Source organism: Barbatula barbatula (genome assembly GCF_947034865.1).
Source record: "Barbatula barbatula genome assembly, chromosome: 3".
Classification (NCBI taxonomy): Eukaryota; Metazoa; Chordata; class Actinopteri; order Cypriniformes; family Nemacheilidae; genus Barbatula; species Barbatula barbatula.
In genome coordinates this window covers 10832661-10976839 of record NC_136764.1, presented here as the reverse complement: position 1 = coordinate 10976839, position 144179 = coordinate 10832661, and the positions used below count along the sequence as shown (strand labels likewise).

Below are 144179 nucleotides of genomic sequence, written 5' to 3'. Positions count from 1 at the left end.
ATCAAACACAATAGAGAACAAGTCCTGCCAGCATCCTTTGTGGTCCTATAAATATTCATGCCCATCTCAGCTGGATCAAGCTCTCTTGTTGCTGTTAGCCTGCTCAGGGCCTTTGGTCACATGTTTTAAATAGAACTAACAAAAAAGCTTTTAGGGTTGCAGACTACTAATCCCATCTGTTGAAGACACCGGAATCATAGAACAAAGCTTGCAGGTGGTATCAAAGACCAATGGAATCCCTTAAGGACAAACCAGGGCTCTCGATGGTTAAAATGTGTGTGTGAGTAAAAGCCAACTATAATCATCACAGTCACAATGAAGCCAACATCAATCGCCATTTGCAAGTCAATTAACTTCTGTAATATAATGTTTTTTAGCATTTTTTAGATAATGTGTTAAATATTTGGAGTGGGACTTTCATTTAAACGTTCTTTGGGAACTGTTTGGATCTGTGTTATGAAGCAAAATGGAGCCAACCAGATGCATCTAGTCGGCAAAAATCACTTTTAGTGACATAATCCAATAAATAAGGAATAAATGATTTAATTAAAAAAGGAAAGTCATTCTTCTAAATTAGAAGGTTTTATTATTTGAATAGGATTACTTAAACACTTTTGGTGAATAATATGCACCAAATATTCATTTAAAATAAGTCTACAATTCATTGGAGCACTGTTGTACAATTTTTTTAAGCCAAAAATATTTAACTCATAAAGAGGAGCCGATTCTGATTCAAAGTTAGATACACACAATTATCTCTATCGCTTCCTTATAAGACACAGCATTCATCTTCCTATATGAAGTCAAGGACAGGGCATGATTAGAACCCATTGAGTTCACCCAGCCGGGCCCGGCAATGTGCCCTCTGATCTCTGCAGGGGAGCGGCGCAAGGTGAAGATAGAAATTCAACCCTCAGGTCCTCTCTCACCTGTTCCTGTCTTCTGCCATCCATTCCAATGCTTGCATTCGCAGCGAAGCTGAAGGCTGAAATAATCGGATGGATCCCCGCGGCTGCAGCCTCGTGTATTAGTATTCTACACCTGTGAAGAGTCGAACAATCTTTCACACAGCCACTTTAAAAGAGAACAAGCCAATAACAGAATTAGGACACTAACAGGATTACAGTATATTGTGACCTAAAGTTTTATAAATCAGTCTTTGAAATTTCATGTATTGAGGTCTCGAGAAAAAGACGATTACACACAAACAATAAAAGAGTGTTTTCTACATATTTGTGCTGCACAGTGACAATAGCTGGCAAAACAAGTGTCTGCAGGAAGATCTCAGAACAAACTCAGAAAAAGTTTGGAGTTGACAAAAGCAAACAAATCCAACCTAAGTTCTGCGGTCTCGTAAATCTGGCTATACTTACTCTGTCAACAAGATGCTGACAGTAGAGTAAGTCTAAACAGCAGATGTAACATTTGCAAGGAATACACGTACGTTTCAGGAAATGGAAAACCACTTATATTTATATATACATGCAGCTACAATATTAACTCTGACAAGTGGTATATATATATATTGTTAAGCACTTGCATGTGTTATTTCAATATAAATATTTTACCAAAATCTTACATGGAGTTGTAAGGTTTCTGACCAGCAAATGTCAGACATATTTGTGTTATGTCCGTCTGCTGCTAAGCAGTGAGATCATTGCATCAATTTACAGGTTACACGTTTTTATTGTCTCCAGAGGTGAACAGTACTACCCAACGGTTGGGTTTGTGGATTTTTTACCCAACCATGGGTTGAAAATAACCCAAAATTGTGTAACAACATTTGAGTGACTGTATAATTTGTCTTGGTTATGTACAAAACAGGTGAGGTTAAAAACTCAAGAGAAGAAATGAAACGGCTGTTTGAAGAATTATCAGCTTGCAGTTCTCGTTTTACAGGTCAGTGCTTAAAGCTGGTTTCAGTAGATTGCATTGATGCTTATTTTGTGATCTGGCCTTTGGCGGAGTGTTTTTCACAAACGGCACTGAATGGCTGCCCAGAACCTGTGTATAATCGCAAAGCAATTCATTTCCAAGCTTAACTCATCAAGAGATGAATGTTTCAAACACGTCTAAACCAACAGGGCTCTAAATGGCATCTGTGTTCAATTCAGTCAAGCCGACAAGCATCAAGGTCACATGATTTCAGAGGAATACATTTTAGGAATGCAATGCAGTTTTGTTTCAACAATCTGAAGAATGCTATTAATTCACTTCCAACCCAAGCGCAAGTTCTAATACATTAAAAAAGAAACATTTACGGTCAAACCACAGCTCCGTCGGGGCCAGCTGATCTTTAATTTGATACATCTGCACATATGATATCCCCTTCACAGCACAGCAGGACCTCTACTCAGTACTTTCATTATCCATCAGGGTTTCCTTTTTTGCACATCAGTCTGAACGGGCTAAATCAGTCACAGGGAGAGAGTTCAGTCACTATCAGACAAACCACCGTCCGCTGCTCTGTTCTACATCCCAGTCCAAAATGAACATTCACAAAGCTCCAAATGTGAGAAAAATTGGCATTGGTGAATTTAGCAAACTTACTCGCCAATTGGCCGGAAATGCAACATTACATCATTTGAGTAATGATGAGGTCTGACACTTGCAGATGTCAATGACGCGCACAATTTAAATCAGAACGATAATACGGTAATAATTCATATTTAACCATGTAGCAGGTCAGGAATGCACATACGGTAGGTGAAATTTCTCTATTCACTCGCCATTGACAGGTGTTAATTTTGTAATTTTATTTTGGCATGTGTGACAATCCCTCGCTTCCCACCTTTCTTATTACTCACCAGTCACTCTGATGGACTTAAAAGCAACCAGACCCATTCTTGAGCTAGTGACGCACACTGTAAAAAGCGATTAGTTGACATAGTTTAAAAAAAATTGGTAACCTGCTGCCTTCAAATCATGATGTAAAAAAACTTTACGCATAATGAAATAAATAAGTTAAGTGAACTTGACAATTCTAACTTACACTGACAAATAAAAGTTATTGAAACTAAATCTACTTAACTTAAAACTAGGGGTGTCATCCAATAAGAATTTACATAGTCGAATCAGAATTGTCACGTCTTGCTTTATAGTCGAATCGCAAGCGAGTGTGTGTGTATGTTGGTGTGCGTGCATGTGGGGACAACACCAGGTGGTTAACAGGGGTTGCACCAAAAAACAATCAAACATTAATTTACAGAATTTGTTTAGAACAGAATATACCTTTATAATAAAAAACAAAACTAAATAAACCGGATTCAAGTCACAATGTGCAAAATAAATGTGTTTAGGCAAAATATGGAGGGGAATTATATTCAAAACACAAGCCACAAATAGTTAAATGAATGGACATTTTCCTCAAACATCCAAATTTAACAAATTTATTTTCATTATTGTACTATTATGGTAAATGAATGGACATTTCCCTCAAACATCACGCAACAATGCTGTGCCACTTACTTGACTACTCAATAACCATGCGTTATTATTTTTAAAACGGGAATACCAATGAACTACCACTAAAGTTACTTTATTAACTGAATGTAAAGGAGGAATGCAATAAAGCATCTTACCATTTAAACAGTCAGAAAGTCCCTTTCACCATTTTTCCTGCACTCTTTCTCCGTCCTCCTGACATCCTTGCTTTCAGTGCAGCACTCTCATGTGCACACACACCTACAGTACAGGAACTAAAAACATCTGTTGAGATGAGCACAGATTAAAAGCGTCTCACACTGTGGGTCTGACTGATGGAAATGGACATCATCAAACACCATCACCTCATTTACACAGTAAAGAAGCCATTTATTTTATAAAGACACCGAATTGCAAATGTACAGTATACAGTCTAGTCGACCTCCCCAATAGGTCTTACTAGAGTCTATACTGTACACTGCTACAAATGTTCTTAATCAGAATTTTTTTCTTGTTTTTTGTCTAGAGAACAAATTTAATGAGGTTTACGATTAAACTAAAACTTGCCAGAGTAACCCAAGAAAGAAAGTCAAAGAAATCTTAAAGGTGGTTAGTAAATGATAAAAGATCATTTCATTTTTTGTGTTAACTTCTTGAGTACTGTAAATTAATAAATGCAATTGTATTTATTTAACACACATTTAGATATTTACCTAGACATCAAGACACAAACACAATATCCAAAACATCGAACCACCATTAAAAAGATTTCGAACACAAAGCAACAAGTGATGGTGACAACTGAAAGGTGAGCAAGTTTCTGACATTTAAACCGTTTCCCTTATATATTGTGATGAAAATGACATCTCCACCTTTATTTGAATGCATGTAGCATCTTATTGCTTCTCTGAAGCGTGTGTGGCTGCTGAGGGATTCGACATGATCAGATTACGTCGCAGAGATCCTGTCAGTGAAATCCAGAATTTACTGTGGTTTTGGCAAATCTCAGCATGTAATTTACTCAAGTAGAAGCTCTCTTCCCCTCATATCCTCCAGGGAGATTAATTTCATATCCACTGTCACATTACGTTTTGTTTTTCCAGTAAATATTAAAATCTTTAGAATCAGATAAGAACACCAAACACAGACAGTGCAGCATTTCAGATATATTCATCTAATGTCATCTTTGCCTGGCACAGGACGCAGTAATCGAGGCTCTCGAGCATCGCTCTCTCTCTCTGTATGTGCACATAACTGATATGCACGGATGTAATACAGTGACTTTAAATTACTTTAAACAGACATGTAAAATAAACACAATCCGCATGGGACCAAACTTTACTTAAATCAGCATGAGCTTCCATCCTGGTAAATGCTATAGTAATTGCGTCACATTTAGGTCACAACAAAGTCACTTGGCTCTGGTGGTGAATGTGAATGGTTTAGTCAAAACAAATTTTTTTAATGTATGCTGGTGAGAGTGAAACACAAATTTGTTCAAATTGGTGCAGAGGCAGCTTGGTCGGTGTATTGTTTTACAGCAGGGATGTTTCGGGCCTGTGATTTTGTTCATCACGAGTGTCATTAATCAGGATTCTCACTTAACCTCCAGTCCAAATTAAACAAATTTCTTTTCATTATGGTACTGCTGGGCCAAGAAATACTGCAGAATTGTGCACTCCATCAAAAGGATCCACCAGCTAGAAAAAAGTTTAGCGCTTATAATTTGCATCTTTCAATACTCCCTAAAAAACTGAATGGATACATAAAGAAAGTTGCTTATCTATAGAAAACTCGTTTTAGTAAATGGGCAATTCCAACTTTATGGACTTCACATAAAAATGGACAGAGAATGCATTCCTATTTTACTAAACCCTGGTTGATGGAGTCTTAACGTCAAGAAATGTCAGTTTAAAAAAGGGAAATTTTTTGGGAGAAGCCAAACTTTGTAGGATTTCTGTGAAATAAAATGCACAATCCTGAAGCAATAATACCCAATTAATGGAGAAGGGATGCCTCTTTAAAGAACAAAGAATAGTTACTTTATTTTCATGTGTCCATTTATGAGGAATACGTAGCGTTATGGATGTGACAATCCTGAAAATAGCACTTACCTGACTATGAAAAATCATGCACCAAAAATAAAACAAATGCTTCACAAATTTGAAGAGAGATCTCACACGGGTATTTGAACCACCAAATGTTAATATCTGCGATGTTACCATAGTAAGAAAAAAACGTTGGAAAAAACGTAGTTTTTCATGGTAAGGTTGACATTTTCACAGAATTGTCAGAATACAAATAAAAAATTTACATTCAAAATCAACATTGCATGAATAAAATAATAAACTGATTTTTTTGGCGTTGCACTTATCTCAAAACTTTTTCCCGTGCTGACATTGTTCTGTGACTGACCTTCCCCTGAATGAAACCAGTAATTTCCCCATGTCAAAGAAGGCTGAGCATCAGGGCACACCTGCCTATTACGCGTACTTTCCCGGAGAGTTCTGTTGGGTTTTCAGCGCTGAGCTAGTAAAACTAATGGTTATTTGGACCAGAATAAGTTTGAAGTTATTTCACAGACGGTTGTTTTTCGATTTTGAATGTAGTATGCCGGGCCCTTAACTATGAGTGTTTTGGAAAAGCGTCTTCTGTTAGACACTAATGTTTAATGTTTAAGAGGTCGTAATATGCCTTTTTTATTTTACTAGAATTTTGTTGCTGTTTGAGCATAAACGGGTCTGCAAGGTGTGTCATATGGTGCAACAGCAAAAATTGTGTGCTACTTTACATTACAAATATAAACATTAATAATATGAAACAATTTAATTGTAACAGATTGTTTTCTTATATTTAAATGTTACACCATAGGACACATTTACAGTATGTTTCTCAACAACCCGGACACACTTTGGAGTGGACTTTGATCTCTGTAACTTTGCAGAACTTTTTATTCTCAAACAGCAACAAAAATCTAGTTAAATATGTGACAAGGGCATAATATGTCCTCTTCCATGAACAATAATTTACTCTCTACATTAAAGCATGATGAGATCTGGACATGCCCTTCCAACAATGCTATGTTAACTTTGTGTCCATTTTCATTTCATGCTGTTTCGTGGCAGTGTGCAGTAACCAGGTTGATAAGCACTGCAGAGCGGATGGGGTGTGGTTATCTGTTTCCTCCGTAGGAAAGTCCAGAGTATGTGTAGAGAATATCCCTTCTAAGTGCCTTAGATAAGGCCCAAAGGGAAACAGAGGGGACTTCTGCCAGACTGGCACGGTCAGTCACATTTTTTTTTAATGCAGATAACTGTTTCAAATTTTATTAGCCCAAACAAAAACCATTCCAACATTTATTATTGTTGGAATTTAATTTAAACACGTCAGAAATGGGCGCAAACTTAATGAGGTTTTAGGGGTCGATGGGAATAGTATATAATAAAAAGAGAATTGGTTATTGTAGTGTATCGTGGAAAGTGAAAATCATATTTGCTGTGATGTTATTGCTGCATAAAGTTAAAAAAACAATGCTCAGAACTTTATTGATCTTTTGTGGTAAATGCGTTTTACAAAGTACAAAGGCTGCATTTTGAAGTCAAGAGAAGTCATAAAATATAAATGGATTTCACCGTTTATTACAGTTACTGACCTCACAAACCGTAAATCCTCAGAGGAAACACAGCAAACACAGAAAAATCGCCTAATAATGATGCGGTGTCAAGATAATTGTTGTCAAAGACACCTTAAAATATAAAAGTTGCATAACTTAGATTTTTGCTCGTTGATTTTATACTATTCTTGATTTGCAGTTTATTAGGGTGACTTAAAGTGACTTCTATTACGCAGCAAAGGTTTCACCAAAAATTTCTAATGGACGAAACAGACATTCTCTCAGAAAACTATTTCATGATGCATTTAAACAGAGCAGGTTCATTATATAGTGCAAAAGCCTTGATCTAAAATAAAAGATTTCTCATCCCAAAACCAAATTTAGATAACAGAGCACATTAACTTGAACCTGCACTACTAATTGCTTAAATTCCCGGAAGGTTTCTGTCCTCTCAGTGTTTCTACTCACACCCCATTTTGTTCCCATTACGCCTGCGATTTGTCATCGGAGCAGCTGTATTTCCTCCGGGTCAGGTTTATCCCTTTACTCTTCCCTATGGGATGCTGCAGAGATGAGGAATTATTTGGGATTTTCATGTATCACAGCACTTTCTTGTCAAAAGAGTGAACATCCTTACCCACACAAACTTCAGACACACATCGAAATAACACACAGACGCATATAATGTTCACATTTCCTCTCCACTTTTGTTCATTTGTCAGGTATCAGATTAGAGTCTTCTCTAACTGGCACCTGTATTGAGTTAGACAACAGTCTTTCGGCTAGGTATCATTACTTGATTTTCTATGAAAAATAAGGGAGAATGTTATTCTTCCTAGAAAATGCAGAGGCTTGCACTACAGTATGGCCAAACCAGGCATGATACAGTGAGATTCCAGTGACAAGCAATTAGTCTGTCATGAACCTGCAGTGCAAATATGGCACAATCACAACCAATTATATGTCCAGTTATAAGAAATGGACGTTTGCTGATAAATGATGCCACAGCAAAAATGGGTTCCAATGTGTATATGTTTGGAGGATGTATTGACAGAAATGCAATATTAGTATGTCTTCAGTGGTGTATAAAGACTTTATATAATGAAGCGTTGTTTTTATTACCTATAAGAGTGAGCAATTTGTATTTATGTATACAGCATGTTGTTTCTACAGTAGCCCTAAATGTACAAACTGCTCTATAATGTAAATACATTATCTATTATTCTGTTTCAGCCTCCGTAGTGCTTCAAAGTGAGCCATTGGTTGCAATTCGCGACCTCACTGCCAGATGCCGCTAGATTTTATGTACTAGACCTTGCAATAAGTAGCACTTTTTTGTTTTACATTTTGAGAATAGATACATTTAAAATAGTATTCAAAACTGTCTCCTTCCCCTATTGTGATTTGAAACTGTACGCTTTTAATAATATAACTTCGAATTTGAGCTGTCAGGTATGACTTCACGCTTTGTTGTGTCTAAGGAACTACATTGTACAAACCATAAGCTCTGCTGACAGTCTTGCTGCATCTCGAAGACTTGCTGCATCTCAACTAGAAGAACACTGAATGAATGTAGACTTTATTCATTTGTCTGATACTTTTATCCAAAGTGATGGGTTCAATGCGTTTTTCAAGGGAGAGGAATCATGACATAATGGATAGAGATGCAGTCATATGCCTGTTACTATCAGATATGAAACAACCATACATATACATTATTGATAAGTATCAGAAGGTACACATAACAGTGTAGGAGAATGCCCATCCTCGTGGCCTGTAGATAAATGGATGGTGTAATGGGGCCTGGCAGTGGAGATGAGACCATGAGGCTATGGGGGTGGGCATAACCTTTGGGCAGGAACTCACACGGAAAATCGCAATGGGAAGAAAATCAATTCCGCCAATTTGCAGCAATTCTAGGGAGAACTCTGCTGATGGTGACGCAACAAAAGACACCCCTGCAAGGCAATTCCACGTTATTCAATAGAGTTCACTTGAACTCTGGTCACTGTCTGCAGACGTGAAGTTTTCTGGGAGCCTTTCCAAGGCTGAGTTTGCCTTGTGACGGGATGGAGTATTCACAACCCACCTGAACATCATCAACCTTGAGTTGCAGGCTCGTGAAGAAAATGTCGCATTCATTTCAAAGCATGAGTTTGCACTATGGGTGGGCTTGCAGGGCTTCAATTTAGTACGTTTTAGTAAAAGCATAAAATGGTGTTTAACACTTCATTACTCTTACTAAATTAACATGCCTGGAAATTATAAAAAATAATTTTAAGAGATGGTTCACCCAAAAATGAAAATTCTGTCTTCATTTACTCACCCTCAGGTTGTTCCAAACATGTATACATTTATTTGTTCTGCAGACAAAGAAAGGAAGACATGTGGTCAGCAGAACAAAGAAATATATAGGTTTGGAACAACCAGAGGGTGAGTAAATTATGACAGAATTTTCATTTTTAGGTGAACTATCCCTTTAAAACACATAATATCCAGTGCACATTGTGTTTTATTCTACAACAAAATCACATTTACAATACAGGCAATGTTCTGTTCGAAAACTGATCTCAAAAAGTCACAAAAATCTCGGAAACATTAGATGACTCAATAACATAAAAACTCTAAATGTATTACATTTTACGAATGTTCTGCATCTCAGCTTTTAAAGCATTGTTTGCAGTACAAAAACCATGGGTTTGAGTCCCTAAGAACACATGTTGAAAGCATCTGCAAATACATAAAAATGAATAAGACAGAAAAAAGATAAAGAAACCAATCAGTAATCTTACCATTTATAATTAAGCATATGCATACAATATCTCATAAAAAATGGCCACATAATACAAAGCTGAAATACAGCGTTTCTTTAGGGTATTTCTTTCTTGAAGCACTTCAAGACATACGGTCCTAACGTCGGAGTATGTGAAATGTCAAACACGACCCAAGCAGCTAGAAGCAGCGGTCTGTACATTTTCAGCATCACAGTAGGTTTTAGTCTCCAGCAGGGACTGTGTGTCTGAGTTTGGTTGGATAAAGGTTCAATGTTGCCTCCAACAGGCTTGAAGCAGCAGAACACTTTAGTTTTTGCAAGCTAAGGACGTGTCAGGCATTTTGTAATTCTATGCAATTATCTATCACGTTTATAGAGTCAATGAGAACGGCTGAATGCTAAAAATGTTGCCTTTAGTCATTAAGGTTAGAAAAATGTGTTAAGTCCTAAGTTAGAACTGACAGACTTATGAACAAGTCAGAACCTTGCCTCTAGCACCATATGATCTTAGGTTGAATAAACAGAGATATGGACGTTGACCGCACCCACAAATGACCACGTAATGACTAATCAAATGCAGAAATTTAAATATGCGAGCACGGTTACACGTATTTACACAAACACATGCATGAAAAACAAATACTAATTTGCTTGCACATAAACATAAGGCTTTATGGGTTTTCTATATGAAGGACGAATCCATCACGGCAGTCCCAGAAGTGTTGTGAAATATGGCTCGCCTAGGGCGAGTTTGCTTTGCCTTTATACCAGGGAATGGAAGACTAAGGTCAGACCGTACAAGTGCCAAGAAAACACTTGACATAACTGATGATTATCACACGTGTGTGTGTGTGTGTGTGTGTGTGTGTGTGTGTGTGTGTGTGTGTGTGTGTGTGTGTGTGTGTGCGTGCGTGCGTGCGTGCGTGCGTGCGTGAAGGCGTGTTAAACAACAAACCGTGTAAGGTTATTGGTCTTAAAGTAACTCTTTCCTTAAGAAACCGTGCAAATGGGTCTGTATCTACAGTGAAGTAGCCTAAAGCCTGAGTGTGGGCTGAAATCTATCAGAGTTAAAAGGGAGACTTTACATTTATGGGCTTCTGAAACATTAATGTTGTTATTTCATAGATTTATAGAACAGAATTTTGTGGTCATTAGCACCATATGTCAAACTCAGGCAAGACAAAACGATTTCCCCTACAAAGCAAAAAAAAATGCTTCAAACTCATCATCCATGAATCCTGAGAACACGCACACCCGGCCGCACACACCCGCGCAATATTTCTCTAATAAGCGTGCTGGCAAGCGGCAAATGCGATATCTTACAGGCATGAGAGATTACATTAACATGCTTTAATGCAATTTCAGAATCCTGCTTTGTTTGGCCCTGTAAAAAAATCTATTGCTCTCACCAGAGAAAACGAGAAGCCTTGAGGAAGTGTAGGATCAGGAGCAGAGCTCTGAGGAAATAGAGGATAGGGCTGGTTATTATAGAGGTTTGCGTCCCGACATACGGGGACGGCAGCACGAACAGCTTGTTTGTCCTCTGATAAGGCCCGTGTTCCCAGCGCTTCTGAGCTCCAGGTCCAATATGATCTAGATGGCACAGAATGTCCAATTTCCTGCCACTGGAAAAGTAAACTGGGCAGCGGATATCACTGGATCTACCGCCCAGGCGCTTTAGCAGCTGAATCAGCTTAATGGCTTAAGAGTCTGTGGAGACACAGAGAGACGGACTGGATTATGGACCGTATTATGACCAGTTTATTGGAGGGGCAGTCAAATGTTCTTATGTACCCTATGAAGAAAACTTTTAATTATTTAAAGCTTTGGTAGGCAATGTATTTCATCAACATTTACATTACATTTATGTATTTGGCAGACGGTTTTATCCAAAGTGTACTACACAATTGTTTCTGAGTATGTGCAATCCCCTGGAATCGAACCCACGACCTTGGCATTTGTAAGTGCCATGCTATAACCACTGAGCTACAGGAACGAGGATTTCTTAGAAAACATTATATTCATTTCATTCTGTGGAAGTTTCTGAACCATAAAGGTTTGTCCGATCATTGCACACCCGGCTAGCACGCAAGCATGGAAAATTAAGTTAAACAATAACTGTAAAAAGAAAAATTTATGTTAATTCTTACAGTCATTTTATGTGACTTGTACCGCCATGACCGGTGAAGACAACAGAGCATTTATGGAACTGCCTACCTATTAAAGATAGTTTGTAAACGAACAACGGCGGTACCCATTGACTTGCATTGGTTTTGTGTCCATACAATAGAAGTCAACGGGAACCATTGTCGGTCACACTTTTGTGTTCTGCAAAAGAACTTCATTTGTTAATAAACAATGAGTAAATGATGAAATAATTTTCATTTTGGGTGAACTATCCCTTTAATTGTAAAATGAATACATAAACCGTAAGAACTGAAATTAGCAAGATGCCCTATTCAAAGCAAACAAATGTTCACATCCAAACAGTAGTCAAATGAACTCATAACTCAAACTCAACTGATACCGGAGGGATGTTGGCAAACCCGTCAAATAACGCCCTTCAAGCTATGTGGAACACGGCAACATTAATTTACTATATTTAACATTTATGAAATTAATTACTCTACTTTGTCAAAGCAGCACACGGCAGTCATTAGAATGAGGCAATGCTAATAAGTCATTACGTGTTCAAACCACATTTTTCTCTTTTTTCCTCCACACTCTCTGAAATGGGTTGAACGGCAAGTAATTAAGTGCATATGTCACTCGGCACAGCTAGATCTTGGAGTCCAGTATTCACTGCCAGCATCTTGCTGACCAATACATCGTGCTGAGCTGCCAATAGTAATGATGTCAGGCACGCTTTCCCACTGACGGCACAGCACTTGATCCTCTCTTACTGTATGCAGCCACTCTATCTTAGTGACAGACCTCAAAGGTCTTTTCTTTAGTGATCTGCAAAATGGCACAGACCATTAGCTCACGGTGAAAGTGAACCCTTGACCTCCTTACATAACGCAATGTGTGGACAGGGTGCAACTTCACTGTAGTCAATAAACACTATTAAATGACAGGGATGTGTGCAGCACCTGAACTTCTGTTACTTGTAACTCAAAGACCTTACATGACTTTTAAGGTTACAATTATTATTATTACTTTTTCACAAGTCTTGAACTGAAAAGGGCTATTATAATACCAAATTGTGGTAATTGCTGCATTTACCACCTGAATGAATGTTCCTTGCAGCCAGTTTAAATGCAGCCAGTTTTATAAATGACAAAACACGAGTTACATTTTGCACTTCAAAGGAAGCAAACGCTTTTTAAAATTGGGTTTTTGGGTATACAATGGAAGTCAAGGAGGGGAAATATTTGGTTGCCAACGTTCTTCAAAATATCTTTTATGTCTTCTGCAGCAGAATGAAAGACAAAAAGGATTCTTAAGGAAAACTTAAGATTTGGCTTTATGAAACTAGTCTGAAACAAAGCAAACTTGTGGGCCATATGAGCACCAAAACACCAGACCTCCATTAACAATGCTATAATGATGCCATATTTTGCGACACATCTGACTGGCGTCTAACAAATGTAAATCCTGCTATGTATTTGAACAAACCAATTCACAAAGGCAGATCGGTAGCACTTTGTTTTACGGTCCTGTTTCCCTTGTACATACTGTGTACTTATTACAATAAATTTAAATAGGTAATAATAACTAGGTACTAACCCTGAACCTACACCTTAACCTAAACTAATACCATAGTTGCCTTATACTACAGTACTTTCTTAGGCAAGTACACTTTATGTACACTATAGCTACATGTATTGTAAAATAAAGTGCAACCTGCAGATCTATAATTACGAGAACACGGTGTCAGAAATGTCAAGGAGATAACAGTCGTCAAAGAGTAATTTCTGAAAATGCCCTCAGATCACCTCAAGAAGAGAAAAAAACAGAGGAGAAAAATCAGAGAGAAAGAATGGCAAAAGATAAGCAAAGGTGTGGTGGAGGGGATATCTGGGTGTATATTTTTAGAGTGTAAGTACATGATGAGACCTGAAGCTTGCTGATCAGCAGGGGAGCTTCTGCTTTTGAGTAGGAGATAACTCAGGCCTGCTGCTCGATTCATCTTCCCTGCCAAGAACACATTCTCACCGACATTAAAAGTGTACCGCAATCTCTCTGTTTCTCTCCTCTCACCTTTTCCGTCGCTCTCACTCTCTCACACACATACACAGAACATTACATTTACAGTTCTTTCTTCATCTCCCATCCTAATTTCATCTGTCCATCCAACATGTTCCACTGACTTAATGAGAACTATATGAGCACATTTCCTCCGCAGTTTTCTTCTACCGTGAAGTCAACTTATTTCCAAACTAAATCATGCTTTAGGGCTGGGGTTTTCAAACTAGGGTTCGGGGTGATGATGGGCCTCCAGAATGGTTTAAAAAATTGAGAAACTAAAGACAGCAATATGATGTCTTTATAATATCACACTTACTATTTGTCTGACAGCTTAAGTGCTTCTTTATACAAAAAAATTATATGTATTTTAGAAAGGGGGTCCCTCGTGAAAGGTTAAACATATTTGGGGGTCCTTGGCATGAAAAGGCACGTCCGAAGTCCCACCTCTCTTAAATTCTTATTGGTCACGACTAAGAAGGTCAAAATGATGCAACCCTTGCAATGCACCATCCCGAAATTAATTCGATGCAATGGCAGTGTTCTCTGGCCACTTTGTAGGTGCTCTTACAGGCCTCTGTGTGTTTTACCAATGTGGACATTTAATCCATACTGTGGGCTTCAAATGCAAAGTGTGCAAAGCATTAACACTCAGTATCGATGTGGAAGTTGTTTGGATCATGCTACTCCCTGGATTTGTCTTTTTTAGCAATAAACTGAAAATTTACTAGAGATAAAGAGCACTTAAACAGACATCAACAACTAATGGGCATTAAAATACAGAATGGAAATATATGTAAACATAAAATTCCCCCCTAATGGGTGACAGTATATGACACATTTGCACTTGTGTACTGTCTGTATGCCACAATACGTCTCATTGTGAGCAAACACATTGTTTACTGTGCATACAATACAAAGGCCCTTATATTTTATATATTTACATAAAATAAAAATATTTTACCCTTATATAGTGCACTATTTGAGGGAGCAGCCTATTTTAGGGCTGTCTGCAACCATAGTGGACATTTTCAAGGGCACTCATTCAATCCCATGTTGCACCACAGAAAGTGTCCCACACGAGGGAAAACGTACTTGACATCTGATCAGTTTAGACTAATGTATACCAATTGCATTTTTAATGGCTTTCAAATTATATATGAAAGTGATTAAGATAAATTTTGTAAACACTGAACCGTATGCGTTGTCTTTACTATATCTACTGTAACTAAACTCGAGACGGATTTAAAAAATGATTTTGCTGCCTGACTGAACAAAGCCCACGTTTAACAGAGTAATAAATTGTAAATTGTCTATAAGAGTGAACCGATACATTTATACCTTGACTAACCACACAGTCAATTTTTTCCGTTTATATTCCGACTCCAGCTTCATCAACAATAACTGTCAGGAGAAACACGATCCAACCAGCCCTCGAGTCAATACACAGTATTGCTTTGCATGGTCAGTTCAAAGAAACTCGAAACCACGGATAACAGGAAAAAATTTTGTTGTTCGCAGAACATATTTGTTATATTGGCTGCTAAATTGAAGTGGATAAATAGTTTCTCTATTTCGTTAGTGTGGCATAAACAACATCTTCTCAGCTAAGACACCAGGAATCGCTCACTGCGGGAGAGCTAAATGAATTTCCCCAGTGGTTAGCGAGCTCCTGTGAGATAATTCACTACCGCCTTTATTACATTTACTTCTGTAGCAGCTATATTTGAAGGTTTATTAGTTTGTTTGAGTTAGCTTGCATCCCTCAATTTGATATTTTTCTAAAACATCCAGTGCAGATAATTATTGTTAGAATAACTGCAACCTCAACAAATCATATACATTTTCACATGTCCGGAGGGAAATGGACCTCTGATTGATCAGATGCTCGGGAAATTGTGTCTAAATAAATAATGAGGCATGGAATCATTTTGGAATGTAAGGTAAACACAATGTTCTCCCGAGAGTGCTTTAAATAAAGAAATCTTATAGGCCTCTCATGAATTCTATATATAAAGGTCAGTTCTCCAGCCACTGGTTAATACGGTGGGATTTGAATAATGTACAGTGACACAACAGTATTCCCAAACAACAAGATGAGATTCAATATAACAGTACATACTGTTACGGTAACAGAATTAAGCCTTAATATAAGAGTACACACCCACAATATAATAATATAAGCCCCAACACAACAGTACCTAGTAAGGGCCAGATTTACTCATCAGGGTAAAATAGCATACGAACGCCATAAAAAAAACACTTCTGCAGGTGATTTATTAAAAAGGCTCACATACAAAACCACAGGTGCAATATCTCATTCCCATAATGACAAACATAATCGACTGGCAGCGCAAATTAGTGCAGGGTTAAAGACGTGCTTTTTGGGGGAGCTAAATAAAGCCGTAAATACCAGTACAATGACGAGCTTCAAACCTTAGTAAATGTTGTTGCGTGATTCATTTGAATACCCTCCTCCCATTAAGTTTGTGTCTGAAGAGGAAACACGTACAATACAGTAGACAATAGTTTTTACGCCAAAAGAGGCAAAAATCTGGCCATTAATCTCCAACACAACAGTACACACCAACAACCATAAGAGAATTTAACTCCAACACACAGTACCTGTCACCACCTCAACTGAATTAAGGTCAAACAAAACAGTATTTCCCCATTCATTTTTTCATTGTATCCATGTTTTTGTCACTTATGCGTAATACATATGCGTAAATCATTTGATCATGTAGAACGAACGATCGCAAAATTCCTGCTAAAACAGGGAGCTGCTTTTTGAAACGCCGTAGCTGATTTCTAGCTGGCATGAACTAATCCAAGCTGGTCATTAGTTGTAGACCTCCCCCAGACCACCTCCATGAGATCTTTGACATTTTTCCAGGCCACAGGTGACTCTGATCTCTGCTGGTTGTAGTAGAGATGTTTTTATATAAAACACAATGGGACAATTTGAGATTATGTTCCGTTCATTCTTCTCAGCCATCAGCTTTACATTAGTACTTTGTCAGAAATTTGGAAACGCTAAGTGACCAAGTGACTAAAAGCCTTTGAATATCAGGCAGTGACGAGCTGATAATATCCAAATAAAGGGGCCTTTTCACAATAATGTCTACTAACATCAAAACCTAATGTGTCTCTTACTAATAAAAGGCTGCATATGATTTAAAATTATACTGCAAGTTTTCTATGTTAATGGAACCATTACACGCTGACCTCAAAAAGAGGGTAATTTTAGAGGAATGAATTAAAACAGCACTTTAATGAAAAATGAATGTGTAATGAAGCTCGGCGAGTCTATCAAGCCAACAGTCCTAAAGCTCACAGTGAGCGTCTATGACATCCATCATCCACTCTGTAATTTAACATGTAACCTTTTCAGTTCACGCCACATCAAAAATCTCGCTTTGACGCGATTACATTTGCAGACATGATTTTGTGTCAGTAAATGGAATTGAAGATGAGGGGCATGTTTAAAATGGCTCATGGGTGAAATTGTATCAGGTGAGTGATGCCTGATATTTCAGTTTCTCTCCGTAAGTCATCTTGTTCGCAATGCAAATGTTATGCAAATGTAACTTGAGTTCGGTCGCCTACATAATAAACTAAAGATGCACTAAACCAGCTTTAATTGTAGAGGAAAGAATCAAACCAAATCATGTTACATAACAGTTCTAAATTATTCTTCGTTTAAATGAATTGTTGACTCCGAAGTGCACATATAACATTTACTGAGAGAACCTTTTTAATGCACATTTACAGAAATTAAGCCGTCAGGTTTGGCCCTGATCGAGGCTAGACCAAGCCCAGGACCCTCACAGGACACAAGAAGCCAAGGAGAGGTCAGGAGAGGCCATCGTGAACAGAAGGAGCGGGGTCGTACAACCATGAATCAACGTTCCTGCCATGATGGAGGGATTAAGTAACTTTTGGTGTAATGGAATTATCCATTAGGAGAGACAGCAGGCAGGGGGGCCGAACCTTCAGAAGACAGCACACTAAATCAAACGAGTCCAGGGCTTATCTCCTCACCTGATGACCAGGGCCTCCCGAGCCCTCGCAAGGTCACCTGTAACAACGGTGCAGGAATACAAGGTTTGGTACAGATCTGGGCCGTGCTCGGGTTGTGAATCAAACTTGGCAAACTCCAGCCCTGGAGAAAGGTCTGTCAGCCTTCCTCCTTCAAATATCGCCTATCCTTTAAATAGCAGCCGTTAGGTCTCGCATCTACACGTTAAGCTCCCCCTCGCTCATCTAGTCGAGGATGTGCTTTACAACTGTAATCTTCTCAGACCTGTCTTTCAAAGCCACCAGAGGCTCTATGTCATCTCAGCCTTCTGGAGGATAGGAGCTTTTAAAGGGTAATGATGCCCATAGCGTGGGCAGAACATTGCTTTTCATTGGTGTGCCGGTGCCCAGGGGGTGGAGGTTTATGAAAATGTCTGTCGCTGATGCACCGAGCGTTCCATGATGATTGATTTCAATGACACAGCGAGTGACCCTAAATCTTGCACTTCTCCAAGCTCCGGGGCGTCTGCCGTTTCCTAATGGGCTCTGATAGAATTCTGTCAACACACCATCAACAACATTAAAAAAAGACCTTGCTCTCAGCAGTAATCATTGGAAGAGGCGGTGCCGTTTAAAGCTTTTTCTTGAGCTTGAGCTTAAAGGGACAGTGCGCTCGAAAATGATCATTCTAGCATATTTTCCTCACTATCCTGTTGTGCTACACAGAATCAGAGTCACCATCCTTTATTTAAATGGGTCTGGCACAACATGAATAAATAAAAAAAGAAGATCATTCATTTTGGAGTGAGCTATTAACAATAAATGCTCAAATGCACTCACAAACCTTTATTCATTAGACATAAATATTATGAACTTAAACTAAGATAATTCAGTTCATATGTCTGTTTGTGTGTGTGTGTGTGTGTGTGTGTGTGTGTGTGTGTGTGTGTGTGTGTGTGTGTGTGTGCGTGTGCGTGTGCGTGTGCGTGTGCGTGTGCGTGTGCGTGTGCGTGTGCGTGTACGTGTGCGTGTGTGTGCGAGCGTGCAAGAATATCTGTTTTTCCTTATCTTCATACCAAAGCTAGAATAATATTCACAAGGCAAGGGTATTTAATATGTGGTACTCCCAGAATTCTCTTCATTTCAAGAGCGGGACATGTCCTCCATGCTATCCATCAGTTTTATAAGCTCTCTCTCTCTCCTCAGGGCCTCAGTGTGAGCTGTACTGTGCTCCATCATGCAGAGTTGGGTAACACGACTAGTTTCTCATTGCTTGGCAAAAAAATCTGTGCATTATAACCCTGTACTCCCTACAATAAAATCTTATTAAATTACAGTATCTGTTTCCCTTCAAGTGCAAAAGTTTATGCTTAAGAAGTTGTTCTGACAGCTCAGGAGATTTAATTGTTACTTATGCTTCTTTTGAATAGCAACTGTTTTAGATTTTTCTTCTAAATTGTTTAGACTTACATAATTTGGTTCTGAAGAAAACGCAGATGCAGTATCTTAGCACACAGTTGAAGATTACTGGAGACTCTGTGGAAACATCGGAGAAGCAGACTGCTTCATCTGCTCGGTTTCATCTCAAAGAAAAAAATTGGGACAAAATAATGAAGATGTTGATCGGTTGAAAGATATGGGTATAGACCATTTTGCAAGACATAACTCATAACACTTACTATTTCCGTTTTCTTAACACTACACAAACTTTTTCAACAAAATATTTCAAACCTAATTTAAATGTTAAATAAACATTTTTAAGACTTATTTAAAGGGATAAAAATTTGAATTTTGTCTTTCATTCATGCAGCCTCCTGTCATCTCAATCACGAAAGAAGATATTCATACAGGCCTAGAATGACAAGAAATAAGCTAAATGATGACAGAATTTTCACTTTTAGGTGAACTATCCCTTTAAGTTTATCTGGACCAAAATTGATAAATGTTTTTTACATTTTTCTCATATTATGAATTGACTTTTACCTGCAATAATAGAGGGAAATCAAAGCACTTCTGCCCGTCTATCCATCATTGCTTCACATGTAGATGTTTTTGATAACACAAGATGTTTTTTTCTTTAAAATCAGCCACATGACTATGGCATCAAAAGTGTTGTGCTACATCAGGCAAGCTAAAAGACTGGTTACCTCAGAATTCACTCCGCTCTCCTCAACCCTGTTTACCCTTCAAACCAAACCTGAACCTGATCAAAATTTCTTCACCTTGACATTGCATTATCCTATACATTTTTTTGCGTATGTGCAATCGGATCAAACCCATGACTTTGGTGTTGCAAGTGCCATGCTCTAACCACTGAGCTATAGGAAAACCTTTACATTCTTCTCATTGCCAAACCACTTGTGCGCGTAAGGATGCAGACTGCTTCCAGGTTCGCAGTCTCAGCACCAGGTGCGATGTATAGATGATGATGTGTGAAATGTGGGTTGCTGTAGATTAAGCCATTAGAAGACAGACATGTAATGGTCTTGCTCAGAAAAGGATGCAGCTCCTGTAACTGATTGTTTTCATGGTATGGGAAATAGCTCTAATGAGACTCCGTGTGAATGATTGTCATTTTCAGTCTTCCTGGCCCACACAGGTTTGTTGTGAATGTGAAATGCAGTGTTGTCATTACAGAGGTGCATTAAGTCCTACCAGCAGTGACTGACAAAGTAATTATCTCTTTTACTGCTCCACGGTGTATTAATAAGAGAGTGCTTAGTAAACATTTCTGATTTAATTTTGGCGCAGTGCAAGCAAATGTTTATCAGTGGGGGAATAAGGACCCATGTAAATATTAGGATCTGGGTCTAAAATTTACTTATTAGTTAGAAAAACTTTGTTTTAATGCAACCCGCTGACCCATGACACTGTGGTATTTCTTTCGCACTTGTTGGGTATTCATTTCACACCCTAATTAAAAAAAGGAATATGATGCCATGAGCTATACACTGTATAGCAAATAAAGATCAGACTGAATATTAATAGCATGTGCTTTGAATATTTCCAAACTTATTAACACATTCATTACAAGCTCATATTAGAAGTGATAGCATTACAGTGAAGAGAACTGTGAAGTTATTTATGCAAATGAAACTGAATCGAATAACCCTTACATTATACATTTTCTTAAAAATCAAAACTTCTTGTTAAAACCAAAAAAAACATCATTCATGATACAGTACATATCTTGCAACAACCATTTAAAAGGATAGTTCATCCAACAAGGAAAATTCTGTTATCATTTACTCACCCTCTTGTCAACCCATATCAAGTTGAAGTCTCAATGCGACAAAGGTTGTTGAACCATTGTGCTTTACAAAAGTTTTTCCAATATAAAAAGTAAAAACTAAACAGAATGACATACAACAAGAAATAAAACGTATACAAATACAGCAAACGGATGACTCTGGCTATAGGCGTTTTCAAAAAGGTGAGTTTTTGGTTTTATTTTAAACAGAGATTCTGTAGTGATCAACGTAATGGATAAAGGGAAGTCATTCCAGAGTTTGGGGCCGACTATAGCAAAAGCCTTGTCACCCTTTCTTTTTAGTTTTGATCTGGGAACCTTTAACAGTCTCTGATTTGATGATCTTAAAAATATAGCCACTATGTTAACTGTCACAAGTTCAGATAGGTGCCGAACCATTTAAGGCCTTTGGTGCAAAAAAATTCTTAAGCTCTATTCTAAGATGAACTGAACCAGTTAAGTTCATCCGTAAGACGGTTGTAATATGCTAAAATGTATGTGTTCCAGTGAGGAATCTAGCAACAGTATTTTGGACTTATCGTAAACAATTTATATAGGAGTGACCAATCCCTACATAGATTGAATAACAATAGTACAGATGAGAAAATAAAAATGCATTAATTACTCTCTCAAGGTTACCTGTTTATCATGTAGCAGGTCCGAGTCAAAAATAAAACCCACATTTCTAATAGATGGTTTTACATAAATAGCTAAGCTGCCCAGCACTTGATTTAGGTTGCCAGATGAGGCTAACGGTCCAAACACTATTGCATCAGTCTTACTCTCGTTTAGATGCAGAAAACTTTTGGACATCCAGGCTGTAATATCTTACAAACAAGCAGTTAAAGCAGACAGCCCAGCATTGTCATTTTGCTTTATGGGCACATATATTCGTGTGTCGTCTGCATAGAAGTGAAAAAGTACAAGTACAAGGAAAATTAAATCGGAGCAAGAATAGATCCTTGGGGAACCCCATAAATCAGACGTGCTTTTGAACATAAACATCTATTTATATTGACAGAGAAGGTTTTGTTGTCCAAATAAGATTTGTCAATCATCACAAATGTGGGAGCGTGTACTATACATGGCTTAAGTAAGATTTCTTCTGCAGAAAATAAAAGGAGATATTTTAAAGGTGTCCTGATCTGGCCGTTTTTATTAATTTAAACTGTTGTCTGAGGTCTACTTATGACTTGGTTTTTACATAAAAAAACATAAAAATCAATAAGAAATAGGCAATTTTCGCCACATCAATGCTTTTTAATCTCAGTCTCTCTGCAAATCTGGCATCGACATGTACCTTGTTGACAAAGGAATCCACGGTGAAATGAAGCGAACGAACGCCCAATGTTTCACCCACGTGAGCAGGAACGTATTTAAAAATAAACGTCAACCACCCATTCCTAAAATCAGAATCCGAAGGAAGCGACTGTTTTCTTCCATAACCAAGCGCTGCACAATGTTGCATGTTTGTTGCTTGGTCTAAATAAAAATAACAGTGAAAGAAAGCCTTCTTGGCTGATCATAGCCATATCACCCTGTAGCCCAAGACTGGTTGCCCACTGGACCCACTAGGTTTCTGCAGGAAGAGATGTTAGTGAGACCAGCAGAGGGTGCTCGATCTGTGTGGGTCCTAATACCACAGTATATAGTGATGGGGACACTATACTGTCAAAAAGCACTGTACTTCGGATGAAACGTTAAACCAAGGTCCTGACTCTGTTGTCCTATTCGCCTCTACACATCATCCTCATATGGACCAATTTGCTCTGTCTCCTCTGCACCAATAAGCTGGTGAAGCTTTTTGATCTAAGACCAAACAACAAGCATAAAAGTACTTATTAATAACTAACTTGGCAACACAGTAAAAGAGCGCTGTGGGATGCAGCCTTCCAAGCATAAACAGAACACAGCGCATATCAGCGGTTAAGTTTAAAATGACAGACCAAACTAATCTTTAGCCGAAAAATATGTCGCTATGGTAACCAGTTTGTCAATCATCCAAATGTGGGAGCGTGTACTATACATGGCTTAAGTAATTTGCAAACCAGTGGGCAGGGCTAGAGAAGTAGTGGTTGATATTCTTCTGTGGAGGCGGTGTTCAACCTATCACATTCCAGGACCTGGCATTCGCTGGGCCTGGTGTAAATAAAAGTTGTCATTTCAGTAACAAGGACGACTTCAGTTCTGATACTTACAGGATGTTCGTTTGAATACAATGAGCTTTTATATAACAAAAGCTTAGGTTAAAATTGGTTTCTTAATTCATGACACCTTTAAAGAATTTAGCCATTTATTTATGTTGTTTGTACACAAAAATTATTCATCTTAAGTCAACAGATACCTCCATTGTTGGGTTAACAACATTCTTCCAAATCCGAGCTTCGACTCTTTAATAGAGAAGACGGCAGATTTCGTAATAAGAAAACACTGAGTTTGCTAGAAGTTTAAAGAGGCAAAATGAGACTTCTCATGAAACTCTGCATTCAGTATATTTCTATTAAGCTGTCAGTGTAGTTTTGTAATATCATGCTTTTAACATGCCATGAGTTCAAGAAGCTCCTGAGATTTGCCGTTCAGATTCACTTTTGCTGTTGGTGTCCCTTTAACTACATTCACATCCGTCTTTATTCTGAGATTTCCGTTTCCTTTTAGTCACGATCTGATAGGAAAAAGGGACAGGAATTTCGGGAATTGTGAAACGTGTGTACTTAATACTTTAGATGGTTTGCACAATGTAATTCTTATGACAGCAAGAGCATCGGAGATGATTATTGAACATTTGTATTAGGGTCAAATGCAGGTTCGAATCAATTCGAATCACCTTTCTTTCTGTGTCTCTTTGTTACCCCAGGTGGGACTCAGGACTACCACAATAGCTCAAATCAGTCCGGGCCTGGCACGGTGCGGCCTGGATCTGCTCTCGCTCTTTGAAGGCAGAACTGAGAGAGGCAGCTGTATCAAACATAATGAGGGTTGAGTTATGTAGGCCACTCACCGTTTTATGTCATTTTTAATTGCTGTTGCAGTCATTGGCATGGCCTCTCCTCAGATTCCCTGGGCGGGCGATCTCATATGGCAGAGGACAATTAGAGGCCGTTTTGTCAGAATTTACGTCTTCTACAGCCATTAGACAAGCCAAAGATGTGTCATGATTGAATTTCTCAAGTGAGGGATCTAATTGGTCTATTATGCCTTGACAGAGAACATTTGTAGTCTGATGTGCTTTTATTGCTCCAAGTATCATCAAATTTGAAAGAACTACCACATAAAAAGGTTTTGTCTGATATTGTGAGATTTTTTTTAAGTAGCCACATAAACTGTGTACTGTAAATGTTTATTTACATTTATGCATTTTGCATATACATCCACACACAAATAAATTATAGTAAGCGGAAGCGTTTAAGTAATTATCAGTTTTGCTTTATTCTCTGAACTGCGGTTAACATTTTTCCCACTCATTCCAAAAGAAATGAACCAAAAAAATTAATTTTACAAAATTAAATGGCAATACAGCAAAGAAAAATCACTGCTAAATCACTGACAAAATGCCCAGAAGTTAAAGAAAGGTGTAAATGACCCCAGTCTAAACAACTCCCATTTCCCTTAAAAAGTTCAGTGGCTTTACCAATGCAGTGTAGAATCTAAGACCACTGACTTTTCATATGATGTTCACTCACTGGTACAGAATGATGAACATATTCATAAACCGTGGTATGGAAAACCATGAAATTACCATGCACAGAAAAACACTGCACCAACATGACACCGTGTTGAACAAAAAAACATGGTTTCTTTGCGGACAATCAACTGCACCCCCTCTCCTTTGTTTTTATCAATCTATTCACTAATGAGCAGTAATATCCAATGCAAGTGCTGCCCGGTCGATGTCTCTCATCACAACAGTAATCTGTTTTTACAGTACCTATCGGCCGAGCGCTTTCATTCCGTGACTACCTGCAGTCTAATCAGATGTAATCAGCAATGGTGCTCTGATAATGACCACGCTGCGATCAATGTCCTTCTGTAGCTGGAACAAATCATTAGGGAAACATAATCGTTAACTTTGACAACATAAAAAATTTATAATTTAAATTTGGGAGAGCAATATCCATGCCTGGCGGTCCACTTGTCATCGTAATTTCATTTGAATAAACAACTCCAGGGAAAGTGAAGGCGCCGGAACACTTTTGGACGGATTGTGTTAGGAGACAAAAATCATCCCATGAAATTTGATTATGCCATAACCTCTAGCACGTCTAATGTTTATTTTTAAACCTAAAGTGCCGAGGATGGTTGGTGCATTTTACATGCTTTGAACACTCAGCGTGGCAGGGACTAAACGTTCTCACTCAGTGAAGGAGACGGGTAGAAAGGATGGAGGTTCATTCCCATGCTGTTGATGAATGGCTGGAAAATCAATTTGGATGTGCTCTGGTTGTAGAGATTGACAATGCCCCATTGCTTTACCAGCGGAGGAATCAACTGACTTTGAGCATTGCCAAAACTAGCCATCATAAAACAAGCACCACAATACATTGCAACATTATGTATGAATTATTAAAAACTTGCAGAATTGCATTGAATTTCTTTACATCCATTAGAATTCTGATTTACAAAAGTTGTGTAAATGAAAGTTTGCATAAAATGACATAATTTGTAGTTTAATTGTTAATCAGAAATATGTTGTTTTATTGTGGCTTTTAGCAAAGTCTACCCTGATTTAAGAAGAGCGGACTTGGTGTTGGCAGCCAAGTATGAAGACTTTCGCAAAAGGGACTTTGGTTTGATTCAGCTTCAGGAATTCAAGATTTTGATTTTATTGACTTCAACCCTCTTCTTCATACTCTGAACTATTTAGATTCAAGATTTTATTCTATAGCAAATACTTTTTTAATTAAATGGTAAGAAATATCATAAAAGACAATTTCTTGTGCATTCATACTCAAACTAATTCATGTTACGATGGTTAATTTACCCTTTAAATATTTTCTTTTCTTTAGAACAACACATGCTGATATCAACTTTCTTCTCTGTTCTCTGCTCTCCTCACGGTCAACCTGATTCTGCTGTCTTTGTCAGAATCAAACCCGACTGTCTGATAAGCGTTAAGCAGGACTGTCTGACTCCAGCATCACTACAAAGCAGAAAACAATTCACTTCAATTTCATTAACAAGCTCTTTTTCAATAAATGAGTGTCTGTCTGGATGAGATTACAAGTTTGCCATTATGAATAAAAGGCCCCCATAGACTACGTTCCATATGGCTGTTTATCAAGTGGTGAATGTCATTGCAGACATCCAAAGCTACTAAAAATGAAGACATTTGACAAAAAAAAACTTCAAATATTCTTCAATAAAAATGCTGGCTGTTTATACAGAAAATAACATGAAATTATCATTTCGCATAACATATGATGGAAAAGTCTGATATTACAACAAAAATACTTTTAATTTACTTGCCAATAATAAACGTTTAAAATGACAAAATGCATTACAAATATGAAAAATATGAATTTACTCTTTAAATTAATTTCAATGTGGAACACATTTGAGCCTCACTATACTTTATTGTTTATGATTCATGTGACCACTGTTAAGTGGAAATACAATAACATTTATCTATGTATCTATTATGGCATTACATCTACTGCTTGACCCTCCTAATCAACCCTAAAATCTATTAAGACAGAAAATCATAAATAATTTACCATCTGAGACCTTTCCAAAAACAGATACTGTAAGTCCCCCAATACGATATATATAAACCAGGAGTAGATTTTCTTAGGGGAGCAATTGAATGTAGAGCATCTGACAGGTGTGGGCGTGTGTGATATATTTGCCCATTTCTGTCAGGTATTATGGAGCATTAAATACATTAAGGTCTGGTAACCTTGAGGAGAACGTTGAGTTAAAGAACTGTGCCTAAAGCCATCCCTCTTCACCAGCACAAGTGATGGAGCAGAACCTGCTTCATTAGCCCCCGCTTCAGTACCCTGACAGCTCACACAAACGCACACACACATTGGGTATGTGAATGGATAAAGGTGCATCCAAACACACACAGTGTATATACAGTAGTGTGTATGGACCTCACCGCACTCTACACACACATGCAGTGATGTTCAACTTTGAATAAGACGTCAATTCTCTAAATCAAATTAAACTAAATATTTATGAAGTATCCAAGTTATACTTTGAGCAGGGGTGTAAAAAGTATTCATAAATTATACTTAAGTGAAAGATACAGATACTGAAATTAGATTTAACTAAATTTAAAGTCAAGATTTTTTGACTTTTTTAAGAAATCCTCAATGATGGAATATATAGGGGAATAAATAAAGTATTTTATTCGCATTAAAACACAAAATGCAAAACAAACAATTGAAAAAGTGCTTGCAGCGTGAACAGCCATAAACACTAGACGCGAGGCGCTGCAGACGCGAGAGATACGTGTGAAGGTTAAAAGTTACCCATACATCTAGCGCGTGTTTACATGAAGTGGGAAAGTAGTGCAGCGGGATAGAAAATCTTGTTGACTATATAAATGCCCGGGGCAGTCACTGTAGCTCACAGCACACGTATACTTTGTGCAGTTATTAGCATGTTCTGTACAGTAATGAAAAAAGATAGCGCCACAAAAAAATATGCAGTCACACAAATGCTCCCAAATTTATTTTCAGTTACATTTTCAGTTAGGGAGCATACGCGACTAAAATGGTTGCAATTTTTTAGCCAATTGCGTGAGGAAATTATTTGTACACTACAAAATTTGTTGTGCACATTCTTGGTTTCACATGTAACACCACAATGAAAAGGTGGCTTTGGATGTAGGCCAATAGCGTTTAAGCTGATGTGGAACAGGCAGCTTTACCGACCAATTGAAAAGACCTTTCTTCACGCCTTCACCTTTTGGCACGTTAATATGACGATATTTAAAATTGATAAAATCGTGAATCTATATCGCCCAGCCCTAACTTAAGTATTAAAAAAGTAAAAGTAACAGCAAGAATTAAACGATTCTTGTTCAAGCATTTATTCTTCCAATATTAAGTTAATAAACACTGAGTGGGAGACAGAGGACATTTCATCTTGTATGAATCCTTACTAACACAACTAAAGGAAATAACTTGCTAAGATATGATGGGGTGTGACTCAATCAGCTCCCTTGTTCAGTAGTCAGGGCACCGATCAGAGAGTGGGCCATTTGTAAGGAGGGGTATCTGCAGGTCGGATAAATGGGCGTGCCAAAAGGTGTAGGCGTGCCGAAAGGTCTTTTCAATTGGTCTGGAAAGCTACCTGTTCCACATCAGCTTAAAGCTATTGGCCTACATCCAAAGCCACCTTTTCGTTGTGGCGTTACATGTGAAACCAGGAATCTGCAGTTGATTTATAAAGATACTAGTGCCTATTTTAAAATTGGTGTCGACATGTTCTGAGGTGTGAGTTCCCCCATGATCACAGGGCTGTTCGCCGCCGAACACAGCTTGATGTCAGCAAATACACCTAGAATTGGCTGCTGCCTCTAATATCACTTTAGTGGTAAACATAGGATATTATTAGCATTGGGTACATTTCATAATGGGCAATCGTTGGTCTGATGAATATATTTGTTCCCGGACAAATCAAGGTCAGAGTTTCATACAAAGCCTACATATATGTACTGTATTCATTAGTTAAACGCAATCTTGGATCACTGACTGTGTACTTTTGTACACTACAGCCTTTTTCCACCTAAGAAATGTTGCCAAGTTACGAAATATTCTGTGTGTTGCTGACGCGGAGAAGCTTATTCATGCATTTATGACCTCAAGACTTGAATACTGTAATGCGCTCCTTAGTGGTTGTCCTGCATCATCAATAAACAAACTACAGTTAGTTCAGAACGCAGCTGCCAGAGTTCTAACCAGGTCCAGAAAATACGATCACATAACCCCAATCTTATCAACCCTTCACTGGCTACCCATTAAGTATCGTATTGACTTTAAAGTTCTTTTAATCACTTATAAAGCCTTAAAGGGTTTTGCCCCTACCTACCTAACAGAGCTTCTATCACACTACAACCCATCACGCTCTCTAAGATCTCAAAACTCAGGACTTTTGATAATACCTAGAATAACTAAATCCACCAAAGGGGGTCGAGCTTTCTCATACGTAGCACCTAAACTCTGGAATAGCCTTCCTGATATTATTCGAGGATAAGACACACTCGCCCAATTTAAATCTAGACTAAAGACGCACCTTTTCAGCCAAGCATTCACTTAATGCAAAATATGCTAAATAAACCACCGGGAGACTTCTGACATTAGATATTATTTACTAGAATAATTGGATTTATTATATAAAACACCATGTAGTGTGTTTTACCCTTTCTTGGGTTTTTCGTTTTTCCCCTGTAAAGCTGTTTTGGAACAAAGAAAATTGTGAAAAGCGCTATATAAATAAAATTGAATTGAATTGAACTGAATTGAAATTGTACAAACATAACTGAAATAAAATATTGGGTTTTGTATAATTTTTTGTGGAAATACATTAGTTTTAGCCGATAATTAACACTATAACAAACATAGCATACTCAAATGCTGTTGTCAATAAAAGCAATGATTATCTAAAAGAGGTATGTTGTTCCAACCTATTAACTATTACGCATATAATAGCTATAGCTATCCAATAAGAACACTTACAATCGGACTGAATTTGCAAACACCCAAATACAGAAATGTAAATTAAACAGTTACAGAGACACAATCTGGCTTTTTATGAGAAAAAAAATGCTAAAACAAAAGGCAATCCTGATTATCAATAAATCATGGCAATCCTGCCCATGCCTTTGTGAAACCGAAAATGGGTGTCTAGATTAACCGAATCCTGTTCTGTTTTCGGGGGGTTTATCATTATTGTCTCTGCCCGGCCTTGGTTGTTTTATTGTCTACCCTGCTCACTGGAGATAACAACTATAGCCCCATTCTGTTTGAAATACAAACAGACATATATTTATATGGTGCCATATGAATAGAATATGAACCTCCTGGTGCCAAGAACAGGCTGTTCAGTGAATTCATATTTCAGTCAGTCTGTGCTGACATCCTCTTGAGCCTTTGAGCTACGTTTTCACCTTACAAATCCTCACTAACGCCACGAAGCTGAAAGAACAAAACAGCAAGGCTAATTTTATAAAATACATTTTCAGATCCGGACTGGAACGTTTAGTGTCCATCTCAGATTTTTCAGCCTGTAGGTGAAACGACATCAAACAGCGACAACAGCAGCAGAAAACAGCAGTGTTGCCCTTCAGACGAGAGCCGCCCACTATTTATTAAAGAGCGAACACACACCGACAAACTGCTGCAGGGATGTTTACAATTCCTCTAACAAAACCGCAAGAAAAAGCGATTCAGTCTACCCCACTTTCTCCATTAATGATTGCTCAGGTAGAGGGAGGGGAGGAGTGATGGATGCTGACCGATGGCATCTCCTTCTGTGATGGAATGGGAAAAAGTCAGCATTTGCCTGTGGATTGAGCTGCGGGTGATTAAATAGTCCAGTTAGTCCACAAAGTCGTTAAAAACATTAAGTGCTGTGTAATTAATCAGACGAGCCGGGCAAATGAGTAATTGATTTGCCATTTAAAAAAAGTCATTCTTTCTTTTGGTCCACCAAGAGCGCTGTTTTTTTGGTTAGGCTAGCCTCCTTTGATACCACATTCTTATTTGACATCAATAAAGCCATTTCTCATTGTGCTGAAAAAAGAAAATATGAAGTTCTTTTTCGCTTGTGCATGTGCTTGATTCTGTTGTCTCTAAAATAAAACCGGAACACTTTCGCAAAGAAAAAGTTGGGCATAGTTTATAAAAATTGGAAACAATGACCAAAGAAACTCTGGGGAAAATGTCGTCCACATGAAATCAAAACTGACCCTATTTATTTGGTTAATGAAAAGTCTACTTTTGGTGAACAATTCATCTATATTATATTAAATCCCCCAAAAAACATTTTTTTTGTGTCTCACAATGCTGATGTGAAGTTGGTTGCAACTTCTGATTCACACAGATCCAAACTGAGCACATTACTCTTGAGAAAACAAAAGTAATAATAGCATTTAACTCGGTGACAGAATGGTGTGACTCTATTTTAAATAGACAGTGGTCGTGGTAAATACTGAGTGCTGTGTGTAAGAGAACTGATCAAATGTTACAGTATATAGGTTTCCGGGTCTCAGGGACCTCGGATATAAATGGATTTATTTATTACTCAGTGTGTTTTGGGCCACACTGACCCCAAAACTATGAAAACCAGACACAGTCACATGAATACCTCTCTAACTTCAGTGGCACCTGTTGCAACGAGCCAAACCTCAAACTATGAAAGTCAACCATTACATTGGCAGCTTTTAAGTCTAGACATTCAATGCCAGTCGTGCGGCCACTCAATGGCAAATATTTGATGTTACATTATAGTAAGTATATTTCAAAGATATACAGTATGACAAAGATATTTTTCATTTTTGAACTTGCCACACGACAAGATAAACTCGCGCTGGTTTAAACCTTGTCGTGTAAGTCCATCAAAAAAACCCACCAAATTAGAAAACTTACCAACGAACATTTCAGACGTATAAATCTGAATAATAAAATGGTTGCTTTCTCAACAGCACAGCAGTGATGAATCAACAATACGCTGTTTCATCCGTGTGGCTCTTTGAACTCTGAACTTGATGATTGATTGAATCAGATTAGTAGCAACTCTTTTGAATCACTGAACCGGTTCGCCGAGTCAGTTCACGTGTTAATGTGATTGTTGCGTCGGCAGAAAATGCGAATTAAAAGCACCTAAATAAAAGAACTATTCAATGAACCTCAAACATTTGGAAAAACTTATATAAAGCACGTTTTAACAACGTGCAATATAAACTTAACGAAACGGTACAAACTCGTTTTTAACTATAAACCACAATACTGAGTCCAATTTTGCAGGGGGATGCAGTTGGAGATTGTTCCCTCATTTCCTGCTGTTAGCACACTCGTCAACATTACTGCTCTAAATCCTTAAACACAACCATCAGCATCCACTGAGTCTGGAGGTCGTGATTTCACGGATATATCAGTTTGTGCCTCCAACAACACACACATGCCCACATGCTGTATCTACTTGACACGTGTCTTAATTCCCTTAAGGATGTGGTTGGTGGCTGTTTAGTTGGCCCGTCTCCACCAGCACTCAACCAGAGGCAGACAGAATGACAGTGTGTGTTGAGAATTGTATACAGTGATGCGTCTACAAACGCTCGTGACATGCAGCATCACTATGGATCATTGCTTGAAGCAGCTGGGCAGAGTGGTGACATAGCGCCACCTGGTGAAAATGACTTGATCAAATATTTTATCACTTCACTACAAGGACCTGTAGTTCACTGTTAAACTTGTATTTATATAATTGGCACATTATAGTTTTGTTTCGCAAAACCCATGGGGCTGATTGAATTGTACTCTTATGTAAATGTCATTTGTTGCGTATTTAATTATGGAGATCAGATGATCAGTCTCAGAGGGAGGCGCATTAACATCTGGAGCTCTTGGCATAATAGGACATTTTGATAAGTGGTTGTTGCACCTGCACAGAACAATTGATGTTATTTTGCAGTAAAAATATTTTTCTGTAAAATCAATATTAATGTTAGTGTTGACTTGGACCAATTTGCAGTAAAACATCATACTTTATGTCTCTCCAAATAATGAAGATACATTTTAAAAAATGCATTATGATGTGTATTTTTTGTTATAATGTCATCAGGTACATTACTGTAAGTAACCATAAAGAGAAGTAACGATTTAACGGAGCAATGTGGAGATTTTTGCGGCACCTAGTGGTGAGGTTGGGATTTGCAACCAATGGCTCACTCCAATGCTCAGCCCTCCCTTTCGAAGCACTATGGTGGCTGACACAGGATCGAGATGTTGTCACGTTTTTCGCTTCTTTGCTGAAGGTTTTACGAAACTCGCTCTGAGCAGTTTGTCTGTTTATGGCTACTGTAGAAACAACATTGTGAATTCCATACAAGCGGAATATGTAGATAGAAAAAGCTCATTCTAAGGTAATAGATACATAACGCTTCATTATGTAAGGCCTTTATACACCTCTGAAGACATAGCTATGTATATTACACACAGCACCTTCAAGTTCAAATGCCATGAGCATCAAGTTAGATGAACTTAAATTTATAAGTTTTTGGTGTCTTTTTTTCTTAGACTAAGGTCAGGTTTTTTAAAAGTAGTAACTGCTCTTGGCCCAGTTCAGCTGGGCTGCATTACATTTCTACATTCTACTTAGATCAGAGAGTTTTGTTTTTATTCCATAAATTTGTGTTATATGAAATCTATCTACCCTTTAAATTTATCTATACATTTCAGTAAATAGAGAGGGATTACTAAATTTAAAGGGAGCGATACACTTTTATGAGATACAGATTTGCCTCTAATTGGATTCAGTAACGTTTCAGCTCTATAATGAGCAGGCTATCTAAGATCCAAGCAATTACTACAGCGCTAATGATGAGTTCAGGCAGGTGGAAAATATTGCAAATTCCAAAAGTGTCTGAGAATATGTGTGTCTGCGTTCGTGTGGGTGGGTGTGTACGATTATTTCAGCAGTGATTCACATACCATAGGCGTCAGCTCAACTATCTAGTATTACCTGACTGCGGCAGTGACATTTGATGGATGGCTCCTCTACATCATGCTGTCATATGCCAATTTTCGTCTTGAAGTTGCTGAACGCTGCGTGTTCCTAGCTTACAGTCACACTGTTTTGTGTTTTAGCTATCTCTGTGATGTATTTTAGAGACGACATTCACAGCTGACTCATGCTTGATTTTAGAAACATACAACTGTCATGTGTAACAAGACATAATGTTAACGTGTCATGTTGTGTAAATGTTATATTTGATTATACACAGTAACATTGTTTTGGGGATTTGGCTTTACAAGTCATTTAAACATGCATTCTACTCATCAAAATAAGACCAAATTAAACATATTTTATTAGTTACAGACAGTAACTAATTTACAAGGAATATGTGCATAAACATAAAGCAGCAAAAAAAAATTCAGCGTAAATATGGGCAACATCACTTTAAAACAATTATTTGGAATAAAATGTGTAAATTAACCGTTTAACACTTTAAAACTTAATGTGTTACAATAAATAAACAAAAAGCCCAAACCATAAACCTATTATATCATATACATTTACTTTCACTGAACATATGTACTACACTAAGGTGAGTGGAAGGCGTCATGCTTTTCTGTATCCTCTCTATACAACATCAGTATTGGATGTATTGATATTTCATGATCGATCCCCTAATCCCTAGTGTTTCTTGTGGCCAGCTGAACGAAAACAAGACTTGTGCTGAGTATCAAGAAAGCAACAAAGTAGATCTGATCCTGCAATTCATTTGCACTAAAGCCCAAGGGTTCAGTCTACCCTAAACATTAACACTATTCGCTTGCTGCCTATTCTAAATGAAAATCGTTCTAGTCGATCAGCCGTCACTTCAATAATCCATCAACTATGCAACTCCTTACACATCTCCTGCTTGTGTCATTTATTCTCAAAGCCTCATCTGTATTTGTGTGAGCGAATGGTCATGTGTAGTTGGGCTGTTTGGTGTAACTGATACATGACACGTCCAACAAGAGCTATTTGATTAGTGCAGGAGCTCAGTTTACCGGATGGAGAAAATCCTTTGTCAGTCACATTCATACACACATTCATACCCTTATCAAACCCACGCATCATAGCTCAAATGATGTGTGACGGATGGCGCGAGCACAGGCCGTGGGCAGAATAACTTTCACATACACCCCCACACCAATACTGTACCTGCCGCTCCTGACACTGTAATCTAGAGGGGTCTCAAGGAGTGTAGAGGGGTCTGCCCAATGTAACAGTGAGCCTGGGTAAACCGGTGGGGCAGAGTTTTCTCCCACGAGTGGAGATCCGTGAACAAGAGAAGGAGCAAAGTGCTATGGCAAGACGGCTGCCAAACGCGGGGCCTCTTTTCCATATCTTCTCCGCACAGAGTTGCTTTGTGTGTGAGGTAGCAGCTTGCTGCCCCAGAGGGTCTTGAACTAACAGCCCTATGGGTGGTCTGAGGAGAACTATATTATGTGTTCTGAGAGTGGGAATGTAGGCTTCATTGGCTAAAACAACTGGTTTTAGGCTTTGCTATGCTTTTGGTTTACGTTTCTTAATCACATTTCATTACTATCTTAAAAACATTTTGTTAACAGCGATGCATTTTAGTGAATTGAAAATAGGTAGTGTGTGTTACCTTCATTATTTCCTATTCTGATCTTCTTTTAAAGGGATTGTTCACCCAAAAATGTCAATTCTGTCATCATTTAGTCACCCTCAGGTTGTTCCAAACCAGTACATTTCTTTGTGCCACTGAACACAAAGGAAGATATTGGAAGAATGTCAGTAACCAAACATATCTCATCCCCCATTTACTGCCATAGTATAGGCAATATAAATACGATGGCAGTAAATGGGGGATTAGATCTGTTTGGTTACTGACATTCTTCCAAATATCTTCCTTTGTTTCAGTAAAATGATATTAGTAATTTGAAGAATTTCATGTGGTGTTATTATGACAGCATATACTTCACATGAAGGTTTTGCAGGTTTTATCTTCCACAGCAGGATTCAAAAACATTCTGAATAGCATCTTGTGTGACTAACATTTTACTTTTATACAAAGGAGTTGTCACAAATGTGCTTATTAGTGATCTAGAAAACATTTCTAGGTTAATGTTAGTGTGGATGTTCACTTCCAAACAATACCATAGAACCATTTTGGGATATATGGTTGAACCTTTAACATCCACAGAAACTTTCTGTTGCACAAAAGGTTCTTTGAGAACAAAAAGGTTCTTCTGTGGCATTGCTGCACATAACCCTTGTAGGACATTGATGTTTAAGAGTGTATCTACCTTTAAAGTACTTATAGTATATATAGTATATCAATTAAGTATATAAATGTTTAGATAATGCTATCTGAAGATAGTGACATTGAGCAGGGCATGTGCTTGACTGACCAAAACTGTGAAACATATGGAATGCGTTTGAAAAGATCAAGATGAATAAGGATATTAAACTTGTATTTGTGAGACATCACAATTGCTGATGAACATAAGGTGAAAGATTGTCCTGAGAGACTGAGCCTGATCCTTTAGTTTCTTCTCTGGACAAAGTTATCTATGCAGTACAAATGCTGCCCGGAATCTGAATGTGTGTGTTTATATAGGAGGGCAAATGTTTTCTGAGATGGTATCTCTTATAACTACAGTACAAAAGCTTAGAGCACACTGGTGTTTGATGGATGGATTGAGAGGTCGGTTGCAATTCACAACCTTGCCGCTAGATTTCACTGACTGGACCTTTAATACACATAATACAAATATTATTATTTTATTGTAATGACCCAATCTGTCCCTTTTATAATGATGAACAAGTACAGGAGGCAGCAGACAAATGGATTAAAAGGTTTCAGACTTCATTAACTTGAGTGTGTGGTAATGATATGTCAAACACTGCAGTCACAGCGGTGATGACTGGTGCATCCTCCTCTACTGCTGCTGATGCTGGTGAATGCAGTCTACATCTCAGATTAATGAGGCTTGTTTTCTCAGTGTCATAAACAGACACACTCAATGTGTGAGCTGTAGGGACATCTGCCACCATCAAAACTTTCCTCTTGAAACATCGAAAACGAGGTTTCCTTCTATCTGCATTTTCATTGGTGGATAATTGTTTTCTGTTGCGTGACATGTTGTGTGCTGCAATGCGGCAGTTTTCCACCTTGGCATTTTACTGATTATCAAAAACAAGACATCCATCATTTTGTGTCTACCAAACTGATTTTAATTGTCATGTCTACTGCTGCTGACTGAGCCTGAGAGGAGAAAGAATACAACTTCAAAATAAACAAATCATGAGAATTGTGTCTGAGGCTGCAGGTACAATTGGCCCAAAGTTCTCAATTAAAGGGACAGTTCACCCAAATTCAACATTCTTTCATCATTTACTCACCCTTATGTAATTTCAAACCTCTTATTTCTTTTGCTGAACACAAACGAAGATATTTCGAAGAATGTAGGTAACCAAACAACATTGAACCCCATTGACTTTCATTGTATGGAGATAAATGCACCAATACATGTTTCTAAATGTCTTCTTTTGTGCTTCACTGGAGAAAGAGACATAGACAAGTTTTGATTGACATGAGGGCGAATTAGCTACAATGCATAAATGCCATGTAAAACGCAGAAATGAGGAACACAACTGACTGTCAACATATTTTTATAATCAAGAGAAAGATCTAGAAATGTCAAAGTGATATGACTATTTACAGAGTAGTTTTGTTCAAGTTGGTATTACGTTATCCTGAAGGTTCAGGAAACAGCACCGTTATAGAACCCGTTCTTAAAACCATAAATGCTAAATGTTTTTTCCGCCCAACACAGAGAACCTTTTCTAGAAGATGATCAACTGCTTCTGAAAGATTATGTTTTGCCTGCAACGTAATAAAGTTCTTATACTGCAAATTTACATTAAATCTAGACAGGTTTCAAGCTAAAGATGCACTACCTGAATATACAAAGTTACAGTATAGATTTGATGTTCAAAATGCTTCAGATCGTCTGGCAGATGCTCATCCAAAACAGAATCGTATTGTGTACAGGTTTGTATCTTTTGGCTTTTGTTTTTGTATTAAACAGGAGGCGGCAAAGACTTGTAGAGGTACAATAGACATGTCACATATATTCAGATATTTGAAGACTTTAGGAACGGAACAATATTAGGAAAACAACTAACAAAAGAGACATGGCATTCAGCCCATATACCATGGTAACACATTTTACACAGAATGGTTTAGGGTAAGTGTGGGAGAGAGGAATGGTGGGAAATCTGTAGATTCCTCTTTCCTCATCAGATCAACACAGACCTGGAGAGAGGGAGAGAGAGAGAGAGAGAGTGAGAGAGAGAGAGAGAGAGAGAGAGAGAAAGAGAGAACAGGGGTTCATTACACTTTATCTAATACTCTGAAAAAGCTAAATATCCTTGTTTGAAAGAAGAACATTCTTTGTGTGGCTTCACAATCAAAACTTTCTCTATGGTCTTAAAAAGTGAATTTATTTAAATAAGTTGTAAAAAATCGCTTGTTTTAAATCTGGGCAAAACTACCCCAAGAACGTCTAGCTGAAGTTATATAACTTGGCCCGCCCAAGACACGGTTAAGTAATAAGAGGAACCTGTGAAGATTTTATAATTGTAGTTTATATAATCACTAAACATAAAAAGTATGATTTGTGGTGAAGTTAGCTGAACATTGTCCCTTACGATGGCATTCAGATAAGTATAAAGGTCGGAATACTTAAGAACGATTGCTTTGGGTGCAAGAATATTTCTAACATTCTAACTGGACCTCAGGGAAAAAATAAAACGATAAAAATTATGATATTATACACTTTAAAGTTGAAATGTCTAATACATTTAAGGCCTTATGAAATATTTACAAAATTCACTTGCATAATGCAATAAGTATCTTCTGCTAAATGTACCTTCACAATCAAAAGCCTTCAGTATAGTTGTGTAAGTGGGCCCCAGCCAGGAAGTGTATGTTCCCATAACACGCTGCAGCTTTTTGGTGGAATCGCTAAACAGCACGTCAGGTTGCCCATAATTCATGGAGCTGAATAGAGAGAATCCTTCTGTAGCATTGGCAAAAGCATTCTAGAAGACAAAAAAAATACGGTAAAATGGTAATGGTTTGGAGAATGGAGAATAGACATGAGAAGATCAACATTTTTGTTTAATATACAAATATAAGATAATCTTCAAAATGCTTGCTCATATATTGCAGTGAGTGTGGTGTCCTGCTCTGAGCATTTATGGCAGAGCGTGGTTTACTGGCACCCTCCCATGACAAACTGTAATGTAAGACTGTGTCTTGAGAAAATCAATGATCACCACGGGGCTCAGGCTGGTGTATTGAACGCATAAGTCAGCCTGATGTGATCTGTGTAATACCGGATAAGTTCCGAGATAGTGCTGTTAATATAAGCTTTGGCAGCGGTAGTTTAATCATACCCTTGACCGCTAATGTGCAGAAACAACATTTCCAATGAGATTTTCATGCTTTGTATTGTACTAAAGGGATTTCATCTCTTTTTTAAACTGTTGTTATATTATTTCACAGATAACATCATTGAAAATGGGAACTGAGTCTGATCTCCACAGACCGTGTAAGAATCTATTTAATCTGTGGGATTTGTGTGTGTGTGTGTTTATGTTTAGAGTGAGATCCAAATGTTTAAGACTCCCAGACTTTCCATGCTTTGATTTTACATTCTTTTACCATTTTCGTACAAAATCCTTCTTACAATTTTAGACCGTTTCATCGGAAGCGATGTTATCTACATTACGGCTTCAATGGAAGTGGAATATGGTCAATGTCACAAATGCTTAGATTTGATTTAACAACCTTCTGTGACCTGAGACAACAAGCTTAAAGGGAGAGTTCACCCAAAAGTGAAAATTCTTCCATGATTTACTCACTATTATGTCATACAAAACTAGTATGACGTCTTCTCTTCTGCAGAACACAAAATAAGATATTGTAAAGATTGCAGGTGAACGAACAACATCAGTAACCTATTGACTTCCATTGTATTGACACCAAATCAACTGAGACAGTTCTCAAAATATCTTTTTTTGTGTTTCACAGAAGATAGAGTCATATACAGATTTTAAACAATTTAAGGGTAAATAAATGATGAAATACATTTTTTTGGGGGGTGAACTACCCAAACTACCCAAACTACCCTTTTTAATGAAAAATAAAAAGACATATTTTGAATGTGGTCTTAGACTTTTTAACACCTCTTTATGTGTGTTTGTGTTTTGACTCTCCTGACCTGCACACGTTCCAAGTACTTGTAAATGCGGCACTTGTCCTCCAAACGCACCACCACCGCATTGGTTGGTACCACAGCCAGGTGGCAGCGCTCATATTGAAACAGGTCAGCTTCGGTTCCATCGGGACACAAGAGCTTTAGGTCTTCCAGCTCCAGATCCAGAGCCCAAGACTCCTGGTTCTTACCTTACACAAATAATAATCCAAACAGAGGTTTTAATTTCTGAACGTAACTAAATTTAGGATGGTACCCAATGCTTGTCTAAATGAAACCTATGTAGGTATAATGGTGAGAAAGCTTGCAAGTCACACAGGTATTACTAAACTGTGTATCACTATTACACTTCCATCATGCTTGCACTAAGCTTCTAGGGTTTACAGTGTCTAAACAAGAGAACCCAGCAGACATACAAAGAAACACATTGTTATGAAATACTGCCCCCCTGTGTCTATCAGCGAGTGAAACGTGATCCAGATCGTGAAGTGAAGGCTACGATTGTCCTCTTTCAGGGCCTTACAAAATTTCATTTAATTAATAAGAAAGCAACGTCAAATTCTCACTGCATTTGAACATTTTTTACCCCGTGTTAAAGTAGCTCTTCTTACACCCAGCATGGGGCAGACAATACTTTTACTTACCCTCCATGTTGTCAAAGACTGTAGTGTGTTTGACAAAAGCAACATCCCCAAGATTTTCAGCAACACATCTGCAAAATACAACAAAAAATAAATGTATTAAACTTAAAGTTTTGCAATAGTACTGCAATAATACTTTTTAAAATCCTTTTACCGGCTGAAGCAATAAAAAAGCATATAATTTTATCCATTATAGGATTTATTTTTATAAAACTTTTTTTTTTAATAAAGAACAATATTGTAAAAAAGTGCAATATTCATTAAATACATGTACTGTATGTGCAACCTATTAGGATGTTGAATAGTGGATCACTAGGAGAGATGCATTCTGAAACATCTCACCTAAGAGCTCCAGCCTCCCCAAAATGACGTTCCCGTGGGTTGTTGGCACAGATGTGGCGGTCGTTCTCGTCTCCAATGCAGGCCTCACAAAGGTTTCTGGGATTGTTTCCTTTGGGATCATGCTCTGGGTCTTTAACTCCTGGGACACAGCTGTAGCCAAAGAAATCCCCTACCGCTGGAAAGCATTGGGAGAATGATACAAAGATTATTAAATTGTCCCAAATAGTGTAACACCATCCACAAATTGTATTTAAACTTGATGTTCACGTATGAGTGTGATATGATCTTATACATTGATTAACTACATCAAATATTTTTTTATAGAATATAAAATATTTTTAGACAGCAAGACTGTTAAAACTTATACATTCCCTCATACTGCGTGAAAATTATAACCTAAAATCTCAACGTCGATTTAAAAAAGATCAGAGGTATGTTGTATGTTATCTACACGCATGCTTAATACCCCAGGATGCAAGTGCTATTTTTGACACAAATCATTGCATATGCACACCCAACATTGAGAAAGCAGCTGTCGACAGACCACAGCGTGGTAACATCTCTCACCATGGGGGAAGTTGCACTGCTCATCCACGCTGATCTGTGATGTGTTCACCAGGAAGCCAATGGGAACGGTCCATCCCACGGTGGTCCGCATCCCAGGGTGACAGGAGCTGCGCTCGTGCATCTCCAGCAGGGACAGATCACTGGATGATGTCCGTGCCAGAGCAACCACGTAGTAATTAATACCGTCTGTGTCACAGGAATATCAGTAAGAACATGCAACAGTGTAAAAGGCATCAAAGCAAGACATTTCAAAGGTGCATTTTGGCACAGTGAGAAATGTTTATAATCTCGCATGAGTGTTTTACAGAAACAGCCAAAAGATGAAAAATCTTCATGTAATTAGAAACCTATAGGGCTTTTAGGGAAATCCTAATATTTTATTGCAAGAACTGAAGAGTGTACACTACGCAACATTTGCAAATCAACAACAACATTCCTTAAAACTTTATTATGTGGAGCACACAATTTGAGCTTTGGGCTTATATTTTACAGAACAAAAATGAATCTACAGTATACTGTAGAAAACATTATTATGTGTTTTATAAACATACTCACCCATGCCATTATAAGACTCTCCTACAGACACATCTAAGCCGTAGCAGAATCCAGCGGTGTAGATCTCATCAGCATACATCGTGGCGGCATCTGCAGTGCCATTCTGTTTAAAACAATACAATTTCACTAAACAACAGAAACCAATAGATTCTGCATTGGTGTAATTGAAAATCAAATGATGTATACATTTTGTAAGATTGCATAGTAAGTCAAGATTTGCAGGAGAAGCAAAAATAGGCGCAATCATAAAATTCAATCTGGAATCTATGAGCCTTGTAAAGTAATGCGCTATATGTGCTTTGCTTTGATTTGTTTCTTTCATCACAGAAAAAGAGATTCCTACAACCTTTATTTGTTTCATGCAGTCTGTGGGACTTTGGCCCCTCACACACAGTAGTTGTCCACGGATGTTCCTGGCCGTGGCATTACCAGCCAGATCCAAACACTTCTGCTCTTCGACATCAGACACTGTACACCATCTGACTGCAAAGAAATGACAAGCGACCAGAAAATGAATGATTTAAAAAGTAGCGTATCGCTACTGTCCTTTTGAAACTTTATATCTCCATATTCCGTGATTTTAATTTCACAGGGTTTTGAAAATATCTAAATAATAAAAAGTATTAAAAATTGTTTGTCAACACAGCATTTCATCATTTTACATAGTGATAGTTCATGCTTAGTTTTCTTTGATTTTGTTTAACGTTTTCAAAGTTCCCCCAAATAAGATGATACTTTTGTGAGGGACCCCCTTTCTAAAATACATATCCATGTCTTATTTGTATGTATTAAGAATAGAATAATAAATGTAATAGTATGCAAATGTAAAAACACTTGTTGGATGTATGTAACCCTCAGGGTGAGGAGACATTTTCAATTTAAATGTATTGTACCAAATCAACTTTTATATAGAGTGTGATAAAAGGAACTAAAGCGAGAAAAACACAATATAAACTATTCTTGATGTAATGCATGTACTATAGCCAAAAAGAACACTAAGAGATAACCATATAATATATTTAGGTTCAGTACACTTTTACTATTTTCAGTAGACACCCTGAAACTTTCTGGCGACCCCTTGCAACCATCTGGAGCCCCCTTGGGGGGTCCCCACACTCCAGTTTGAAAACCCTTGGACTACACTACATCTTCTTATTCTTCATTATCACTATTTTCTTGTTTAAAATATTATTAAAAACAAAACTCTTTAATTTTTAAAACTTTTTAATTGGTACTGCAAAAAGAAAACACACTGCTGTACCATGTAGCCTGCATCTTGTTTAGATCAACAAAATATTGTTTCATCGCTATATTAATATAGCTATTTGAGATTGATCAAGCAAGATGTTTTTTATTTTGAAGCCCACACAAGGGCCCCGATAAGTGAATCCAAATCAGAATATTACATGTTAAAATACGTAAATATCACAATGAGGCCATAAAGCTGAGAAAAACTGTACTTACTTATATTGTTTTCCGTGGACATTGAGACCAGAACGAATAGGAGCAGAGCCACAGCAAGGTATCCTCCTGGATGATTCATGCTGTCTTTGAACAGTTACCTTTCCGAATGGGCTCAGACACACAGGGGTGGTGTGGGAAGTAAAGTTAAAAATGTACATAAAAAACAGCTCTGAGCTCAGATTGCTTCCTTCATAGGGTACCTAGAAAGCTCAGAAACCCAGAGGTTAGGAACAATCTCTTTTTGATCTAGGTTATTTTCCACTTATCCGATCACGATGGGCATCTAGTGTTTCTTTCCTTATCCAATGGGAGTTCATGGCATGCAGGTTTTTGCACACCTCACTGCACCTGGCAGCAGGCAGGTCAGATCATTTCTGAGGTTATAATTAAGTAAGATACAAAAGCTTTTTGTGGACAGCTTCTAAAGCTCTTCGAGATTAGGCCAAAGGTCTGAAAGAAGCCAAGTTTAATTGGAGATATGGATGGAGGCAACAGGAGGTTCCTTTGTGCCACTATGAGGTTGAGGAAGCATATAGGGCACCTGATATCTTCTCTGTATCCCAATTCTCATGTCACCTTCCCTATAATCAATGCTTTATTAAAGGAGATACAAGTGATCTTTGAGACAGAAGATATAATTTCAGGGCCAAAAACAAACTGATACTGGTACACACATATAAACACCTTGTTACAAGAAATACAAGAGTGTATCTGTGTGTGGAACAGCAAGCTGAAAATTACAGGATGTGTCTGCGGTGGCGTAAACAAGTCAGCCGTATGAATTTGACACATGCATGAGATTTCTTTCTTATTGAACACATGGTGAACAGTATCTGACAGGAACATTCTCAGCTGCCAGGAGGTGCTTCCCCTGATGTGGTTAAATTTAGGGAAAGCAAGCTAGAAATCATAGGACTCTGTCAGCAGAGTGAATTTGACATGTATGAGGTTTCTTTCATATTGAGCACGGGGAAAACTGAATACCGCAATAAGATTACCAGCTGTGTAAAGACGGACAAATTTGACTTGAAGGTAGACGCAGGCCCGATTGGCTTTAAAGTCCCCATGAACCGGAGGTCGCGATCATTTTTACTTCTGGATTTTGACGCATTTCCGAGTGAAATCGAATTTCTCATGAGAAAAAATAGGGGGCCAGGCTTTCGTTTTGATTGGATGTACTTTATATAAACAGCCTTGGCATTTTGAAATGGAACTGGCAACAGACTGACAGTTGAAGAGGAGGAGTTAACGGATGCTCCGCCCAAGACATCTAACATACGTCATTTAAGATGGATAGTCAATACAGGAAGGAAGTGCATTTTCTGATTTTAACTAAAGATTACAAGGCCACGCATATTTTTTAAAGAAAATGACCCACATTGATAAACAAATTACAATAAACACTGCAATATTTCATAAAAAATTGGCATTTTCATTTATTATTTCACTGGGACTTTACAGTGTCAAAACAAGCATTTAATTGCATTGAATTGCAATCTAGCATTAACACGTTTAAAAAAGTGAACTGTACAATTGGAAGAAAGTGAATATAAGTGATGTTAGAGAAGCTACTAACAAAAAAGCATACCTGATATTCAGAAAAATAAGTTTATTAACTAGGCCAGAATGCTTTATATAACCAGGTACACTTTCATAATCCAAGCAAAACTGTGTTATCCTCTGGTGCAATTGTGTTCCGCATCACATTAACCTATAGTGCCATAAATATTACACTGCATTGATCGCCCAGGAAAAATCTATGATATTGAGTGGACTGGAGTTGTGGCTACACACCTAAGGGTCTGTCAGATGTCTCTGACCTTAACTTCATATCCTTTTTTTCGTGGACAATGATATGACCATTAATCAAATAGCTAGTTTGAGGTCAGTGGCTCCTTGACTCTTTTCATGACAAGGACATTTTCCTTTTTTTAAGCAGCTATGTGACGTGTTGACTTGCTTTAACTCTTTGTACATACGGCTACAACCTTACTGTGTGTTCACATAGAGCGCGAAGATGGTAATGATACAGGACCAAGATAAAACGCTACATGCATCACTTTAGATTCTAGTGAAATACAAAGCATGAAAAATAAGACAGAAGTCAAGTGTAGACAATAAAAGTTTGCATTAGGTTACATTGCACCTAAAATATCACTTAACGAATGACTGTTATCAAGGGTTTATACAATGAAAGTTAATACTCAAAATGGAATCTAACGACCACTGGACCCGCCAGGATTACTTGTGCCTTGACTTTGTAGACACCGCGGTCAAGCCAGCCGCAGTTCGAAAATACACGGTCAAGCCAGCCGCAGTTTGATTAATTATGCGCGCATACTTCGTAAACTACGGTAATTTCTAGAAACACCGCTTTTAAAGCTTTATTTAAATGCGGATCGTCTGTGTGTCTCCTCAATATTATACATTGCGTTTTACGTTTAGAATATGTCGTTTTTGTAGTAATTTATGTATTTTTTTCCGAATGTTTGCATTATAATTTCTGTAAGCTAAAGTAGGTCTACTTTATTGCAAAAACAATGTCTCCGTCTAAAACTAGCCTATTATTATAGACCTTTGTCCTGCATATAAAACAGTTTATCCAATTCAATTATTTGTCTAATATCTATACTCCTACGACAATTAACATGATTTTTATTTGTTCAAAACAACTTTAGTGGTTTTAATACACGATTTCTAATAAGTTTCACAAACGGATGGTCGGTTCCTTTAAGGGGCATCCCATACTATATGCACACCATATATGGCCTCATTTTACTGTGGCATTTGGGAGAAATTGTCATTTTTCCACTTTAAATGCCTATAGAAACATGATTTCTAATAAGTTTCACAAACGGATGGTCGGTTCCTGTAGGGGGCATCCCACACTATATGCACACCATATATGGCATCATTTTACTGTAGCATTTGGGAGAAATTGTCATTTTTCCTCTTTAAATGCCTATAGAAACATGATTTCCAATAAGTTTCACAAACGGATGGTCTCTTCCTCTAGGGGGCATCCCACACTATATGCACACCATATATGGACTTATTTTACTGTGGCATTTGGGAGAAATTGTCATTTTTCCACTTTAAATGCCTATAGAAACATGATTTCCAATAAGTTTCACAAACGGATGGTCTCTTCCTCTAGGGGGCATCCCACACTATATGCACACCATATATGGACTAATTTTACTGTAGCATTTCGGAGAAATTGTCATTTTTCCTCTTTAAATGCCTATAGAAACATGATTTCCAATAAGTTTCACAAACGGATGGTCGGACTCTGTTGGGGGCATCCCACACTATATGCACACCATATATGGACTCATTTTACTGTAGCATTTCGGAGAAATTGTCATTTTTCCTCTTTAAATGCCTATAGAAACATGATTTCTAATAAGTTTCACAAACGGATGGTCGGACTCTGTTGGGGGGATCCCACACTATATGCACACCATATATGGTCTCATTTTACTGTAGCATTTGAGAGAAATTGTAATTTTTCCACTTTAAATGCCTATAGAAAGATGATTTCCAATAAGTTTAACAAACGGATGGTCGGATCCTGTAGGGGGCATCCCACACTATATGCACACCATATATGGACTCATTTTACTGTAGCATTTCGGAGAAATTGTCATTTTTCCTCTTTAAATGCCTATAGAAACATGATTTCTAATAAGTTTCACAAACGGATGGTCGGACTCTGTTGGGGGGATCCCACACTATATGCACACCATATATGGTCTCATTTTACTGTAGCATTTGAGAGAAATTGTAATTTTTCCACTTTAAATGCCTATAGAAAGATGATTTCCAATAAGTTTAACAAACGGATGGTCGGATCCTGTAGGGGGCATCCCACACTATATGCACACCATATATGGACTCATTTTACTGTAGCATTTGGGAGAAATTGCGATTTCCCCAATTTAAATGCCTATAGAAACATGATTTCTAATAAGTTTCACAAACGGATGGTCGGACTCGGTAGGGGGCATCCCACACTATATACACAACATATATGGACTCATTTTACTGTAGCATATGGGAGAAATTGCGATTTCCCCAATTTAAATGCCTATAGAAACATGATTTCTAATAAGTTTCACAAACAGATGGTCTCTTCCTGTAGGGGGCATCCCACACTATATACACAACATATATGGACTCATTTTACTGTAGCATATGGGAGAAATTGCGATTTCCCCAATTTAAATGCCTATAGAAACATGATTTCTAATAAGTTTCACAAACAGATGGTCTCTTCCTGTAGGGGGCATTCCACACTATATGCACAAATAATTATTATTGTGACATTTTTTTTCAGCCCGTAACTAGTCGTAACAAATCGTCTAGCTTATTGAGGAATGGTGAGCTATGACTTTTATAAGCGATCAGGCGTAGGGGGTATGATAGGGGGGCAAAAACTCGCCCCAAAAATCCCATTGACTTAACTTTACGACAAATTTCGGCGGGTCGTAGCTCCGAGTGAGAATTTCGTTGAGATACATGCTGGTAACGACATTTGAAGAGGCTGGCAGGCCCTTTAAGAACATACCTCACAATGGGGTGTAAGTTGCACCCCTGGGGTGTAGGAGCCCCCCCAAAAAGCCCCACTGACTATAATGGATGCCCATATAAGGAGTTAAAATGTCCCGCATGATATAACTTAGCAGTACCAGGCAACGAATCAGCATCCCAGGAACTTCAAAAAGATATGAAGCCACCCCCATAGTAACCATATACATGGACTTAGCAACCGATCCTATAGACTTCCATTATAAATGGCCCACATTGATATCTTGTCCACACAGTGTCGTAGAGACAAGGGGGTGGTCTCATTTGACTCAGGCATTCAATTGGTCTGTCACAGGATCATTGTGGAGCTTTTAAGCCACGCCCATTGCAACCAAATAGGTTTACTTATTTTACAAGATGTATATCTCTGCATCAGAACATCGTAGAGACATGGGAGTTGATTAATTTCACTTATACCTCAGAGTTTTATAAATTGTTTAATGCCAAGCCACGCCCATGGCAACCAAACAGCTTAGCTTAGCAACTGTTAGGGCCAATAGCAAAACCTTCATCTTTGCATCAGAACATCGTAGAGACATGGGGGTTGGCTGTTTCACTAGTGGTTTGAATGGTCATCCCCCTAGCCCAACACCAGCATTTTGCCACATTAGCACCACTTTACAATTTCTTCAGAGAATGTACCTTTCAGTTTATAATTAATGTGTCTATAACTTTTGAAGCAGAAAAATGACAATTTTGGCCATCCGTTTTTGAAACTTATTAGAAATCGTGTTTCTATAGGCATTTAAAGTGGAAAAATGACAATTTCTCCCAAATGTTACAGTAAAATGAGTCCATATATGGTGTGCATATAGTATGGGATGCCCCCTACAGGATCCGACCATCCGTTTGTGAAACTTATTAGAAATCATGTTTCTATAGGCATTTAAATTGGAAAAATGACAATTTCTCCCAAATGCTACAGTAAAATGAGTCCATATATGGTGTATATATAGTGTGGGATGCCCCCTACAGGATCCTACCATCCGTTTGTGAAACTTATTGGAAATCATGTTTCTATAGGCATTTAAAGTGGAAAAATGACAATTTCTCCCAAATGCCACAGTAAAATAAGTCCATATATGGTGTGCATATAGTGTGGGATGCCCCCTAGAGGAAGAGACCATCCGTTTGTGAAACTTATTAGAAATCATGTTTCTATAGGCATTTAAATTGGAAAAATGACAATTTCTCCCATATGCTACAGTAAAATGAGTCCATATATGGTGTATATATAGTGTGGGATGCCCCCTAGAGGAAGAGACCATCCGTTTGTGAAACTTATTGGAAATCATCTTTCTATAGGCATTTAAGGTGGAAAAATGACAATTTCTCCCATATGCTACAGTAAAATTAGTCCATATATGGTGTGCATATAGTGTGGCATGCCCCCTAGAGGAAGAGACCATCCGTTTGTGAAACTTATTGGAAATCATGTTTCTATAGGCATTTAAAGTGGAAAAATGACAATTTCTCCCATATGCTACAGTAAAATGAGTCCATATATGGTGTATATATAGTGTGGGATGCCCCCTACAGGATCCGACCATCCGTTTGTGAAACTTATTAGAAATCATGTTTCTATAGGCATTTAAAGTGGAAAAATGACAATTTCTCCGAAATGCTACAGTAAAATGAGTCCATATATGGTGTGCATATAGTGTGGGATGCCCCCTACAGGATCCGACCATCCGTTTGTGAAACTTATTGGAAATCATGTTTCTATAGGCATTTAAAGTGGAAAAATGACAATTTCTCCCAAATGCTACAGTAAAATTAGTCCATATATGGTGTATATATAGTGTGGGATGCCCCCTACAGGATCCGACCATCCGTTTGTGAAACTTATTGGAAATCATGTTTCTATAGGCATTTAAAGAGGAAAAATGACAATTTCTCCGAAATGCTACAGTAAAATTAGTCCATATATGGTGTGCATATACTGTGGGATGCCCCCTACAGGAAGAGACCATCCGTTTGTGAAACTTATTGGAAATCATGTTTCTATAGGCATTTAAAGTGGAAAAATGACAATTTCTCCGAAATGCTACAGTAAAATGAGTCCATATATGGTGTGCATATAGTGTGGGATGCCCCCTACAGGATCCGACCATCCGTTTGTGAAACTTATTGGAAATCATGTTTCTATAGGCATTTAAAGTGGAAAAATGACAATTTCTCCCAAATGCTACAGTAAAATTAGTCCATATATGGTGTGCATATAGTGTGGGATGCCCCCTACAGGATCCGACCATCCGTTTGTGAAACTTATTGGAAATCATGTTTCTATAGGCATTTAAAGTGGAAAAATGACAATTTCTCCCAAATGCCACAGTAAAATGAGGCCATATATGGTGTGCATATAGTGTGGGATGCCCCCTAGAGGAAGAGACCATCCGTTTGTGAAACTTATTGGAAATCATGTTTCTATAGGCATTTAAAGTGGAAAAATGACAATTTCTCCGAAATGCTACAGTAAAATTAGTCCATATATGGTGTGCATATAGTGTGGGATGCCCCCTACAGGATCCGACCATCCGTTTGTGAAACTTATTGGAAATCATCTTTCTATAGGCATTTAAGGTGGAAAAATGACAATTTCTCCCATATGCTACAGTAAAATGAGTCCATATATGGTGTGCATATAGTGTGGGATGCCCCCTAGAGGAAGAGACCATCCGTTTGTGAAACTTATTGGAAATCATGTTTCTATAGGCATTTAAAGTGGAAAAATGACAATTTCTCCCAAATGCCACAGTAAAATAAGTCCATATATGGTGTGCATATAGTGTGGGATGCCCCCTAGAGGAAGAGACCATCCGTTTGTGAAACTTATTGGAAATCATGTTTCTATAGGCATTTAAAGAGGAAAAATGACAATTTCTCCCAAATGCTACAGTAAAATGACGCCATATATGGTGTGCATATAGTGTGGGATGCCCCCTACAGGAACCGACCATCCGTTTGTGAAACTTATTAGAAATCATGTTTCTATAGGCATTTAAAGTGGAAAAATGACAATTTCTCCCAAATGCCACAGTAAAATGAGGCCATATATGGTGTGCATATAGTATGGGATGCCCCTTAAAGGAACCGACCATCCGTTTGTGAAACTTATTAGAAATCGTGTATTAAAACCACTAAAGTTGTTTTGAACAAATAAAAATCATGTTAATTGTCGTAGGAGTATAGATATTAGACAAATAATTGAATTGGATAAACTGTTTTATATGCAGGACAAAGGTCTATAATAATAGGCTAGTTTTAGACGGAGACATTGTTTTTGCAATAAAGTAGACCTACTTTAGCTTACAGAAATTATAATGCAAACATTCGGAAAAAAATACATAAATTACTACAAAAACGACATATTCTAAACGTAAAACGCAATGTATAATATTGAGGAGACACACAGACGATCCGCATTTAAATAAAGCTTTAAAAGCGGTGTTTCTAGAAATTACCGTAGTTTACGAAGTATGCGCGCATAATTAATCAAACTGCGGCTGGCTTGACCGTGTATTTTCGAACTGCGGCTGGCTTGACCGCGGTTTGTAGACCTGTATTACAAACTATTATAACAAAAAGCACGATTATAGCAGCAAGAATGTCTCTGGTGTGCTTTAAGAAGCTCGCAAACAGAACAAGAAAAAACATCCACCCGCATCCCTGATTTAAACATATTCAACTTCAGACACGGCAGGAAAGCGTCTAGTGTCAGTCAGATGAATCGGCGGACTGCGCTGTCCCACAATGCACTCGCCCGTCGACTTGTTTATGGTGACGTCATAGCGCTATCTCCTCAGTCTCTCTGGGTGGCGGCAGACTGTCTGTCAACGCGTAGAACACGACTTCACATAAAACATAAAAATAACGCGACGTTGCCACAAACATGACGTCGCGTCGTCGCTAGAGGTAAGAAACGTTTTGAATCCCAGTTTAAATCGCTTGATGTGAATGCGGAAGATACATTCTGGTCGTTGCTAGCAGCACAGTTAGCACAGCGGTCAAGATGCAGCACAAGGCCGGTTGGCAGATAGAGTTGGAATAAAGGGTCATAATAGACGCTGTTTATTGTGTCTGTGTGTTGCTTTATTTTCTGTTTTTTTATTGTTTATTGTTGCTTAAAAGATCTTCGGTTATAATGTAACGGATTGTGTCTGTCAAACAAATATTATTAGCCATAAGAAATGCTGAACCCTTATTGAGTGGACAGTTCTGGATGTGAGTCACACGAGAGTCTACTTTATTGTTACCCGTGAGACTTAAATTGTGATTCTAAAGGATATATTAACATCTTATGTCCATCCTTATCAGAACAGTTATCCAGACAAACCATGAAAAAGCAAGAAATAACCCTGGAAATGAAGCTTATATTTTCTCATATTGTCACAATAGAAACGTTTAAAATGTGAAGTGAGATGTCAGCCAGTTATAAATTGATCAACAAGGTTTGTTAAACATTACAAAATGCCAGCTTGACTTCATGTTGTTATTACAACAAGGCACGTGTGATGTTTTGGTTAATAACCTAATTCACGTAATATTATGCTACCAAGCATTTTTTATATAAAAAAATTGTAGTCAACTATGCTAATATAATTGAGTACTATCAATGATCTGTGGACCCCTGAAGGGTTTGTTTGGAACAACGAACTTGTGTTTATTTTATTGTGTGTTAGCTGCATTTGTTGTTGTTGTTGTTGTTGTTGTTATTACTTAATCAAAACAACCCAAGTGCAGTTTGATATTAATTGGAATGCACCAAAAACGTATTTTATTTTTAAAAACAGAGTTATTTGTTTTTGCAAATGAATTGTTTATATACAAAACCCCTCCCTGCGGTGTACAATGCTTTGATCTGTTGCACAGAATTTGGTTGTGCCCAAACTGGAAGGGAGTGTTGAGAGTCATCTGTTTACTTGTACAAGTAAGACTGTCACCCATCCTTGTCTTATTGCCCAACACTGCATTACTAGAGAGAAAATCTCTGAAACATCAATCTTAGTTGTCGGGATTAAGCATGCATTGGAATAATATGCTAAGCCGGTTAAAGGTTGTTTAATGCACTCTGTAATTAGTCTTAGTCATGCCACTTAAAGGAACAATTGTGTCCTTCGATATTAAGTCCTAAAGGTGTGTCCTTCACCCCAAAATGCTTGTTCCGGATCCTTTCTACCAATTCTGAAGTGTCCCTCCATTCTCTTTGATGCTCTGTAATGGGCATCGCTCTCTCCTCCGTTGCCATGGAGACTGCCCCTGTCTGACACACACTCTGAGTGTGTGCGGAAGTATTTGTGGCAGGAGGGAGGCAGGGCACAGCTGCATTCTCTAAAAATGTAATTAAGTCGTCATCTTTGCGGTTCTGTTTGATATTGCTCCACGTCTGGTTTGGTGATTGATTTGGGCTTTTTGATTTGTAGAAATCTGGGATGTTTAGAGAGTACGGCAGGTGGTATGTTGTGTATCTATGTTTGAATGTCGATGAGTAACACCTCTGACATTTTCTTTTCAGTGCAGTGAACCAAATGGGGCATTGCAGTACCCTAATCATCTTTCTCTTCCTGCTTCAATTCGTACAGACATCTGCTAAAGGTAAAATCTCAAGTTGTTCTTCTTTTCTTTATTATGTTTTAATTTGCTACTTTTAGAATGGGTTTTATTTATTTCTATTTATAAATAATATTTATAATCTATATCCATCATTAGGCACATTGGTATATTTCGAAACTGGCCAATCATCAACCATCTCTTGCATTTGTAGTGTGAACTATGCATCCGACAGTCAGTGAATAGTCGGTCAGCTCTCTCAGACTTCAGGAGTTCATAATGAACTCTCCAATCACACAGCTCTTTTCTCCACGAGTTATAAAACATGAATGCTGGGTTAATTGATCTATGTCACTGATGCTTTCTGGCCTTTATCCCATGTAGTCAATTTGTAAGTTCAGTGTCACAGGAAATGAAGGCAGATAGAAGAAAACAGTGTCAGTTATCAGAGAGTGAGTTTCAGCTTTGAGGTCTGACATTATGCTCTTCTTCCTTAATTAATCTCTCTCTCTTTTTTTCAGATGTCTACATTGAGTGCATGTGTTTTGGCAGTGACTGCAATGAGCTGAAGTGCACTGGAGACCAGTGTTACACCTCTGTCATCATTAGCAACGATGTGACGACATTCAAACGCGGCTGCCTGGTCGGGCGGGACAGCAAGTGGATGACTTGCACCGCAGCGCCTTCCACTAGTCACGTCGTCGAATGCTGTTCCCAGAACATGTGCAATGCCAACGTCTCGGAAGAGACCCTGCTTCAGCTACTGCAAACAAGTATGTCCATACATTTACACCTGTGTGTCTAAACCGGCGTGATTGAGCCATGGGATGCTGTTCAGTGCTGTTTTATGTGGACGGTAATTGGTTTCACATAAAGAACTGAAGTGATTCACATATTATTTTACAACAGCGACAGTTGATTGGATAAGACATGTTTTGAGAGATGATGTTCAGCAGGTTTGAGATGTTGACTGTGTCTGTGTGTCTCAAGGTCCACAAGGAGAGAGGACTCTAGAGTACCGTGTAGAGATGTTGGTTCTCTTTGTCCTGGGCCCATTTGTGGTGCTGGGTTTGCTCTCTGTGCTGGCTATTCTGGCGTTTCGTAGACTCCATCACGGGCGTCTGGAAAGACTGCATGAGTTTGACAACGAACAGGGGGCCATCGATGGGCTCATCGCATCCAACGTTGGAGACAGCACGCTTGCAGTATGATGTTTTTGTACACATCTAAATGACGAAATATGGTCTTATTATTGTACCTGTTTCATGTTGCAAACAAGTGTGACAATTCTAACAATCAAACTTATAGTGTAGTATGTTAAAATACAATTTTTCCAATTGTTTAAAACACACAAAAACTTTGTTGATTTTGATTGATCAATAATAAATGTTTTATACGTTTTATAAATGTTTTACCCTAGAGATAAAAACCCTGATGATGCCAACTTCCCGCTTCTGAAGCTTACCCATAAACCCCTTGTTGCAGAGATTAAATGGTAGTATTCTGTACTCATTCATCAGTGCAGATGATGACCGATCTCATGTTCTTTGTCCAGGATTTAATGGATCACTCCTGCACGTCAGGCAGTGGTTCAGGCCTGCCCTTCCTGGTACAGAGGACAGTTGCACGACAGATCAGCTTGGTGGAGTGTGTTGGTAAGACCACTGATTTTTTCCTGCAGTACTATTAAACTACACGTACAGGCGTTAAATATAACCACCCTGTGTCAAAGATGCAGTAAAACCTAGATCATTCATACAGCCACAGTGAATACTTCCTCCTGTAGGGCCTTTTAAATGGATGTAAAACTCCTGAGACTGTCATGTGTGCCCTAAAACACACAGTGATGTATGGAATGAGATCTCGTGTGTTTTCAGGTAAGGGACGGTATGGGGAAGTGTGGAGAGGACAGTGGCAGGGAGAAAACGTGGCTGTGAAGATCTTCTCCTCCAGGGATGAGAAATCGTGGTTTAGAGAGACGGAAATATACAACACTGTTCTACTACGACATGATAATATACTGGGTGAGTCTTTAGTCAGATAAATGCTTTAAAAAATCAGCAGTGCGTTATTGATGAAGAAGTTTGCACAGCTGATAAATGATCAACTCTCTGCAGGCTTCATGGCTTCAGACATGACCTCCCGAAATTCTAGCACTCAGCTGTGGCTTATCACACACTACCACGAAAACGGCTCTCTCTACGATTACCTGCAGCGCGTTGCGGTGGAGATGGCAGATGGCCTGCACATGGCGACATCAGTAGCCAGCGGGCTGGTGCACCTGCACACAGAGATCTTTGGCACTGAGGGGAAACCAGCCATCGGTCACAGAGACCTGAAGAGCAAGAACATACTAGTAAAGAAAGACCTGCAGTGCTGCATTGCCGACTTGGGTACTTAAGTCTGATTGTATATTCAGTTTCCTTAATTCTTATTAAATATCTTGAGTTTTGAGGGTACATTCAGTTTCTGTCATTTTTCAAAAGGATAACTTTGTATAACCTAACACTGCTTACATATCTAAGGTAACAGTAGTAGCAACATTACATAACAATGCACCTGCTGTCTCTCTCTGTAGGTCTGGCAGTAACACATACCCAGTCGGATAATCAGCTGGATGTAGGTAACAATCCTAAAGTGGGAACCAAGCGCTACATGGCTCCAGAGGTTCTGGACGAGACCATTCAGACGGATTGTTTTGATGCTTATAAGAGGGTGGATATATGGGCCTTTGGTTTGGTGCTATGGGAGATTGCCCGCCGGACCATCAGTAACGGTCAGTTTCCTGAAATAACTCCAGAAACATGCATCTTAGATTTAAAACATCAAACATCCATAAAAGGAAAACTAAGATGTCACAGGTTTGATCCCCAGAAAATGCATCTGTTGATAAATGCATAGTTTGAATGTACTGAACGATGCTTTACATGAAAGTATCTACCAAATCCATTTATGTGAATGTGTGTCATGTAAGTCGTTCTTTGATCTTGTAGGAATCGTGGAAGAATACAAGCCACCGTTCTACGACCTGGTGCCGAACGACCCCAGCTTTGATGACATGAGAAAAGTGGTTTGTGTGGAGCAGCAGAGGCCTTTCATTCCCAATCGCTGGTTTTCAGATCCTGTAAGTACTGATGATTCCTGCGTCTTTAGAGAGAACAGGAGAGGCCATGAGCTCTGTTGATGCTCTGTTAAAGCTAAAGATTTGAATCACACCATATATATGTCCCCACAAAGACAGTAAAATATGGGGACCCACAGGTATCTCATAGCCCCACAAGTGAAATCATTAAAAGGAGACAAATAACATAAAATGCTAAAGAATAGCATTATTCTAAAATAGTTTACCAAATACTATAAACGTGTGTGTGTTCGCTTACAGACCCTGTCAGCATTGGTGAAGCTGATGAAAGAGTGCTGGTACCAGAACCCTTCAGCTCGGCTCACCGCGCTGCGCATCAAAAAGACTTTGGATAAAATTCACAGCTCGCTGGAGAAGGGCAAAACTGACTGCTGAAAAGAGAGGGAGCCACAAAACTTCCGAGCGCTCGCCCACTCATTAAACACGCACTGTGTGTAACCCAGACATTTGGATTCCAGCACCGGCATCTGCCCCACTTCTAACATGCTGTTTGTTCACTTTGTGTTCTTTCTGCTGTTGGCCTAAGACACCTTTTTATAGAAAATCTGTCTATTTTATGGATTGTCTTGTTTTCCCACTGACCAGATTGGGATTGTATTTCTTCTCTGGAAGCAAGCAGAAGAATACTTAGAGAGATGGTTTTATCTCTGATTAATCCGGATGACTGGACTGAATAATCTGGTATGGATTCTTTGTACTAAGGCCATCACCTTTTCCATTTAACTATTGGTGAGCAAAAGGTTATTACTTTTTGAAAACAAAAAAGGACGGATACACACGCTGAAATTCAATCCATGTAGTGTGCATGTATCTTAGTATGGCTGGAAGAACTTTAAAGATGTTTTCAAAATTGCTTTTAGAAATGGTTTTTAAGCTTTTAAAAGGTCATTGTCCTGATAACTCTTGTATATTGAAATCTGTGCCCCTGAATCTGTTACCACCACGTTACGGAATTTGCATAGTTGTTAGGTATTATTGTGTTATCACATTTTTGTTACAAACAGTATTTTACATTAGAGAACTAAAAATAGATTATTTATCCGGCCATTTAGAAAATCAGGGTTCTGAAGCAGAGGTTAAGGAAATATTTACTCACAAATTACAATTCCGTCGTCATCGTGACTCGACTGTTATACAGCGAGCTAGTGTAAATTATGACAGAATATTCACTTTTGGATGACCGTAATAGTGTAGTCGTGCTCAAATCACCCTACGAGGCCTTCTTGACCTATCGTGGAGATGTGGAGACTCCATGAAGTTTTTGCCTCTTTGCCTGCCTGATAGAAAGCCATCGTATCACATCAAAGTGCTTTTTCGTAGCGGTTTTCCTTTTCTGCTTTCGTTTCGCCTCTCCGGCTTTTGCTTCGCCTCCGCCCGGCACGCGCACTTGATGTTTCTTTACTGACAATCAGCCATTAGTTATTTGCTAATGTACCTAATCTTAAATGTTGAAGTGACACCTCAAACCAGTTTGAAAAGCTAGTGATAGTCAAAGTCGGAATCATACTCTGGTTTTGAGAACACGCTTTTATATCACATTTTTCAGCATAATGCCATAAACTGAGAAAAGGCGGATTCATTTTATATCAACTTTGACAGCTATTTAAAATTGCAATGTCACTCTAATATAGGATTTATGAGGAGGATTTCAAAGGAAAACACTATTGTTATTTACAAAGTCAAAATCATTGCTGTTTGTTTGAGTGTAATTGTAAAATAATTTTAAAGAGTTGGTTTCATAAAGTGTAGGAAGGTAATAATCTTGACACTAACGTTTGTAAGACGTTTACAAAGTCAAGTGGAACTACCGGGATTTTCAATGTGTACTGTGAATATATGTTATAATGAAGAACTTAAAAATGCACCTCTTTGCTTTGAAGTGTTCTGATACTGGTTTTATCACTATATCCGTCATGTCCCGTCTCCCCGTCAAAGTCCTGCGTAACAAATGGTAATCCATGCTGAGAGACCGGAAATTAAAAGAACCTTATTGCAGATCTGTCTTGGGGTTTTCTGTAGCTTAATGAGGTCTTATGAAAGGTTCCCCATTGTGACTGCTGGGAAATGGCCTCCTTATCTTCTGGGATGTTTACAGGAGGTCTTCAGTCTCTATTATAACAGTGCTTTTAAAACTGGACTGAAGGTTAATGCAAGTGTAAATGCCAGCCAGCCATGCCACATATGAACACTGTAGGAACAGATCCTTTTTGTTTTATACCTCTTTAATTATTGTATTATAAAAATATTATAAAACAGAGGCTGAAATAAGTTAAGATGTTCCACAGCTTTCTTCCAGTTCTGCAAAGTATGTGAGTTTGTCCCATTTAGCAGGATGGATAAACCCTTTCATGAATTGATTTGTATGGAATGAAATAAAATTATGCTGTTCTTCTCATGCCAATAAAAAGGTATCATCCACTGTTAACCAACCTTTATTGTCTTAAATGGATTTAACAGTTTATTTAGTTAGAAAGGAACTTAAGATAAACTCTGATGTATTTACATGATGAAAACAATAAAATGTCATGCTGGGCTTTTCTTTGGAAAATTCAGTGGTTTTCTTTGTTCAAAATATATTTTTGTAAAGAGTTTGAATCTTTTTTCATGTAGTGCTGATGTGGTCCCAATCAACCCTCTCATGCATGGATGTATGACAATCTTTATTTATGACAAAATTTATGACCAAAGTCAGGATTTGTTTGTGTGTTGTTTGCTCTTAGGAAGAGTAAAACAAGATTTAAATGACCCTTTTTTACACATCAAAGAGATTTTCAGACATTCACTTGTAAAGTATCCATGTTGATCTGTTTGAAGAGATACTGTAGTGTCATATATGCATGAAAGGGTAACAGTAATATATCAACCCCCAGTGATAATTAAGTCATTTACTTACCCGTGTTGTCCTGCTTATAAAACAACAATTGTGATTGATCAGTGGTTTTAATTTCTAGTTTTTTTTGTGGAAGTGCACAATTTATATTTTGCTAAGCCCAGTTAAGTATTTCCTTATGGGTGAAAAAAGAGGTCTTCACTACAAGTGCCAACAATTCTGCAATTCTATTCGGTGCCACTAGTGGTGCAACCATAACACAATTTATAAATAAAGTAGCAATGCTAAAAAATAAGATTGCAATGTTAAACATGATCTAATGCATTCAATCGTTTGAATGTTCTGAATACAGACAATCCTGCACTTGCAGAGAATTATTAGACTGTGATTGAATGAAAACACCTTGATTTTTCTTAGAACTCAAATGATCACAATACTACATTTTAACAGCGACTGAGGATCTTAGTGTAGTTGGTCTGGAAGAGTTTTGTAAGGGTTAAGAATGCCTTTAGGATCCAGCATGGCTTTAATGTTGCCCATAAGAGCGACTGCCTCTGAGGGTTTACTATAGTAAATGTAGTTTCTCTTCTTCAGACCCAGCCCATGCTCTGCACTGATACTGCCTTTCCATTCTGCCGTCCACTCGTACACGTATGGCTCAATGGCAGCCAGGAGGGCTGGGTCTTTAGAGGGGGAGGTGATGTTTAGATGAAGGTTTCCATCTCCTGAAATTAAAAATAAGTTCTGATCCTCCGGATATAAATATACAGAGACTGGATCACTCTAGCAATTATTGTAAGAAAGATTTAAGAGGAAGGTAGCCGTACCAACGTGTCCATAACCAACAACATTCTTAGCCATGTCTCCGAGATGTCCCCTCATGTCCTTCACTAAATCATAGATCTTCTCCACAGGAAGAGAGATGTCATACTTGTATGTGTAACCGTCATGCGTCAGAGCTTCTGTTACTCTCTCCCTCAAGGACCACAATGCCTATATAACATAAGATCTTCAGTGTTAAAGGGATAGTTTACCCAAAAAGAAAAATTCTGTCATTATTTACTCACCCTCATGTCATTTCAAACCTTTACTATCTTCTGCAAAACACAAAAGGAAATATTTTGAAGGATGTTGGCACTTGCACTGGTTTTGTGTCCATACAAAAGAAGTGAATGAGCGCCGGCACGGCCAACTTTCTTCAAAATATCTTCTTTTGTGTTCTGATGACAAAATGTTCATATTTAGGTAAAATATCACTCTAAATAGGACAGCCTACAACAGATTTGACGAATTCAAACAAACCAAACATTGACAATATGAAAGGCAACTTGCCTTGATTTTTGCCGCCTCTGTTGCAACGGTCCCATCAGTCACCAGTGAGGATGTCATGACCTCCTCCAGGAAGTTGTGTAATTTTTCTTCATCGTGGGTTGCGTTGGATCCAGCGGTCTCGATGAGAATGTAAAAATCACACTCTGAAAATGACAAACCTGTGTCATTATAGTAGAACACTGCCTTGCATTCATTTTCAAAAGTTAGAAAGCAGACGCTTTCATCCAAAGCAATTTACAAGTAGGAGAGCATATAACATTTTGTCAACACGCTAAACAGTACCGTTAGTTTACTAGGCCATGCTACAAGGAGGGTTAAAGCTCAGTAAGCAAGGGAGAGAATGAACAACAATTATTTTTAGCTAGAAGACGAACCGTTATTGGTTAGTCAAATAAATGAGGAACAGGTATGTTTGAGCTGTTTTTTGAAAGTTGTGAAGGATGCTGCAGTTTGGGGGAGGCTGGCAGTTCATTCCACCACAGGGGAACCGAATGAGTGAAGGTTTTTGCAAGCGATTTGGTGCCTTGCTGTGTCGCTCATTTTCAGACCGAAGAAGACGGGAGGGGATGTAGACCTGGAGCAGTGAGTTAAAGTAAAAGGTCGAAATTGCCGTTTTCGTTCCGAAGGCCAGTGTCAGCGATTTAAACTTGATGCGGGCAGCAACTAGCAGCCAGTGAAGTGAAATCAGGAGGGGTGTTACATGGGTTATTTTTGGCTGAATGAAGACTATACGTGCAGCTGCATTCTGGACCATTTGCAAATACTTAGACATATTGCAGGGCATGAGTAGAATCCAACCAGATGTGCAAAAAGGAAGAGGGTGTGTAATATAGTTGCCGCTTACCTCTAATGGGGTTAGTAAGTTTCAGGTGAGTCTCAACAAGTTTCATACAAGAGGCGTCTAAAAACTCAAACGCAGACAGGATCTCCCCCAGCATCCCCCTACAGCATTGAAACGTTTCCAGAAGGTGTTGGAAGCTGGAGCAGCCTGAGGACACATGGTGGAATGAATCAATATAGCCACACTTTATACCTTAAGAGGAGACACTGAAGTCACCATAGCAGCAAGTTGTGTTTGACATTTCAGAATTTTAACCTAAAAATGCCACGTTGACAGCTTTGGGTTTGCGTGGGCACAGGATGGAAACAGCAGTGATTACTCCTAGAGTGCCTTCAGAGCCAATGAAAAGCTGCTTGAGGTCATAACCCGTGTTATCCTTGCGAAGGGTGGCCAAGCAGTTCAAAACCCGCCCATCTGCCAGTACCTGCACAAAAGAGAGGTCCAATTATTCATTAAAGGACTTGAAAGCGTAGGACTTTCTACTCACAATCTTGACTCACAAATGCATCAATTTATTCTTCATAAAAATGATGTACTGTATAATGTACCATACATCAAGATGAAAGTGGGAAAGCCTCTTAATATGCAGAGAATGCATTTTATATGGGTAGCGCTCACCACTTCTAGGCCTAAAACTGTTCCTCTAAGCGAGCCGTAGCGCAGCAGTCTGAGGCCTCCTGCGTTAGTGGCTACATTCCCTCCAATATGGCAGCTTCCCTTTGCCCCGAGATCTAGAGGCATGATGAAATCCTTCTCCTCAACATATTGAGACAGGCTCTCAAGCACACATCCCGCCTGACAAGTGAGGATACCTGAAAGATGCCAAACAACTCTGTTTAAGAGATCATTTCAAAATGATGATGGTTTATGTTTAATATGATTAAATGGTTCACTTGGATGCTGTATGTGACCTATATTAAATTTGATATATAATGAGATGTTTCAAGCCTGTATATATGCAAACCTGAGATGCTGTCAAAAGTGAGGACTTGGTTCATAAGAGAAGTGGAGAGGATGACCTCATCAAACACAGGGACACTTCCTCCCACCAGACCCGTGTTCCCTCCCTGTGGACACACCGCCAGATTACGCTCATTACAATACCTGTGAAAAACATTCAATGATTTGCTAAAGTTATATTTTTATTACTTAATACAGCTGTAAATTCAATGTGATGGAACTCTGACCTGAGAATGTGAGAAACCTCTTCTGTTGTTTTAGGTCTCAGGAGTACTTCACTATGACCTGCCATAACAAAATCCTTTAGAATCAACTGAAATACATAGTTTAAAAAATATCCCAGTTAATCCGAAAATGATCAATTCTTCCATTGCGTACAGAATTATGTGAACTATCCCTTTAAACCCTCATTCACCTTGCACTGTCTTGAGCCAATCTATGTTGCTAGACTTCAGTAAGTCCGGATCAGTGATGGTTCTTCCAGGCAGCAGCTTTCTAAAGAAGGAAAGGTCCTCCCGGGTGACCCTGGAGAAGGGTGAGCGTGGTGGGGCAGCACTTGGATTGGCCGGTCTGTCTCCCAATCCTCTGCTGTGCACATAGTGATGCTGAATAAACTGCCATGAACACACTATAAGAGCTCTGTCCGATCTCGCTTTGCTCGCTGCAGTGAGAACAGTGCTGTACTGTGGGCATAGTGACCATCTGAAAAGTCTTCTTAACTTCTGAAGGGTGCCCATATCTACAGAAGTGGAGAAAAGAAAAACACAGATTCAGATCAAACTCATAGAAAAGATTCTACTTGATGTATGCAATCTTCGTACTTTATTTTTGGAAACCTTATGTCGAAGACACCCGATCATCCACAACAATATTGGAAGGTCCACACTCACAATTCTGCCCTGCAAAGGCAAAGATTCGCTTGCATTAGTATGTTGAGTACTATAGGGAAATAATGGGCTGAAACTTCAAAAAGACATGCAAATATATAAAATATAAAAATATTCAAAGTCATTTTACCACTCTAGCGAGTTAAGGTGCCTTTGTAAGGCAGAATTTCTGCCTAATAAAATATTCAAGCTTGGCAAAACTAGATTTTTTATGTTATAAAATATAAGAACAAATAAAAACAATATGTCTCTTGATATTTTAGTAGTGTCATATTACATAGAAGCTTGTTTTGCCTTAATATTTATCATTTTAAATAATCCCCAAAGATGTTTGTTGAGGATACCCCGCCCCCCGTTTGAGAAATGTTTGGAAGGTTTGACACATGAACAACTGTGATTGTGAGATTTATAAATAAAATAATGTTACACTAATGTTTAGTTTAAATGCCAAAATTCCAATATGAAAAACATAAATTTGGCAGAGGCTCCTCATAGAGTAACTAACAAATAAAGTGCCAATAAATGTGTTTGTATAGGTATTGAGTTAACGCGGATCTTTAATACATACACTGATCACAACTGAAACGATTCGCTACATCTATTCAAAATCACGAATGATGCATTTATCACGAAACCTACTGTGTCAGACGAGAAGGGAGCTTATTTCACATTATATTACACATATACTGAATCTAAGGCCATTTCTGCGATACAGTACCTTAACGGCACTGATGTTTTGCTTTGCTTCCTCGTGTCCTTCGAGTTTTTGCCGGAAAATGAGAGAAACAGCGCCATCTGATGGCCGGGAGAGGATTATTCAAGAACTTTTTACACTTGCAGACGCATTTATCTGAAGCAAATTAGTCCGTTTAATTTATAAACTTCCCTTACTTTATTTATAGTATCTCTACATATCATACATTTACAGCAAGAATGGTTCATTAAAATGTAAAAAGCAAGCTACACATTTTGAATCAGAATGCATGTTCTTGGGATATATTATGCATTTTCATAAATTAAAAAGACGGTAAAAAAACAGTACTTTAATTTTGTCTTCAAAAAACAAACTCCAAAGCAGTTTTGTTCATCTTTATTGCTTATTGACAATTCAGCAACGACGCTATACAAATATTTCATCTCCAAATTATTAATACGATAAAAAATGGTAGCATGTGTCATTACAGATTGTTTCCCAAACGCTTTAACTGTCAGGTGTTCATGCTGGACTAGCACATCATTTTATTTCTAGACATTTGGAGCCAAATGTTTCATGATAAACTCCATTATACACATAACCTCCTATTATTTCAACACAAGCAGCAGATGATCCAGTCCGAGATACCATGACTCTTTCTTGAAGTGGTTTCGTCTGCTGATGTTGGTGGAGTGATATTAATTTAGAACATGACTTGCGCTCTGAAATGCGCCTGCTTGGTGGTGTTATTGTTCATGCCCATCTTCAGCATCCACTTGGACTTCATTCTCCGCACATACTGCATGTCCTTCTGCTGATGGCTCACAAAGCCCTTACCTGAAATACAAAATACAATTTAAAATGACAAAAAAGATTAGCAACATAATTACGTTTTGGATTCATCCCTGTATATCATTCACAATAATAAGCATAGCTTACCAAATTCTCCTCCCCAGCCAAGCGCTCTGTATTGTTTAAGAACCCGACCCACAGCCTTCTGGTTATGAGCTGGAACCAGTGCTCTCTGAACGCCAAACCTCTGTTTATAATACCTCATCAGAGAGCGATGGCCGATCTTAGCACCTAAAACAGAGACAATATAGAGTTTGCAAATGAGCATAACTATAATTGTTTCAAATAAATATTTTAGAGGTTAACCCTGATCCAAGATCAGCACTTAACATTTTACCAGCTATCAAAATAAAAAAATGCATGATAAATCTTATGAAGAAACATAAATTATATGTTAATCCTGCTACTGGTATGCACCTGAGGGCAAAGTTAACTCCAAAGTCTCATCATCAAACTCAAAAGTCTTTTCATCAGGCAGATCTCCATCCTTTATCTCCACATCATCTCCATCCTTAGCATCAGGATAACTACTCCTGGAAATGTACAGAGACAAGGATTATTTCATCAATTGATTTAAATGGAAAAAAAGCTTTACTTTTCAGAGAACAGTCACAAATTAAAGAGGATTTACATGCTGATTGAGAAACAGAATATTTTTTCAGACACACACAAATGTCTGTTGTACGTACTGGTTTCGTCAAGCAAACAGACGGCGTCATTAATTATCCAAAATCAGATACAACATGCTAAATAAAACCAAATAATTTTTAATGTTGACATTTTTATGCATTTGGCAGATGCTTTTATCCAAAGCGGATTACAAATCAATATCAGTAAAGTTGCTACTAAATATCTTTACTGAGAATTAGAAACCTACAGCAGACAAATGACAATTCAACAAAGATACAACAAAAAATCAACAAACACCACAAAAATTCCACTCTGTCAAAGTTAACTGAGAAATATCTGACAAAGTACCTGAAGTCGTAGAAGTCTGCGAACTCAAGTGCAGCGTCTCCGTCTGTAAAGAGTTTACAATGACTCTTATCGGTCATGTGTGACTGCACCGCTTCTGTAGAGTAGAACGACTTCCCTTTCTCATTACACCATAAACACACCTTACCAACGCCAACCTTCTCTCCTAAAGAGAAACACACATATTGAAAAACCAACTCTTTACAAACACATCGATAATTCGGCTTGTACCCAAAGCCTCGGACTAACCCAGGTATGTAAGAAGTCCTCTCAGGTCCACCAGATACTCAACATCTGGGAGGAAGAAGCTGTGCGCTTTAGTCATGTGTGCTAAGTTTCGGGACAGTGAGCGCGAGTGGTGTCCACAGAACAGACAGTCTGTCACTTGGATCGTATCAGAGCTCAAAGCTGCCCCGGATGCAGAGTCCTCTTCCATCTCCTCCTCTTCATCATCATCATCATCATCATCGCCATCCATATCTTCATCAACATCCTCCCATTCTGTAAACAGAGATACATCAAATAAGACATTAGACAAAAGTTTAGCAATTCAAAAGCAACACTGTCACCTGTTCTTACCCTCCTCTTCTTCTTCTTCTTCTTCTTCCACCTCGCCCTCCTCTGCTGCGATCTTCTTGGCCTGCAAAACAAACCACTCCAGCCGAGGTGGTTTGTCCGGCCTCTGTCTGACCTGTTTCTCTGTGGGCGTGGCTTTAGAGGGGGTGTGTCTCTGTTGTTCTTGGAGAACTTTTTGCAGAGCTTCATTCTGTGCATCTTTCTCCAGCCCCGCGCCTTTCTCCAGATTCTTCTCGTTCATCCTCTGGACGACATCCTGGGCAGCAGCCAAGGCTTTTTTCTCTGCCTGCTGGTGTTTGTTGGAATGGATGTGATTGGTGTAGGCGTTGTCACTGGAGAACTTTTTGTTGCAGGTGGCACAGTAGGAGGAGCTGTGCCCGGTGGCCTGACTTTGTTGCTCCAATGCGGCCCGTTGGGCCAGCACTCGTTCCTCGAAGTTTTCGGCTGTGACAGGAGGCATGTCTGCAACCTTTCTCTTCAGGTTGTAGCGGTGCCAGTCTGTTTTATAATGAGCCCGCTGAACCTCTCCATCACAAAACTGCACACGGCAACTGATGCACGTGTACGACATCACTGCAAAGAAGTACAAACCTTAATAAGTAATGACATGCTTTAAAAAATACCCGTTATCTTGGTTACAAAGGTTTTACTTAAAAAGCTGTAAAAAAGGTTTTATGATTATAAATCATTTAAACTCATAGCTCATTTATGGGAGCCTCAGGAATGTTTGAAAGCATTCAGGTCTGCTGGAAACACGAAAGTATTCATATGCTTTCTATTACAAATAATAATATAACGAATCCTCAGCTTTGTACCATAATCACAGTTATAACAATTGGATTTATTTCTGTTATAAAAATCCCACCAGTAAAGAGACTGAATTTAAGAAAACAAATATAATCACCCAAAATGTCTGTAATGGTTTCTATTTTTCAGCCGGATTTCAGAGGAATGTATAAAAGACAAATATATCTTGAAGACAATCGTGGCTATTAAGTTGAAGTATAACCTCATTGCTTGTATTTTGATGGAAACCACATACCAACATGTGTGTAAACAAGACGACGCATCTTTATAAAAAGAGATAAAACAATCTAGTATGATCTGATTAACGTTATCCGAAACGATTACAGTTAACGTTATATCGTTTTCTATAACCAGCAGTGTGATTATACTAAAGACGAGGTATAATTTCATAACACGGATATCGTGTGATTTTATAGATTAATTTAGAGCGAATAAGCTATGATTCATTGGGTAAATCTGACTGTCTCACCTGCTTTTAAAGAATACGCAGTTCAATTTTACACGACAGCCCACTGACAACACGAGGATTGTGAAATAACCTTTGAACCGCAAAACATTCTCACATTGTTCACAGCGCCACCCAGCGGTTTGGAGGACCGTCATCTCGATCAGCTTTTTTTGGGGTTTGCTATTTAAAAGTAATACACATATCCGTAAAACATTGAAAAAGACGCAGCCAGCAAAGACCATTATTTAAATGGGGCCATTTGTGTCGCGTGACTGAGTACCGATTATATGTAATATTATAATACTGTTCAGTGAACAATGTGAAAGAATTTCAAAGAAACAAAATTCAAGTCAATATTTCAGTCAATATTGCATGTACACATTTAATGCGTTATGCAAAAGTAATACTCGTAATTTTTTGCTTAAATGCTATTCTCTTGCTTGAAAAAATAATTTAAATGACAAAGTTTATCTTTGTAACGCTATGAAACTTCCTACTTATTTGGCAACACTTTTCCTCGGACCTCCAACTCTTGACCTCCAGAAAATATTTTTAGTTTCATTGCTGACACACCGAAAACAAAGAGATAGGCCTCCCATTCTAGGCTATAAGAATGTAAATAGTTCATACAAAATCCAAGGTTGTAACAGTCCTTATACCTTGGGGCCTATCCGCAATAAACTTTAAAAATGGCAAATATATAACAATCAAAATCAATAAATAAAAAGTCCTATGATATATGTGCATATGTGTTCTACTGGAAAACTACAATAAGATCGCTTAGCTTAAGCAAGGACTATATGCTTTAGTTAAATTAGGATTTTTACGATAAAAGATAAAAACATTACTGGTGTCCATCTTGAGACAAAACAATGCCAATGACATATGTTAAGATATTTTTACATAAGAAGGGTGCATCTTGCCAGAGAGATAGATGTCGTTGCTGTACACTTTCTGGAGTGAATATGAAATCAGGCAATTTTAGACATCTCTCATGCAGAGCTTCTTAACCTGTTTAAGTGTTTACAGGAACCATATACCATATATGCTTTATTCAAATGAACACAGAGCTATAACCAAATAAGTAACACTGAAAACGTGATTGTCTTTATGCGTTAATGCACATATAGTGTACATAAGACCATACTTTTCTTTTTCATAAAAGGTTTTGCAATCCACAACAGTACATTAGTTTCAAGTGGTCGTTTGGTGTATTGTTAACTGTTCTGTGATTCTTCTTGTTTTTGGATTTACAGATGGCCACACGTTAGCCAGAAAAAGGTCATGTAACGTCGTTTGGTGCAGGAAACCAGGACTAAAATGAAAAGCTATTTTAAAAGCCAAGTATTGCCCATAATCAGACATGGAACAGGAGACATAAAAGGAACACACACATTGAAAAACAGGTACATTTTAATAAATTAAGAGCTGGGCAAACATGAACTCTTGGTAAAAGGGGTTATGTTATTTTATTAGTCTTTAATTTGTATCTACAACGAAGGGACAAGCGAAAAAAACAACCTCATGAAAAAAAACCTAAAAAATACATTATCAATGCACTTTTTTCATCAGTTTTAATAAGCAACTTTTTAAATCTAAAAAGAAACTTTACAATATAAAGAAACATACAAAGAACGTCTTAATTTACTACACAAGACAGAAAGAGTCCCTTAGACAAGAATCCGAACTACCCTAAACATGAAATACAAAGCAAACCCAGGAGACAAACTGCTTTTTGCTCAATACTGCTTTTTGTTTGCCAGACAAAACAATGAACGATGGAGGATACTTTTTTCTTTTCTGTATATTAATCCCCTCTGGACGACATCATCTCCTCTCTAATGGTACAGTATTGTACAGGTCACAATAGAATTACAGAGATGGTCAACAATGTGAGTGGTTTACATAAAGAGGACTGGCCGAGGAGCGACTGCAACCCTAAAGAAAACAGGAAGGACAGTTTCCACAGTTTCATCACTTTTTTCATCCTTACTCCATACAAGTATTTTGAAACTTTTGAAACTTTAAATAGATAAAATCCTTCATAGTAAAGATTGAATGTGTATGTTCATTTGGGCATCGTGTTAAAAGGTGGGCTGCTGTCTGGAAAGTGCAAAGTGAGGAAACATGAGAGAAAGAGAACAGATGCCTTTGTCCACAGCATGAGTCTTCTCTGTGAAACGTGTGTCATTATGTCCAACCTTTTCACAAACATCTAGCTTTCCTCTCCTCCCAAACATGAATCTTTGAAGTAAAGGCTGACAAAATCTTTACATTTTTATGATTATTTAGTACATCTGTACAGCTGAGAGTCAAGAACGGAGCACACTGACTCTTTAACTACAAAGTTGGGTTTTTCCTTTACATATTTTCCTAAGATCTGTATTCATTGGTAGTGACTGAAATATCAAAACATGTCAATGATATCAAAATGCATTTTACAGTATTTACAACAAACAAAGTAATAAAATAAGATAGACACTGTAGAAACTGTGTATATCAGTGTCGGAGAGTTGAGAAGAACTTGAAAACGGGGCTATTGTGTGTTTGTCTAAGAGAACGCGTGTATGTATGTCATCAGCAGGTGGATTGTGGCATCTGATAGTTGTCTGTTCTAACCCATGATACCCAAAAACACATTTTGTTTAAAATACAAAACCAATACCAAAACACAAGGACAAAACAAAACGACACCTCAACCAAAACTGATGTGTTCATAATATAAAACTGTTACATAATACAGTTGTCATATAGCACATATAGATCATGTATCCCTCATTGAGTAATCCCAGAAGGTCACATCATATTAGTCACTCCTAAACCAAACGCTCAGAAAAGGGCTCGAAAACGCCAGATGGAGGATGTGGTGAAACTGATATCTAAAAGGGTCTTGTTGACACTGGCTGATCAGTCACATTGGTCCATATAAAGCTTCAGTGAGTAATTTCAAACCTTTTTGTGTGTCTTATAGTAAGTATAAGGCAACGGTTCTCACCTTTTTGACTCCCAAGGCCCCCATTTTCTTTTAACTAATTATTTACTTTAAATATTGTTAAAGTTTTATTAATTAAAATGGCCGAATAATAATAAATATCTTGGGTTTTATATTTTTTAATGCAATTCATTGCTCATTTTGTCTTAGTCATCTTGATCCCCCTTGGATGTCAGCTGGGGTCCCCTGTTGTGAACCACTGGTATAAGGTATCCTTAAGTGTTTGAAAGGTCTCTATAAATAAAATGCATTATTGTTATTACCATTCCTCCTTTGACTTCACTTGGTGACTCAAAATTTCTATATCGGGCCATTCCAACAAAATGACATATGAAATAATTTTCTTACACTAGACAGACACCCACATGTATCCTGACATAAGTATATGAAGCTTATAATGATTATCATATATTTAAAACAATTTGGGTAAATAATCAAGTATTAATATAACACATAGTAACTTTACAATAAACAAAATGTGTTTCAGGAATCGACTCCATTTCCGGCCATTTTCTTTCCTATGAAAAGCACCCAACAAACTGGTCAGCGCCTGTCACTAAAGACACCCTTTAGGGATTCGTGCAGATGGAAATGTGGGTGAGTAAAGCTGAGAGAGAACAGGAAAAGAACTATGCGAAGCCTTAGGAGGCATCTTAGACTGGCATATTTACACGTGTACAATATGTCCAGAAGAGTTCCATGCAAAACATGTGCATGATAAATCGACTAATGAAAAAAAACCACAAATAAATAAGTTCACAAGGGCTTTGCACACTGCATTTATTCCTGGGGTATTTCGTCTTTAACCCTTTCAAGAATGTAGATTCTTTTCTACATGGTACTGTGATTATGGAATAATTTCCACAGAAGGACAAGCAGTTATTAAAACAGGTTATCTGTCAATGTTATTTTGCTTATAAATAACAAAATAGCAATGTTAACCCACAATGTACAAATGTACAGTGTGAAACCATAAAACCTGAATATCCAAGATTATTTATTGACCCGTGTTTAAGTATAAGAGTGTAAAACATGCAACAAGATAACAGGACTGATTTGACCGAGGGTTAAGAATGTCGAGTGTGAAAAGCTTGGAAAAAAAGCAAAAAATGTGTGTGTCCTGAAGTGATATAAGCATCTGGAATACAGAGGCAGTTCTGTACAAGCTGAGCTTGACAGCCTCAGACGTTTGGACAATAACCTACATCTGTTGTGACTGTGCATGTACATTTTAGAGACGTGTTGTAAATTGTGTGGCAAGAGAATTCAAACTGCGGGAACATTCACAGCAAACACAAAACTCAGCACAGACTGCAAGTCATGACCGTGGTTTTGTGCGTTATGGGTGTGTGCTTTTCTGTTCGATTTTAAGGTTGACATACAATGTGCCCCTTCAAAAAAGAAAAAAAACGAATCAATAACCATCATTACAATATTAATAAAAATAAAATCAACAATTGATAATAATACAATACATACACAGAATAATGAAAACGCTCTTAGCTAAACCCATCAGCGTGAGTTTCCTTTTGCATTTCAAATGTACACAGTAAAATGGAGGAAAAAGTATCGGGTGCAGACATCTTCCACCGTAAAAACTACTGCATCCGTCAAAGATTTAAAAAATCTGTCGAAAAGTGGAGTGAGTTCATAAAGACGAGCAGCTCGGTGAAGCGCGGTCTACTGTGGGGACGCTGGTCACACACACCTGCCTTCCTGCGTGTGTTCAGCCCTATCAGTGTCCTGAGCCAGAGAGGAAGTCTGGGAGGCAGGAAGTGTCAGTCAACAATCTCTTCCTGTGGCTCTGGGGCTGTTTCCTGTTGCCGGTGGCAATTTTGCACGAGCTGGGATGGGGCACCTTCATAAGAGTCCTGTGCTCATGGGTCATCCCAGAAGGCTGTGCGGCGAAGCCGGGGTTCCGTGGGCGAGGGGGACCAGGGTTGATAGACGTGAAGGGGGCGGGGTTAAAAAGGAACCGGGGTCAAAGGGGTTTGAAAACGAAACAAAACATAAAACCCCAAATAAAAAAATAAAAACAAGAAATCACACACTCATCGTCATGTTGGGTGAATACTGGAAAGAGAAAATGGGGAAGGGGGATATACAGTGAAGGTGAGATCATGAGAAACTCCACACAGTGCAAATACAAGATGGTATCATGTCAACACTGTCCCAAAATACAGCAAGAAAATGCATGATTTTGCCTTGACACAGCAGTAACCAAAGACAGAGAAAAACATCTGAGGCTGTTCTTTAAGGGCCACACATTCCTGTTCTTAAAGAGCTGCAACCGCAATCAAACACACTAGCCTATAACATTCTTAACCTTGTTTCTCTTTGTTCATTTGGTTTACAGAACCCTATAAGAAAACGGCCCTCCAGGACAGAAGTCCAACAGCCTTTTAGTTAGTGTCCAGGAAACTGCTGGTCCTTTATTACAAAAGCTATTTCCAGCATTCACTCTTGGTCTTAATTTTCCATTAACACTTTGAATGCAAATCAAACTAGTTTTTCTAGTTTTACATTTCAGTTCTGGTCAGGCTTTTAGCCAGTGGGCGGTGCCTTGAGTGCCTGCTGGGCGGAGCTGTGTGACTGGCAAGTGAGAGGAGTGGCAGGACTTTGGGTGTTGGTCAAACTCTACTTACACTTTCACTTTGGAATGGGTTGAGGAAGTTGCCGCCCATTTCCCCATCGTCTCGAGGTGTCCCCGGAGGGTTGTTCATGCCAGCCATGTTGTTGGGGGAATTCTGAAAGTGAGAGGAAATCAATTGATGGGTTTGATGTCACTTCCTGAGATGTGAAAACAAAGGGAAAACCTTGGCTGGCAAACAAATGAAAACCTTTCTTACCTTTGGCAAGCCGTCCATGTCACCAGAGCCTATAAAAACAAATTATGTATTTATTGCGTATATATAGCATACAAATATACACAAATTTTATATTTAAAAAGAAATAATACTTTATATTTACTTAATTAAAACTCTGCTTTTTGGGGTTGCATAAGATCATATAGTGACTTAAATGAGATTTTCTACTGTATAGTCCTAATGCTTACCTAATGATCCATTCATATGATGGGGTTCCATGCCACCCATACCTCCCATCGGACCATCCGGACCAGGACCCATGGGGAACTAAAACAGAGAAACAATTACAACCAACCCACCATTTTGTAAACATGCTCTATGAACACATTACTATTGTTCATTTGATTATTAAAAATAATATATTTATCTGTGTCCTTGACGGTTAGCATTGTATTTATACTTATACTAAATCAAATTTAGGATTTAATACTTACATTGGGTCGGTTGCCTCCTGGTCCGATAGGATTCATCATCGTGTAGATGTTCTCACTGGAGTTTGTGGAGTCTACAAAAGAACAGTGAGCATCCAGAGTTTACGACTTGAATATGAATTGAATTTTCTTCATCTAACGTACAATGACCAAGCATATTTAGATGCCCAACAACACACAAGATCAATACAGAACACGTTCGGAAGCGCTTTATCACCGGAATAAATGCGTTTCCTTAAATGCTGTATGGCTTGTGAGAGATAATACAAAATAGACAGAGCTCACAAACAGAAGCGTGTGGAAAAGTAAAAAAGTGGGATGATGTCACATGATGTCCGTTCTCCCGGAACATGTAAGGTAGGAAGATAACCTTGCAGTGATATTGGGAGGGCTGGGAGAGGGTGTTAAACAGGGTGTTTGTAAAACGCTGAGCATCTTTCTTCCTGGAGAGATGTGAATTGTTTCAGGCAGTGCGGATTATAGAGATGTGGTGTTTGTGAATGACATGCAATAGGTTGAGGTAGAGCGGATCTACTGTACCTCCTGGGCTTGGCATTATGGGAGTTCCTGGTGGACCACCTCCTCCTGGAGGACCCTGAGGGAGAGAACACACACACAAAGCTGTGTTTAGCTTTTCAGTGTGAAATAATACTTGCGGAACTACAAAAACTACTACAGAAGCGATTCTTAAACAAAGACGCAGGCGCTGGGGAACCATTAAGCTGCTTTGACTTACGTGCAGATATTTTACTTTTAAAGAGAAGCGACGCTGGGGGCTAAACCAGGCGGGATAGTTATTTCTCAAGCAAAACCAATACATTTAGAAACTTTAATATGTGCTTGAATATGCTTTTAGTGTTCAAAGGAAAACTCCTTTTGTAGTGCCCCTTTGAGCTAAAGAAAACTAAAGAATAGTAGGGAACATTAGAAGAGCTTTACAATCCGTTTTCTGCTTTTTGAGGGGTACTCACCACATAGTTGCCTGGAGATGAGGAGGAGTATGCTATCTGTCAACACAAATGAAAGATCGTAAATGCATCGAGAATCGAACGTTAAACTTCACATTCAAAGTTTTGTAACTTAAGACGATTAACTGATTCCATTTTTTTTGGGATTCAATTGTTGATTTGTTCTGCATCGCTTTGTTGTATATAACAGAATACAGTGGGTTATTTTCAGCGAATACCACATCACAGTTTCAAATCCCACAGAGCCCTTTTCTGCTAAGAGAGACACAGCACACATATGAACTTACAGAGTTAGCATTCGGGTTTGGCCAGGGGCCACGTACTCCAGGACCCCTGTAAAGGAAAATGCGAGATGTAAAAAGATGAATAAACTGGCTTTAACAGGATTAAGAAAAGTGTGTGTTTTAACGCTTAAGGACTCACATGTTCATGCCGGGCATGCCTGGACCACCTAGAGAGTTGGGAGGAGGCCTCATGCCACCATAACTCTACAATGGGCAAACACAAAACAAAGAAGGATGTTAATTTTTATGGACCATTAATAATCCACCTTCCTGTCTGGAGTTTAATCCGCTATTAAACTTCGTCTTTGAATTTAGGAACAATTTGGGCAGCTGGGGAAGGGATTTCCCCAATGAAATAAAAAAGTTGTGGTATCATATTTTAATGTTTTTATTACAAGGTATTTTTAAATGCTCTACGGACTCCAGGTATGATCATCCTTGGTCAAGTTTTTGTAAACAATAAAAATTACATGTATAAATTAATACATATTATAAATAATTACTTATATATAAATATATATATATATATAAATAAGCTAAAAACTGTTTCTGTAAATGTACATTATTGTATTAAATATATCATTTGTTTACTATTATTTTTTTATATATTTCATTGGATACACGCCCTGGCCCGAAATTATGTTTGAGAGTGAGAGTACATGAGACTTATTTTTTTTTTTACGGAGGTCTACGGGAAGTTAAATTCAGGCCATATAACGTCTGTTTATGCTGTTGGAGCTAAAAAACATCTATAATTTAATAATGTAATACATTTTTTAAATGATTGTATCATATTAATTTTTACTAAAATCTATAATTTTGTATTTATTAAATCAAATATATTCAATCAGATTTAGTCTTTTAATACATTAATTACAAACTACTTTTTGCTACTTTTCGTTAACTCATTACCCTAAATCCAATTTATTTTGACCCCAATTTATTTATACATATTTTATACATGTTTAAACAGTTATTATCTAGACTTTTCCGTGGACCGTGTCATTCCTTTTCAGACCTCTGGGGGTCCTCAGACTCTATCAGTTTTTATCAAGAGCATCACCAGGACAGTGATGGGGGATTTAACCAAACAGGTTAGGAAGCGATGGACTCTACACTGTAGAAGTTCTGCTCAGGCAGACGGCGGCCCACCTGGCTGGCTGCCTGTGGGCAGAGGGCAAAGTGTGACAGAGGCTCAGGCCCTGAGGTGTTTCTTTCAAACCCGAGCCTTTGTTCCGCGCTCTACCCAATTTGTCGAACAGATGCTGCACCAGCTGCCGATGTGTGAACCACCTTGCTTGCCAAGAACGAGGACAACGAGAGATGGGAGAGGGAGGAATTCTGCTTTACGGCACAGGTGACAAATGGGGAATAAGAGGGTTCAGACTCTTTATTCTACTCTGTTTGACTACTGTGGGAAAATGTATATTTTGTTCCAGTCTTGCCCAGTGTGATTTTTGGTCTCAAATGTATACAAGAATGTGTCAATTTCTAAATTCAAGAAATACAGATAGCTGATGTCTATTATGAGGAAATAGATGTATCAAATAATACACCTACCTGAGGGCCCATGCCACCCATCCCCCTGGGAGGATTCATCCTCATTGGACCACCCATGTTTGGATGTCCTATAAAACATGCAATACAGATATTAAGCAAGGTTATTGTACAATCAGAAAATACTATTTTTCTAGCTTTATCATTCATAGATGTTTTTAAAGCTGGGGGATAGCAAACACAGACGTTACCTTGTGGTCTGGTTGGATCCAAACTGTTTGTCAGGAGTGGCTGTGACCCTGGAACTCCTACAGGAGGCTAAGAAAACAAAGACATGAGAAAGAAGGTTTAATGAAATTCTTACAGAGACCTGAAACGCTCAATGAATGAAGTTCACATTCATCTATTCACTGTTCTCAATATATGATGTTTGTAAATAAAACCACAAAAGAAGAATCTTCAAAAATATCATACAACTTGACAACATTGCTTATTAAGGAGCCATATCTTTTGCCATATGGTGACAAACACCATCATTTGGTGTTAAATATAAGAATATAGCACGTTGGCTGTGCCACAAAACCTTAAAAGATGCAACAGCTATAACATTGTTATTTTACCCCAAAGAAACTGTATACCTTTAGTCATTTCTATGCTCATTTTACAGCAAGTTTTTTGTACCTGATTTGGCATGCGAAGAGATGGCCGTGGTCCACCCGGGTACCGTGGCGACATGAATGGCTGGAAAAGCATAAACAGCATCATCAGCAACACGCAACGCTGTTTATCAACACAGCGAGATCTTTGCAAACACCAGAATGAATGAGTGCAGCAGGCCAGGCTATAGCAGATGGAATGGACAGACAGATGCACGGAGAGCACAAGCTAAAACAACATCAAATATGCACATTTGACATCTCCCTTTCTGTTCATCAATACGGACTACTTCCATCCGGCCAGCAAACCACACTTTGAGATGATAAAAGGCCCTAACACCAAAAATTCAAGCGGTCATGAACCGTGCACTCAAGACGCATCTCCAGTGAATGTCCGGTCATAAAGAAACTGACCACAACAACCCAAGCCAGGGCGGAATCGTGCCTGTGTCCTGGCATACAAACCATTAGAGCTGCACGGTAACGCGTTTAAGATAACTCAACTCTGCTTCTGCGGTCAAGGCCTGTGGGAAGCTTCTCTGTGCCAGCTTTATGGCCTTCGTAGAAACATGCTGGCTTACGGATGAGAAATATGTGTCTCAACAGCTAATTGGAGCGTTTTGGGTATTATCGGAAACGGCGGCTGTAAAACCACAGTTGTTTGTGTGTTTTTGTTTTGCGACAATGTGCAGTCATACGTAGATCATGTGGTTTCCGATCAGTCGTCACGCTTGTGAATATATACCCATGTTTGCGAGGGTGCAGTGTGGCGGTAGGTGTTTACAATATTAATGCGCTATTGATGGGGGTGGGGGGTTCTGGTGTGGGTAAGGAGTGGAGGCCCATCTCCAAGAACAAGGAGGAGGCTGAATTATTTATCCTGTTCACAGGGAGTTGACTCATGGCGGAGGGGGCGGGGGTGTGCAGGTTCCCAGTATACAGACACAGAAGGGAAGCAAAAGGAAAACAAAGGGAACTGCCATGTTTAGCACGTCACGAATGAGAACGAGGCAGTGAGATACGCAAGTACAATGCATTTAGTAGGCTGCAAAGACTGAATGCGTCTAATTTAGAAAAAAATTATAATAATAGTGGAAAAAAGACAGATTCAAACAGGATCTGTTACCATTACAGTACACCTTTAAATCTAGCTAAAAATGAACATTCTGTTATTATTTACTCACCCTCAAGTTGTTCCAAACCTGTACAAATGTCTTTGTTCTGATGCACACAAAGACAGCTATTTGGACAAATGTTAGCAAATGATGCATCAATGGCGACTACCATAGTAGGAAATAAGGAAAAAAAATATTTGGCTATCATTTTAAGTCAAAGTTGCTAACATTCATCAAAATATTTGTCTTTGTGTTCAACTGAACAAAGAAATAAATACAGGTTTGGAACAACTTGGGCAGAGTAATTCATGACAGAATTTACATTTTTGAGTGGAGTATCCCTTTAATAAAAAGCTAAAATTGTTATTTTATACATTCTTAATTTCTACAATACATTTATTCATTTAGCATACCCTTTTAACAAGAGTGACTTGAGACAAATGAGAGAGCATTTAACAGCTTTCAAGTGCATTTTGTATATAAGTCAACTGAATGAGACCAGACCGCAGAACCACAGACCATGGAACAGATCACAAGTCTTTCTCTCTCAACCTGGTTTCCATTCACCTTAAATTAAACAACGGCAAAAAGCTACGGACAGGACACTCATTTTCCACCTCCAGGTCCACCTTCCCGTTTTTAAACCTGTCCTTGTATGTTCCTGTAAATGTGTGCACAAAAAGACCTACATATGCATGTGTGACCGTGAATATACCGAGAGTGCAAGCAAGGCCAGCATAGTCTGTGTGTGTGCGTGTGAGGGTTGCTGTGTGTCTTACCTGGCCGTGTGGTCCCATCATGGGGTTGCTGGTATTGTGTGGGGGAGGCTGTGCGTGTGGTGACTGCTGCGAGCCGGGAGGGCCCTTTAAGAGAGAAGAGGGAGCTGCTGCGAGCCGGGAGGGCCCTTTAAGAGAGAAGAGGGAGATGAGAGACGCACAGAAGGCCTTGGGGTGAAGCCCGCTGCTACTGAGACCCAAACACATGCATACAGTCATACAGACTCATTGTTACTCATAGACATTCACTGCTTACTGAAGAGTGTCCGGAAACCAAAAACGACCCAAAGTTTGATGAAAAATGGCCATTTAAGAGAACACAATTATAAATTCAAGGGTAAAAGACTAAAAGCAAGTAATAAACGTTGCTCTGCTTATGCAACGAACAAGAATGATACCTCAAAATAAATCGAACACTTAAAGGGACAGTTCAACCGAAAATGACAATTTTAATCGTATACTTGCCCTCGTGTCATCCAATTTTTTTTGCAGAACACAAAAGAAGGTATTTTGAAGAACATTGGTAACCAAACAGCATTGGCCGCCATTGATATCCATTGTATTGACATAAAACCATTTCTCAAAATATCTTCTCGGTTCTACAGAAAAAAGAATCATAAGGTTTTGAATGACATGAGGGAGTAAATAAATGATGAAAGATTTAATTTTTTGGGGGTGGACTGTCCCTTTAAATTGAAGAAACCTATTACAAACAGGACCCATCTTAGGACCCGTATACCACAGAGCAGTGGATCTTTTAACTTTTTGACTTAAATATACATCTTTTTAGTTATAAATATTAGAATACTTTATTACAAAAACAAACACTAAGAAATATAATTTTGATTTGGCTAATTTAATGCTTGATTTGTCTTTTTGCAAGTCATCTTTAGACCCGTTGGAAATTAAAAAATTAAAAGTGGGCACTTTTTGTAAGTATGTAATACAAGTTTTTGCAGTTTACAGTCACCCTAGATTCCATCCATCAATGCCACTAAATGTCCTAAACGTAATAGAATGAACAGACAAGCGTAATCCATTCAAAATATAGAAATCTTGTTTTGAGTGTCGTTTCTATGAAGAGTGTGTAGAAGATGTATTTCCCTGAATTAATTGCATCTCATAAGACCCATTAAACTATTCACTGTACATAACAACTGTACAAAGCATCCGTAATTGAAATCATTAATGAGCAACATCCCATCGAGCTCAAGTCCAAAACGCTTCTGTGAGGAACCAGAGAACATGACTAATGTACCACAAGGAACTCGATTTTCTTCTCTTCCCCTCGCTGACCATCCAAACAGAATGAGAAGCACATGGTATAATGTGTCCCATGCTCCCGTCACCGGTTCCTGCTGGAACCCAACGATCATTCAGCCAATCGCGTTCGCTTGGCAGTCGCGCCTCGTTGGTACGTGACGGGAAGGGTCTCAAAACAGTGATTTTATAAATCACTTCCGACTCTTCTGAAAAGATAATAACCTGCCACTTACCGGCATGGCCATCAACAGAGAGCCCTTCAATCTCCATTCACCGGCCCTGAAGGGGCAGTTATCATGAATGACGAAAGCGAGACAGCTGCGACGGTGCCTTCTGATCACATGGTGGCAGTGTTAGCAAAGCAAAACTCTCCGCTTGTATTTAACAGCAGTGCAATAAAAGTGAACAAGTTTGGCCTCATATTTCTAACATTTCTGCTCATTTGAGAACTGCTACCGATAACTAAAGGTATTTGACACTGAGATCTGAGGTCAATGCTCTACAAGCAACAAAAATATTAAGTTTAGTGTTATATCAAAAGGAGAAAAATAAGTATAGCAGAAGAGCATAAGAAGGCACTTTTTGACTCGTTTGTCTACCCTGTGATCCACACTTACTGACCTCTGGCCAGCGTACAGACCTCAGACAAACCCTCATGCTGCTTTCAGAGGGGCCGAGGAAACCATCCATCCAGCATTACCGGAAATCTCGAAGCTGACGACTAGAGCTGTAACGCAGACCACAGCCACAACATGACAGATCAGAGTAAACCCACCCACATCATCATCCAAAAAACACGACTGCTCTGACATGCCTGAATGAGACCGAACAAACTCACTAGCAGTTACTGAATCATGCAACTCTTTTGGGGAGCTTTTTCACTTTCTTACACTAAATAAAAGAAATCTGAAAACAAAATTGCATTGCGTTTTCAATAACCTGTACATTAATACAACATACAGACCATGTATGATCGTTTTGAGAATGCAAGGGTGATACTTTGCCTCCATTTTAACAGCGACCCGTCGCTGACCTCTTTGTGAGAAGGGAGCAACGCGGGGTTTGGAATGAGACCTGCTCCACTCGCTGTCCCAGAAACCATGTTCTGTGTGTTTTCCCTGGCTGCCTGCCTCTTTCAGAGTGGGTCTGAGGAAAGGATTAGAGGGGTCTAGGGATGCTCAAGGCCTCTTTAACTCACAGTAGCACTGGGGTCACGTCTGTTCATTACACCTCATCACACACAGCATCAGCAGAAATCGCCCCGCTGCTCTCCCTCTCTTACTCCTTCTCAACCTTTCTCTGCCAGAGAACCTCCTCTGCCTCCTGCTTTCCTTCATCTTTCACCCTTCACTGCTTCCATCCACCCCTCCACCTGGTCTCCACAGCACACAGTATGGCTGCGCATGTCAGTTACTATATGGACTTGAAATGCGTAAAATGTGTTAAACAGTCAGGATGACAGTATTCGCTGAAACACAACACTAACAGTCCCATCGTATCACTGCTCCTGCGTCACATCCGCATGCAGCGTTAATCCTCTAACCTGTTAACATGGGCAGAAAAATACGCTCTGCTTTTGTGTCCGGTGTGAAACGGGCGTGAGAAACGAATCCCAGAAGAAACACACACTCCAGAACACATCGCACCTCTCTCTCTCTCCCTCAGCACAGGTTTGATATAAATAGCACAGTTCTGCTTCTACGAAAAATCTGCTCCGTAACCTCCTCAAACACGCTCCCCTGTACATCCCTCCCCGTACAGTAGAGATTCCAGACGGCGGCAGAAATCCTCTCCTCCCTCCGCTCTCCCTTATCGCTAACGCTGCCAAATGCCAGACCCGTCCATCACGGAGCAAACGCTCCACCGCCCCCACTGCATCATGGGAAGGGCCACGGATGTGCACGAGCATGTTTCATTAACAAGTTGGGTGTCTATGTGAACTTGTTGTTTCTTGTAAACACAGGCAGATAGAAACCTTTAACACAACAATATATATCCATTGTGTTTTTAATATCTTCATTTAATATCTCAATCTCTCCAAAAACTTCTGTATGTTCTGTATCCGCCACGTAACATTTGTGCAGTGGATATGAATGCAGACTTCGTGTGGCGTGAGAGCAGTGTAAACACACACATATAGCCCATCTCTTCGTCTTATAGTGTCTCTTGTTACACCTAGCGTTCCCGTGTAAGTGCAGGCGATTATGGAAACCCTGCACAAATGCATTCATCTATAGTGTGTTTTCATAGAATGTCCATTTAAAATGGCTTCAAAGATTAAAGACAGACAACCGTTTTTGGCCACTAAAGCGCATCATATATGGGACTTAAAACCTCCACAGCGAACACAACACAGCCTTCGGTGTGAAATGATGAAAGCGGGACAAGAAGGGAAAAAAGGAACACGATGAAATATGTTAAAGAGATATAACACCTTTACAAAGCACGCTGAAGATCTCAATGTACCACAACGCACGAACATGAAGATTGAATAAACCATTCAGTCTCTCTCTCTCTCTCTCTCTCTCTCTCTCTCTCTCTCTGTCTCTCTCTCTCTGTCTCTCTCTCTCTGTCTCTCTCTCTCTGTCTCTCTCTCTCTCAGAGCGACACACACCATTTAAAATGTTTCGAAGCAGTTAAATTAATTATCAGACAGCAGAACTGCCCGGCCACTTTCCTGGCTATTATTCCATCGATTCTTTATAACGGCTGTCAGTTTGACACGTTCATTTACTGCGATTATGGATTGGAAAAAAAAACACATAAAAAAATTAATGCAATTATTCGTACCCCTGACCCACGAATTTTGAGATTACAAGGGAGACGGCACAAAATGATAAAGGGTCAGTCTCAGGACAAACTCTTGTGTCCAGAAAACGTCCAGTTAAATGGTGCGCAACAGAATGCAGGGGTATCAAGGTAGATTTTACAGTGTTTAACTACTTGACATCATTGGCCAAAATGTCAACAATAAATAGGACAAACAATGAAGTCATTTTTAAAGCGGTTTCTACAGCCACATTTTTGTAATGTCTTTTGAAACGTTTAAACTTAATTTAAAGGCTTTACCCAGCAAATACCATTTTATGTGAATATTTTCGATTCATGCAATAAATTTATCAACAAAACTTAGACGAATCAAATCACATTATCCAAACAAATCCCAACCCCTGTAACTTTCATCAACACTAAAAGCTCTGCAGATAAGTCACGATCATTCGGTTTTGGTTATAGCGATATAAGTGAAAGAGTGCCGTTCCCAATGATAGGCTGCTGTCAAAGCCCACAGTCACAGGCAGACCCACCGGCAGCCCACGCACACAGATACAGAGAACGCATGAATGAATGAATGAATGAATGAATGAATGAATGAATGGAGCGCAGGCGTGAGGGTGATGAATGAGAGAGGAGGAGGACAGGTAAGAGCAAGTGAGAATGAAACCAGCAGAGCTTACCTGAAAGAAGCCGGGGGGCATGGGTCCTCCGGGCATGCCGTCGTTGGGGGGCATGTTACCCATAACAGGGCTGGGGGCGGCAGCAGCACTCTGGGAAAAGAGCGAATAAATACAGAGAGTCAGTACAGAGATGACTATGTATATCCTAATAAAACCTTTTAATTTTTCATTTGTTTTTCTTTTTGCCAATACAGATTTAAACAAACAACTATTGGACAATATCTATACCAATTTGTGTAAAACAACACCCCTCAACTGTTCTAAATTCACCGTCAACCATGGCTTCTTGGGGTTTATTGCTTTGATTTACAATAAATTAATTTGGCAAATATTTAATTATCAAACACTGGATTATGCAACACACATTATACAACTCAATGTTTATATTATTTTTAATAAAAAAAAAATCAGCCAATAAATACGAGTTGGTGATTCATTGTCAGAACTATAGACGGTTACTGCTTATGCACAATTCTGTGACCCCAATTTAACTTCCGGTAAAAATTCACACACAATAGAGTGCATGTAGATTATTTCTGATAACAATCAAAAGAAACCGAGAAAAACCGTCACTTGGCTAAACTTGTCTCTCCAATATTTTGAATTTAGACTCTGATACCAAGCTCAACTGCTAGATGTCAATGAACCATATGTTTTAATGCAACAAAATACAAGACCCATTCAACAAATTGTTTATTTAATACAATTATTACGAAGTAAAACATTTATGTCAACATAAATTAAGTAAAAATAAATAGTTATATTATTAGACACTAGCCAAACACAAACCGGAAGTTAACTGGGGGCTCAGGCGGTCTATAGTGACTTATATACAAATGTGTTTAACAACAATATATATATAAATGAAAAATCACCTTTACATAATTTACATTTACTTGTTTAAGGTTCTTAATCAAAATTCTCAAAACAAAGGCAGAACATTTTCCATTTAATTCATATTATATTCATATACCATAGTGCGACAATTCGAACAAATATTCAGACACTGTTACCAAAACACCACAGATTTCTATAACACAACATTATTCGAATAAACTCTTTGAACGGAGACACTAGGAAAGTGTCCAGGATTACCGGAGAGTAAACCGAATACAATGGCATTCAGAAGCCCAGTAAACAACAGCCTTACAAGACAAACGCTTCCATACCATTTTAAATTGACACAACAGTACAATGCTGACCATTCAGACACAGACTTTGTCTATTTATAGCCAATTACACCTTCAAAGCTTTTACAAGCTGTACAACCACACCAACCTGCTCTTGAACCGACCGATAACAGTGTATCAGTGTCTACTGTCACTCTCTACGGTCATTTGTAGAAAACGACTACACCACAGCACAGCTTTTGTGCATCTGTATGTAGTGTGTGCATACTTCAACTTGTAAAGAGGCATAAAACAAGCAAACAGTACATAAGCAGCCTTAAGTGGAATACCTTGAGCTAGTGGAACACTTAGAGACGGGGCCCCCTTTACTTTGCTGGCCCCGATCCCTCAGTCAAACCTCTTTAACAGACTGCTGCTGGGGGCTTGTCTGTTTGCCAGCCTAGTCTATTCTATCAAAGAGAGGGAAAGAATGAGAGCGAGAGCGAGGGAGAGAAAGAGAGAGAGAGCGCAAAAGAGAGAGCGAGAGAGCGAGCGAGAGAGCAACAGAGAGAGAGAGCGAGAGAGAGAGAGAGCGCGAGAGAGAGAGAGAGAGAGAGAGAGCGCGAGAGAGAGAGAGAGCGAGAGAGCGAGAGAGAGAGAGAGAGCGAGAGAGAGAGAGCGAGAGAGAGAGCGAGAGAGAGAGCGAGCGAGAGAGAGAGAGAGAGCGAGAGAGCGAGAGAGAGAGAGCGAGAGCGAGCGAGAGAGAGAGCGAGAGCGAGCGAGAGCGAAAGCTGGCAGTCCTTTCACACACACCCTCCCCCTGCTGTAACTCAAACCTCTGTACATCCACCGGACAAACAGCTACGCCACCCCTGACCTCACAAACACACGCACACACACAGAGATCCCTCTTAAACCCTCGGATGCAATGATTTCAAAGTGATTCAAGGTTTCGATAAAATTTTCATAAGTCTTACTATTCCATTTCCTGGTATTTCTTTATACTGAAGCTTGTGATTATAAGAACATTCACACCATGCCCTAACCAGGCACGTTGCTTAAACTAAAACAATTATAACATTTCTGTTTATTGAATTAAAATAAAATACTGGCTTGAATATTATTTGAAATACTTAAACTAAACATTCTAACGTTAAGAATATAAAAACAACCCAAATTCAAAATATTAATAAAACTACAATCAACAATAACTAAAATATAGACCGTTTCAGTGGCATAAACAAACGTTAATATTAATATTAATATTAATAAATACAAAATAAATTGTTTTATTATAACCAAACACAGACCGGATGTTAACTTCGGGCAAGGCCATGTGTCCGATGAAACCATCTTTAATATAGTTACTATAAAGATACCCTGTATAATGTGTTAAAACGTCAAATTGCTTGTGTTACTATCCCGTGTAATTAAGATTTCCTCTTTATTACCAATCCCTTTTTTGTGTCATCACTCAAAAACGTTGAGCTTTTTAAAATATTGAAATACGCTTTCAAATACAAGAGGCGATTACATTTTTTGGAAAAATACAACGCAAAACATCAAGCTATACATCACACGATCACATATTGCCTATCCAACCAGCACACAAAAATAGGTGTGAAGTGGTCTTTCGGTGGTGGCATACGGTGGAATCAACCCCATAAACACACACACACAGTGTGGTACTGATGACCGAGGGTCCGGTTCCCTGTTCTGCTCAGAGATCCGAATCTGTGGGGCTTATAGAGCTGTTATACAGAATTGCTGTTACACACACACGCACACAGTCCCCCACGCCAACCCAACCAATCCCAGCTAACACAGCAGTACGGGGGGCGTGTGGTGAACCGTAACCCGGGGCGACCAGCCAGTATTAGTGCTCAGGCTTCAGTGCGCTTTTACGAGGAGAAAGAGAGAGACTGCGGTCGCTAGGCTTCACACACATGCGCTTAAACACACACAAAGCACTGTGTATACTGCGGACAGAGGGGAGGAACACACAACTGTAGTGTGTGTGTGTGTGTGTGTGTGAGATGCAGCTCTGTTCAGGTGCATAAAGACAGAGAGAGGGAGGTAGAGGGGGTGAAAGAGGCCTCCTTCGCCTTGTTGCCATGACAACTCCGACCTCAGCTCTCCCTCTCCAGTGCCATTAAAGCCCTCAGGCCGTCAATCACCCGCCGGTAGGGAAAGCACGTGTGCGTATGCGTGTTTGAGAAGGGAGGGACCAAGCTTTTTAGCGATCGACTTGATCCGCGCCGATCATCTAATCAAGCCATTAAACAGCAGCTCATTTCAGGACGTGCACCTCTACACCAGCCACTAAATAACAGTACTCGTGTAAACAAACACACGTGCAACTTTCTCTCCGTTTTTACACTTCGACACGGTTCTCAATACCCGCCGCACGAGTAAATAAACACTCCAGCATGCTCGCGTAAACTCTTGGATTTTGCATCTTAACCAAAATTTACACCCGGTGCACATATTTTAAGAAAACATTGTGATACCATGGTACTCGATGACACCTTATGGAGTTTTGTGTTTCTTTGGCTTGCTCACTGGAAATCTAAAGACACACACATGCCATCTCCCTCTCTCTTTCATAGCAGACCTTACATCCATAAAGAAACTATATTCAAAACTATAATAAATAAACTATAATATAATCTCCCTCTTACACACATTAACAATAAGGACGGGGCACATCATGGTTTAATTACTGTAAAAAGGAAGTTACCCTGCTTTTTGTCAAATTTATATCCATATGTATTACCATAGTTTCACTACAAATATTATGGTTTAATTATGATTATTGTAGCGAGATCATAATAGTTTCCTATGAATCAAGGTTATTGTAGTTAAATGAAACATTGGTCTAAATACAGTATTATTTGAAAACCTCAAATGTTGCCTCAGCAATAAAGCGAAATAAATTGAATTTGAGGTGCTAAAGTGATCGATTAAATAAATCGACTAGATATTATAAAAACTTAAACTGGAATAAAAATAAATCCAACTTGTATTGCAACCTAAAAATAAACAAATAATAAAAGGTCAAATGCACATAACAAAATTGCTATAAATTAAACTAAAATAAATCATTAAAACTGATGTATATTCTAAATATTTTATAAAACAACAAACTGAAAACAAAACTTGAATACCTCGGTTATGAATAAACTATGGATACAATAGTTTAATAGTTAATGTTACTTCTTAAAGAAGATTATGGATTTTATACACAAAAACTGCTTAAAGAAGATTATGGATTTCATACACAAAAACTGCTAAAGACGTTCTGTAAAGCGTTGAAAAAAGTCTCAATCTTTTCCACCAAACTGCTGAAGTGAAAAGACCCATAGTACTGCTTCAATACCATGTCCATGAAAGCCGTATTAACACCATTCTGCTGTTTTGTAAGTAGAAGACGCCTCAGTCACTTCTTGTGGTAGAAGGACACGCTATGATTTATTTATCACATTTTCTTCTCCTCATCACACAGGTGGGTCAAGTTTCTTTTGCGGCCATCTCTGACATCACAAACTCCCACTCACAAACATCTCAAGACGCTAAATATAAAACATTACCAAATGTGCACACACATTTCAAACAGCAGTGTTAAGTGAAAATGGGGTAACCAGCACTGTGGCGTCTCTGACCAACTGGCCTCAGTAAATACACTCCTCAGTGAGGATGAAGCTCAGAGCAGCCACGCAGGTTATTAAAAATGATTCAGTGGGCGAGAGTGCAAAGCTGGAGGAGAGAACAAGACCCTTCGGCTCGGTCCAGCGTCCTTAACCTTTCCGCATCTTCAACTCTCCTGATAGTGTTCTCTCTTCATTGGCTTCGCTGCTCCTCTCGCGCTTGTTTATCTCGTCCCTTTCAGTCCATTTCCGACCTCTCTCTCTCTTTTCTCTCCCTCTCTTATGTGTAGTTGGAGTTGAGTCTATAAAGATAAGCTGGAGAGACCTGCATGAATAATCAACCTGCTGGCGGACAGATGTGTTGTTAGCTCAAAGACTAGATGTGCTTGCAAGATGGTGTGAAGCAAAATCGTTCGTGAATCCACTGACTAAAGATTTTCCAAGCACATCATACTGTATACATTTCTTATGTACCGGAACACTGTGGCTCTGTTTTAAACTTTGGTCTTAAGTCTACAACGCTATAAAAGGTTACCATTTATACAATAGTGCCCAAAACTGTCCGTAGGGCATATTTGAACAATATTTGCTTTTAATGCTTCATCGTGCACGTTTAGGGTGTACAGTACAAAAACCTTTAAATGGATAGTTCACCCGAAAATGAACCTTCTGTCATCATTTACCCACCGGCTGGTCATTTCAAACAGAGCAATGCCGGTACCCATCGATTGACTTAAATCGTATGGATTGGACTTAAAATTAAATGCAAGTAAATGTGTATCGCTGTTGTTCGGTCATTCTACAAAATATCTTGTTTGTGTTCTATAAAATGACAAAAAGGTAAGTAAATGACGACAACATTTTTAGGTGAACAACTCGACTAAATAATTTGGCAAACAGCAAACTACAGCACATCAGGGAATAAAGATTTGATACAAATAAAGAATAAACAAAAAGCTCCTCGCCTTCTTCATCAGTCCAAAGCAAATGCCCTCCCAACTTTCCACAAAACCCTCAGTCACTATTACTGCATCGCATGATAATTGGACCAGCGACAGAAGGTTAACCAAAGCTGTCCGTGCGAGCCAAAACACGTCCACCGGGTTATTTTGTTTGGGTCAGACCTACGGCTTCAGCACGAGTACACCGATGTCCTCGAGCTTGTCCATTGACAAGAGCTTCACAGGCCAGCGAACAGTGACCCTGATACTCACCTTCTGCACATAAGACACGGCGATAAATACCTCGGCGGGAAAACACAGACCAGATTCCGCCTCGGAAAACTTAGCTTGGCGCTGTGAACTGCTGCTAATGAGGCTAATGTGCTGAAGTGCCGTAACAGAATGAGAAAGAGAGAGAGAGGTGAAAGTCAGACCTTGTAGCCTTTCATTAGACCGGTGACAGCCCCACAGGGAGAATACTATGTCACAGCCCTCTGTGAAACAAAAGAATGAGAGGACAGAAACGGCTGCCAAGACCACACTGCTAATTGGAGATAATTAATGCCATTAATTAGGCACTGAGAGGGAGGGAAACGGTTACGCGGAAGAGAAACAAGAGAGGATGGAGAACACAGCCGGGAGAGAGCAAGACGTTTCTGGTTCGCGCTCGTGGTGTCCGATTCTGCCGTGAACCGGGTAAAAGGGGGTCGGACGGCACCTTTGAGCGCAACTTTTGGCTTGCAATGCAAATGGGGACTAAGCTTTTCATTCGTACGTAACAGGCAGTTAGGAGAAACTGCAAAAGATTTCGGAAGGCATTTTGTGTACACTTGTTGTATCCTAAGCTGGCATTCCTGTGGTTAAAAACATGAGTTTATACATGTACAAAATGTAATGTGAATTCCACCAGCAGAAACACAGGTGAGGGCTGGGACATGTTTTTTTTCACAGATGCATATCATTGATTTCTCAAACAAATCTCAATAAACTACATTCACTCTCGAAATGTTACCTTTTAATGAATAAGTATACTACAACAAATGAATAAAAGTGAAAGGGATAGTTTACCCAAAAAAGTAAATTTTCATCATTCGCTTGCCTTCATGTCCTTCCAAACCTGTATGACCGTCTAATGCAGATCACAGAGGAAGATATTTTGAAAAAAAAATTAAAACAATATTGGCCCCCATTGACTTTAATTATACAGACACAAAACCACTGAAACATGTATTTTGTGCTTTTCATTGTGGATTCATTAATAAAACATATAGCCAAGATCTTAACAAATATATATAGGCAACATAAACCCAAAAACTTTATGACATGATGCAGAATAAATATTTATTCTGAATTACTTCTAGGTCAATATTCAAAGTAGCAAGTTTGTCCTATATATCCCTTTTCCGCCAACGTCACGCTTGCGTCACGGCATTAGCTGGAGGCAAAACAAAGAGAAAACTGGAGACGGGGCCAATACAAACCAGCACAGATTCGGCTACACAAACAGCTTAAAATATCATCTTGTTGTGTTGTTTAGTGCCACAATAAACAGAATACAGTCTTCAATTTGATATTGTAACACATACCTGCTGCCATTGCCAAACAAAAACACTGACGACAGCTGTAGTTAAACAATAAAACGAGCGGACTAAACAGAAACGATGATCAAAAATGCTCGCGTTTCACTTCATAACACTTAAGATTTTAAACTTAGATGGTATGGATTATGATTTGGGTGTGTTTCTAAAAAATATCTCACATAAGTTTTGACCAAATCAGAAATTGGGTTATTTATCATGTAGTGTTAACTTTTGAACGCATAGAGTAAATGCTAGCTTACTTTGAAAGTTAAACTATCTGCCAGAAACTAAACATAAAATAAAATGTCATCTCTTTTTCTTAAGTTGTCACAAGTGCATTAGTATAAAGGCAGAGGGAACAGTGAGAAGGCTCATGTTGTGTGTCAGGTTTGTGTTCAAGTAAATGCATTTGCTAACGTTGCCACTGTTAGTACATTCAGGCATGTATACGCTCTCAGTTTCCCTTTACTATACACGCTTGGTTTTGTCGTCTGGTAGGTATAGATGTCAAGTCACTTAACTGGAGGTAATCCTGTCAGCTCGTCCCTGGATCTATTGAGCGAGCGCGTACAGGTCGGCCAGGTTCGTTGCGTTTAAGTTAACTTCACGTTCCTAGACAGTGAGTGACCTTACATGTTAAAATGTATTCAGATTTTTTTCTAGTCATTGTCAAAAAGGAAGCAAACAAAACGTGCTACCTAGCATAAGTAATGCGGTCAGGGGATCCACCTAAGCTCCACACACAAACGTGTCACCATGTTAACTAACAGAAAAGGCGTATATAGATTACAATAACTCTTTGCACAAAGATCGATGTCTTTTCTTCCACAAAAGACCTAGGTTTTGCCCTTTTGAAAATTAAATCGGGGTAACATGGAGCATCATGTTTTCCCCAAACTTGAATTATTCCAAACAGCCCATTCCAAACAATAGCAGAGCTTTCAACCACAACACAACATGTTCGGCAAAAAATATATTACTGGAACTAACTTTCTTAGAATTAACATTGAGAAAAGACATTGCACACCCAGCAGGGCCCAATCGTTCCACTAATCCTCTTTAGGTCTACAGAGTGACAGGACTAGTGTCTGTTGCAAATAAACAGGGGGGAACACCACCAGCCATCAGGACACAAGGCCATTTCGTGCCAAAGAACTTCTGCTTATAATACATCATGGATTTTACCCAACAAGATACTGTCAGGAAATCCAATTTCCACAAAACGTTCAAACCAAGTAGACATGTGAAAAGAATTAAAACCTATAAAAACTCTTGCGCATCTTTTACAATAGACATTTAATTTGACAAGGTTTATGACAAAAGTGCTAATAGAACGACAACTGGAACATTAAAGTTTATGCTTCCGTGGGGTAAGCGCTTTTTTATTTTGGAAACGTAAAGAACGAGAAGAACGTTGAGGTTAGTTGCTGTCCTCCAACTTGGCCAGCAGAATTATTTAATACGATGCAGTTTAATACGTAAAACCTCCTGTGGGTCTTATTAAAGAAAGAAATAATTTCTACGTAGACACAAACTGTCTGCTTCCTTCCTGACATTTGCTTTGTCATTTATCAGCAGCATGTTTGCTAAAACAACGTCCTTCACATCTGCTTTTCTATAGAAAAATTAACCAACAGCCCTATTACAACCGCATCATGTCACCATCCCGGTCCTGGTGACCCAGAACCTGAATGAGCTCATCTTCTCACGCATGGTGTGTGACTTGTTTGGAGTGGCACATGTTGACATCTGAGGTCGGTTGCATAAACTGCTTAGACTAGTCTTAGAGGTTATTCGTCTAATTGTTTTCTTCAAGACTGGTCATAACTTGTTTTGAATCAGTTACACAAAAAGGAAGATTGCTAGTCAGAGAGACTAGTTGTTAAGACTTAACTTGGCAGCTAAATTTATGCAACTGGACCCTGAGGTCAGTCAATGACTTCAATGTATACTTTTAAAGAAAACTTGTGTCAGGTGGCCTTCAGACATTGAATCGTGACGTCTGATGATTCAGATGAAAATATACAGCAGTGATATTTTTTATTTAATCAGCATTTCTGGATGTATTGTGGACATTTCAGTCGGTTGAATTTTAAAAAAAAAATCAAACCTCAGGACTGAAGAAGTCATCCCACGGCAATGTGGACGACTGTCAGCATGACAAGACACATATATATGTACTTAGGACAAGTTAAAATTATTTTTATCACGGTGTTGCTTAAAAGTGAATATGAATCAGTTTTCTTCTGTTTTCATTTGAGGTCTGAAAAAATACAGATCATCTTTTGTGTTATTTTGACCTCTTTCTCCAGTTCTCAGTTTCTGCGAACAAATGCAAATAGAAACCCTTTGTTAGAAATATTGTTAGTACTTCACAGAATGAAACAAAAATGATAATTTTACCTAAACACATACGGTCCCTAAAATAGTAAATTCAGAAAAATTGAAAAGAAAATATCACTACTACGGTAGAAATTAAATAAAGACATTGAACACAGCCACAATGTAAAGTTGCACAAAATATGTCTACCCCAAACAGCAGGTTCAGAAGACAGGTCAGGGAATCAGACTTCTGTTTAGTCAATGTCTAGGGGTTTCACCTCAAAACTGAAATCACTATGCCAAGCATAGATTTCGGGATGTCTTGGTGAAACCTTCTGTGTGCTTGGAGCAAGCTTTCCCCTAATGTTCTCAGCAGGATGCGACCACACAGGTCAGATAAACAACCCACCATAACATTGCTTAATCCGCTCTGAATCTGTAGCTCTACCGCAGAGCTCAAGACCGCAGAGAACCATCTGAGGGCCGATGGACACACAGGTAGGAGTTAAGAAGTCGCTTGATAAAAGCGTCTGCCAAATGAACAAATGTAAATGTAGATGTGATGCTGATGGTCCATGCTCCTAACAATCGACTGTTAAACAATGTAAATAACAATAGTAGGCACTCTTTGCACCAACTACACCTCCCAAACTTGATGAACTGTATTACCCATGTTGTTTGGTGTAACTAGACCTCGGTTAAAGTAATTACCTTTTCCAGTGGTACGCAATCAAATTACCCAAAATGGTTCAACAGCGCCAACCTTAATGCAAATTCTCAGAACACCATTGTATAGCAGTAATACAACGACAACCACTCTGAATACCCAAGCAGCTGCATAGCAACACCCTGGTGGCTGAAGAGAAGCGGTGCTTTGTTTTGCCAAACTTATATAGAAATCATTTTATAAACGTCATCAACAAGAATACTGTAATATATGTAAACTTTATGAACAAAAATGAGGTATTAAAAGTAAACTGGTATTATAAAGTCGTCAGGGCGTCCTAACAGCAGCTGGCAGTCTGCGAAAAGGCACCTGCATGTCATTGTGGCAACCGGCACCAGCATCTCTATGAATAAATAAAAACACACCTGAGATATCCCCGCGGGCAACGCTACACATCACAGCACATACAGTTTTATCACTCCCTCAATGTCATGGAATTTCATCCCTTTCTCCTGTCGTTGTTTAAATTTGTCATTTGCTAACACGGAAGTCGTGGACGTGCATCGCAGAGACTGTATAAAAACATTTGTGCTTAAAAAGTATAACTTCAGTCGTGTGTTGTCTACCGAAACCAACATATCGAAAACTAATGGTGTCAATGTAAAGCTTTCTTCGGCTGTGATGAAACTGAAGTTTAGCGCATAAACAACAGCCACCCGTTGTAATGTATTATATGGATAAGAACCCCGGAAAGCTTTCCACAAAATAATAAACAAATAACATCAACTATGACAATGCAAACCTCTAGGCAACAGACTGATCTTAACCCAGAGACGTTAAGACCCTGGGGAGAGTCCAACCCTTAACACACACACCTAAAAAAAATGTTCTCCCCCACCCTCCCCCTTCCTTCTTTATGCAAATTCTCATGAATGCACAAGCCTCTGTGTCCCATGAGGAGGAATAGTGTCGCTCTCTCTTTCTCTCTCGCCCCTTTCAAACACCCCCCTTGCCATTAAGGGAAGGGGTGTCAGCAGCTTGCCGAAGTTGTTGCTATGGAGACGGGTCCTGTCTGCACTCCGTCCCCCAGGCATCCCAGATCAAGAAGGCAGGGGGGAAAGAGAGATAAAAGAGTGAGAAAAGACAGAAAGAGTAAAACAGAAAACAGTGCGAGACAAGAAAAGATGAGACAATTAATGGCAGGCACACTGGATGATATTCTGCCGTTTAAGATTACACAGAGCACAGTTTCTCGGATCCCATATTAGTAATAAATTGAACAAATACATTTTATTTAAATAATCTATTATTGATTATTTAAAGGTCCAGTGTATGAATTTTAGTGGCATGGCATCTAGCGGTGAGGTTGTGAAGTGTAACCAACTCTCCCTCCCATTCAAACCACTACGGAGGCTGACACAGAACTAAGATGTCGTCACATTTATGCTTCTTGGCCGAAAGAGATAATGCGTTGACGAAACGTGCTCTGTGGAACAGTTTGTCCGTTTAGGACTAGAGTAGAAACAACATCGCAAATTCCATGCAATGTGACCACATCGGTGCAAGTTACAGAAAATGACTTTTCTATCATCACATTTCAGTGTCACATTTCTGTCATTCTCTCTCTCTCCATTTCTCTATCCGAAAACGTCGACTACCAACCTATAAAATCCATCCAGTTTTGTCATACGAGACGGCAAAACATAAGTACACCAACCGAGGTGAGAGTTTGACATTAAATGTAAAGCCTCAATCGCCCAGACTCTGTCGGATCATGTATCAAATGCATCAACAATGCTCTTAAACGTTCATCCATCATCAAAAAGTGCCCAACAAAAGAGATTTAACTTGCTTATAAACCAATCCCCATCACACTCCGTACGCCGCTAAACCTTGTTCTCTTCCTCCACAGGCAACCTTTCTGCAACTACATCCAGGAGCAACCAGAAGAAATTTGACAGAGCAGAAGGGGTTTCCTGATCTGGCTTAAGGGTTCCATGCGTCATAAGAGAAAATGAGAGATGTCAAACACTGAAGCACACAGAACAGAGATAAGATGGAGGTCTGGCCTCAGGAAAAATAACAAATGTCTTTGTCTGTTGACTTCAGACTATCGTTTAGACTTCGATTACATAAACGACAATACTTCAATCAGTCGTTTTCACCCCTCAGGAGAGAAGCGCCGAGGTAAAGCAAGGTAGCAAAAGCACCTTTGCTAAGTCACTCCGTTCACCTTTACAGAGCGTTATAGCAATAACTGCTGCATTAATATGATCTGCGACACATATCGGGCGGCCTCACGCAAAAGAGGCCGGCTCATCTGTGTCGTAATTGAACCAATCAAGGCCTCCGCTCCTCAGTCACCTTCTCTGTCACCACCAGAGGGGAACGGACCGAGAGAGGGGGAGAAATGGGAGGGGGCAGCAAAAGGGAGAGAAAATTCCCTCTGTGCCTTAGCCAGACTAAACTGGCTTTGTAATCCGCTCTCGTCCGCAGATCAGTGCGAGCATGCAAACATAAGTCAGCTTGGAGGGGTGAGATTTCTGTTATAAACAAACCGCACGTGTTCCAGAGACTCTGGCATTAATATAAATACAAATGAGGGAAGAGATAAATAAGGAGGCGAGCGTGTGTGTGTGTCTCTGAAGAAGCCGGACTGGAAGCCAGAGAAGCGCTGATAAAACAGCATGGAGTGTGTGGGCTCCTATCGTAACAGGAACGAGGCGGGAAAATGCTGTTCGCGCACACGCTCTCTCTCTCTCTCAGTGTCAGTCTGATGGTGTTGATGACAGCTGGGCTGAGCAGAGGATACGAGGAGATGACTGCTTCACACTGCTGCCAGATAAAGAGAGAAACACCACACAAACACACATCACATCACGCAGCCAGTGGGCGGAAACGTGCGCGTGTGGAACCAGCCGTCTGTAAATCGCGCTCGCTGGTGGGGAACACCAAACACGCAAACATACTAAAGCTCGATGCAGTCGCAATATGCCAATGCATCCCATTTTCTGTGTGTGCGTCATGGGTTTGCATTCGTCCAATTTACGGTGCAACGTTACAGTAATTTGTGGGATGGGTTTGTCGGGTGGTTCTAACAGGTGATCGCTGAAAGTGAAACAGGTCCAGTTTGCATGCTTGAAAGTGTTGTGTTTATCCTATCTGACTACTCTGGTGGAGAAAAGTAATTTGTGATATGACATGTCGAGTTGCAGAGTATTTGTCCAATTTGTTGTCAGTTAGGCGATTTGGTATATAAATCTCCAAATGATGTTTTAAATTAATCTGAAATGGAGTAAAATCATCCAAACACAGGACTTTCGCCTCCTCCACCTGTAGCAACCTGGTGAAAATACACATCTGTGAAAAATAAAGAAAACTAGCTTTCGGCTGTATGTTGGCCTTGTGGTGTTCCTGAGACATTTCTGACATGTCATAAGAAATGAAAAAAAAACTATATAAAATGTTCACAAATTATTTATGGTTTACTCAGCCGAAGGCCACCATAGGTATTGAGCATTAACACGGAGGTATGAACATTAAAAACACACTCCTGTAAAGAATTGAATAGTTTTGACTAAGAGGCTGGGCAGGATTAAAGTTGTATTTTTGACTTGCACTATTCTATATTGAAATAATATCAGATGGCAAGACCATGTCACTTTTATATATACCACAGTACTAAATGATTTCCAAATGTATATATCATAGTATTTACTCAATGGTAATTCAAAGAATAACATGGTTTACAACGGTACAGTTCATAAAAAATCCAGAAAAACAACAACATTCAAAGTAACATTATCAAACACAAAAAGCTCAAAAATACTACAATACTAATAAATAGTATTACCTTAGTATCATGTCCGAGAAAAAAAAACAACTCTAATAATGTATTTGGTCCGATAATAATACGCCAAAAACAATGTCCCAAAATGACAGAGAACATCACGAGCCAAGGACATTTTCAGACCCTAAGAACACGAGTGTTAAACACATTAACATTACCATGGAAACCATACCAAACCTGTGCATGCTGTACATACAAACACGGACAATTTGAGCGCGTCTGTGTGCGCTAGATCTGTTTATATCAACACGAGCAAAGCCACATTGAAAAGAACCCCACAGGACACACAAAATGAATGAGATGATGTCTGAAACTGCAACGAGGCAGTATTGCTTCCTTAGTGTGGAGGACCCTTATTAATTCTGGGGTGAAGCGCGGATTTCAGCTACGCTGGAAATATCATTGAGAAGAGCAGAAAAGCATTCTTCCATAACAGTAAAGACTGGATTTAAAAATGGATATAAATGCATTTGCTGAATAAAATGTGTCTCTCAAATATAAAAATCTTTATTCTTAGCCATGTCTCACGGATGATGATGTATAAGAAATGTGTCGTTTCTCGAAAAGCACAGGCACACCCCTAAGATGTCTGCTAAAGATCTGGAAATCTGGAAAACATCTGCCGTTTAAAAACATCCTATAAACGTCTTAGATAAAGCAGTTAAATACATTCTAAATGGTAAATAACTTAAAGACATCAAGAGGATTCTCGCTCACAAACACATTTGTTCATTACACTAGTCAGTTCTGGTTCTTCTCATCTCAGAAAAAGTCAGAATCAGCAACGGACTATTGATTGACTCCAAAACGGAGTTGGCTGATTCATATAGAAGTGACAGATTCATGAATGATTCTGTCAGAGAGAGCATGTAAAGTCAATGCTCTGCCCTCAGTAACAATCTCAGGGTTTTATTAACAGAAGCCATCTTACAAATGAAATTCTGAAATTATCCTTACACTTGAATTGTGCCAATACAGAATCTATATAGATTTAATTGGGGCAACTGTGTTTGTGTGTATGTGTGAGAGACAGCAGACTCTCTTTATTAATGTAAAATCTGACTTGGGTGGAAAACGCACATGTCTCCGAAACGAGCCACAACATTATGCAAGGTTCATTCATTGCTGTAGCACATAGGGGAGAGTGGGGTGGTTTGTGCCAGGGGAGAAGTAGTTCCACCCCTTGTTTTTGGAAAACCATAGAAGAAATTGGTCATGTGACATAATTTTGAAAAGCCATCCATCCATCCATCCATCCATCATCCTCCAAAGAAGAGAGACACATGGCATGAGAAGTAAGCACATTTTAGCTCAAAAAACTGTTTCTATGATCAAGGTTTTTTTATTGTAGTGTCTGAACAATTATAGACAAGTTGGAAAAACATTTCACACGTGTTTAAGTGCTATAGCAAGGCTACACAACGTGTATATACAGTAAGCATGATGTTAGCTTTTCACTGCTGGATCATGCTAGTTTTCAAACTTGTGGGTGTGGGGTGATTTGTGCCAAAGGGCCTGGGTTAAGTTGTGCCAGTGGTATAACTCACCCCCACTTATGATTATTTTCAACATATTATTAATTTGTAATTGTACATTGTACTCTTACATTTTAGAACTTCAACTATTTGACATACACACACAACAGCGAAAATTATAGGGCTGAAAACCGAAAATGAATGAAAATTAGAAGAGAGGGGCTCTGAAAGTGTCCAAACCAACCAAACCCAAAAAGAAAGCGACTGTCTACAGTAGAGAGTGACATCTCCAGCGTTGCAGGTAAACCAAATCCTATAACTACGTTGGATTGGTGGAGAAGGTTGAGGGTGGAGACATGAGCAAAAAAAGGCAAAGTTGTAAGAATTCTGTGGATGGAAACCACATCTTTACATTTAACAAGAATTATGAAGAAGTCATCCCTAGAGGTGATGTACTCAAGGAACTACCCACACCCCATAAACAGGTACAGCCAGAAGGGAGCAGAAGTTTATAATCCCCTGCAGCATTGAGAAGTGGGATGTTAAGGAATAGACAAGATAGCTAGGCCTATTGTGTATTTCATTTTTTGTGTTTTCCCAAAAACTACAAAATATGACTTATTCCAACAGTTTAATAAGGTGACAATATCTAAATAAACCTTAAATGATCAATTTTGTATTTCATTTGTCTTGCTTTCATATAGCACTACAGTTCACAACATTAGAATGTTCTGTTTTACTTCAGAAATCACTGGCACAATTTACCCCAGCGTATTCTCCCCTAAGGCACAACTCACCCCGCGTCAGGGTCAAGTTGTGCCACAAGACCACTTTTTTCCCAAAAGCTATATTTCTGAAACAATTGATTTCAGATCCAAAGTTATTGTTCTCAGGGATGCACCACATCCTGAAAAATATGTACATTCTCAAGTTGAAGGCATTACAGTCATGGCCTTACTTTAAAGTCACTTTGAGTAAAAACTGGCACAACTCACCCCACTTTCTCCTAGTTAAGCTCACAAAAATATGCTCAAATGGCTTTAAGCTGTAGTGGGTTTTTTTTCAAGAAGTGGCAAGTCAACACACAAACAGGATCTGAGATCTTTGTTTGCCCTTCACTTTCAATTCTCTCCTTTTCTTTCTCGTCTCACGCTGCAAGGACGGCAGGTCAGGGAGAGAAAGCGGTGTGCTGTGGTTTTGGTGTGGTTTGGAATGTAAATGAGGTGTGTAGCGAGACCTGGGACACGCTCTCTTACGGACCTTCGCCTGAAGTGCATCCGTACCGCAGCTGTGTCAAACCGCCTCCTGATTTCAGCTCTGTTCCCACCCTGAGTCACTAAACAGTAGTCAGGTTTCCATTACAGATTTGCGCAAATTTTAAGTAATGTTTTGTAAATGTCAATTAAAACAATATCGCGGACTTACTGCGTTTCCATTAAATGGCCGTACTTCTTTGTACGTTTTATGGCAGGTTGTAAACAAACTTTAGCGTATACTGCCACTTACTGTGATGAGTGTGAGAGAATTTTCTATACGCCACGTGGTACAAAAAGTATTTCCATTGCAGTTTTGTGAAATATGCCTTTATCGAATTGATTGAAAAAACACATACGAGCGAGATAACTTTTTGCGATACAGGGGAGTTTTCGCAAAATTGACGTGTTTGCATTGGCAGTATTTTCAATGCACTATTTTAATTTGCGCATTTTAAAGGGTGACGGAAACCTGACTAGAGACTGTGTATGATCATAAAGCGACTGTTGTGTTTTAATATACTTGAAGTTTAATAGTGCTAAACCTACAGTTTTACATTTTAGTAAATGAGAAGTACACATTGTGAAGATGGGAGGCAAGTCTACAGGCTTATTAGAAACTGTACATCACAGGCTGGAGGCAAAATCGGTCTGGACAGGTATTGATAAAGTAGATATGCCATTTTTTTTTGTAATTCTTTACATAATATTAAGCAAAATTTTGCAAACATTGGTGAAGGACTCCAGCATTGAGCGAAATGACCGGGTTCTCGGTCTCACGTACACAAACATGTAAAGTCATCAGGGAGCATCAGTGAAGATGACACAATGAGATGCTCCTGGAATGACAGCAGTATTCAGAAAGCATCACCATCACTGACTGGATATCTGACCTAAACAACAGTAATATCAGTATTAACAACTTAAGTACACATTTACCTGCCAAATACATATAATTATACACACGGTTATGGTTGGGTCTCGTAAGAAATTTTCCGGTTTCGTTTGCACTTACAAAACAATATTTTTTTTATTATTTTACCTTCATTGCATGTAGTGTTGCTGTAAGGCAGTAAGTAATGTTCAGTAATGCTGGTCGATCAATCACAATGTAAAAACATAACTTTTGAAGAACATATCAATAACATTCTGCTTTTTAATAACTTGGATAAAAGCATCTGCCAAATGAATAAATGTAAATGTGTAAATGCAAATGCTTCTCAAGCAGGAATAAGCTGGTTGGCCAAACAGTCCCTTGAGGGCAAAGACACTTGTTCATTCATTTCCCTAAATTAATGTAATATTAAAATGTTAACTATCATTCTTGTAATCATGCATGCACACTAAATAAAGCCCCTACATTACAAATAATAAAGCAGCCCGGAGAGGGTGTGATACAATGAGTGGTTTCCACATTTAAAATGCATGAAAATAAATAATTCCCATCACCGATCACTCTTGAAATGACCTGTGCACTAAATAAATGAACCTATATAACAATGGCAGTCTATATATTTAATGGTCAAGGTTAAAGTCACTATGTAGCCTATATTAATGACAATATGGGAAAATATTATGTAATTTAGTGGCGGAAGGAGCTAGACGCTGCCAGTATATGTACAATCATACAAAACAAAGAGGTGGGGCTGCGTTTTTGTTTGGTTTCTAACTACGTGACACCCTTAACGGGAAACGCTGGCGCAAGGCTGCTCACAGCGCTTGGCCACGCGTCACACCAGATCGTTCCCAGGAAAAAATATTAATAATCTCAGTACACAATACCAGCCAGATACACATAATTTATTAGAACACAATCTTTATGTTAAACAATACTTTTCACAAACATCTGGAAACAATATCCTTTAATTTACGGAAGCCTGATGTAATTAATACAACAGTTTTATTAGTGAATAAAATAAATATAACTATTTTAAAGTAAAACAAATGTTTACCTTTCGACTTGGATGAAATTTGACCCGCAAACTTCTTGGAAGTCCGTAACAGGGTATCCCACTCAGAATAATGCACATTTACTAGATTAGTGTGGGTAATGCCGGGTGCAAATGGAAGGCAAGTGATGCATGCGATACGTTCACTTATGTGCCTGTGATCTTACATTTACATTCAGTCATTTAGCAGACGCTTTTATCCAAAGTGACTTACAAAGAGTTCAGGGAGCAATAAGCGATATTGCTCCCTGAATCTTAGTCCTGGTTGTTCGACATCAATCATCTGACTGGCTTAAAACAAAAACAACAAGCATCATACAAGCTGAGCACCTCAACTACTAACATTTCCTCTCAACCCTCATGTTCTATTAATTAGTGTCTCATTGAGCAGTAACAAACACAACTTGTGTCAACACATATAATATAACAAAGCAACTGGAAACCAAGTCGTGTGTTTGCTGATATTGCGCGTTTGTTGCCATTAGCGAAGTCAGGGCGGCAGTACTCAGAAAGCGAAGTAAAACATGCAGTCTTAATAAGCGTCAAGTGCTGTACACAGACATACAGCGTCTGTTTCCCTCTTGAGAAAACCACCCGGCGAAGGCTGTGTGTCCAAACACACGTAAACGCGTAGCATATGCAAACACGCCCGAGTGTGTACACGTACAGGCAGGCGTGCTTAAACACACAAAGGAAAACACGCTATCCAAGGAAGGTTCAGAGCTGGGTTTGGATGCCCAGCTGGTACTTCAGTCTAATTTACTGGCGGCACCCGATGCAAGCTGCTACCAGCCAACATGCTACAACAGCACCAGACACGCACCGCGCCAAGAGCGCCCTGCCAGCGCTGCCTGCCAACCTCACCGGATAGAGAGAGCATTTGTGAGATGGGAAAGAGGTACGAGTGTTCACAGAGTGACTGAGGAGGAGGAAGAAATATAGATGAGATGAAAAGCAGTGCTGATTTCTGTAGTGTTCGTTTAAGATTTGGACTGGTGACAGGAACGGTTGTAGGTTTCAATCCCACATGGGATGAACCATGTGCCCTAGACTTCAATTATACTCTCAGAAATTTACTTCCAAAAACAAAATTCTGTCATCGTTTTCTCACCCTTATGTCATTCCACAGCTGGATGACATACTTTCTTCTGCAAAACACAAAGAAGATATTTTGAAGAATGTTGGTAAGAGAAAACCGTTGATCCCCCCCATTTGGTTTTGTCTCCATACAATAGAAGTCAATGGGGACCAAAGATATTTGGTTATGAACATTCTTCAAAACATCCGCTTTTGTGTTTTGCAGAAGAAAGTCATACAGGTTTAAAATGGCAAGAGGGTGAACTATCCCTAACGGTTTGTGTGTCAACTGTGTGTGTGTTTCCAAAGAAAGGGGCCTATTCTCTTCATTGTTTTGACATGACACACAGAGCAGTAACGATCTAATGGAGAGTCTCTCAGAAGTGCGTGGTGAAAAATCTTTGTGGTTCGTAGTCTCGTCCAATCAGAACTGACCAACAGGCAACACGGCTAATAAAGAAGAGGCCTAAAGCCCATATACACAAAAAAGTGTCAAGCAAACATTGGCATGTTAAAAAAGATTTCATCCCAACCATCCTGGGAAGCCCCGCCCATATCAGAATGTAATTGGTCCACAAAGCTAGGTTTTGATTAGCTATGATTTAGTCGGTTTGTGGTTGGTTTATTTGGTTTTCGTCCAGGGGAATCTTTCGCTCACATGCAAACACCCTTTCCTTATTTCATTCATAATTGTATTATCTTGATACGCACAAACATACATCTCTTAAAGTAATGGTTCACGCAAAACAAAATATATTTTGAAGATAGTTGGTAACCGAACAGCGCCGGCCCCCATTCACTTCTATTGTATGGACACAAAACCAACTCAAGTGAATGGGTGCCATCGCTGTTCGGTTAACAATATTCTTCAAATTATCTTCTTTTGTCTTCTGCGGGAAAAAGATAGTCATACAGGTTTGAAATAACAAGAGGGTTCGAAATTGATTTAAATTTTTTGGGTGAACTATTACTTGAACTCTAGTCTTCTAGTGAGATCAAATATTAACAACTGAGCATGCTCAGTGCAGCCCTGTGCGCCTCACTGGATGCTAATTATAAACAGCCACTGGCTTTAACTCTTTATGCATGCCAGCGTGTTCCAGTTAGTCTTCTCAGATTCTTTAACTTGGGAACTGTTTGCAACATTGTTTTCTACTGTTTATACACTCTGGTGTATACGTGTGTGAACGCATGTGTTCCTGCATTATTATTCCTGCATGTCGTCATACTGTGTGCGCTACCTCTCCTTCCCCCAAGCCGGCCAACGAACGGCATCATGGGAGAAACGGCAAGATTACCCAATCAATCTTCCCTTGAGAGTGGGAATGCTGGGGGAGGGACAGCTAGAAACACACAACGAAAGAATCTAACATACATCACACACATACATAGAGTATATAACAACATACACGATTTTTGGCTATGGCTATACTATGGTTACCTTAAGCCACATGAATGCCATGCTGTTCAATCCTGTCTTTTGGGTAGGTTAACCAGAAGTATTAACCCGAGTAACAAAAACAACAGCACATTATCATGCATTGACCACACTAGATAAAGCTAATACAACAAAGATGCAAACATATTTTTGTATTTTTTTACTCACAATCAAATGTTCATGTCCTTCCTAAACCAATGGCATAAGCCTCTTATTTTTTCAAATCAGCATAGTACATTTTTCAACAAAATGTTTTTTTTACTGAAATATTAATCTTTTGATCATCCCTAATGGTATTAATCTGTTTGGGTGTAAAACTTAAAATGGGAACAACTGGGAAACAAGCAAGCACCTTCTCTATCTAATCATCTCTGGGTCTTTCGATGTGTGCAAGTATGTGGCGAATCATCTGCGGCGACGTTAACAAAGTCAGTTTACAGAAGTTGTGCCATTCGGCGGCCATGTTTACATGTTTGCAGTTATTCGCGTCATAGCAAGTCCACAGTCATTTCTATTTGAATGGGGAAGGCACATTTTTTTAAATCGCTGGCAAAAATGACTAAATGTGATTTTTTACATTTACATTTACATTCAAACAGCATGTTTCCTATCTATAATTAAACCTGACATAAACCGTACCATAACTTGGGTTTTTTGCACAAAAAACACTTTTTCGAGATTGCTTTCTCTACTGTGGATGCACACAGGCTGGCAAGCGCCTCATGAGAGTGCCGCCCCAGAGAATGGTAATTCAATACTGATTGACGATTGGCTCGTTTCACTGGAAGGAGGGACTTCCTTCACTAGAGCGGCCATATTGAGCGTTACAATGAATGGAGAGGAATGCAATGGCATTGCCTCATCTTGTTAATATGAATATCTTTGGCATTAATCAACACTCATTACAGTCTTTCACGACTCAAGCCCAGCGGAAAGACAAGAGCAACCAGATGGCTTTGGCTTTTAGAGGTGTTGCATCCCAAAATTCCGTCGCCATTGCCAAGACACCAATGCCGCAAAATCCCTGGATTAGCCCTCAACCATTCCCAGGATCAGAGGATTAGACTGTTATATTCCATTATCTTCCCCTACACTGGGAGAATTCCTGACGGTCTTGGTTCAGGGTAGTAAGTTGTGGGAAACGCAGGTCTACAGACAAACCCATGTGCATGTGCACACGGCACAGGCACCGACAGAGCTATGACCTAACACAGGAGCAATGGGATCACAATAAGAACATGATAAATCACTGAACTCAAGGACACCCTAGTAGCCGCAAAGACCTTGCCAAGACAGGCACACATGATACTGCTGCTCTCCACACATACACGCGCGCACACACACACAGGAGGGAAAACAGCAGCTTTAAAGACACAGCCATCTAAAATTACTTCCATCTTCCATGAAACGCACAGGGAGGAATTTAACAGAATGTCTATACAAAGAAAATTAATAGGGACTGGAGACATTCACGGTCATCTTTTACTTTAATGATAAACAAAGATCATTATAACTCATGTTTTTCACACCATGAAGAAATTCACACAGGTCTGGAAAAACACGAGGGGTTGTCAGTTGTTTACATTTTTGGGGGGTGTATGATCCCTTTAAGCAGATGAAGGGAATCTACAGAAAGGCCGGATGAAAAACGAAACTTCTGTTGAAAACTATGTGTCACGTTAGAAAATGAAATATTTGCCCTTCAAATGAAAAGCCTGCTCATATTTAATCCTGTTTAACCAAGTCATTTAAGCAACTAATACACTGAAGATCAATGAGGGACGACATGCATGAGGCGTCTGCGATTAGCTATTAGTAAAATACCGTAAATCACATCCCAGAGGGGGGGGGACGTTTCCTCTTAACACCAAAGCAAACATTTGACTAAAATGGTTTCAAAGTCAGTGCAGCGAATGGTAGGCGGGAAAATATAATCATCTCTGCTTCCTTCTACATGTCGACATATTTCCTGATGAGGAAGACATCAAGAGATTTTGTCCGACCCCTGAATTGAATGCCACCATTCAATTTCTGATACAGAGAAAAAAAGAGGTCAGAGCCTCTGAACAAAAACCTAATCTCCTTATTTACATCAGCTTCTCCATCTATCTATGCTTGTGTACATGAGCTTCTTCAGCTTTTAACAAACTGGCATCTGTCAGTAGAGACTGTCAAACAACACCAAAAGCAAAACCATTCTTTCAAATATAACCAAGAGTCTTTGAAATGAACACTTACTGGAAATTTACGGTAGAAATTGTGTATTCATTTACGAGTTATTATAGATTTGATTATAGTTTTATTATACATTTTTTGTGTTGTAGTAAAAGTTTTAGCAATTTTGGTATAAAATTATAATTGATTGGTTTATTTTTAATGTTTAATTTTTTTCTAGTTTTTGTTTATTATTATAATTATACTGCTTTAAACTTACTTCCGTTTATTTTTTAGGCAACATTTAAACCATTCATCACAGGATCACTCTGGTCTCTGGATTTCGGTAATAAAAAACATGTCAACAACTATGTTTTTTTTAATGCACACCTCAAACGGATGAAAGCTATGAAGGTAGAATAGTAGCAAAACTCGAGAGCACGTAGATGTGAATTGGAGACCTTGTACAATAAATATTTGCACTTGTATGCTACAATTTACACTCACAGCTTCGATGTGAAAACCTGTAAATTAAAAATCTGAAGTTGAACGCTGAGATTTGCACTCGCAGACAATAGTCACAAACCTGTATTCTGAATTTGAAGCTGCAGACAAGTAGTCGCAAATGTGTAAAATGACAGACACAAACTTGAAATACATATTTACATTTCTTCTTACATTCACATTCGCAGTACAACCTCAAATAGGCACCTGCAACTTCTCAAGTCTGTCACTGCAAGTTCAAATTTCGCGCTTCGACTTTTGCTACTCTTATCGCGATATATCAGTTGCAAAACTGATTTGTGCACTTGCAACTCAGTAGCAGCGAGGGGCGGGGGTGGGTGGCTGCAATGGAGTCGTTTTATTGGTCGGCACCTAGCCAATGAAATCGTGCTTCTTTCTACGCGATGACGTCACGACACTCCCCGGCCTCGCATTCGCGACACTTTGGTTGTCATCGCGATGGCGGGATATAACGATCCGAGGGTAAGTGTGGTGAGGAAGGCGGGACGAGAGCCGTGACGCGGGGCCGGTGAGTGATAAGTGCAAGCAGCTGTGCGCGCACCGGTCCCGCGTCTTATCACGGAGGAGATTGGGAGCTTAAAAGGACGATTGGCAGGACTGTTGACGAGAGAGGATCGGGCCCGAACATGTGTTTAGTTTATGTTTATGTGTATGTTTTATGGCCGGCAGTCTACCGTGAGGTGGCTGCCGGTTACTTCCGTGTTTATTGTTTATTAAATTAAAGTTTTATTGTTTGAATGTTCGCCGGTTCCCGCCTCCTTCCTTCCTTTCTATGGAACTTTATGACAGTAAGTTTTTCTTTTTATACAATATTTGTTATTCAAATTATTACATACATCACATATAACATACCGTGTAAATACAGTTGACATTGAGTGAGATGTCTTTATGACAACTTGACATAAACCAATACTTCATAACCTGTCAGTGTCTTTGTCATAACAGCTTGACATTACTAAGACAACACAACCTGTCACAAATATGTCATAAACATGACATAGCAGATTAAGTATCCAACTTAAAAAAAACACTTAGTTTTATGGGTTAACATTACATTAAAAACTGTCAGCTGGTTGGTTTTGACATTTGCTGTCGTAAGGCCATTATAACATTTTAATGACAAATTAAATTTGTACCACTGTAGTTGAGGTCAAGAAAAATATTCATGACACAGTTATAATTGCCTCATGACAGCCAATGCCAAAACCAACCACATGACAATTTACAATTTATGTTGTCTTAGTAATGTCAAGTTGTTATGACATATACACTGACAGGTTATGATGTATTGGTTTATGTCAAGTTGTCATAACAAAGACATCTCACACAATGTCAACTGTATTTACACGGTATGTTATATGTGATGTATGTAATAATTTGAATAACAAATATTGTATAAAAAGAAAAACTTACCCTCGGATCGTTATATCCCGCCATCGCGATGACAACCAAAGTGTCGCGAATGCGAGGCTGCGGGTGTCGTGACGTCATCGCGTAGAAAAGAAGCCCGATTTCATTGGCTAGGTGCCGACCAATAATACGACTCCATTGCAGCCACCCACCCCCGCCTCTCCCGCCCCTCGCTGATACTGAGTTGCAAGTGCACAAATCAGTTTTGCAACTGATATATCGCGATAAGGGTAGCAAAAGTCGTAGCGCGAAATTTGAACTTTCAGTGACAGACTTGAGAAGTTGCAAGTGCCTATTTGAGGTTGTACTGCGAATGTAAGAAGAAATGCAAATATGTATTTCAAGTTTGTGTCTGTCATTTTACACATTTGCGACTACTTGTCTGCAGCTTCAAATCCAGAATACAGGTTTGTGACTATTGTCTGCGAGTGCAAATCTCAGCGTTCAACTTCAGATTTTTAATTTACAGGTTTTCACATCGAAGCTGTGAGTGTAAATTGTAGCATACAAGTGCAAATATTTATTGTACAAGGTCTCAAATTCACATCTACGTGCTCTCGAGATTTGCTACTATTCTACCTTCATAAAAGCTTACACAGAAAGACTAGCAGTCAAGTGGCCTGGAGGTTTTGAAATCAGAAATGTGAAGCTTTCATTTTTGCTCAAGTACAATTCCTCAGTAAAATTTTTGAAACGTGAGCTGTAGTTGCCTAAATCCTTTTGAAGTGGTGCTACTTTTTCCAGGTGGAGCTATAAACAATTGCTGGTACGCATTTCTATCACAACAGTCTCATTCCAACATATGTAAATGTGCTATGGCTATTCTTAAAAAACGGTGAGACGCATACTTTAAAACGTTTTTGCCACTCGTTCGCCTGTTAGCCTTTCCATTAATGGAATTGTGTCACAGTTTACTCACTCTCTTGTCATTTCAAACCTGTATGAGTTTCTTACTTCTTACACTAAAGAAGATATTTTAAAGAATGTTGGTAACCGAACGACGCCGGTACCTCTATTGTAGGTACACAAAACCGTCAATGGGTACCGCCATTGTTCAATTACCAACATTTCTTTAATCTATCTTTTGTGTTCTGCAGTAGTAAGAAAGTCACACAAATTTGAAATGACAAGAGGGTGAGTAAATTTGCAAACAGTGAAAACTATAAAACATCTGTATTTTAAAAAGCGATACACTTGGGTTGACATACGACCTTCACTTTAACTGATATCTACATAACCTTAAGAAACATTTTCGGTCAATCTATTCTGAGCAGTCGTCACTTCTCAACGCTCAGAATCGCGCCTGCGGGCGTCCCGGCAAAACAACAACAACTGACATTTCATTATGCCATTGCATTCACAGATTTAATATTTCAGTAACAGCAAAGCATTCAGAATGTTAATCAGATTACATGTCTGTCAGTGTAAATTAAAGAAGCAGTGCAAATCTATGTTTGCAGTGTCGTGGCTGCTTCGCAAAAACAAAAGAAATGGAAGCGCACATCTCCCGTACCTAATGAATCGTCTTCCTAATGCAGACAATTACATCCGGTGTGCATTTTTAGCAGTACACGAACACACACTGTACTACACAGTAAATCTTATTTTACACACTAATTCATGTAAAAACGCTATTCAGCTTGAGTTAATCTTTCATTATATGCTTATGGAGGCCCTTCAGAACAGTTGATGGTGAATCCAGTGGTGCTTGGCTAAGCAAATTTGCCATGTGTCATTCAGTCCTCTAAAAAACGCAACACCATTACATCATGCGCTCACAGATTAGATTGTGTTTCCGTTGGATGAGATGATGAGGGCCCCGCCCACCCAGACCATCCTAGGGAAACGAGAGATTGGTAGGCCTTCATGTTACTCACATAGTCGTGGAAAGCCTTGGCCTCACTGGAGTGCTCGCAGGTCTCACGGCGGTCTGGAGCAGCGCAGTACAAATCCCAGAATACACTGCAACAGGAAGTAGAAGCGAATGAGACCGTTAAATTGAACAAATTTACACATTTAGTTGGATACACTTTACAATAAGGTTGTCTCATTTATTAATATTACTTTTAACATGTACTAATATATTTAAAAGAAAAGTTGTAACTTAACCATGAATAATGCACAATGAACTAACATGAAAAACTTTATTTGCATTTACTGACATCACAGTTCATTTGTATTTGTTAACATTATTTTGTAAAGTGTTACAATTTCATTTAGTGCAATTACATACATTTTACACATAGAAATGTTAATGTAACAAATATTATTAAACAAAATGTAAAGTAATCGAAGGGCATATGTTTTTATTAGAACATATTTACAACGCTGCAGCTCAACAATGTATAAAATGTAAAAATAATACGCAAAACCTATTATTGATCGACAATTAAGAAAAACTTGCAGGAACAATAGTCGCAAAATGCGATCATGTGGTCGCAGTCTAGAGCCCTGATCTATTTACACAAATATTGGTTTATGTAATGAAATGCAATTAATTATATTAATTAATTTGCACATCAATCAATTAAAGAAACTACAATGTTTAAATACAGACAAATCTGTTCCAACAAACGCACACTACAAGAATCCTACGTCACTCAAAACCAATGCCACGGTGCAATAAATTGCTTCGACTTCAGCAGAGCTTGATTAATCGCTATGCCACTGCATTGCCAGCTGGGTAAAAAAAGACCTACAATCGAACATACGCTACATTCACGAGACACAGATCCACTCCAACACTCTTAACGCACCCACCCGCTTGGCACAAGCAGCAGGTTACAGATCAATTAAGCCAGGGATATCCCCAATTAAAAGCCTTCAGGTCCTACAGGGCTGTTTGGAGGGGGGACAAGGTTTGTTTCCAAATGGCATTTTAATTACTGTACTGAAACTAAGTACCTGTTTAACTGGCCCAAATTAGATCGCTTCAGGTCTTCAGATATCGATTTAAAACATCACCTTTAAAATCTCCTGAAAAGGCCCTAACACAAAGGTCGACTGGCTCCTGGCTGTCACTGTCCCAAAGGAAATAAAGATACTCGAAACCTGATCATTTATATATAAACACACATTTAAAACAGAATTGTTATACATGAGGTGTGCATTCAAAAACAGCGGATATGTCTGCTTTTGTGCTAATGGCGAAACGTGCTGGTTTGAGCAATAGTGCTGCTTTTTGTTCCTGCAAATATTTACCAGGATAAAGAACATTCCTGAACACTTGTAGTGCAAGTGAAGGAGCGAGAGAGCGAGAGAGAGCGAGAAAGAGCGAGAGAGAGCGAGAAAGAGCGAGAGAGAGCGAGAGAGAGCGAGAGAGAGCGAGAGACCGAGAGAGAGCGAGAGACCGAGAGAGAGCGAGAGACCGAGAGAGAGAGAGAGAGGGAGGGTGGTAGAGTGAGAGAGACGGGAGAGAAAAGTGGAATCCTTTGTGTGGGGGTAGGGAGCATTAATGGGGAGAGGAAACTAGAAACAGACTTGGAAGTAAAGAGAAGAAAAAACAGGGAATAAAATAAAAACTACAGATATCTGGCTTGTACAAATGTCAAAGTATCTGTAAGTTGCAAGTTTTAGTGCGTCTGTGGGTGCTAATGGTCAAACACACAGCTTGGTCATGTGAAACAGTGCAATCAAACAGGTGGAACAAGAAAAAGCTGATGTGTGTCAAAGTGTTATAGCGGGTTCACACCAAACGTGAATTAAGAGGTATGCGTGAGAAAATTACAAAGGGTTTTTCCTGGCTCAAAATGATATCTTGTACACACACGTACATATAGGCCTACTGTACCTTTAAGTGGCTTAACCAAACACTTCACAAATTAAAAAATAATAATTGTCATTTTCATCTAATTGTTAAGTTATATAAAAAATTACTTTTATTCAACCAATACTTTTTTTTAAATCAAATAAAGCTTTTTATCCTTTTCAACTAACTTTTTAGACCTAAACTAACCAGTATTAGATGGCGATTATACCATGTGTTTTTAAAGGAAAACGCACTAACTCTTGCTACGATTATGCACACCTGAAAACGGAGACTTTAGGAAACGTTGCAGACCCCGTTTTAGTTCGGTGTAACGGACGAAAACTGAGACTTTAGAATATGCAAGCGTGGTTCCCCACATTCGTTTACTGATGGGGTCGTCTGTATCATTGCGTTTGCTTCCCTGATTCGTTGAGCCTCGGTCATATGAGTCATTACGCTACCTGAAAGCGACAATGACCTGCCTCGCAAGGACTGTGTAAACAACAGGCTTGTTTAACTTCAAGCTGCGCTCCGTACACAAATGAATACGGTGACATTACAGCAACGTGAGAGAGAATCGAGAGCCGTATGCTTTTAAATAGCCCACTCAGTATGTGATGTCAACCGTCGATCGGTCTGCGTGGTGCCGCATGAAATCAAACAAGCCTAATAACATGGATTACCTTATCTAACATTATCCACAAGAAGACGTCCTTGCTTTTCCTCGTGATCATGTTCATTTTGTACTGGTTGGTCTGTGACTAACCAACTGTCCTCAACAACCAACTTATGTATGCCCATACAATTGTTTTCATTTATGTACGCATGTCCAGCGTGTCTGAATGGTCATGTGTGGGGCTGTAACTATAGAGTATTTTAGTAATCGAGTATTCGACAAAATCTAAACCAATTTAGTACTTTCCATTGCCAAATTTAATTCAAAATGCAGTACAATACAAATACATAAGAAACATACATAAAAATAGAAAGAATCATTTCAAATCTAAACAACTAACTTCAGCTTATGCATGATGCATTTAGTTTACCTACATTAGTTTAAATAATGTGCAAGTTATGTTTTAATTTTTTTTACTATTAAATAGTAATATACTTGTCCACATAAAACTACTGTAGTTAACCAGGTCATCGGAAGACGCTTATTGTTTTTAGTTGTGTGTTTAGTGTAGCGCAGACGTGGACAAATCCATGAGAACCACGTGTGTAGCACGTTAAACTGTGCTGTTCATTCACTCAGACAGGCAGAACAGCCAGATGGCATGTTTAAATAACAGGATTCGGCGTCCACAAGTTCGCATCTAGTTACCGGACAACAAGTTTCATTTGCAAAATATACTAAAACCAAGTAAAATTGTGGTGCGCCACAACGTTACACAAACATGCACAACGACAAACAAGCAGCTCCTGCACCTGCCAAACTGTATTGCTTGCCGGCTACGCTGGTAAATACATAAAGTTATATGTAAAAAATGTTGTTTCATGTTTTGTTTACTTGTACAAAACCCATAGTATGCAAGGTTATTAATTCATTACATCACATGGCTAATCTCTGACCCACACTCCAGTACAGTAGGTGGTGGATATGCACCTCAATCGTATGTTGCCAACCCCATTTAAAAAGGAAAAGAAGAAGAATTACATTACATGATCACGTCAATATGGTGGACAACCACATCGCATTCATACTACACCCATTCAGGCAAAACAGTTCCTATCCATTAAGCCCTCATAAAGTACATACTTATGGAGTTTGCCATTTCGGATGCAGCCACATTCTCTCTATGCCTTTCTAAACTTTTATTTTGAATATGATTGATTGGCCAAAAAAAGAGAAAACACTGATCAAACTAATTTCAGATCAATTTGACATATATATTTATTATTTGCTATAAAAAATGTAATTTGACAAGCGACAACCTTCAGGTCTCTCTGGTGACACAAACAAGGAAGTAACTTATACTGGAATTTTTGACGGGTCGCTGGAGACTGGCTCCAAAACAGAGCAGAATCTCATTGAGCCCCATGTTAAAATAGCCAACTTTATAGCAGAAAAAAAACATGTTTACAGCCTGGTACAAAAGTTATTTTAGTCTATTTAGCAAATTTTGACCTTCATGTCAACTGTGAGGGGGTGGATTTTTAGACAGAATCTAAAAGCCCCACCCCGATTAGATAAATGTCTAAAACTTTTTAGATACTGTTAACTCGGACAACCACACAGAGTTCGCTAATGTCTTACAATGAAAGTTCACACATTTTGCACATACTTTCGTTGGGGAGCATTCTAGTGGTATATTCCTAAAATATATCATGGAGGGATATATAAAAGATTTTACAATAAATACGGCATATAACAAGTTTAATTTGGAAGCGAGGGGAGAAGCCGGTCTTCATGATCGCAACTGACGACGCTGGTCAAAAACCGCAGGGTAAGATTCGATTAATTTACTTTTAACCAGTTTAATCGAGGCAGTGCCATGAAGACCTTAAAGTCCTGCAATGACGCAAGAAGTTGGCTATTAAGGTTTGTATGTTGGCATGGACTCGCTAACTTTACTCTTTTTAGCCAGTGATACCTTGCTGAACCACATGATGACATTTACGTTCAGCTTGAGCACATGAAAATTGTAAATTAATGCGAGTATGACAACTGTTTTCTTTGGGATTGTGGTTGAACCAGGTTACTGCGCCCACATTTTGCTCAGTCTTGTTTAGATTTAGCAAATGGAATAAAACAAATGACATTCCCCATCCTCTCAAGATACCTGGAATCAGTGTTACAAGTGGCCCATGCAGATCATTTTTGTAGCATTAGCACTGTAAAAACGAGAAAAACTTAGGATTTAACAATGCTTCTCTGCGATGAAACCTGAAGTTGTCCGAGTTCTGGTCCCCATGCAACTGATGCTCAGCTGCCATTGGCTCATCTGCGTTAGAGGGGAGGGGCTTAGCGATAGAGCAACTGAGACATTCGACCAAAATTCTGGTATCATGACAACATTATCGGCTCAATTATAAATTATTAACCATAAAGTGAAAAACTTTAAAGCAAAATTTAAGGAGGTCACAAAAATCCATTAATACAAAAAAGCTAGTAACTGCTAAAATACAATAGATTTATAGTATATATTTGTAACAGAAGGGGAGTGACTTAAACCACCTGCAGATTTGTCTGAATGACGTCATGCCACTTCCTGTGAGCCAAACAATGCAATAACAGTCAGGCTTTGCACGTCCCTCTGATGCTAATTGAAGAAACCACATTCTCATGTTAATAGATTCTCTTAAACACTGAGCTCCTCTCCGGGGGCAATTAAGCAAATCCTAATGACGAAGACAATGAGAGATAAAGCAGGGATAATACCGCCACACGTATATGGAATTTACAGCATGGAGCTCTTTTGCATGTGTATGACACAAAGTACAGTGGTGCATCATTTGCATATGAGAAACTAGATAATCCAAAGCCTCAGGCGGCCGCTGACCTCAGGTACGGGAACATCCACGCTGTTAACGGTTAATAACAGATTTGTGAACGATGGGAAACAATAGACGACAGAATACAAGCAATTAGTAAAGGAATCAGGAAGCACCTGGTGACACAATATTATTGTGTTAAATTACACAAATGAAGATAATATAGCAATATTTAGTGTATAGCTATTCAAAACTGCGATACACAGTAATGTATTATATGTAGATTTTGCCATCTTGCAGACACTGATTTAATCTCCTAAAATATGCACATGGAAACATCACTTCTTCGGAAAATAAGTACAAAATGGAATTTTGTGGGAGGCACCATACAATGCAAGGGCGGTGAAGTTTAATGCCTTTCATTATTTCCTTAAACCTAAACCAATCTCCCTTAATTCCCATAAAACCACTACAGACCGGTGAGCTGTTGACCCTCCGGACCCCTGCCGGCCCTCGGTTTGTCATGGGCCACCCCCAACAGAGACAACCGATAGAGGAATAGAACTACGCTGGTGGGGGCTTTGGTCACTTAGCCCAAAGGAATAGGGTATGCATAGAGTTAATCTGTGTTTGGGGTCTTCAACAGGAACAAAGAACTGAAGCAAAGACAAAGGTTAAGAAAGGAGGGATGGATGGGCCTTGTCTTTTCCCCACCATCTGGGCCTTTTGTGGGATAGGAGAGAAAGGACCAGGCAGACGTGCCCTCCGTACAGCCGCCTGACCCAATAATACACCCGCTTCCACGGGTCAAACCACAGCAGGTTAAACGTACAGTCTGAATGCCAGCGTCATGGCCAACAGTAAACCTAGATAACTATAAATCAATACAGAGAAAGTGAATACATATTCGCCTCCAGTTTGTCTTCTAATAGCTAATCTTTTTCTCTCCTGGTGGGGTGTGTTTTGTCAACAGTAAGCATATTTAAGAAATGCTTTGTATGCCGTTTTATCCAGACAAAATGCGATAAAGGGCAAATTGATAAATATCAGTCATTGTGTATTATGCTGTGCCAACTCTCACTGCGTCATATGGTCGATGGTCGTACGTCAAACATAACATTTTCCAACTAAGGTGTATGCAAGTATAACTATTACCTCAAAACACAGCAAACCTGTCACGTTGCAACTGGTTTGTGCATAAATAATACAAAAAAAAAAGCACCTCGCACTGAAATTCCCACCTACTTGTACTAACTTGCACACAAACAAACGGACAAAAGTCAGGCAGACAGGATTTATAATAAGCTCTGTGAGCAAAAGAAGGAAAACACATGGGACCTACCACCACCATGAATGCAGGAATCCAGGAGGCTCCCCTAATGTAATGTTCTTCTCCCATCGGATCTAAAACAAACACACGGTGAAAAAGAATGGGAGAGAGATGAAATTTTAGATAATGTGCAAAACATCATTTCCCGTCAGACGTTCCGAAAACCTGACCCAATTCAGACCCCATACATCATTTCACGTTCTCCACTACATCATTACACTAGTTTTCCACAAGTACTCCATCCTTCTATGACACTAAAGCCTAAAGAATGCTATTTCTTACAAAATCATTATTTATGCTAACCATGTTTTATAGAGATGCACGATAAATTATCGGCAATATGAAATGGACAATAAATGGTAAAATGTTATTGGTATCGGCCGATAATAAAATTTAGGCTGATATATTATAGCCGATAAATCACTTCCTCTGGTAAATCTTCTTCAGCTGCACGCTGCTCACATGACAAATACAGTACAGTACTGTCTTTCTGTCGTGATCATTCACTTACTGTACCTACATCACCAATGTTTTGCCAATAGCAGTATGTGGATACAGTATTAATAAATGTGTAAAATATACAAGCAAAAGAATGCTGTCTGAATGCTTTATGTCTTGAAACCTGTTAGACATGTGGCTATTAAGACAATGTTTCTGGGTTGCTTTGGAAGAACATCTATAATTTGTTTATTAAATAACAAAATATACCAGAAACGTTTGAAGGTTAAAGAGTCGTTAAATAGTGTAGTGTAAAATAGGCTTGGTACATGACTTTCTTAGGAAAAAAGAGAACTTATGTGTACCTTGTTTTTAAATAAAAGCAGTTTTCAACTTTTTGCCTTTTGTTTCAGTCTTAGGGAATTTTTGATTATTATTTAGATACTGTATATCGCCCAAAATTGACATGTTCTTTTTTTGTTCGATTTATAGTAAAATAGTTGTTTTCAGGAGGGTATAGGCTGACAATTTAATAAATCTGCCTTATATACAAAGTGGGTTTGAGCATATTTGGTCAAAATAAAAAGCAATTTAAATAATTTCATGTTTCTCATCAACCTTTTAACTAAGGATGAGCACGGGCTGTCCCTTATCTGTGTTTTATAACTCCCGGTTCCAGATTCTGTCCCACAACTCTCACCCAATAAACCAGCTAAATGAAACATATTTAGGACAATAATTAAATACTTTAACTGACACCCAACTCGGAAAGTGTAACCTGTGCACACAACACGAGAGAACAAAACAGTCTGAAAAGACCAACGGCAGGGTTTATACATCCACACTCATGACCTCAAAAATTAATCATTTGCTTCGGATTTGGTGAACTGTTTTTCCTCAACATACCCCAGGGCTTCTTTCTACCCACAATCCCTTCTGCTTGTGTGGAAATGACCATGCTAACTCTAATTAGGGCCATCATTTCAGTGTATTTAAGAAAACGTTCCCTTTTGTAATAGGTGAGCACAGGGACCCGAAGTGACCGCGGAAAGTGTGAGGAAAGAATTAGCCTATTATAACAATTATATATGGATGATTATACAGGAAAATGAACCCAGAAAAGAAAATCTGCGAGGATTGAGGGGATAGGTTTGTTCGTTGTGGCTGAATGTGGATTACCCAAGCAGGTCTGAAGGTTAAGAACACGTTATCGGTCAATTTCACCTTATCGCTTTGCCAAACTGCAGGATAAACATCAGACAAACGCCGGTATTTCTTAAAAACACCAGGAGAGTCGAGAAAACGCTGCAGCGCCAAAGTTGCGTCCCAGTCAGGGGAATGACTAGCTTGAGGTAACAGAGGAATAGGCGGAGCTGACTGTTCACAAACACTGACATTCGGCAAAAATTATTTTGAGTAAATGAATGATGGGTAATTAATAAACAATACCAAAAATGGCAAGGCTTCAAACGTTTTTCCTTAAAAGTGTTGCAATATAAATCCTGGTATGATTGTGTGGCAGTACAGCTCAGATTCAAATCATGTGCCGGGCTATTTGAAATGAAGCAACTGGGTTCAATTAGGATTTTATAGCATTACAGAAAAGAACAAGCTTGATAGAAAACATGCTTTTGTAAGTGATGCCATATAACAGCAGCTTACAAAAAAAGCACAGATAAAAAAATGACAATATCTTACTATTCTCCGCTCTTACAAAACAACACCCACAATTCTGTTATTTCGATTTTGCAGATTTTATTTTTGTCATCATGCGTTTTGTGTGCTGTGTGTGTCTTACCTCAGATAGGAAGGTCTGTGCGGACTTCTGGGCCCCAACATGAAGCAAGTACTCGTACACATATAAAGCTAATCTAGAGAGAAAAAAAAGAGAGAAACTGGTGTAAGGCACAATGCCAATGACCAGATCACATAAAAAAATGTTTAAAGGGACAGTGCACACAAATATGAAAGTTCAGTCATCACTCAACCTTGCGGTGCAAAACAATGACTTTTCTTGTGTGGTAAATTAAGAGTTAATACGCGACGAAAAGTAAATGGTTACCACAGTCATCATCTCATCTCTATTTGTATTGGGAAAAGTATCCTCTACTTGCTACAAATCTCACTGTATCCGGATATGAGCACATTTTGAACAATATGAGGGTGAAGAACTTTCATATTTGAGGAAACGGTTTATTTATTCCAACAACTTTTTCATTACAGTGTGCCATCACGTTGCTGTACAAGAATTTGAGAAAACACATACATGGCTACAGACAACTTGCGTACATGCATGTAAATCACAAACTGTTCCCTAAAAAAACAAAAACATTTTTGATCTCGACAGCTTTTGAAAGGCATGGAAGGAACAGAAAGACCAGCCAAAGCAAGCAAGCCCAAAGTTGTCACGGCACCGCATGGTCCTCGTGTTTTTGTCATTTTCTGTATCCATTATGCTTGTTGATTAGCCGCTTCAGCTAGCAATTACCCAGCTTGCAGTGTACCGTAGGAATGAAACTGTACCGTCCCTTCCCTCCTTTTTGCTTCCATCAAACAAGAGAGAAAATAGCCCTGCAAGGCTCTCCCGGACAAATTACATCCAGAGATAGGCACAATTTGGTAGCATCATAGTTTTCGCCTGGCGGCAGCGCATTTAGAAACCGAACATTTATTTCCACCATGGCTGACGCGCTTTTCCCACTGATGGCACACACTAGGGCACAGCTACTCCATGTGGACACGTGTCAGTATGCAATGTGACACAACCCTTAGTATTCCTGTAATGTATCAGATAAAATGTTTGCCAAAGAAAGAGTATTGCAATACACAATGGACAGAATTGTGCGCGTGTTTGTGTGGGAGCGGTTTTCCCAGGCTACAGCGAGGAGGTGAATGAATCAGGAGGAGGCGTCCAGGGTGGCAGGATCATAAATAGCAGAGTAGAGCTCCCTGTGATCATCCAGCCAATGACTGATAAAGCTGGATACGAAAGACAGGGAGGAGATCCAGCTCTCCATCATGGCACAAACACTCACGCATTGGCACAGGAGAGTGACCGGAATGACAATGCCTCCCACTGGGATATGGAGGCGGGGGGAGCTCAACAACTACCATAAAACTGCAGATGAGAGGTTCAGGCAAAGTCCATCTAAAGGTCTTTTTCTGACAAAGGATCTAGGTAATCAGCAAGTCGAACACATCTACTCATTATATGTTAATCTAAACTAGACCTCTCAGGTTATGCATAGGCCAAAAGGAGCAATCTGAAGTATGTAACCTGCTTGCTGACATCTTTCAGCCAATCACCTTCAAAAACAGATTAGGTGACCATGGCTTAGAAACAAGAGATAATGGAGGACATGCATATACTGTGAGAAAAAGGACTAAATAGAAGATTCAAGGGTTGGATTGACCACAATAACACTAGGTTGTATTTAAAATGTTAAAGCTGCAATCTGTAACTTTAGCTTATCTATTGTCAGACAATTGCCATGTTGTGTACATTGTTTGAAGTAAAATGAAGTCAAAGTGACATTATCTGTAAAATTGTACTCGCCATCTAAAATAAAAAAATAATAAGGTAAAATATATATATAAATTATTATTATATAATTGAAAGTTGGGTTAAGGTATGAAGTTCTAAACTGATTTTATGTAACTGCCGTGTTTGTATTTTTTTGTTTCAGTTCCAGTTTTTTTATTATGTTAAAACGTAATCCGAACTATTTATTGAATCATCCCTTCAAATGCCTGATGTGCTGATCTGTTGATGTCTCTGAACTTTATTTATATAGCGCTTATATAAACTATAAGCAAAACATAAGGTTATGAAAGTCAAAACAAAAAAGGTGAAAACACAGACACACAGATTGAGACACACCCACACACAAAAAACACTCCACACAACACCCACCAACACACACAGACACAGATACAAAAATGCACACATTTACATTTAGTCATTTAGCAGACGCTTTTATCCAAAGCGACTTACAGATGAGGAAAACATTGGAAGCAAAGTGCATCAAACTAGTCCATTAAAGCCTAGCACAGTATAAAAAGCTAAGAATAGTGAGGTTAGTAAGTGGATTTTTTTTTTTTTTTTTTAAAGAAGGAAAGGGAAGAGAATTAGGAAAAATCAATCAGCGACGTGTTGACGGAAGAGATGCGTTTTTAGGCGTTTTTTAAAGATGGCAACCGAGTCTGCTGATCTTGTAGCAGCTGGTAGATCGTTCCACCAATGTGGAACAGATCCAGAGAAGGTACGGGAGAGTGACTTTTTTCCTTTTTGGGATGGTACCACTAGTCGTTGTTCCTTTGCAGACCGCAGTGATCTGGCAGGAACATAGATCTGCATTAGCGAGTGGAGATACGATGGTGCAGATCCGGTGTTGGTCTTGTAGCCCAGGAGCAAAGCTTTGAACTCTACGCGGGCGGCAACAGGGAGCCAGTGTAACCAGGACCGGGTGGTGCTGGCAACATGACTTGTGAGGTTAAGCCGATCATCGATTACTACTCCCAGGTTTCTGGCTGTGCTGGACAGTGTAATCGTTGATGAGCCTAGTTGAATGGCAAGGTTGTGGTGAATCTTTGGGTTGGCCGGGATCACAAGCAGTTCCGTTTTTGCAAGGTTTAGCTGCAGGTGATGATCCTTCATCCAAAGCGAGATGTCACTCAGGCATGCCGCGATGCGAGCAGCGACCGTCGGATCGTCCGGTTGAAATGACAAGTAGAGTTGTGTGTCCTCGGCATAGCAGTGATAGGAGAAGCCATGCTTCTGAATGACCGAGCCGAGGGATGTCATGTAAATGGAGAAGAGTAGCGGTCCAAGCACTGAGCCCTGTGGCACCCCCGTGTTGAGCTGTTGGGACGCGGAGACCTCATCTCTCCAGGATACTCTGAATGACCTACCCGACTCAAACCATTGCAACGCCATTCCAGAGACACCCATAGCACTGAGAGAAGCCAGGAGGATGTGATGATTGACAGTGTCAAAGGCAGCAGACAGATCCAGTAGGATGAGCACAGATGACATGGATGCTGCTTTTGCCAGTCTCAGGGCTTCGATGACTGAGAGCAGTGCAGTCTCTGTGGAATGACCGGTCTTGAACCCAGACTGATTGCACACAGACAGCAAGCACTCACACGCACATGGGACATCACAAATATTAAAAAGACTATAAATTCCTATATACAGTGTTAAATTAATAAAACTTTAAAATTCTAGCAGCCCCCCCCCCCTGGCCAGGTAAACAGTCCAAAACAGTATGCAAACGATGGCTAGGAACCCAAAACTCCAATGGAAGAAAATAAATCTCAGAGGGAAACCAGGCCTAACCAGGGGATTCCAGTTCCCTTCTGGCAAAAGCTGCAGCCTCTGCCCAAGCTCGTCAGTGATTGCACAACAAGGCCAAATATATTTTTTATTAGATTTAAGATTATCAATAATAATCTAATAGCATCTGAAATTTTGTAGTGAAGACGAGTCAAGTCGCCACATCCTTCTTTATCCAGGTCTATCATCTCAGCTTTTGTCAGGTCTGGGCATGGACTGCGGACTGCCCGCTCTGGTAACCTTGGAACAATGAGTATAGTACTATTCTGCACTCTTTGATGCAACATATATATCAGATGTTATTGAAAGTGTTACTAGCTCCGGTTGATCGAACTAGTGCAGTCTACACCTTCACAATATTTATATTATGATAGTGTAGTGTATGCAAGATTAAAAGATGCATCTTTGTCAGTTCAAATCTAGACTAGTGTCTGCCTCCCGGACAGTGCGGGGAAGACAGTTTCAAGACTGTTATAGGCGCTAGTTAGGAAAAGGATCTACCACCTGCACTTGATTTTGAAATTCTAGGTATTACCAACTGACCGGACAACTGAGAGCGTAGAGCACATGAAGGACTGTAATACAAGAGAAGTTCACCTCAAGTAGTGAGGAGCAAACCATGTAGTGCTTTATAGGCAATAAGCAAGATTTTAAAGTTAATGCAATGCTTTATAGGTAAGCAGTGCAATGTTGACAGAACGGGTTAATATGCTTATACTTTTTTGTACGTGTAAGAACTCGAGCTGCCGCATGAATTAACTTCTCTGCATCTGATGGTGACAGCATATGACGTAGATCAGATATATCTTTAAGATGGAAAGACGCAATTTTACAGGTGTTGGCTACATGGTTCCCAAATGACAGAGTACTATCGAATAAAACACCAAGATTCTTTGCGGACGAAGAGGATTTTATGGAACATCCATCAAACGTTAAGCAGTATTCTTGGTTGTTACGTATTAGCGGATTTCAGTCCAATATTTAACACTTCTGTTTTGTTCAGAAATAAAAAAAATATTACTCATCCAGTTTTTTATATTTACATTTAGGCATTTGGCAGACGCTTTTATCCAAAGCGACTTACATGGGATTATCCTATACATTTTACATCTACCTGTCTCACCGTAAGCAACAGCTTCAGTGAGAGTAAGAAGCACCAAAGAGGTCGACCTCTGGGCAAGACAAAAACACCTAGCAGCTGCCATTTGCTGATGCACGAGACGATCTGGATCAAACTGCAAATTCCCAGGAGCGATGTGATAAAAATTTCATGACTGGAAGGCCCATGTGACCTGGGGGGAGGGGGGAAGCTGTGTGCCTTGGTACCGGGTACCAGCACCTGGCCCTGTTGCATTATTGAGCACCGTTCATTCAATTGCGCCTCTGAGGGGCACCTTGTTTAGAGTTGTCGGGAACATGGAGTGCTAGGCTAGGACCAGGACCTCTGGATTCTGACAGTCCCATTTGGAATGTCAAGATCTGAAGGATATAACAAAGGGGATCAGAACAGACTACAGCTGAACAGACAAAATGAGATGTGTAAGCATTGGAAGAAGTTCTCTGGTCTGGCTGAAAGGGCAGGCGCTGCAAAGAATGCTGGGATATGGCCAAAATAAATAAGACTAAGATCATTACAAAGGTTAATCATAGTCTTTCCAGCTAGCTACAAATGACTCTTAAAAAGGAATGCAAGTTGTTTCAATTAAAGGGGTAGCCCACCCAAAAATCTTCTTTCATCCTTAACTCACCCTTTGGTCATTTAAGTCTTTTGTGATATACCTTTGCAAACATAAAATATGATATTGTGCGAAACGTTAATAACAACACTGGCCCCTGTTGACTTCCATTGTACAGACAAAAGAGACATTTCTCAAAGCATCTTCTTTTGTGTTTTACCGGGAGGTAAAATACAGGTTAAAAATGACATGAATACATTTTGAAAGTGTTTCTTTTTTGAGGGACTATCCCTTTAATGGCATTATACTACACATTTTGCAGATTGTGCCTGAAAATCTTTCCAGACAGACTTGTGAGAATTAACAAATTCAAGAAGGGTAAGGATGAGGTTTTTAATAAAAATCTGAGGAAAATATACAAAACTAGCAAATCAGAAGATGTGCATTGTGGTTACTAAGGTGTTCTTAGCTAATTGCTGGAAAATTAACTAAAGACTATCAGTCTATGGGCTTTTTTTATCCATTTTATAATCAGACGTGTGAAATTCTCTCAGAAAACGAATAGTTCACCTTTCCACAACAAACAACAGGATTCAGTATCATATATACGGTACCTGTACAGAACTTACAGTTTAATACTTTTGAAGAAAAACTAGTAACACTGGTTGGCCAACTACATCATGTTTATGAATATAAACCTTATTCAAATCTCTTTTTTATGAGGCATCTCTCATATTCAAACAAGCATCTGAGAGCAGGTGTTAATGTATGCAAACCTGATCAGCTAAATCTAATGGCGCACTCTCTCCAGAGCAACATAGGACATAAAGAGGCATATAACTGAGATGGGGGGTGGTTGAGACTTCGGCTGAGGCTTCGGGAGCCTGCAGCACGCTGTCTTAAATCTCAGTCTCCCTGTTCAAAAATCTGAAAAGAGGTTAGCCGAAGGGAATGCCCATGGGGACATCCCACTAGTCCCTTAGCCCCTTCCCCCTCATTTCTTTTTCAGATCTACAGACTTCCTCTGGGAGTAAACCATACCAATCGGAGGCATTCAGAACTGCCGCAAAGGTAAAAAATTTAGCTGATGTTAATGAACTGCTGTACCATAAGGTCTTACTGCAAAATAGCTTCACTGTGACTCCCTGTAGCACCGTGGGATGTCTCGAGCACGCTGGGAACATTAAACACAGGTCAGATTGCTTGGCCTACAATACAAAGCCAGGTGCAAAATACTGTTTTCATGGCTCTTTTCCTCCTTTCAGAGAAAGAAATACAGCTGGTGGTGCACACAAAAAAATTAAAATGATGTCATTACTTGTCCAGTGTCAATTCACATCCGTATGAATGTCTTCTCTAGACACAAAATCAATCAAGACATTCAGATCGGTACTATGAACTGGATTAACTGATTCATTAAATATTTGACTCATGTTATTGAATAGAACATCACTGATTTACTAATGAACTCTCCAGAACACACCAAGATGAGCTAGATGTAAAGATTTTCTGGAAATATTCACTGAACTTTTTACACAGTTTTACACAAAAACAATTGAAAGAGTTTAGACTTTTGGAATATAGTGCATACAGTTTAAGTCATACAGACCACTTCTAAGATAGCAGTTTTTTGTCATTTTGGACCCATTCACATTCATCATATGAAAGGTATAGCCATGATATTGTTAAAAATTTCACCTTTTGTGTTCCACAGGAGGCAGTCAGTCCGTCATAAGGGTTTTGGATGGACATGAGGATGAATACATGACAAATTTACATTTGCGGATACTTTTTTTAAAAGAGCTCACCCAGCAAACCTCAGAAGGGCTTTCGGAAGATGGCATTTTTAATTAGATACAAACCCAGGTGAGGACATATCAGACGACAGTTTTCTGACAGCTCAAAAGAAAAATCTCTGTAATGTATCATCGGAGATAAACGGGTCCCACGTTCTCCTCTCATCACAACAGAGCCCACACAGATCCCTCGCATCAAAGAAATCTCTCAAATGTATGCCTTGAGCACACCTGACATCTCGCCGGAGGCTCTCTGATAAAACCATCTTTAAAAATGAACGAATCACACATAACCGGCCTACAAAGGCACCTTTTGGAAATCATGTTTTCAAACCCTCCTATCAATTATCCACCCGTCACAGACGGGAGACGGGTAGAAATGACAAGATCCCCAAAAAGTTCTGATAAAACCAATTTTTTTAATATGTGCTTTGTGGTGCTTTAACTCTCTGCTCTGACACTAGAAACTCCCAAATTGAGACTACAAACTGAACAGCAAAAGTTTGATGTCAGCAAAAGTTTGCATCTTCTTTAAAGATGGGGTAACACACCCAGATTTTCCAAATCTCATATTAATCATATTTTAACTCATATAGTACCAATACAGTAGTATTGCATTCGTCATATCTTCTAAGAGTCTTAAGTTGGATCAAACTGATAAGAGAGATACATCTGTACGATTATATCCGGAAAAAGTCAAGCTGCTGGAGGCAGGGAGGGGGGACGGAACTACAGCACGAGCACACGATACATCATCGCATTATCCCTTCCTGTTGTTTACGTTATGCACATACGATTGCCAACAAAACACAGTTTGACTAACTGTGTGCAGTTCATGTCCAGCATCTTTTAGCACAGGGACCGCGGCTGTGCTTAAAGATGCGGACATGAACTGCTCATGCTAAAAGATGCAGACATGAACTGCTCGTGGTAAGTCATAGTGAGTTTTTAGCTCAGCATTAAACATCTATCCGGCTTTATATCCACCATTGACATAACATTCATCACCGAAATGCATCGAGCAAACAAACACAGCTAAACTTCCATCAGCCGAGTGAAGCAGCATTGATGGGCGTTCTCTTTCTCTCACGCTAGCGCATGGGCGTGCTCTTTCGCTCAGAGGATGACGCGTGGGCATGCTTTTCGGGGACAATGGCCAATAAAAGAAATAGGATCCCTGTTAAAAAGCAGGGATACAGACTTAGAAAAAACTTTACGAAACAAGTTGGAGTGCATCGAGCAGAAATACTACTTCATACCTCCAACTAGTTTTTTGACAAGTTGACCATGTTAAGCCAGCACGCTGTAAAGACGTCAGAATGCATGAAAAAGCATGTTCCTTCATCTTTAATGAAACAACATAATGTTTTAGCAGAGCCTGTGGACACAGGTATTTGGTCAAAACTGATATTGAAAATACCAACACTGTACTCTTGGACTAACCTGTGGCACTGATGTAGATACACTAAGCATCACTGAATTATTAAGGGGGTTTATGCTGAGCTGAATGAACAGCTAGTTAGACAGCTAGCCAGTTGTGCACAAGCAAACTAAAATGTTGATAGATCTGCACGAAGGATATAAGACCGTTTTCATTCAAAACGTCATTTCTGACATCCGCTTTCTTATGAAAGTACAATGTTGCTCTACACACTTTAAAGTTGGAAGTTTGAATAAAGAAAAAAAAACACGTGCATCTTGATTTCCGATCTTGAAATCGATCGACTAGTTCCGTGTGTATTTAAGGCAAGATAGTCTTTCTGTAACGTTCTGTCTACGGCTCCAGCTCGCGCAAAAGATGCCAACGTGATGCGCTTCGCGTCGGTTTATTGCTCTTCGTACGGGGATGCAGCCGCTATGCCGGAGCATGTTTGTGCGCCGCACATCATCATCTGTGCGTCTCCGTGCATTGATAATAACTCAAACTACAGTCACCTGCACGCATACAACAACATACTCGGCATGCGTAAGGTGCGCGACACTTTATTTGAACATCTAACGCTACTTACCTGAATGCATGACAAAGTTAAGTACTTCAACGTGAGACATGCAGCGCGCATACGAAACAAAAACACATCATAACACAGCAGCGCAACGCGGCAAAGCTGAAAAATGAACATCGTGGTGTTGCACCGCACAGCATCTGCAAATAAAACAACTTTGTAAAGTAAGACACTGGCTGGTAACGTTACCGCTTGCATGCATCGCACCGCAGGCGTCAGGGAACGCCGTGTAGGTTTTGGAGTGTAAATGTGACAATTTCACTTACTTCTCTCTGGCTTGACTATCAGATGGGACAACAGCTCCTTTCCCTTTGGCGTACATGGTGGACTTTGTTTGCAGACTTTTAACCTACTCAACACCTGTCAAAGGAAGCGGCCAGGAAAACGCTCTATCTCCATAGCTACCCGCTTAGTGTTTTTCCTCCCTTTTCTTACATCTCCAGCACTGGCCACAAATCAGGAACACAGTTTCTGCGGGGGGAACTTGAAACAGTTCGCTGGTGGATTTTTTTTTTCTTCAATCGCTGTTCCAGGACTGTGCTCACCCTCCCCCCGCTGTGGAGAGAAGGGGGGCTTCTTAAAGGGGAACGCACACGCTTGCTGTCCGCTTGATTGTTGGACCAGCTAGACCTGCTTAATCAAGATACAAAGTTTATAGAAAACGACATGCATGTAGATAGGAGAGGATTATTATTAGATATAGATATTTTTATTTTTACAGTATTACAAAATATATCCATATAAATAAAAATCTATTTGTGTCTGACACAAGAAGTGGCCGAAGGACTATGGATTTCTGTTTGTATGACTTACAGCCATGCGCTTGAGATTGAAAATGGTTGCTTATTCCTAGTTCTTTATTTGTAATGTTTGAACGGGAGTTTATAACATTTTTTATTTTGGTTGGCTGAAATTTATAATGATTCATAAATGTAAAAATGTGGTAGTATTTGATCTTTCCACCAGCATTGAGTCAAGGCTTTTTAATGTTTATGTATTGTGTATAGCTATTGTGTATTATAATGAACTGACATTTGTAGACTTATTGAACATGTTTATTTATTTATTTTTTATTTGTATTTTTTTGAACATGTCTATTTATTAGTGCACGTTATTCCAAAATATACTAATGTGTGTATGAAAAGTATGACTTTCTGTTATTTTTATTAAGATGTTATATATATCAAAGGCCAAATACATGAACTATTTAGCCATACCATAACAAACAGCTATTAAGTTAAATTCACATTTGGAAATATATCCAAATAGATCTTTTGGAAACATGGATATACATGGATTTGAATACTATACTATATAACTTTATGTGCCTCAAATGTGGACATTTAAGGTAATGTAAAGGTTAATTTACAAATGTTTATTAGCAAGAGACGGAATAGGCTGTTTTGCATTAGTCAAAAAGTCCTGAAGAATTTGTATCAGGATCCTCACCAGCATGGGCATACCTAACCACAAACCTTATATTCACTCTAAAAAATTATGTTTTTAGTAAAATCTCTTTTGCTTTGAGATGTTAATCTCCGATTATGATTTATGCACAATTTAGGATCTTATGATAATGACGGGTCAACGAGGACATCAATGGAGGCCTGTGTAACACAACTAACCACATTGTCTCCATTACACAAGAGATGTTTACCCAAAATGTTCTTCCATGCTTTTTGGTCTTATTTGCTGATTCATGAGGCATGGCTGACTCATGGCAATAGCACTGGCATGTTTTTGGGAATGCCAATAGATTTAGATCAGATGGCATGTTTACCTTGTCTACAGGATAAAAATGAGTCACTTGAAGTTTTTCAGAACAACATTTTATTAAAACATTCTTAAGAACAAACAAGTAATCTATTGATTTAGATATTTGCCTGATACAAAAACTGCTTCACAAACTGAATCATTGTGACGGGTAAAAAAGGCTGGGAGAGACACTGGTGGTGGTGTTAAAAGTCTCTTCTTTAAGAATTTGAGGGTATGATGAAGGAGGAGGAAGGATGCGGACACTAAGATGATATTTTCATTTCGTTCTTGTACTGTGGGAAGGGCAAAGCCACCACTTAACCGAATACATGTTTGTTGGGAGTTTGTCTCTTCCAGAAAACAGATGATAATCATGTCGATGACTATATTCCACAGGCGTCTCCCAATGAGAGAGAGAAAGAGCATAATGGAGAGAGATGGAAGGTGAGACAAAAAATAATAAGGAAGAAACAGAGAGGAAGAGATAGAGGGTACGGTGGAGGAAAAGAGAAAGCAAAAGATGGAGTGGGAGAGAGATGGAGAAAGCGACTTGGCGAGACACTCGTAGAATAGCAAATACCTGCTTTCTCTAGCTCTGCGGTACAGCCACAACAATCACTGCTTTAAGAACAGACAGTCGAAACGTGCTGCGTATCCAACATCTGAACCTCATGTGCAAAATGTTCAATATATCAGAATAAGGTCTTTAAAATCAAATAATGGCTATATGAGATGGGAAGTGGCATGCAAAATTGAGTCATGTTCCCAATCGTACAGCGTAAAGTAAACAATATAAACAGACATATGCTGTTAAATGGCAATTAGCGATGCTGTTGCAACATTCATTGTTGACCATTGAAAAAGTGTCTCTGCTGATGTGTTGCCTAGGGACTAATAGCAGATCTTGCAGTAGTGTCAGTGGAAAAAACGCTGCACTGTGAACAAGTGTGGTAAATGAAATCATTGCACGAAAATGCACCAAACCTCAAAAGCTCATTTCAGACATTGAGACCGTGGCAAATGCGTTGGAAATGAGCGTTTTATAACAAAATTTAGCTTTTAATGGAAATATGCTTTCTTTTATAGGCAAGGGGGAACTACGGGCTCATCTTAATGTTTATAGTAGGGGTCAAGGTTTTGTCAAATCTTAAGCTGGTAAAATATGATGGTGAACTGGCCAAAAGCACCCACTTACACAGGAAGACATTTTGACTGACATGCTGTACGTATAAAGCCACAAACCAATATTTAGTTATTCTTACGTATTTCTTTCTTTCTTTTATTATTAATTTATTTATTTTTGTCTATTTAATTTTATTCATTATTTTTCTTTCTTACATTCTTTCTTTGTTTTTTTATACATATTTGATCTATTTTCTTTCTTTCATAATGTGTTTATGTTCCTTTCTTTGATTCAAAATTTTTATTTAATTATGTTTTTCTTTCTTTTTTTCATTCACTATTTTTTCTTTTTTTCTTTCTTTCTTTCTTTCTTTCTTTCTTTCTTTCTTTCTTTCATTCTTTCATTCATTCATTCATTCTTTCATTCATTATTTCTTTTTAGTTATCTTCATAATTTATTTATTTATTTTAATGTATGCACATTAAACAAAGATGGCTCAAGATGGTCATGTGCTTACGGAGCGAGTTCCATTGAGATGGGAATAGATGGGAATGTTATTGGGTAACTTCTCCAGGTATTATATACCTTCTTGGCATGAACATATCTGCAGATGTTATCTCCACCCCATCACCCCATCCATGCCATTTCCCCACCAGCACAGACAAGTATTGGCTCTCTATCAAAATGAAAAATGACTCCAATTTAAATTTAATGATCAACCGTACAAAATGTAAACAATTTTAAAGAATGTGTCACTTGATGATGGCCCCTCTGACTTTGCAGCTCATGGTACGTATATGCAGTAATGGAGTCAAAAAGCGCATGACCAATAAGATCCTGGTTGAGATATGTCGATGTTGCCACTTGCCACATGCATTACTAACATAATTGTTTGTTATGCTTAAGCTTCAGACATCTGCGGTGGTGCTCACATTGGGTTACATAAATATTATTTCAGTTAGCTTTACTGTCTTCCACCCCGTTGTGTAACATAAAAGACGACTCTCAGGCAAACATGGCAGTCTTACTCTAATATAAGAGCAAATAATGTCTTCCGTTCTAAATCTCCACAAAAGATTAAGATTTGCATTTCCTGAAGGAAATATCAATGAGAGTAGTGTTAAAGTTTTAGGTCAGTTAAGGTATTAGCTCTGTGTAACTGAAATGCCATGTAAGACTGAGATAGCAGTTGTCATGACACTGACCACACATCTTGTTATCAGTCGACTGCATGCAAGCATCAACACAAAGTTACAGTTCAAGTGTAAATGCAACTATAAATGGTTAAATAAATGCAAGGAGGGCAAGATCAATTAGAATATATGAAGATCATATGCAAACATAATAAATGACATCATTATGTTTGGTTGTATAATAAACTGAAGAACCTTCTTTCAGTGGGGATGTCACTAACCTTTATCATGAATGTCTTAAAAAATATGCCAAAACTCCACACAAATAGATACAAGCATACTTAAGACTGAAAGTACACCGTAAAACTTTGCTGTAACTTACTGTAGATTGAATGTCTTCCTAAGCATTTTTGTTTTGTTCTTTAGTAAAAATATTTGAAACTTCTTAAATTACGATACATTTACGTAACAAGAAAAGAAACATAAGAAATTTCGTCTTGTTTCGGTTAAAAAAACATAAGAAATAGGTAAGTTTATGTTTAAAACAAAATTATAAATTAAATCGACAGTAAGTTAAAGGCACACCTGTTGCAAAACTACAGCAAAGTTTTACAGTGTATATATCACAATATCAATCCATTGCAACCTCGCGAGCTCTGTAATGCAGAAAACTTTATTGCAATGCTAAGCTTCGCGAAGGACTTTCAATGTTCTGTGCCTCATTTTTGACATCCGCAGTGTGGGCACTGTAGCCAGATTCCCGTCACGACGGGTATTTGTGTTTGTGTCTTCCATATTGATTAGGATTGGTATGGGTAGGTTTGAAGAAAAGGAGCTCATTATTAGTGCCAGCCAGAAATCTTCCTTGCTCTCGGGTGCGTGTTGTGGGTGTTGGAGGAGTAGGAGTGGTGGGGGATGAAGGTTTGTGTGTGTGCGTGTGTTATAGAGAAAGAGAGAGGGGAAGATATGCCGTTAGAGTGAGCTAGACAAGTAAGCAACATATTGTGAACTCGTGGTGCAGTATTGCAGCATGTGTGTATATACTGTACATAGATGATAAAGACTGTAATAGATGAAGGAAGAGATAGTAGCTCTGTTCCAAAATGTAGTGATCAGCCTACAGAATATGCAATGCATTCTGGGATTGATTCCAGATAGCATCTTTGCTGAACCCAGTGTTGCACGTTTGTATGCACATGTGTTTATGTACAATGTGTGTTCTTATGTATATATTCTTTTGAGTATGTTGATGTGTAATGTGTAATATTGTTCTATATCTTGTAAATTCTGATCAAAATAATCCCGAGCGAGCATATGGGGGTATAACAGGGCAACATGACCTACATCTACGCCCTCCGAATATCTCATTAACATAACTCACATACGTGTGCGACAAACAAGCAACATTGATTCGAGACCGAGAGAGGATGGAGCGCTATTTACGTCACCTGCTTTGTTTATTTTAATCTGCTGTGCTCATCCCGCGTTGCCTATTCAGCGACTCTGTTTTCATTTGCCTATCAGCAGATGCCCTTTTCTTGATTTATAATGCTCGCGGCATCACCTCGGCTGCTCAGGAGGGAAATATTTAATTAAACCGGAGAAGGGTGGGCCTCTTGTCTTGCTCTCGGGGGCCAAGAGCGTCGGACGGCTCATATGTTTTTTCTTACTAGCCGTTTGTACCTATGAGCAGGTAATAGCACCCGAGAAACTAGCTTTAGACCAATTATTGGGGATCTCTTAGGATATAGAGTATAATGATGAGTAGACCATGTCTTTCTGTTTTCTAATAGAAAGGAAGTAACTAGTTTCTCGAAGCGGTGGCAGAGTTATCACTGTCAGGAAAAATCTGAATTTAATATGCCGAATTTCATGCTTGGAATGAATTATTACTGTTCCAGAAGTATAAAAAAGTGAGGTCCCAAAAGGATGCATCAAAAATCACAAGAACTACGCAAGCGTGTGTATGTGTGTGCTTGCTAAAAAAGCCGTTGGTATTTCGCGTCGTCATTTCCCTCTCAGTGCATTTTCGTTAGTAGCAGCCAGGCTCGGGACAGCCATTAATCACAGGATAAAATGATAGATGTTCTTCATAGTATAAGTGGATGCACCCGTGCATGCAGAAATAACCTGCTGTGCTGGCTCAAGGAGGACGCTAAAACACTTTATCTTACTTCTGCATTCTATGCACACACACTAATACAATAATATTCTGTTTAACTTGATCCAAACACATCTCGAACACACACAGACAAAACACTTTGGTCTGTCTCCATCTCTCAAATAATATATACACATACCGTAGGTTTTACTCAACATTGGGATATCACATTAAAATTCATGTCTATGTCAAATGGATTGACTTTTTAAATGGTCCTGCGATGGGAAGTGAATTTTTTACAAGTAAAAATATTCCATGTTGCCTCGTAATTAACATGAGGTCAAACATAATTATTTTATAAGACGAGTTTTAAAGGAATTGTAGCTCCAGGGCACTACTAAGACTGCTTCAGATCTGATGCCAACTATCAATAAACCACGAGATCAAAACAGGTTGAGTGTGTACAGTATGTGCAATAAATAAAAAAGATTATAACAGCATCATTTAACATTTTCCTTTATGAGACCCAAGTGTACAATTACTGTTCGCGTAAACTAGGGTCAGTGATGTACTTTACCTCTGTTTCTAACGGCACCAAAAAAAAATAGAAAATGAACTGCATATTCCCATAAGTGTCTGCATTGCAGATCTCAGTAATCAGAATCATCCCACTATTTATACATAATATTAAAGGTCCAGTGTATGAAATTTAGAGGCATCTAATGGTAAGGTCGCAAATTTCAACCAACGGCTCACTGCTCACTCCCTTTCGAAGCTCTACGGCAGCTATACAGCGTTTTTATATCGAAATCCTAATGGTACATTCTTACAACGCAAATGTCTTTAGGATGTAAATGGTTAATCATTTAAAGTCTGGAGTTTCCCCAACTTCATTTTTATTAGAGTATAGCGTAGATATCGGATCAGCAGAATAACAAGACACCTCAACATATGACAAATGTGCTTATTCTGAAATCGAAATACAGAAATGTACAAATGTGCCATTACAACAGTGTGCAATACACACTCACCTTATATATATTGATTGACAACATCAAAGTTACAATTAATTTAAACACACATGAGAACTAAAAACGTATCGCTTGCCCAATAAGCTGAAAAACTAGTTATTTTACATCGTCATTTTATCTGTAAGTCAATGGCGCTCTCTGTCAGTTGGGCATACCAAGATGGCGGTGGTTTCCTGCTGTTGGTTTAGCATTCTAGGTGCAATCCAGTCTTCTAAATCCAGTCATCTTTATTAAACTGACCCCCTTCTACGCAGTTTTCAGTTGCTTTTATCCAAAACGACTTAAAATGCATTCAAGAAAAATATATTTTTACATCATGAGCCTATTCATATTATTTGGGAATCGAACCCACAACCTTGATGCTACTAGAACAATCATCTACAATAACACTCTGCAACCTGTGCTAGTTTCAACTCAGCGAAGCAGACACAAGCTTTGTACCACCCTTCTCCCGAGTTCATTTTAACTGAATGTGCTCCCCGGCACCCTGTAAAATAATGACACCCGTTTCCAAGTGAAAGCACTGTTGCATCCAATTACCAGTGGGGGGCTGGGGGTTGCATGTCACAGCGGCCATAACAGAGATTACAGAGCGTTGATGACCCCCATACATCCTGTAATTTCAACATGTGGCCTGTAAGATAAAAAGACATTACAGATATTACAGAAGATATCAAACACGTCACCAGGGCTGGGGGGTGTCAATGGGCAATCTGTTCACAATATTCAACAAGAGGACAGCAGTTAAACTAAATTTCAGTGTCAGTGTTCGAGAGATAAAATGGCATATAAAATGGTCTGTATTTTCTTCATAGTGTTAAAAGTTATAGTGTTAAAAGTGATAACTACTTTCACATTTGATGAACGAAGAGTAAGACATTCAGTAAAACCGTGTAATTCTGAATGATAAGATATTCTCAGTAGGAGATGCTTCAGCATTTACTTGGTGTATCATCTGGAGCCAGCTCATTTGCATAGCTAACTGGGGCTTGTATTCTGGAGGAGGAGCCTGAGTAATTAGACATTAAACGCCAGTTGATCTGTTGCTCTCTTTAGATTGATTTATTTAAAAGGCAAAGCTGTAATTGCTCCCGCTCAGATGCCAGAAAAAAAACAAAAGCCCTTCAGCACTATTAGGGCCAGACCCTCTTCTGCACTTCCACAGAGGTCATGCTCAATTACAGACCCGCATCTCTCATCGGCCCAAATTCTGCACGTTTCAAAGTGCTTTTATTTAGATTTCACGCTAATTGAATGGACCTGTTTGCATGCCAATCAGCTTATTCCTGAGCTCTGGGTATTTGCATGAATGAATTTGCAGAGGGTGCAACTGTAGGTAAACAGAGAATGAGTGCAACACTGCTGACCTTGAGGCCGGTGTCTATAGGGAGCCGCAGAGATGAAGTATTTTTGTATGCAAATTCCTGAAGGGAGCTAGCATTTTAGGACTTCCGGTTCCGTCGCCCCAAAGTCTATGGGTCTTTTAAATCGCCTGAAATAAGGTCTCTGGTTAACAAAACTTCTAAATATTTCATGTTTTATGACATAAAACACACCACTTATAACCCGCTCGTGATTTTTAAAGCCTTATTGTGTTTTAAAAAAGGCGTTGCTAACAAGTTGCTGAAAGCGACTACTTTGATGGGGACTTTAGATGTCATCACACATATAAATCTTACAAATAATGCAACATGGGCACAAATCTCTGAAAACGTAGATGCGGATTAATTCACGAAGTAATTACTTGGCAGAGGCTTGGTGGTGATGACGTTGATAGGCTATTGAGCGACCATTGTGTAGCCCGTTTATAGCCTCATGTTACCTTTTACCTACTGGCGATTGTGTTTCGTGTTCAAAAGCAACAAATGTTGTGTTCATTTGTAAAGATTCTCTTGATAGACGAAACGTGTAAACGTATCATAAACATTTTTTTAATCACAGAGCTTATTTTTTTCTATCTTTCAAAAGTCAATGGAAAAAATACATCGGCACTGCAGCGCAAACTTCCGGGTTGGACTACAAATGTACTTCAAAGTAATTTTTAATAAAATATGGTTCTTATTTTAAAATAACTTGGATTATTTATTTTTGTATACTTAAATTTCCATAACATATAGACACTTGGCCTTATACATATTTTGATCTGATTGCATATGCTTCAATGTCTGGAATTAGTTATGTTGACAAAAACTCTAAAACACTCTAAAAACTGTTATATAAAAACAACAAAATCTGTCTTTATCTTAACACATATCTGCATCTAGTTAAGGACAACACATTTGTGATACTTTGTTTTATCCCATTTATTTAACACATAATAATACAAATATATATAATTGTGCAAACTGAATTTTCTTCATTACACAACTTACATTTTATTTGACTAATAGGTTTTGAAATGGATGAATTTGTCTGAATAATGAAGAAAAAACAGCCAATACAAAGCCCAATTCCAATGAAGTTGGGACATTGTGTAAAATGTAAATAAAAGCAGTGACTTGCAAATTATCTTTGTCCCATATTTAACTGAATACACCACAAAGACAAGAAATGGAATATACAAATTGATTTTGAATATTGAAAAAACTCATTTTGAATTTGATACCTGCTACACTTTCCAAAAGAGCTGGGACGGGGCAACAAAATATAGGGAAAGTTGAGGTTTGCTCGAAAAACACGTGTTTGGAACATTCCACAGATGAATGAATGATCCTATAAGGCTCAGTCATTCACAAGCAAGGACGGGGCGCGGTTCACCACTTTGTGAACAACTGCGTGAGCAAATACTCCAACAGCTTAAGAACAACGTTTACTCAACGTGCAATTGCAAGGAATATTGGTATTTCTTTATCTACAGTCCATAATATCATGAAGATTCAGAGAATCTGGAACAATCTCTGCATGTAAGGTCGTAAACCAACACTGAATGCCCGTGACCTTTGATCTCTCAGGCGGCACTGCATTAAAAACAGACATCATTGTGTGAAGGATCTTACCACGTGGGCTCAGGAACACTTCGGACAACCATCAGTTAACACAGTTTGTCGCAGCATCTACAAGTGCAAGTTAAAACTATACCATGCATCACTCTGCCATACATCACTCTGAAAAACTGCCAAACAGCGGACATACTCTGCAAGCACATTTTCATTTCTTCTTCTCTGACGACACAGCACAACTTCCTGTGTTTACATTTTGAGCAGCGAAGAAGAAGTGATTTCCCATCCACAGCGTTAAGCAAAGCTAGCGGGAATAACCAGTTTAGTTAAATCCTGTTTAAGAAAATGGAATCGGATTGGTACATGGATTCAAGTACTCGCTGACACCGAGAACAGAATTGTATGTGGTATCTGCATCATTTCCGATACTAGCATCGGTATCAGAACGACCCTAGTGTCTATGTTCTACTGTTTGAGCTGCAGGAATGGCCTTTTCCCAAAATTGAAGCATTTTTAAATTAGCCAATAAACTTTATGTACCATTTATTGTACACTTATATTGTTACATGTATTTACTATATAGTTAGAGTATGTTTTGACATATTTACTTTATTTGTATTTCGTCCCTCTATCTTTGGTAGCACATTTTAAATAAGAGAGCTGTTTATGTTTGTATGTAATATGTTGTTTGTGTGTGTTTACAAACATTTTTCTTCACATCATACAGTATCTGCACTGCCGGTCCTTCCTGTTGGCTCGTCTTTCATGTTTGCCAATTCTGAAAACCTCATAAAAATGGTAGGCCTGCAACAAACAGAATTTGGATACTGACACCAATAAAAAATCATGTATACATTTCCCAGAGGTTACGTGCTATATTTAATTGGACAATCCAACAATTTCATGCATCTACTATATTAACCTGCCATGGGTTCAGGGAATCTGTACAGGCATAGTCCAGCACATGACAAGCACACATTCAAGCTGTTCAGACCAAATAAATCTCACCGTTGTTGGACCAGAAGATGGCTAGAGAAAATGGAAAGGTTGTTTCATAAAAAGTGAGCAAACAGAGGAAAATAAAATGAAATAGTACTATTTGCTTGAAATAGGTTTGAGATAAACCTTTGGAGAAAGAAGTCTTAAGAGAGAACTGGGGGCAGACAGTGGAAGAAAAGAAAGAGTGAATTTGAAGGAAAGCGAGACTGGGGGATGAAAGGAGAGAGAGAGAGAGAGAGAGAGAGAGAGCTGAGGAAAGAGGTCAATGTGAGATTATAAAACAAAGCCCGACCTAACCTGGCCTATTTCTAACTGCATCCATCTCTCCACTCGGACCTGCAAATGACAGATTATGAGTCCTTGTTTTTTAAACATGACACTAGCTATTGCCTCCAAAAACACTTTTTGATCTGCACAATGCGCAAATTGCATTTGCGTAGAATAAAGTAAAACTTTTTAATAATATAAATAAATGAATTGTATTTAGTGTATTATAATCTACAAGGTGCTGCACTTTTACATTCTTCTTCTTTAACATTAGATACGTTTAATTTACATAACATAATTCTAACAAATTTTTATTAGCGCAATCTAACATCGAATATTCAACAACAGTTATCCCCCAAAGAAAATTATACATTTATTCACCCTGTCCGTCCTTCTGTGAAGTGAATACAATGTAACACCATGCATGTCTTCACCGGACGTGACATCCAGTGTGGACGACATTTTTAATTATAATGTCTTTTGTCGTGTCGCGCTGGTCGCGTCCGATGTAGACACGGTGTAAGGGATTGAAAATATCTCTTTTTGTGTTATACGGAAGGAAAGGTGTCATATGGGAAAGAGATACTTTTCAGAAAATGTCATTAAAACTACAAGGCATAGTTAACATAATGCATTCTTTCAAAATATTCACATTGCTGCTTTTAAATCATTAAACCATTTCTGACACTGACAAATATTCACACACTGACAAACATGATGGGATCTTTTTGCAGCGATCTCTCAATAGACGTGCCTGCTGTAGGCCTGTGTGTTTTGTCTCAATGGATTGAAACACATTGTTGACAGTCTTGCCCCAAGCCAGTGCGGTAGAGTTTCTTTTTCACCCTTTTCAGGGCCTCTGTGTTCCCCCCGCCCCCTTTCCTTTACACGCACAGCATGTGTACAAACTACAGGCAGTGAGAGGTACAAAGGGCCAGGTCCCTTCTTTTTAGCCATTAGTACTGGAGAGGTACTTCTGACACTTCATACAGCCTGGACAAACCCTCCGATACGCACTCTCTCCCCGCACAGCACAGTCTTCATTATTCACAAATAAAGACGTATGTTAAAACAAACTCTAAAGAGAGAACATGTCTTTGTGCTTAAGTGGTGTTTTTACATTCACAAACACTGTGGGTCTTCTTATATAGATTAGAAACAAGGGATGCGTCGATACCATTTTTTAAAGGCCGAGTATGAGTACCGATATTTTTTTCTGGTACTTGCCAATACGGATAGCTGTATAATGTACAATTATGTTAATAAACCAGTATTTTACTGGTACATATTCTTTTTTCTTTAGTTTTAGGGCTACTTAAATTTAAGTACTACTTTTAATTAAGTTCTATTTATGATAAGTAGCACTATTTTACTAGCACATTTAAATTCCGTTTACTTAAGTAAACAATATACTCTGTGGTCGAATTATAAAAAAAATTCAAGGGGGGGTGGTGTGGAAAATATGAGTGTTATAACCTGTTCAAGGTAACCCGACATTTATTTTTGACGGGACGCTGCAAAGAGCGTTTGCTTACGGAAGTTGCGATTGACTTCTTTTCCATATTGTGATGTGTATCCGAGTGGAAAGGCTTCTGAAATTAGATTTTTTTTAGGGCGGGGCTTTATTTTGCCCTTCCCTTTTTGGAAGTTGGGCCTGCAGGGAGGACACAAAAATGCCTGGCCATTGGACAGTGAGTATAGTCCTACCTCTTTTTTGTTGCTGACGTCATACGACGAAGAGTTGTTGTTGAGAGGGAGAGAGGAGCTTAACGTTTTTGATTAAAGATTACAAGTGCAAATTAATAAAAAACAAATGATGGTGTGCATGGATAAATCATTTATAAACACTGCAACACTGTGTAAATCACTTTTATTGCATGGTGACTTTAAGTTAACCGGAATCTTATTTTGACGGATCGCCGCAAATGGTGTTTGGTGTTCATGTCCTTGTATAGTGAAACGCTGGTGCTGAATGGTGCTGAAAAGCCTGTACAAAACAAGCAGAATAAATATTTTAACAGTATCTGAATATTTCTTAGCTTTTACATTTAAAGTTAGTAAATTCTATTTTTTACACCTGGATTCCTCAATTCGGTCCGCGTTTTCCGCATTGACAAAATCATAGGGCTCCATGTAGTCACATGAGCTATCAGTCTTGGGTATCGGTGTGTCAGTACGAGTACATGAGCTTGGTATCGCAATAGCTTTTCTGGTTTCTCCTGCATGGAAAAAGGCCCTAGTGACGTGTGTCCTAACATTGTCTCAAACGGTGCCCAGATTTGTCAAGATACCAAAGTCTGCAATAAAAATCAAGGATATCAATAAGACCTCGCATGTGATACTGGACAACAAAACTAGTTGTATGGGCCAAGAAATATATTAATATTGACAAAGTTAAAGTTGTCCATCAGAGGAGCTGTAGCAGGCTTTTGCTAAAAAGAAACAGGTTTGTTTTTAACGCTCTCTATTGGCTTACAACTGTTATGATGTTCTGGGGAGTAGATGAATCCGAACGCTGAAATTCTACGCTTTACATTTGGGTAATTCCCAATGAGCGGACAGCAGCGAGAGAAGTTTGTTTCCGGCCATTTTTGTTCACGATTTTGCTACATCCACTCACAAAAATAAAGTTTTGATATATTTACGATATTAAATTGACAAAATATCTTCATGGAACATGATCTTTACTTAAGATAATGATTTTAGGCATAAAAGAAAAATCTATCATTTTGAACCATTTTGTTGGCTATTGCTACTTATGGTTGGTTTTGTGGTCCAGGGTCACATGAATAAACATAAACTCTAGTGTAGAACAATATTCATAATTAGCAGTATAGCTATAAAAAAGTCAAAAAATATCAAATGTTCCTCTTAAAACCCCTTCTTATAACATGCAAAATGTTTAATCTTTCATAAATTCAGCTCTTCTATTAACACACCTAAATCCAAATATCTCAAAGCAAAACCAAACAGAGCATGCAAATCTTGCCTGCGTTTCCTGCTCGGTAAAAGAGTAACTATAGGGATTTTGTGCTGCAGCTGTGGATCGTTTCTACCGCAGCAGAGTGCCAAACC

The 144179-nt window shown here is 38.9% G+C and overlaps 5 protein-coding genes across 15 annotated transcripts; 1 reads left to right on the top strand and 4 right to left on the bottom strand.

Annotated features, from left to right (window-relative positions):
* Positions 1–37190: 37190 nt before the first annotated feature.
* On the bottom strand, positions 37191–43889 carry otomp (otolith matrix protein; the record flags this gene model as incomplete). Its single annotated transcript, XM_079453663.1, has 9 exons — positions 37191–37222; positions 38892–39063; positions 40248–40432; positions 40886–40953; positions 41225–41399; positions 41792–41977; positions 42347–42449; positions 42693–42829; positions 43811–43889. The coding sequence occupies 9 exons, from the start codon at positions 43887–43889 to the stop codon at positions 37191–37193; spliced, it is 1137 nt and encodes a 378-aa protein (XP_079309789.1).
* Positions 43890–52142: 8253 nt separating this feature from the next.
* Positions 52143–59636, top strand: acvr1l (activin A receptor, type 1 like). Of its 2 annotated transcripts, XM_079453788.1 has the most exons (11): positions 52143–52324; positions 53273–53330; positions 53916–53995; positions 54472–54723; positions 54941–55155; positions 55506–55605; positions 55828–55974; positions 56068–56343; positions 56529–56726; positions 56944–57074; positions 57333–59636. In XM_079453788.1, exons 3-11 carry the CDS (start codon positions 53929–53931, stop codon positions 57465–57467), a joined length of 1521 nt encoding a protein of 506 aa, XP_079309914.1. In that variant the 5' UTR covers positions 52143–52324; positions 53273–53330; positions 53916–53928; the 3' UTR covers positions 57468–59636. The 2 variants fall into 2 exon arrangements, with proteins under 2 accessions (XP_079309914.1, XP_079309915.1); XM_079453789.1 differs by lacking the exon at positions 53273–53330 and having other exon boundaries at positions 52205–52315.
* On the bottom strand, positions 59509–64741 carry d2hgdh (D-2-hydroxyglutarate dehydrogenase). Of its 5 annotated transcripts, none has more exons than XM_079453785.1 (11): positions 64661–64741; positions 63892–63954; positions 63471–63794; positions 63283–63340; positions 63060–63199; positions 62714–62907; positions 62351–62519; positions 62099–62242; positions 61255–61397; positions 60750–60915; positions 59509–60647 (listed from the first exon to the last, which is right to left on the bottom strand). In XM_079453785.1, the coding sequence occupies exons 3-11, from the start codon at positions 63790–63792 to the stop codon at positions 60385–60387; spliced, it is 1599 nt and encodes a 532-aa protein (XP_079309911.1). In that variant the 5' UTR covers positions 63793–63794; positions 63892–63954; positions 64661–64741; the 3' UTR covers positions 59509–60384. The 5 variants fall into 5 exon arrangements, with proteins under 5 accessions (XP_079309911.1, XP_079309909.1, XP_079309910.1 ...); XM_079453783.1 differs by having other exon boundaries at positions 63877–63954; positions 64661–64735; XM_079453784.1 differs by having other exon boundaries at positions 63877–63954; positions 64582–64699.
* A 19-nt stretch (positions 64742–64760) lies between these two features.
* znf622 (zinc finger protein 622) lies at positions 64761–68434 on the bottom strand. Of its 4 annotated transcripts, none has more exons than XM_079453778.1 (8): positions 68316–68363; positions 67944–68109; positions 67043–67612; positions 66713–66964; positions 66467–66629; positions 65906–66021; positions 65576–65719; positions 64814–65473 (listed from the first exon to the last, which is right to left on the bottom strand). In XM_079453778.1, the coding sequence occupies exons 3-8, from the start codon at positions 67608–67610 to the stop codon at positions 65340–65342; spliced, it is 1377 nt and encodes a 458-aa protein (XP_079309904.1). In that variant the 5' UTR covers positions 67611–67612; positions 67944–68109; positions 68316–68363; the 3' UTR covers positions 64814–65339. The 4 variants fall into 4 exon arrangements, with proteins under 4 accessions (XP_079309903.1, XP_079309904.1, XP_079309905.1 ...); XM_079453779.1 differs by having other exon boundaries at positions 67944–67964; positions 68316–68360; XM_079453777.1 differs by lacking the exon at positions 67944–68109 and having other exon boundaries at positions 64761–65473; positions 68316–68434.
* A 1257-nt stretch (positions 68435–69691) lies between these two features.
* LOC306891816 (single-stranded DNA-binding protein 3) lies at positions 69692–130309 on the bottom strand. Of its 3 annotated transcripts, none has more exons than XM_079452369.1 (18): positions 130023–130309; positions 120745–120817; positions 118521–118582; positions 111873–111957; positions 84599–84688; positions 79884–79967; positions 78015–78074; positions 77585–77651; positions 77397–77464; positions 75976–76040; positions 75840–75885; positions 75556–75591; positions 75125–75179; positions 74588–74658; positions 74342–74420; positions 74136–74164; positions 73932–74033; positions 69692–73359 (listed from the first exon to the last, which is right to left on the bottom strand). In XM_079452369.1, exons 1-18 carry the CDS (start codon positions 130076–130078, stop codon positions 73330–73332), a joined length of 1158 nt encoding a protein of 385 aa, XP_079308495.1. In that variant the 5' UTR covers positions 130079–130309; the 3' UTR covers positions 69692–73329. The 3 variants fall into 3 exon arrangements, with proteins under 3 accessions (XP_079308495.1, XP_079308496.1, XP_079308497.1); XM_079452370.1 differs by lacking the exon at positions 130023–130309 and adding an exon at positions 129946–129996; XM_079452371.1 differs by lacking the exons at positions 84599–84688; positions 111873–111957; positions 118521–118582; positions 120745–120817; positions 130023–130309 and adding an exon at positions 81765–81820 and having other exon boundaries at positions 69735–73359.
* Between the last annotated feature and the right edge of the window lie 13870 nt (positions 130310–144179).

Bases quoted from the DNA above. Each gene is read 5' to 3' on its own strand.
- acvr1l (XM_079453788.1), top strand. From the start codon at position 53,929: ATGGGGCATTGCAGTACCCTAATCATCTTTCTCTTCCTGCTTCAATTC. The intron at 54,724-54,940 runs GTATGTCCATAC...GTGTGTCTCAAG, and splicing joins GCTTCAGCTACTGCAAACAA to GTCCACAAGGAGAGAGGACT. The intron at 55,156-55,505 runs GTATGATGTTTT...TTCTTTGTCCAG, and splicing joins TTGGAGACAGCACGCTTGCA to GATTTAATGGATCACTCCTG.
- d2hgdh (XM_079453785.1), bottom strand. From the start codon at position 63,792: ATGGGCACCCTTCAGAAGTTAAGAAGACTTTTCAGATGGTCACTATGC. The intron at 63,341-63,470 runs GTGAATGAGGGT...TTGTTATGGCAG, and splicing joins TTGGCTCAAGACAGTGCAAG to GTCATAGTGAAGTACTCCTG. The intron at 61,398-62,098 runs GTAAGCGGCAAC...TGTCATTTTCAG, and splicing joins ACTTACTAACCCCATTAGAG to AGTGTGATTTTTACATTCTC.
- znf622 (XM_079453776.1), bottom strand. From the start codon at position 68,109: ATGCGTCGTCTTGTTTACACACATGTTG. The intron at 66,630-66,712 runs GTTAGTCCGAGG...GTTTCTCTTTAG, and splicing joins AGGACTTCTTACATACCTGG to GAGAGAAGGTTGGCGTTGGT. The intron at 65,720-65,905 runs GTGCATACCAGT...TCTCTGTTTTAG, and splicing joins GGAGTTAACTTTGCCCTCAG to GTGCTAAGATCGGCCATCGC.
- LOC306891816 (XM_079452369.1), bottom strand. From the start codon at position 130,078: ATGTACGCCAAAGGGAAAGGAGCTGTTGTCCCATCTGATAGTCAAGCC. The intron at 74,659-75,124 runs GTACAGTAGATC...GTTCTTTTGTAG, and splicing joins CATAATGCCAAGCCCAGGAG to ACTCCACAAACTCCAGTGAG. The intron at 74,165-74,341 runs GTAAGCATTAGG...TTGTTTTTATAG, and splicing joins TCATATGAATGGATCATTAG to GCTCTGGTGACATGGACGGC.